The following is a 121,896-nucleotide window of genomic DNA, read 5'->3' as shown; positions in this document are numbered from 1 at the left end:
TTGTCTATAATAGACAGGAAATCATATTACGAGGTCAATAACTGTTAAAATCTGATTTCACATCACTGCCCCTGTCTCACTAAAATAAAACTTTTTGCTCAATTCAACAGTCTATTATTGCTCTTATGTCAAGCACATGGAGATGCAGCCATATCACAACTCAAGCAGACATTTATTTCACCATCTTTGAACCAGATGTTTTCTACTGTTTTCTGCTTAAATTATATACATTATAGCGATGCAGGCTGCCTCTGGAGCAAAGGATTATGGGAGTACTGTTGAGCGGTAATACTGGATAGAATTATCTGTCAGGTTCTTATTTGGGATGTTTATGACGCGTGTTAATGTTTCTCTTTCTTAGCAAAACAGTTAGCACCTTCAGCACTTTCAGGCTAAGTATTTATTGTTAAGAATTTAGCATATGGCGGTTATTTCCAGGTTCCACACACTCACCATGGAGCTCTTGTTTCTAGTCCTGAGCGAGCTTGATTCAAGGAGAAATATCTCAATGCATGGACAGATAATTTCACTAAAATCAAACGTTTTTTTTTTGCTTGATATTACTGCTAAAGTCTTAAATTTCGAGTACACTTTTTTGACGATGATTTCGACGATGTAGGAGGCACGTGGACAGGATGACATGCCTCAACTCTAGTTTGGAGTGACCAAGAAGTGGGATGTTTGGTGCAAGTGATTCTCACTTCCATATGTGAAATAGGAGGGAGCCACTTCTATTGACCGCAGTGCTTCAGCAGACACCACAGATTCCATCTCATAGAAATCAGTGTGTGCTATACAGTACGGCAAAGTACCATGGACACGGGTCAACTGGCTTGCTTTGGCTTACTGGACTGAATGGTACGTATGTGTATTAAAAAACAAATCGAAACCTCTGTTCTCTTTTGTAATTCAACTGAAAGTCATGGTATCTCTTCGAATATATTTGCTTTATAAAGATGTGGGCGAGGAAGGGACAAACTCTGTTGCAGTACTTAAATACAGTTTTATCCCTTATCATTTGAGCATGAAGTTGAGCCCAAGTCCAGCTCCCTCCAGCCCACCATCAGCTCTTCTTTACCCCACCAACAGAACACCTCCAGCTCAACTTATGGCCACTTTATTCCCACCTGCAGCCCACTCCTGCTCACCAATGTATTTTATCTACAAAGGTTGATAACTTTTTCAGCATTTTGAGCTCAATGGGACCAGAGGTGGCAGCAGCTGAACACACTCAGTAAACACTGGGTATGTGTGAGGAAGACGTGGAGCTTCTGAGACGGCTCTCTCCTACCAGAGCTTTTAATGCTGTAACATATTCATGGATTCAGAGAGTCATTTGAAAGACCACCAAACTTCAATCATCAACAAGTCCAGAGGATCCCATAACCTCTGAGTCGTGGTCGACTGCAGCTTGAAGAGTAAAGTGGATCATGTAAATCTGATCTGCACATGACCATGTGATCAGGTTGCATGAACAAAACTCACACTTGGGGTTGTTTGCTTGAGATAGTTTATTTGATCAGATGTTGGCTCTGGAGCAGAGATGTTCCGCTGCTCTTCAGAACTGTGATCGCCGGATCACCTAGTAGCTGGCCATGGTGCTCTCCAGCCAGTCATTGAAGATGCAGACCTGAAGAAGAAGAAAGGGGGAGTCAGTTCCTCTGTGGCAGAGTGGAACTTACTGGCGTCAGGTGTGAGCCCTCACCTTGGCGTAGACACCAGGGTGGTCCCTCTCAGCACAGCCGTATCCCCAGGACACAACACCCTGAAGCTGACCGTTGCAGACAACGGGGCCACCAGAGTCTCCCTGAGAGCAGGAAACATCAGGCTTCAGTTCAGCGCCCTTCAAAGCAGTGCTCAACAGGAAGACGGAGGACACAGACCTGGCAAGAGTCCTTGCCTCCCTCCAAGTATCCAGCACAGAACATGGCATCGGTGATCATGCCAGGGTAGGAGTTCTTACAGTCCCTGTCGGACAGGATGGGGATGTTCAGGCACTGGAGCTTGTTGGAGTCAGCAGCTGTCCAGCAGAAAACAGAGGGTTGGACTTTGAAGCTCGGTGTGAATGGGAGCAGGAGCCTTCACTCACAGGAGCTCATGGTGTTGCCCCATCCGGAGACCTTGCACATGGTGCCAGCGGGGGCGCAGCCGCTGGGCAGAGCCACGGTCTGCACGTACTGGTTGAGGGTAGCGGGCTTGCTCAGCTTAATCAGCATGATGTCATTGTCGATGTTGTAGGAGCTGTATTGGGGGTGGCGGATGACGCGGGAAGAGGAGATGAACTGCTCGCTTCCCTCAGTGACCCTGATGTGGTGCTCTCCCAGACGGACCTCCACACGGCTGGAAACAGCAGACAAACATGGCGGTGACTCCCCATCCTCTGCGTTGGGATGTTTACAGTCAGTACTCACGACTTGTAGCAGTGAGCAGCGGACACAACCCATTCCCTGTGGACCAGGGATCCACCGCAGAAGTGGTATCCAGAGTTCAGAGACACCTGATGAGGCTGAGAGTGGGGGGTGCACTCATACCCTCCGACGATCTTGTCGTCCTCCAAGGCAACTGGAAACACAACACACACACAAGAGCGTCACAACTGTCTCCAACTCTTCCGTGGAGTTTCAGGAAGTCAGAGCTCAAACTCACAAGCAGCTCCGATGAGCAGAACAAAGACCAGAGACTTCATGGTTGCTGAGTGATCCTGTCGATGAGAGCACCTCACCTGGAGCGCTGCTATATATCCAGAATCCAGAGGCTGCTCACCTTCTCCCGCCGTCCTCATTGGTCAACAGCCAGCCAATCACTGCGGCAGGTGCAGACGTCAGGTGATTCATTTACAGGCAAACACCAGTGCACAGACTCTTATCGATGAGATGAAGTCGGTTCTTATAAACTCTGTTATTTTAAAATATGATTTTTATGTTCATTAATTTATAATTGATGTGAATACACAGGAATGATGTTATATCTATGTTTATAGTCGTCTTGATATTCTTGTCAAGGTGTCCATAACTACCTTTCAATTATCATTTGCTGTTTCAGTCATGAAAGTCTTTTTCTAAATATGTATTTTCCATGCCTGTATTTGATTTATTATCAATGTTTCCCTCTTTCTATTTTCCTATATCTTCTGTCCTTCTTTTTAAACTTTTACCATTCTGTATTTTAAGAATTATATAGAATAGTCACAGTTTTTCTTTTTTTTTTTTTTAATTCTAAAACCAGTCTCTCCCAGGTTGATGATTAAATTGTGTGCTGAGACTCAGCTGTGTGTTTCCCAGCAGCATCCAGCCAACTAGTAGGTATCAAAGTATTCCCCACTTCAGCATCACAGACACCAGAACCAGCCCAACCTCACAACATGATGGTTCCTGCAATTGTTCCTGCTTCATTCCAAAGCAAGAAAATTGTGAAATGTGAAATTGATAGCAGTTTAAACACAACTAGTTCACAGCAATGGAGAGGAAGATTCCTTTTGAAATGAAGGTGACTCTATTTCATGTAGAAGCCCAGCAGGTGTGTGATGACATGCACAACCTGAATAAGAAGTTTGTCTGATTTGCTATTGACAAGAAACTTAAAGCCATTTCCAGGAAGTATTTTGGCAAGGAACTGGTGTTTTGAATGTTGTTATGGATCATCATACCCAAGTCCACTGCTGTCTCTCCCTCACTAATGCCACAGACGTCCTTGATGGGTTTCGACCAAGACGTGTTAGTGACTTCCTGAACATGACCGCCACTTGCTGTTCAACTGAGCTCCTTTGAAATTGACTATTGATGATACACGATTTTAAATGTCAATAATAGTTTTCAATTATATCGATAAAATAGATGTAGGTGTCTTGTTAACGTTCATGGAGTTCATGGAGTACCAAAAACTGCATTTATTTTGCAGTGGCTTCAAAATAGAATTTTGAATGCTTGTATTTTGTATTTCAGTTTTATTTCGCCTTAGACAAACCTTGTTCACCAAAACATAACTGACTCATCTCAGTAAGCTGCTATGATAACGTGATCTCCCAAGTGAAATGCTGACTTGAGGAGGGTTGAGTTTCCGTTTGCTGTGTTATTTTAGCAAGTTTTCGAAATTGAATTTCCAACTATCGTCTGTTTCACCTGAGCCTTAGAAGCTCGATTCAGAACTTCTTCAGTCTTTCATTGTTAGATTCAAATGGCAGCGGCGACGGCTAACCTGTCTGTGTGAACGGCTACACCTGGCACGTTGAACATTTAATGATTCACTTTTAATACGCCAAAATACCTGCGGCATGAAGGTTTGCATGGGGAAGGGAATATTGACTGTTTATACTTTGATATCTACGATTTGGCTCGACGCTGATGGGAAACACACAGCTGAGTGTCTCGGCACACAAACTTATCATCAACCTGGCTGAGGCTGGTTTTAGGTTTTACAAAAATGTGGACTGTAGCTAACAAATCTCTTATATAAACATATTCATTTGATAATGAAAACTCTTTAATTAACAACAAATTCATTAAACAACATGATGTTATTGATAAATGAAGGACAATGATGGCACGTCCTCGAAGAGAAAACCTAATCTTGTGTAATGAAAAGTGGTTAACTTCAGGTAATAGGACAAAATTGGTCATTAATGTTTCATTTGACTTGTGTTTTTTAGTTTATAAAAAACCGACTTCATCTCATCGATAAGAGCCTGTGCACTGGTGTTTGCCTGTAAATGAATCACCTGACGTCTGCACCTGCCGCAGTGATTGGCTGGCTGTTGACCAATGAGGACGGCGGGAGAAGGTGAGCAGCCTCTGGATTCTGGATATATAGCAGCGCTCCAGGTGAGGTGCTCTCATCGACAGGATCACTCAGCAACCATGAGGTCTCTGGTCTTTGTTCTGCTCATCGGAGCTGCTTGTGAGTTTGAGCTGCTGACTTCCTGAAACTCCACGGAAGAGTTGAAGACAGTGGTGACGCTGTTGTGTGTGTGTTGTGTTTCCAGTTGCCTTGGAGGACGACAAGATCGTCGGAGGGTATGAGTGCACCCCCCACTCTCAGCCTCATCAGGTGTCTCTGAACTCTGGATACCACTTCTGCGGTGGATCCCTGGTCCACAGGGAATGGGTTGTGTCCGCTGCTCACTGCTACAAGTCGTGAGTACTGACTGTAAACATCCCAACGCAGAGGATGGGGAGTCACCGCCATGTTTGTCTGCTGTTTCCAGCCGTGTGGAGGTCCGTCTGGGAGAGCACCACATCAGGGTCACTGAGGGAACCGAGCAGTTCATCTCCTCTTCCCGCGTCATCCGCCACCCCCAATACAGCTCCTACAACATCGACAATGACATCATGCTGATTAAGCTGAGCAAGCCCGCCACCCTCAACCAGTACGTGCAGACTGTGGCTCTGCCCAGCGGCTGCGCCCCCGCTGGCACCATGTGCAAGGTCTCCGGATGGGGCAACACCATGAGCTCCTGTGAGTGAAGACTCCTGCTCCCATTCACACCAAGCTTCAAAGTCCAACCCTCTGTTTTCTGCTGGACAGCTGCTGACTCCGACAAGCTCCAGTGCCTGAACATCCCCATCCTGTCCGACAGGGACTGTAAGAACTCCTACCCTGGCATGATCACCGATGCCATGTTCTGCGCTGGATACTTGGAGGGAGGCAAGGACTCTTGCCAGGTCTGTGTCCTCCGTCCGCCTGTTGACCACTGCTTTGAAGGGCGCTTAACTGAAGCCTGATGTTTCCTGCTCTCAGGGAGACTCTGGTGGCCCCGTCGTCTGCAACGGTCAGCTTCAGGGTGTTGTGTCCTGGGGATACGGCTGTGCTGAGAGAGACCACCCTGGTGTCTACGCCAAGGTGAGGGCTCACACCTGACGCCAGTAAGTTCCACTCTGCCACAGAGGAACTGACTCCCCCTTTCTTCTTCTTCAGGTCTGCCTCTTCAACTCTTGGCTGACGAGCACCATGGCCAGCTACTAGGCGATCCGGCGATCACAGTTCTGAAGAGCAGCGGAACATCTCTGCTCCAGAGCCAACATCTGATCAAATAAACTATATCAAGCAAATAACCCCAAGTGTGAGCTTTGTTCATGCAATGAACATGCTATACTTTTTCTTTGCATTACTGTTGGGTTGGCAGCTTCAGCTCCTGACACACTCCATGGTATAGACCATGTAGGGCTGCTTCTATAAAAGCACTGAGACAGTGCAGACCTTCGCCAAGGAGCCAGTTTCATGTTACAGAGGACAAAAACTCAATAATACAAGTTGATTTTTTCATTGTTTTGGCCCGTCCTTCACCATAAACTGACAACCTTTACACAAAAAGGAAGGACACCACCAAAATCAACACTTCCTTGTCCCATTATCAGTGTGTCCACAGAATTTAAATGCCTTCGGAACCTTTCGAAAACAGACCGATGAATCCCATTGATCACTTGGTACGAGGCAGACAAAATCCCTGTGACAATATTTAGCACACTGAAATAGACATATTTAAAAGATGTACTGGTCTTGAACATGTGATCAATTTTTATTCTTACTATTGTTACTTTTAAAATTCAGAAACATATTTTTTTAAATGACGATCATTGATCACTCACAATGATAAGTAATGAAGTTAACCTCTTCCTGCACGTGTGTTCCTTCCACACACTCTGGTTTCCTCCCACAGTGCAAAAATAGGTAAATTGAAGACTCTAATTCAGGGATTTTTGGGGCCGTTAGGAAAAAAAGGATCGGTCCAGAAAGGAGTTAAAGCACGAGGCCTTTCTGAAATGGAGGGAAATGGAAGCTCTCCTCCTGGACAGGTGAACATCTGTTCAATTTGTGTGGATATACACTTTATAGTAGCTAGTAACAAGCAGCTACTGATCTTTTAACTGATGTTCATCAATAGCCATTTGCTAACAAGCTGTTTCAAATATGCCATTTGGAAATTTTGGTTTCTCAGACACAGTAAGCATTATCGGATCAGTCTAATGTGTCGTCCAAATAATATAGGTTTCTGTGCACGTCTGGCAGTATTTGTACCCATGAGTTGAGTTGAGTTTTCCTTGCCATGGGCTAAAATGTAAGTAAAAGGCAGAGACACGTTTTAAAGTATTCATTTTATTGACTGACTCTTGACCGAGTGCATCTCACACCCATTTACTTGTCCTTCTCTAACATGTGCTCCACCATCTCTCTTGTTTACCACACAGGATTGCACCTCTCAATCTAGCTGTATGCGCTGAGAATGTCTTTGATCCAGGGCATCAGAGCGCAGACCTTGGTGTAAACACCTGGAGCGTTGGGCTGAGCGCATCCATAACCCCAGGAGACGATACCCTGGAGCACACCGCTGCACACGAGTGGACCACCGGAGTCACCCTGAGAACGTTATTAATGCATGTAAGTATCATGCCAGATCTTTGATATCCAGAATAGAAAGGCCATACCTGACAAGCGTCTTTGCCTCCCTCCAAGTATCCAGCACACACCATTTGGTCAGTGATCTTGTCTGGGTAGGAAGCCTTGCAATCGCTGTCCGACATGATGGGAACCTCCACGCACTGAAGGTTGAATGGGTTGAACACTGTCGGACGTGAGAGTCAGGTTGAGATAGAGAAGGAGTTTGGCCTTTGATCCGTAAGTGGAACAATTCAATTTCTAAGAGAATATGAGGCGGATTGGTGTGAGGAGGCTGAGTGGTAGAAGACATGTACCTTCATCAGTGTAGATGTTCCCCCATCCGGACACCATGCACATGTCCCCAGGATTGGCGCACTTGTCAGGCAGAGCAATAGGCCTGACCTTGTCATTCAAACTGGCAGGATGCGACATCTTCATCAGCATGATGTCGAAGTCCAGAGTCTGGTAGTCGTACTTCTCGTGCCAGTAGATGGCGTCCACAGCCATGTACTGCTCTGAGCCCTCGAACTGCCAAATGTGGTGGTCTCCCAAGATGACCATCTGACTGTAAGGACTTTAAAGAAGATCATTACCCTCACAGTGAGGAGACGGAGGAGTCGAGCAAACAGTGAAGATACTGACTTCTGCCAGCAGTGGGCAGCAGAGACGATCCACTGCTCATTGATGAGGGAGCCGCCGCAGAAGTGGTAGCCGATGTTGATGGACACCTGCCATGGCTGAGAGTGGTGCGTGCACTCGTAGCCCCCGACGATTTTATCATCCATCGGGGCTGCCGCTGCAGACGTTGAGGAGAGGAAAACCGTTTTGTTACCGCCATTTTTGTTCATGAGTAAAACAGAGGGTGATGTACCTGCGGCGCCTAGGAGGGCAAGAACGATCAGGCCAATCATGATGTGGCTTCCTGTCACCAGACTGGACACGAATAATCCGTCCCTGACTGAATTTATAGCTCAGTACCAAAGACTCCCTCTGCTTCCCCGGCGCCCCCTCCTCTGCCACACCCCTGTTCCAATGAGCTTATCATCTGACACCCAATCTGCTGGTCAATGATTTAGCAGGCTGTTCCGCAGAGTTATCTAGTTTTAACGTTTGGGTTTTTTTTTTTTTTCACATCTTAAATATCGGATGAAATTTTGTTTTTATCTTCGAGAGCAATACAGTTCATTGTATTATTTTTTTGTCAGTTAACGTCTAATTCATTAGACTGGAATAGTTTTATTTTACCGGCTTCATTATATATAAGTTTAAATCCTGACAGGGATGAAATAAGACACAAGGAATTTTCTGAAGCAGGAGCGGACATTTTATTTCGGCCTATGTCTCTGTTGTAGAACTTGTGGTGGCGGGAGAGTTCTTTTTACATTGTTAAATATTGTTATTCACCGAACACAACTGAAATGGTTGAGGATGGTTGTGATGTTAAGAAGACTGAAAACAGAAAAATGTATTTTCATCATTTAATATCTGTGAAACAAACCTGAATCAAGCAGTTGTCATCTGTGAGAGACATAGAGCAGAGTCACTTCCTCTTCACTGAGGAAGAGCTGGTACTGGCTGCTTGTAATTGATGTCTACATTTGGACGTTTAAGAGATTGTTGAGGATCAAACTGAGAAACCGTCTTTGAATTCTGGTAAGAGTTTGGGGCTCAGTTAGATAAGATAGGGTTAACTTAAAGTGTCAAACATCGGCAGTCACAGGGGAGTCAAAATTAAAGTCGTCACAACACCATCCCCAGGTTGATGCTGGTTCATCACGGCTGTACACAAAGTGTATTGATAAAAAACAAACATCCGACTTATGACCGGGATTGGTTCCACGTCAAAAATTCAGATTGTATGTTATGTTATGTATGTAAGTTCAAAATAGCCGACGTGATGGTTATAGGTGCTACTGTAGTGGTAGATCTCTGTGTGAGAGTGAGGTGCTGGATACTGTGCTGCCGTAACTGTCGAACACGATTCTGGGCTGCTACGTGCTGCGGTGCCAGGCATTGAATAAAAATAAATAAAAATAAGCATCTGCCAGCCGTGTTCGTAAGTACGGGTGGACGAAAGTCGAGCAGGTTGTAAGTCGGATGTTACTTGCATATATCTTTTTTAATTGTCACTTGCCAACAATAAGTGACTCATGAGTGAATCTTAAGCAGCTGTTTAAAATCTGGAAACCTTGATCTTGTTGGAAACACAGATAGATCTCTTATATAAGAGCAGCAGCCATCTGAGCTTGAAAAGTGGGACATGATAACAGAGTAAATTTAGAGTGTTTTTGAGGGAGTGGCGGCCAGGCCAGGTATAAAAAAAGACCCTCCCGCTCAGTGGATGTCTTCTGAGCGTTCATCTGGACACCATGAAGCTGCTGGCTCTGCTGCTGTTTGCTGGAGCTGCTGGTAAACAGAAACACTGGCCCGAGCTGAAGTTGTGATTAGTATTATATTCTGTGTGTGTGTGTGTGTCAGTGGCGGTTCCCCGGGAAGATGGGAGGATCATCGGAGGGCAGGAGTGCGAGGCCAACTCCCGTCCATACATGGCCTCTCTCAATTATGGCTACCACTTCTGCGGCGGTGTGCTCATCAACGACCAGTGGGTTCTCTCTGTTGCCCACTGCTGGTACAAGTAAGTCTGTTGCTCAGTCAAGTGTGACTTGCTAAAATGATGTTTCCAATTGACACGTTTGTTTTGAGGCTATCATTCATCAATGTTCATGAGGAGTTTGTGCTTCACAAATGTTCAACCAAATCTTGTATATATATATATATATATATATATATATATTTCTTCTTTTTTTTTTCTCCAAAACTTTTGGTCTTTTTTTATCTTAATTTCTTAAAAATAAAAAATAAAAGCATACATCTCATATTTTTAAATCATAGCACCCACAATGACACTTCATGATGTAACATATTATTTTATTTTTGAAATGATGTAGATACAGATTCCATAATTCAAAAGGAAACCAACGTCCCTTCTCTTAGTATGTAAAGGTGTCTTGTCTTTTTTGAGTCATTTCATTTACCAAAGTTTTGTATGTAACATAAAGTGCGAAACATCACAAGTCGTACAGCTGTATTCGAGTAACAAGTGCTTCAGTAATCTCCCTCATATTTTAAAAGGTGTGTTTGGTTTCAGTCCCTACGCTATGCAGATCATGCTGGGAGATCACGACCTCCGAGCATATGAAGGCACAGAGCAGCTCATGAAGACCGACACCATCATCTGGCACCCTGAGTGAGTGGTTAAATAACGCCTCTGACAAGTATTCAGAATGTTTTTACCGTCTTCAACAAACTACAACATCACACCGCAGCTCTCAGTGGTTTCCTCTCTGTCCTGACATCCGTTTCCCCCGTGTGCAGCTATGACTACCAGACTCTGGATTTCGACATCATGCTGATCAAACTCTTCCATCCAGTCACGGTGACCAAGACTGTTGCACCCATCTCCCTGCCAACTGGGTGTCCATATCCGGGCTTGGTGTGCTCTGTGTCCGGCTGGGGCGACACCGCCATGGGGGATGAGGGTACGTCCTGGTCCTGGTGTAGTGTTTCCCAACCAACCAGAGAGTATCACCACTTGTCACGCTACAGTTTTCCTGCTGTCTGCATTGAGCACTGTCAAAAGAAACCTCATGTCTCCCTGTGTTGCAGTGTACATGCCCACTCGCCTGCAGTGTTTGGACGTGCCTGTTGTCTCTGACGAAGAGTGTGAGCGCGCTTATCCTGACATGATTACACGTAGAATGATGTGTGCCGGATACATGGATGGAGGCAGAGACGCCTGCAATGTGAGTTTCACTTAACACCATAACTGTTCAGTGGGAGAATGAAGCTGGCATGACAGCAGCCTGAGGAATGGGTCCCTGTGAGACGACTGCAGCCAGTAAGTGTAGTTAAGCGGTTAAGTGTTTACATTTATGCCAGGCGTATTCATGCTCCCTTTACTTATGAAATTGTACCTGTCCATTTCAAGCAATGTCACCGTCAATGATCACATACTTCCATTCCGTTCACCACTTTATCCCCCAGGGGGAGCAGCCCACAGTCAATTGTTTAAGACAACAACAAACTCCAAAAGCAGCCTTGTTGACTGTGGAAGTATTGACAATGTACCTCTTGCACAACAGACAAAACAGAGGCAGCATTCTTGGAGGCGGTGGTTGGTGAAGCCGTTAAATATATTGCGACTGGAAGAGGGAGAATATCCACCATTGTTATGTCTTCTTTGCGTCTCATAGGAGCTACGTATCAGGTAGTAACAGACTGCCCTTGCGGTTTCTGGTGGTACTGCTCCGTTCGGTTGGTATCTGTAAGCTTTGTTGAAATATGGACAAAGGTTCCGTCCGTATCCGGGTCCATATGTAAGACTGAGCAATAATGGTTCTTAGTATAAACCTTGTAATGTCATGACTTCCTCAAAAGGTACTGTAGCATGTAGTAACAACTTGGTTATGACTGTAGTTTCGGTTCCATAGCAACTTGGTGACAAATATTTTCGGTGCAGCATGGAACTAGCTAGCTGTAAAACACTCATGTTTGTATCAGCACTTTCTCACGCTCACACTGTTGCTGTCAGGGGGACTCTGGAAGCCCGCTGGTGTGTTTCGATGAGGTCCACGGTCTGGTCTCCTGGGGACAGGGATGTGCCCTGCCCGACTACCCCGGCGTCTACGTCAAAGTGTGTGAATTCCTCTACTGGATTGATGACACGCTGAAAGCCTATGCTTGAAGAAATAAAAGTTTCTTTCAATGTTTATATTGATGTCTCACTGCTGAACAAAACATCACTCTGTTTGTATATATATATATATATATATATATATATATATATATATATATATATATATCCTCTTGACTGAGGAAAGATGAAAGCGTCATAATTTGAACAATCATATTTATTTTCATTTAACTCGATCTCCATATACATTTCCTCATTTGTATCTGTTAATTTTTCGGAATCTAATTCCACTTTACATATTTTATTTCCATTTCCTTATTTAGTTTCATGTGTGCATACACAACAGCATGAAAAAGTTAAGGACAATGTAATTTATATATTTTATTATACAAGGAAAACACACATCACCCGATGAGATTCTGTTTTAATTTCAAAGCACAACTTTTCTCTTTTCTTTTCGCCTTTCGTCCTTTCTGTGTGTGTTACGTGGCTGGTCGCTCCGCTGCACCTTCAAACACAAGAAAGGCACGAGGATTTTAGCTGATAGAAATATTGAGATGTCAGTCACAGGTTCTTGTACACAGTAGAGCTTTATACAGCGAATGAATTGAACATATTTTTTAAATTAAAATGCATCAATAATAGCTATCATTACATCTTTAAGTAAGGCCCCAGGTTGGCAAGTCACAATAAAGTCACACACCGTCCTCATGGCTTCCATCTGTTTAACAATGCTTTCTATGTCTTCATGGTCCTCCTCTTCGTCGTCCTCTTCGTCCTGAAGAGCCGGCTGGTACGGCTCGATGTGAATGGACTTCTTTCCCAGGATGTTACATCGACAGTACGGGCAGGTGTGTCCGGCTGACTTGTGCTAAGTGATCATTGGACACAGCTGTTACCTTCCCCACCTTCACCATCACAGCCACAGTGACTGGTCGTACCTGCCAGCTGCTGAAACAAGGTTGGCACATGAGATGTCCACAAGGTTCAATACGAATGTCCTTGTCTCTCTCTGAACAAATCTTACAGAGCTGGAATGTGCTGCCAATATCATTGTATTGATCATATTGCTCCTGTTTAGTGGGAGAAATGGAAGAGAGGAGGATGAGATGAGTCGATTCATCGTCGCTCTTCACTCACCTGTGTAACTTTCACTTTGCTCCTCTGAGCAGCTTCTCGGTGAGAAGTCAGGTCTGGGTTCACGTCTTCACCGTCGGGGTAGACATAGCTGCAGAGATAATTCAGCACGTTAGACAGATGGAAGATGTGTTCAGGGAGTCTTGTCCTCACCAGCCCTCATTGAATCCCTGGATCAGCGCCTGGAAGAGGGGGGTGTTTTCAGGAATAGTCTGGACGATGTCGCCCTCGGGCGTGACATGGCCGATGGCCCACTGGCCCATTCTTGTGCAACTCAGACGGAAGATGTAACTGAGAAGAAACAGTATTCATCTTACACACCAGCTTAAATCAGGGGCCACAATTCGGCCCTTTTGAGGTAGTTTCTTTTTCCAATGTTCATTTTGATTTTAAAATGTGTTTTATTAATTTATTTTTTTTACTCAATGTTATTTTCAACGGTTTATCTGTTGCCTGAAATTCGGGCTGTCAATAGATATTTATATAGATATTTTTAAACTCAATTCATCTTGCTAAAAATGAGTTAACTGGAGATTAATGGCAAATTAATCGCATAGTTTCTATCTGTTCCAAATGCAACTTAAAGGGTCGACCCTTTTATCAACACAAGAGGGGCCAGTAATGCTTACAATGTTATGCTTTTAGTTAATGCTTTATGTTTTTGAAACCTTTTTAGTGCCTTTGATGTTATTCTAGAGAGTGTTCTTGAAAGTATCTGTTACTTTAGGTTGTTGTTTGCAAACAACTGTTTGCATGGGGAAAACATAAATGGCTACTCCAGTGTGGATAAAATCTTCCTTAAACCTATATTAAGAAGAGATACAAAATGTGTGATTCATCTGTCATTGATCGCGAGTTAACTCATCTTTTCTGCGATAAATTGAGATTAAAAATATTGATCTATTGTCTGCAATATACGTCCCATACCTCCCAGGTTTGTGTAAGTAGTTCTCCAGCCGGTCCGTCACCTGGTCGTAGGTGAGGAAGGCCATGTAGCCAGGATGGGTCACAGCTAGCTGGTTCCAGTTCTTGATGAGCGACTTAAACGGCTTTGCAAAAAAAAAGAAAGTGGAACATTGAGTTGTTTTCGTCGTCAGCTATTTGTCAAGTTCAGTTACCTGAAAGAGTCTCGTGAAGGTGTCGAATTCAAACACAGAGACGTAGTTGTTACAGGTCAGGTCGATGGTGGACTTCAGCGCGATGGCTTCCATCCCTTTCTCAAGCGCGTGCACTTTTCGCAGCTGGTCTTCGAAACTGCTCCACGGAACAATGCACCTAAAACACAAACTGTCATGTCCTGTACTTGGTCTTTGTCTCACAACTTGAAACCCACTTGATTCCGAACGATTTCCTCCAAAACTCATCGGCTTCTTTCTTGGTCAGTCTGTAGGTCTCGCCTTGAAAGTAGCCCTCTGGAAACATGGCCTTCAGCTCCCACAGCATGTGACTGAATAGCAGCGTCAGCTTGGTCAAGTTGCTCCTGAGAGTCAGCTCGCGGTTAGTGCAGGTTGGTGACAGCTACACTGCACATTTAACTTGCATGTCAAAGATGGAGGAGGTTTAATATTAGGAGGAAAACTCTGACATGGATTTTGACTTTGTTGATCATTTATTTTTGAAGCCACTTCTCTTTTGAGGCATTGCAACGTCGCTACACCCAAGCATACTCACACACACACAGGATGTCCTTTGCTCGGCTTGAACAATACCACAAAACGTTCCAGTGGCCAGTGACAACAGCCCGCGATGCAACATGAAGGCACGATGAAAAGCGCTGCAGTGACACTATCAATAAACATGTCACATGGTCTCTACGCGCCAAGTCACTTCCTGCGGGTCACAAAAACTGTCATCGTCAGACCGAGTTTCCACTGTGAAACCACCGGCTTTGTTCTATTTTTGACTCAGACGCTGAATTCTGGTGTCCTTCTCGACAACTCTTTTGCAGTTAGAACATCAACTCCTCAGCTGTTCTGAAAAGGAAACATTGGCTGTGGCTTTCAGCTACATTTTTCTACACCTGACCAATGACTAAAATTAATTCCAAACATATAACTATGTCAAAACTTTTGACTCTAATCGGATCTTCAACTGTTGTATTACATTATGGCACTATACCAGATTTTGTGACGTTGCAGGCCGCGCTCACTTGGTCTTAAGTTTGACATGGCTCAGGCCATGAAACAACTGTGCATTTTAACTCACGAGAAAGTTAATTTATTTACTGTTGAGGTGTGTCAGTGACATCTGAAGTTCTGAAGTGAAGATTCCTACATCAAACATCAAAACAACGCCCTTAATTGGCGGCCACAGGCATGTCGAACTCATGGCCCAAGGGCCACTTCCGGACTCCACAGGGATCAGTGTTATACTGTAAACTATTGCACATTAAACCTGCTGCGAGGGATACAGAGGTACGTTACCATGTTTTAAGAGTCAACATCAGCCAGAGGCTTCTCACCTGCAGCTTGACGACTCGTCAAATATCTGGTCCTGCCCCTCCTTGAATAGCTGTAAAGCTCGTTCCGTCTTATCCAGCAGGTTCCTGATGTGGATCCTCAGGTATCGGGCCTCTTCGCCCCTGGGCTGCCGGATGTCGGGATTCCTATAGGGATCCCAGATCTCCATGAGCATCACCGACGTGTTGGAGACCAACTCCGGGAGGTTCGGTGGACTATTCCGCAGGCCGAGTCGAGGGTCTGTGCACAGCCGGTACAGTTTGTTTAGTCTTTTAAAGGTCTTGTCCACCAGCTGCAGGTCCAGCGTGGCAGGAGACTCTGTGGTTTCGGAAGCTGCAGTCGCCATTCTTAGTTTGAGTGTGCGAGCCACGTGCAGTGCTTATTGATCCAGATGAGTGAGTCGAGCGGTAGAGCGGAAATCCTCTTCAATATGGGTAACCATGAGTAGCTAAATTCACTACTCTATGACGAGAACTTGCTCCATCTCACAAACCTTCAGGCCGACCGATTCCCCCCCTCAGCTGAGCGTTGAGCAGCTCTATACGCAGCACAAAGTGTGAGTCAGTGTGGCTGCCATATCACTCCCATGGCGTTCTTGAAAAGGTTTCAGAGTCAGGATGTCATGTCTTGTGTGTCGCTCTTCAAGTCGTGCTGTTTGATGGTTTCCTGGTCGCAGCCAGACAAACAGGTTCGCTTTCTTTGCTCAAATGCACGAGGTGGGAGGGAGGAAGTCAGAGAAGGATGGAGAGAAAGCAAACAATGGCAGATTCCTGCCAGCCACTGAGTGATCACTTATGCAGTTTCATGAGAGAGCAGGTGTGAAAACAACATTCACGACACTTTACCAACAACTAACTTGCATTTAACATGTGCATTAACAGCTAATGCAAGCTAAATATTAGCAACAAAAAAGGACAAACAAATACCATCGAACAAGTTCGATGTTCAGTTGTTTATTGGACACACAGTTGTCACACAGTTCCTGTTTGTACAAGTCAACAAACCACATATAACCAGGAGGGTGACCAGGGTCTGCCACAGGTCGCCCCCGCCACGTTGCTGTAGGGACAATATTAGCCTGTACCTACATGTAACCTGTATATAAGCATTGTCACTTAGCACAACACAAAGGTTCCTACCATGAATATTACATCATACTACACCACCACCAACCCTGGAACACAAACATAATGGCAGTGCTCTAGCTGCAGCGTGACTAGAGTTCTGCATGACTGACTGACACATTGTCCCCAAGATTACTGAGTTATTTATGTATTTATTCTTTGATGAAATTTAATACCTTGAGAGTCTCACTGCTACAATTCATAAATTGCATATTCACCTCAGTCACACATATTATAATAACCACCAATGTCAAAAACTTTTTTGGCTTTCTCTTTGGCCACTTTGTTTTTCAGGTGTGAAAAGAACAGCATCGGTCACGTGTTACAACCGGCCTGTTCTTACCACTGAAATAAACCACAATGGTATTTATTTGTTTATTTATATTATTGTTATTATTATTGCTGACTTATCACTCGGGGCCACAAAATGGGGTGGAAGTACTCCCCCAAAGGAAAATATAAAAAAAAATAATTTTAGTTCTTTTCACGTTAAAAGTGGATCATTTCTGCTTTCAATATAGAGTAAACTACAACACACAACCCCCCACCAAACAGCTTCAGTCCACCCCCAGCACATCTCCCAATGACAAAGTTGGCTAGTTCTAATCTCATTGTACATGAGTATAATGACAATAAAGGCATTCTATTCTATTCTATTCTATCTACTAATGTTGAAGAATCCATTTTTTTTATCCTGGATCCAGACGGTGATCCGGATCATTTCCAAAATGGAATCATTTGTTCTTTGTCCCATTTCAGTTTTTCCAGTTATTTTGACCTCGTAAACAGACGAACCAACGCCGTCGAAAATCTTGCTTGGAGACTGGTAAAAATTTCGAGCAAACGTGCGCTACAACAAATTGACACAAAGGGGCGCAACTTCCCCAATGTGTTCAAGGTTGCAGCAGAAACAGTGGCGCTTCTGCAAGTGCAGCGTGTATTCACGACCTGTTATTATAACGTAACATAATATTTACATCAAGATCAACAGTCGCCCGAACACCTGTACAATGATCACGGCTGTCAAGCGAGCTGGTGTTTTAGGGACTTTAACCAACCAGTTTGACTTTCTGTTGGCTGCTTCACACATCAGAGCAACGTGGAAAGTCCCAAATTGACCTTGGTAATCGATTCCCTGGGTGGGGTGGAGTGAATGAGGGAGACGGAGACAGGCAGACGGGCAGCCAGAATACAACCTGGTGTGACTGTCTCTAGATCCAATTCATGTGTGCATCCTTCAGGTTCAGGCGCCATCCAAAGCCATCATTGTTTCTCTAGTGTTTGCCAGCTGGGTAGCACATGAGAGCAACCCCAGGCTGCGAAACCAACGTTTCTGAGCTTACCACGCGAAGCCTTGAAAGCTATTTTAAATCATAAAGATAATCAAGCAGAAGTTAGTCAGAGTTAACCTTCAAAACATTTATCTGCAACCAGTGTTATCTGACCTAAGGAAAAATTAAAACATCTTCAGAGTTCGATCAGACATGAAAAACAGAGTTAAATCCCTTATATCAGTTTCTATTTTTGTGGGCCGATCCTATAGTCATGTTCTTCATTTTTGTGTTTTTGTTTTTGCAGTTTTATTTGCCGTTTTGTGCCACACCTGATGTTTGGTCTTTCTTTAACAAAAAACCCTGATCAGGATGGTTGCTGGCTCAAATCCCAGCTCTACATTTTGACTTCATCGGATTGCAGTAACACTCCCACTCCGTCACCATAAAAAACATGTTTATATACAAGTAATATCCAACTTACGACCGAGATCAGTTCTGACCAACCGGCCGTAAGTCAGATTAGATGGTGTACTGTAGTGGTAGATCTCTGTGTGAGGGTGAGGTGCTGCTGTAACTGCCGAACACGATTCTGGGCTGCTACGTGCTGCGGTACCAGACATTGAATTTTTTAAAAAAAGCATCTGCTGGCCGGCATCGTCAGTACGGGTGGACGTAAGTCGAGCAGGTTGTAAGTCGGATGTTACTTATACATGTTTATATTATGCCTATATCTTGCTTTTCGGAACATCACAAATTACTAGTGATGGGCAGATGAGGTTTTATAATGCAGTATTCAAAGGATGGTGAGGTTTCATGAAACAGTGTCATGATTTTCCGGGCTGTCTGCTGTATAAAACTCACATCATTTTGAAACCAAAAGTGCGCCATCTAGTGACCGCTGAGAATTAGCACAAAGTTTCATCAATACTGTTTCATGATGCCTCATCGACCCATCACAACATTTTACCCTTAATGTCTTCTTTCAAAAATAGTTTGAGGTTTCGTGTCAACCAGGGCAGATGTTTCTCTACTCTGTGGACAAGAAAGTCTATGTTTTCGGTCCGCTAATACACAAGTGTGTCCTGTGAAATGCAATGAGGAGTATGCAGTTAAAGGTTAAAGGTGTCCCCGCTGTTACATGCCGTTCTCTGAAATATCTTCATTCGTGGTTAGAGAACTATAGCAATACTGTCTCTGTGTATATAGTCATTGCCACTGACGTGTCTCACCATAGCATGGTGACGGCACACTGACTCACACGTCTCAATATTGACTGTAATCTTGTCCGGGGGAGAGCGTTTAAGGTGAGTCCCGACTGTGATTTAGACCTGCAACCGTGTACTTTCACTGAGACCCAGTATGGTGTAATTGTGGATCATTTAGACATTGCAAAATAAGACGCACTTGTGTGGACATGGAGTGACACATGGGGTGGCAAATTAAAAGTTGTGCATATTGTTCAACACATTCCAAGATCAAATAAGTTCATGAGATCGAGACCAGTGAAAATGTGACAATGAATAGTGTTTTTTTTTTTTTAACTTCCCCAGAAATGATGTAGTAGGTTTCTGCCCTGTGTTTTTGAAGAGAAGGCAAATGCATCAGTGATGTTCAAATCTCCACCCATTTCAGAATAATCCCCGTGTCACAATAGTTGGCTCGGTTTCGTTTTAATGCGGTGTCATCACAGGTCAGATGGAGCAGCGGCGTTCACCTGCGTCTGTGTCTGCTGACTGATCCGAGGAGATCAAACAGAAGTCCATGACACTCGAGTTGATGACTTGGTCCGGACGCTCTCATTTAACGTGATAGAACTCGTTATTTTTCATGTTTCTTTCGTAACCTTTTTCCATGCCGATGATCGTGACAATGAATGGGGACCACCAGGCGGCTGCGTCTGCACCGCTGGATCTCAGCACTTGTAAACGAGGAAGCGCTGCAGGTTCGGCGCCGGCGTCCAGCTGCAACTCGCCGCCACCTCCTGCCTCCTCGGGCACGAACCATGCGCATGGTCGCCTCTCAGCGGACTCCCGAAAACGGCCGAGCTCTCTCCTGCTTCCTCTCAGGAAGCGTCCCATCCGCGTGGGAGCGAACTTGCCGAGCGAGGGGGGAGATCGCAGTTCCCCGGCGGAGGCTGCGGACTTGCTGCGTCATGGTGCGAGGAGACCCGGGCGGCTGGAGCCAGAAGCGGGAGACAGCGGCGTAGTCCGTGGGGGTTCGTTAACATGTTACCAATCTCAAACGACACCACAGCATCCGAATGTTTATCAAGCTGGTTTCCTGTCTTATGGTAAGTATATTCATATCTCTGAAATTAATTTTTAATCCAGTCTGAAGAGAGCTTTTATAATGGACCCAGGTGGCAAATGCAATGCCATGCCATTTCATTGAATTAATACCTGACAACTCGATTCATGAAGATCAGTTTTGTCATTTTTATGTTTGTCTACTAAAATACTATATGACAGGAATATGTTTTTCTTTTTTTTTCCCAAGAAATGAGAAGTTGCATGACTAAATTCGGGGCCACCATTGAGTTCCCGACCACTAAGTTCACTAAGTTCCCCCTTGAAACAGAGATTTTCGCAGTACAGCAGGGGTGGAAAACCCAATTGCTGTTGCAGGGAAACACACTAAATGAACATTATTTGTATTTATTGAAGAGACCATAACAGCAAATAATACGTTTCAACAGCAAACAATACTCTCAACACTTGGAGGTCAGTTCTGATCATGTCACCGACTGTGCCTCATTTTAAACTGATGATCAATTATATTTGACATTTTCAAGCTTTTTCATGGCACTTAAATTTGGCCCCTGGGCCATGAGTTTGACTTACTTTCAATAGAAGTCATGCCAACAGTGTGACAAGCACAATGATGAGACGTGCCGTTTTCAATCCATTTTTTTATATCATGCTGTCCACATTATCTCACTCCTGCAACTCCTGTAAAATCACCAGTTAAAAGGGTAGAAACTGGGGACGTGACCTCGAGAATTTCCTTAGCTGTTAGTTTGGGCTGTTCTCATGTTGATGAACCGACTTATACAGTATATGCCAACAGCATTGGTCTACTTACAAGCCAGTTTGCTCTGTTTCCCATCTTTCTTCTTTTGAAAGATACACAATATGGACTGGACTTCGCATATCACCCCTGTCAAGTCAGCTGTTCCTGATGTAGCATCATAGTCTTGGCATCTTTGAGTTTAATAGACAACTCTTGAGCTGCCTATAGACAGAAAAAGCCAATGTCTTAGACAGGCTCAGAAAAAGGAAGTCCTGAGACATAGTACTTTAACCGCTTGTATTTAGAGGGGCTAAAAAGTACTGCAAAAATAAAACTGGAAAGGGGTTAGTTTTCTAGTCTTCCTCTGCAGCCCTGAGGGCCTCATCAATGCGGGCTCCCGGGCAGCACAGACCTGCACCCGAACTTAAAATAAAGCATATTGTATAAGCTTAGACAATGTGCAACACAACCACAATTGTTATTCGGAATGAACTGAATGGTTGTGGGTGAATTATGACTGCAGTGTTGTGAAACCTGGAGGCCTTGAAGGTCAACAGACCTCTGCAATGCCATGATAATATGATGTCATCCGCCCTTCTTTAGTATCGCGTAGTATAATTCTAATGAAAGAATGATGGTGTTTCAGTCTACGTCAGACTTTGCACAGCGAGCTGAGTCAGTCAGAAACAATCCAGTCAGCATTTGATGATGAGCGCATTTAACACAGTCGCGGCTTGCTAAGTCAACTCATAAGAGCATGACACATGAAACACATCAAAACACTTCCTCATTATTTCCTTTTCTCTTATCAACCAGGTCACCAACTGCTGTATTGCCCACCGCCTGAGCGCAACCACTCTTTTCTTTGCCACACTGACTACCGCTCTGGCCTCGCCATCGCAACACGCAAGGACGATGACGGTGATACGTGAGTCAACCTTTGGTGTTTATTAGCTTTGTTCACCGTCACATCGTGCGATTGGAGAAGCTCATGACTCCATAAAAACACACGCCTCAGTCAAATCAATAAAACAACTTCCACCATGATAGATATGCTTTGGACCACGGCAAACACTCGTGACCTCACTCACTTTTATCACCAAAAAGAGCATTCTGTGTCAAAACTGATATTTGTCAAAGGTTCCTGTCTGCACAACTGCATCCAGACCCACCCCCCACCCCCCCACAACCCCACCCTGCCTACCCTCTCCTGAAGCGTTCACTTTGAGTTGAGGACTTTCTCAGCTATTTGGGGTTGAGAATGAGAAGGTTGTAGGAGTTTTGAGACCACAGGAATGCAAATATTAAACCTTGAACGCGAGGCAAGTTTATATTGTGAGAGGATCTAAACACCCTGACACCCACACATTAACTGAAATCACTTTTTAAACGCACACACATCATATGCCTGGAGACATACAAGTCTTGTTACTACCCTCTTGAAGCAGAAGAATGTAGTGCGTGTAGTTTTTATCGTCATTAAATACAAATCTAATGCTTTGTCGGTAATGGTGGACTGTTTAAATGATGACATTATGGGGTGTAAACGTAAGGTTCTAACACTGCTAAATAAATTTATATGTGAATTATCTCTAGCATTTGAAAGCATATGCATCATATATCGATCAGCCATAGCAATACAAACCTGCATGATACTGTGACTGCAGCAGAGTTGTCTCTTTGACTCTCATAGAAAATGCATATCAAATGTGATTCATTGCAGGAAAGTCTGTCTTCTGCTGCCCATGAATGATCTTAGCTAACAGACAATCTTTTGCTTGACAGACAAGCAGATGCATAAGTAGATGTAGAGAAGCTGTCCACACTCTGGCTGGAGAATTCAGTATCAGTCTGGGAAGGATGATGTGGAATATGTAAAGCCTCCCTGCATAAATAATAGATTTTAAGATCCCTGAAGGACTGGACTGAACTTCCCAGATATGATTAAACCTCTTAAATCTTCAACATCCCAAAACTGTGAGGCGTCAATTTCCAGTCTTAGCATTTGTGTTTATGAATCCAGACGGGGCGGAGGACTGTTTTAATTTGTTAAATAAATGAATCTCTCTAATCTGCTGAAATGCCAAGTCTGTATTTGTATATTGCTTTTGTCTATTTCCGCCATTGCTATTATTAAATCTAGGGCTGCGACGACAATTTTTACAGCCGGCTCGTGCCCGACTATCTCGACGGGTTGTACAAGAACAAAATACGTACAAGTAAATAGCTATTACTTATATCACGTTAAATGTTGTTTCAAAACGTAAAAATTTAATTGCTCAAAATGTGGTTTTTTAAAGGTATGTCACACCGCGTCTCACTTCAAACGTCTGCATGTCCATTGTGAAATGTTGCCATGCTTTCACGGTGCTGGACGTGATGCACTCTGAGCAGTTTCCCCTTTTGCTGTGTGGAAGAGAGAGCGATGACATCAGCCAGTCATTTAATTGTTGATTTTAGAGGACTAGTCATATTTATTTGGTCGTGGTGGTATATTTTTCTTGTTTTAGGCTTTAGTTGTACTTGTACTCAGGAAAGAGTTGAGGTACCTCTTCCGAAGGAGCCAAAATACCAAACCCCCATCGGTTTGGTATTTTGTCTGGATCACAACAAAATATTGTGTTTAAACTCCATTCATAAGCAGCAAAATATTGCTTTGTTTATGCTGTTTCCAAATCCATGCTGCAAAATATAAAGGAGAAAAGCACTCCATCAAGCGTCTCGGGGGATTTTCATTTGAAATATCATTGATCGCAATGCCATCTGGTGGTGGTGACATCATTTTAATTGTGCAAATGAAATTTTAGCTGTGTTTATAAGTTTAAAAGACTATTTGAATTTTGAAAAGTTTGTTTTCACTTGTCTGTCTTCATTAGTTTATGCATTTGATGCTGATGCATTAAAGAGGTTATCGTCACATATTTTTGTATGATTTATTGGATTGAGAAATTTCTTTATTGACGGGATATATTTCCGTAAGCAGCGATAAGAGGTGTTCTAGTTCTAACATAAGCATCCCTCTTCGCTGGAAGTCATTCGTCTGGTTCATCAAACCACCTTGTGGCTTCATGTGTAAACACAAAAAAAAGAACACCTTCCTGTCGCACAGTTTTCACCAGAATGTGTATCAGCATGCAAACATGATTGATCGCACACGCGCTTGTTTCTTACGTCAATGATGCTCTGTTCTCAGCGCTTATGAGCCCCTTGGTTTCGGGAAAGCCGGTGAGCGTTGCATGCTCAACCCCTTCGTGGTTTTTCTCAGGTGTCTGTCTTTCTTCTTCTTTTTTTCTGCCTTGTTTTTTCAAACATCCCCTCAGCACTTCCTCATTTACCACTCACTTTATTTGAGCGCAAGTCATCTCCCCAGCTGCTTCTGCGTCCTGTGTGATTTCATGTGAATTCAGGGGTCCATCCTTGCACCCCAGATTTCTTGGCATTCACTCCCATTTCTCCTCTCCTGTGTTTACACAGTGCTCTGTTTGCGGGAACACAGAATTTTCTTGCCTCTGATGCGCCGCTTCGGTGTGGCTGTGACTTTACCACCACACTGATACTGGTTTTCTTTCTGATCAGCGCGCCTTCTTATCAGTGGCTTTTTTCACATGCATCACTTTGGCCGCACCAGCGTGTGATGCTGCGGGGAGCCTGGGACACCTGACTGCGTCAGCACGACAGCGCCTGAGGTTTATCTGGGGCTGTGGTCTGCGCCACTTCCAGGAAGCACAAACACTGCAGTTTCATCTCCCGTGAAAACAAGCTGTGTGCCAAAACATTTATTTAAGACAGTGGCATGCAAATATGTAAAAAGGACACTGACGTACAGCTACAGATGCTGCACTCACTAATATGCTGAAGTGATAATGCTCAGGAACAGGCATTTGTTTTGCAGTTACCGCTGTTTGCCGAAGTGATGTGATCTTTCTCTCTGCCTCTTAACAAAATAACAAGAAAATATTTACATTTAAATTTATACACAAGGGCATAAATTTAAATGTCATTAAATATGTTTTGAAATAGTTTTATTGGGTTCATAACGTGACGAAAATAAATGAACTTCCATGTGGCTGTGGCAACAAAATGTGTTCATTCAAACAAACCTGACTGTGTAAGATCGACAGAAATGTGATAAGTGATTAGATCAGTCTTTTCTGATCCTCTTGCCAGGAACTTCACTTACTTATACTACCAATTATGCAGAAGAATAGGCAGCTCCTGAGTTTGTTAACAGTGACGATTGGTGCACATGCATTTCGGCAAGGGAAATATGGCCAGGTGTTTGTCAAGCTATGTGAGAGGGCCAGCTGCCAAATAGTTTTAGATGGATTTCAACTGCTTAAACTCACACGGGCGGATGAAAAAAGGACCTGTGCACCATCAGTGAGAGTTCTACTTTACTCAAGTGAAATGTTTACTGAACTTCAGTCGATGGTTTGAATACCGATCTGACAACCAACCACCTAACAACCAGTCATGTTTAGCATTTTCAAACAAAAGTTCACTGACACATCTATGTCTATGGCCTTTATTAGTCCCACATATGATACAACAGTTCAGTAAAATGCTATGATGAGCACAAACAACACAAATGTTGAAGCAGGATCTCTCTTGTCAAATGTCTTTTTTTGTGTCAAGTAACAGTACAAGTAGACGTCAGTCACCTGACTAATGTAAATCATGCCTCTTCCATTTCAACAATTTTGCAGCACAAGGCCAATAAGACGCTGCATGTTTCTTGACTGTCGTCTCGGACAAATTGTACTTGAACAGAGAACACGAAGCGCAGAAGGATCAGCGCAAATGTCTCCACCCGAGTTGTAGTTCACCTGATAAATGAATGAAAGGAGAAGGCAGTGAGTCTCAATTTTTAAAGAAACCGATTTTTTTTTTCTGGTGTTAGTTTGTTACTGAGGGGACTTTTTGTCAATTCTCAAGAAAGCAGTTTCTGTTTCCTGTTGCTTTTTCCTTTTTGCTGTAGGTGTGTCTGATTTATCCCTTGGATGAATCAATCGTATGAACTCACGGCATAACGCCGTCATTGGTCGTCACCACAGGAAAGGTGACGCCTTTTATTAGACGAAGACCAATGTTTTTACATTCATAACTTACTTGCAAAGGACTCTTCCATGTTAATATAATGGAATAGTAGCACACGTTTTCAAAAAGAAAAATCTGTTTTCAAATTTCAATATCCCACTCTTGCTTTCCTTTGTAGGGCTCTTCATATAGCTGTGGTTCAAGGGAAGATGCCCATTGTCTCCATGCTGCTCCAGCTGCTGATATCGGCCAATAAAGACTTGGATATCTACAACAACCTTCGTCAGGTAAAGCATCGCGCCAAGCTTCCTCTCGCTAGAAACGTATGCATTTCATGAGGAGAAAATGATGCCTTTTACTGTGTCAGTAACACAGAAGTAACATACTCTGTGACATAATATTCAAAAAACATTCTAGAACTGCCAATGTTGGAAGAATATTTTTGCCTGTTCGTTCTCACATTCTTCCATATTACAGTGGTACCTCGGTTTTCAAACGTCCCGGACTTCGAACAAATCGGAGTTCGAACAAAATTTTTGAGATTTTTTTTGCATCTGATTTCGAACGAAAATCCAGAACTCGAATGCCCCCGAAAAAAGCCGGAAAAAACATAACGTGCGCGGACTGATCAGCTGATCCACGACGCACTTTGTTATTGTGTGTAACGCAGCCTCTGTATGCAGACGTGTCCCGTTAGCTACATTTACTGACTGTTTTTTCTTCATATTGAGGTGTAAAACCTTTGTGTCACAGAGTGTCACAGGGGAGGTGCTCGCTCTCCACACCTCCGAGGCTGGAGCGCTCACTCCAGGGTTTGATGTCCTGTTGTGGGCTGGAGCTGGGACAGGGATGAGGCGAGTCTGGGACAGAGCGTTACTTGGTTTATGACTTTGTCACAGCCAAACTGCACAGAAGCGCACATTCAGAGCTGGACACGCACCGGGCACCTCTTCCCTTCTGGAGAGACGTCACTCACTCGGAACGCATTATTTCTTTTTCCATTCATTGTAATGGGAAAAATTGATTCAGATTTCGAACAAATCGCTTCTCGAACGGCCGTCTGGAACGGATTGTGTCGAGAACCAAGGTACGACTGTATATCGTTTCTTGACCAACATTCCTTGGTATGTTTTTATTGTACATGGGTGACGGTCACAAGCTTCACAGCAGTACAAACACAAATTTTACAGTATAGTTATAAACTGACATTCCAAAACTGTGCTCTGCTGTAAAGCGGTTTCTCTGGCTATTTTAATGAGTACACGTACTCAAACCCAGTATGGGACCATTATCGGAATCGGTGGATGCCTTGTTATTATGATGTTTCTTTTGTGATTTTTCCGATAAAACACACCAAACACATGATAACTATTGGAACAACACACATCAGTAGGGTAAAACCAGCCTGTCTCATATTCATAGCCACCTTCACACTCATTTACATGTAGCAGATACCCTGCTGATGGAGACTGTACAAGCAGGACATCTGTGAATTCAATCAGAGCAAGATTTGTGTGCATGTTTATATTACATATTGGAGTAAGTAGAGTTTAAAAACAAAACAACAAAAAAATAGAAATATTCTGGCCTGAATTATTCAACAAAAGTAGTGATGTGTCTATCTGCAGTCAACCATTTCAAGGGAGGCCACATAAAATGACATGGCGAGCTGGATTCGCCTCACCCTTGAGTTTGATGCATATATTACAGTGATATGTTCCTATGAAACGAACAACCCATTCTCACTCCATTATGCTTATGCTGAAGGCAGCCTTTGCGCTATATGTCGACTCATAGGTATTTCAATGGAGCAAAACAGTCTGGGGATCGGAAGTGGGAGGTGGAGACAATCAGAAGCTATTTTCATGAATTTAAATTCCATGTCACTTGGTATATATGGTACCTCTTGTGGCACAGATTGCACCGTCAGTAAAAACGGAGCTGCCCACTGTGTCAGGATATTCGTGCACAAGCGCTTCAATTGAAAGCAAAATGTGTCAACATGTAAAGTTGAGGGCTGACGTCAAAGTCCACTAGCAAACAACATTGTATTGCTCCATGGGTGTGAGAGTGTGTTGGAAAGGAAAGATCATCGAAAGAAAAATTAGAGGCAGCATCAGACAATAGGTTTGTCTTCATGCCACGTCACCTTGCCATGATCTTGGCAGGAGCAAACTCGGATGATGAGCATCGGGTGGAGCCTTTGCTACACTTCAGGCGTGTGGCTTTTGGGAGTTTCCTCATTCTCCAAGAGGTAGTTTGTTTTTAATTGGTAACAATAACCCTGGCCCCATGTGTACTGGTGTGTCAATTACTCTGATCCATTCATGCGAAAATAACAAGAGCGAATGTCAAATTCAAATCTCCTCTGGTGCACACATTATTCTAATAATAAGAGTGTATGACTGCATCGTACCGCGTGATTTTTGTGCTTACCAGGAAGAAGTGACAGAAGATTTCCTGGTAATGCTGAATAGATAAACATCTGTTGATCTTGTTTACAAAGCATCTCTGCCAGCAACTTTTGTAGGCCTTTGTTCCATTAATACAGGTTCAGGTACTTTAAGTTGCAATGTCTGTTTCGGGGGAAAAACCGTCAGTACCAGAGAACTATGTCACTCTCACGTGCTTCGGTACGAATTACTGTGACTTATCATCTAGTAGTACTTGGGAGGATGCGAGAGGAGGTCAACAAACGTAAATGACAATAATGTAACATTAGTTTTTGTTAATAAATTAGCCTTTCCTTAACACTTTCTACCATCATAGTAATATTTTTATTTACGGAGGTTTTGTCTGCAAGAGATAAAAAATTTCCCAAGCGTCTTCATAGTTATGTGGAAAATCATCACATTTGTTTATAGTTAATATTTACTGATGACGTTAAGATTTAAACATTGATATCCGATACATTTAGATATGCTGCGTTTCTTTCCAACATACACGCAAAATTGCCACTTGTGAATCTGGCACTTGTCGGCAGCACGTTGAAAAAAATATAGCTGCATAAAGTAGAGTTAAATCGTAATGTGCAAATGTGAGAAGGGACAAGTGGGAGGAGACCGGGAAGAGAATCACCAGAAATCATAATGATAAATAATTGTAGAGTAATTACAATAAGCATTGTTGTAACATAGCTTTTGTTTGGAACTTCATAAAAATATACTTTGCAGCATACTATGTTTTGATGACACTCAATATCAGAATATATTTTTTACTTAAAGGTAAATTCTGGTTTTATTTTCTGTCCTCACCGGTTTTCCTAGATATATGTTGTGTTTTGTTTGCAACTTTGACAATGTTATTCATCATTTATTGGCAATGAGAAACATGAACGCAAACTATTTTTGACTGTATGCAAAATTTGAGTGTGCATGTGAAGCGGGAACCCTTGGGGTCAAACCCGGTATTGTCTGTGAAAGTCATGGAACGCGACCTCATCTTCCTGTCAATGCTGCTTGTGAAAAAATGTACAACAAATAAATGAAGGAGTGTGCTTACGAACCAGAAGTGAGAGTGTACTTTAGTGAAAATTTCTGGAAGTGTTACACAATCCAGGACTGCCCCAGCATGAACCCAAGGTTCCCGTGTTTATCCCCCTTTATCTCTTCTAACTTCTGCCAGCAGAGAAAGGACCCGAGTCTCGCAGCGCTCTCATGACTGGGGTTTTTCACCACACTGCACGACACAGGGCTCTCTTACCAGAAATGTGATGGCGCTACCACCAGATGCGAGCACTGAGGCTGCTTCGTGATATCCTGTTTGACTTCTGCGTTAACATGCTTGGGCCTCATTTCTCACACTTTGCACAGTATGGAGATTTAATGGCATGGGTCCAATATGACTCATTTACCTAGCAGATTGTCTGGTTTTAGCAGGTTTTTAATGCTTAGCTCTGGGAGTTTTTTTGATTGCGAAATCTGAGGGGTGAAATGTTAGTCACATAAGTAAATGGCTGGATGCAGCGTGCTGCATTTTGGGCGGTGAATCTGGCCTGTCTGACAGCTGACCTGAGCAGTGCAAGTGAACAAGACTGGAGATGTGAATGTCGGTGCAGATGGTGAAGCAGCTGTTCATACGCCCACGGAGCAGATTCACAGATGATCGGGTTGGTTGATGGCTATTGCCTTGAGTGGTGGTGATGACGAAGTCTCCTCTAATGATTTGATACTTTTGATAACCACACAGAAGGTGTGAGTGGCCTGTCTGTCCAGGACGTCCGCCAACTCTTGCCCTCTGTAGCTGGGATTAGCTTGAACCGTTTGTGACTTGGTGAGAGGAATATGTGCGAAAACAATGCATTTTTTTTCATTATTATTGTTGTTTTTGTTAGTACATGAAAGTGTTTTGATGTGGGATTGAAATATACTTCTACTACCACTGCTATTGTTGCTTGATTTATTTAAAAAAAGAAACTCAAAAGTATTGAGTAAAGAGAAAAACAAATTCTGGCAGTGCTTGAAAGTGTTTTGAAGCCGTACTCGTGCACAAAGCGCAGTTCTGAGAAGTCACATGATCACCCCCCCTCCCTTCCTGCTCTGGGCTATTTCTCAACTACCTGAGGTTCAGAGGGTAGTTCAGAGGGACTTTCCCTTCAGGCAGAGCCGTGTCTCTCATCGTTCGCTTCCTGTCATTTTGCTGCGTGTCTCACAGACAGGAGCGATCAGCATGACGCAAACAATGATGCTTTATTTGGCGTTGCCCGCAGCCTCAGGCGCTTCTTCAATCAAGTTTTGCTCTTTATCAGCCTTTGTGTTGATCTGCTCATTTAGTAGGAATGCACTCCCAGGAAATGACCGGGGCTTTCCCTGTATTTTCCTCCTGGTAATATCTTCTTCCCTCTTTCTGCCTCACCATGTAACGCTCCAGTACAGTTGGCTCTTCTTGACATATCTGACTGTTATTATGGCAGCGCATTGGAAGAGGGTTTGGTGCTGCAGTGTCACTGAGGAAGAAGGTCACAAGTTCGACTCCTGTGTGAGGAAACTCATAAAGAGATCAAAAGCACCTGGGTTCTTAGCATGTTGCACACGTACATGGGTTTCCTCTGGGGTCTCCAGTTTCCTCCAGCAGCATCGAGCTCTCTTGGTGAAAAATGTTCTGTTTTATTAGGATCTTTGTTGATTGGTTGTTTAAAAAAAAAAACAATAAACACCCTTGTTACTCGACAAACTGGCTTGTGGTAAAATCCATTAATTTAAAAAAAAATGCACGAGACACTGATGCCGGACATGAACAGGAAACATTGTGATCCAAGAGGATGTGCTCTAACCACTATACCACCGCAAAGTCATGTGACTTGGACTTCTCAGCTCTCGTGTCCCATCAAGGGAACATTCGGAATTCATGTCGTTTTCACCAAGTTTTCTTTTTTGGTTCCTCAACCTGGCAATGTGAACTGTAACCTGAAAACATTTTAAGTGAGGCTTTTGTCTTGACAAACTTTTGTCTAACCAGCAGAAGGTCAGTCAGGTTTTTATGTCCCATTAAAAATATCTCTATTGTATGTTGTACATTACATTGTAGACCGAAATAGAGAGAAATAAAACAACCATCATAGATAATTATTTTCCCTGTGAGAAGTGTGCAAATGTAGCAAGTGTGTAGTTTTAAAAGGCACGCAGCAAGTTCTTGGTCGCCTACCAGTTCTGCCTACCTAACAGTAGGGAGAGGATGAAAGCACACTGAGTTTGATGTACGTTTAATGTGTGAAGATAGAGCCTCACAGACTCTTACACTTTCCCTTAAGTGTTAAAAACGTTATCCTTTATACACTAAATACAGAAAATCCACACAAATGTGATCACGTTTTCTTCCAACGCCTTGTTTACAGACATTTTGTACAGTGGTTATTTTTAACTGTCATGTGAACGCTTGGGGAAGTAAGTGCCTTGAAATGCTGGAGTCGTTGCAGAGGCACGCCTGTGCAGTCTTTTAATAAAAGTGAGACTTACAGCCACAAAGGTTTCCTGATAGCCGTTTAAAAAAATCCCGCTATAAAAATGACTTCCGTTTTTTGACTATTCCCAGCTTTAGTTGAACATCCAGTTACCAGTGTCCTCTCAGGCCTGAGTCAACAAACTTACCAACAGTATGATTCATGTCGACTGGCTGCCAAACAGAAGTTCCTGAATTGCTCAAGTGATTTAACCTTCAAGTGCCATGTAAAATCATTTTCCCCCTTACATTCCTGTCTGTTTTTACTCACAAAATGGAGGCTGATTCATCGTGCAAACATTATATTTACAGTGTTGTGTGTTTTCACTTGGAGGCGGGTCAGACCCACACGTGTGTCTAAGTCATCACCTTTCATGTGTGACAGTAATAGACCAAATGAGTCACTTTTATGGGTTTGGGTGTTGGATGCTATGATTGTCAGTGACCTTTTCAATGTTAGAACTGGTTGAAGATGAGCACAAGCGACAGAGTCACCTTGAAATAAACAAAATAGTCTTTTGCCTCTTTCCTAGATGATTTGATTTGCGGTACGTGACCCAAAAGGGAAGAGTAAAACATTATATCAGAGAGAGTCAAAACACATTGTGTTCGGTAAATAGCATTTCATTTAATGTAAAAATAAAACAGCTTTAAATATTGTTGAAATCAGACCGCTCAAATAAAACATCTACTTAGGTCGATAAATTCAAGTTACTGGGCTGTTTTTGTGTAGGTGAGCTGCAGCTGCTCTACTCTGAGTCTCTGTTGAATATAGTGTTGATGTTGTAGCCATAGTTATGGAATAGTCTCCATTCCATATGTGCCAAACTCAAGGCCCAGGGGCCAAACCCAGGCAGCCAGGATGTTTCATGTGGCCTACAAAAGTTATAAATATATATAATTTACATCAGATTCCAAAACTAATTCAAAGTGCACCAAATAGTAGACCACCAATTACAGTTGTCTTAATACAAAAGTGGAGTATTGATACTTGTCAGAGTATCAATATTTTTGACAACCTTACCAACGATGCATGTTGGTATTATGACCTGGCTCTGGCTCTGTTCAAACGTGCAGTTAAGCTGAAGCAGTCTTCTTTGTCCTCCGATTCCATGCAGACCCCGCTTCATCTGGCAGTCATAACCCAACAGCCTGCCATGGTTGAAATACTGTTGAGGGCTGGGGCTGATCCTGCAGCTGTGGACCGTAATGGCCAGACAGCCCTCCACCTGAGCTGTGAATACGAGCAGCTCGATTGTCTGTCTCTCCTACTCACCAAGAAAAATCTGTCCTCATGCCTGGAGAAGAAAAACTGCGACGGTAAGTGGTGGACACACCACCACCCGCTCATTTTTAGAGGGTTAGTTGTCAAATCACCATTGTCTTTGCATGAAGAAACAAAAGCAACTCTCAAACGCTGGAAGACATCGACATTCAAAGTTGTCTTCACCTTCTGTATCTGTGTTCTGCAGGTTTGACACCTTTACATCTAGCTGTGCTGCACGGGCGCAAAGACATGGCCAGTGAGTTATTGAAGGTTGGCGCTGACATCAACGCTATGGTGAGTCACAGTTCGCCGTATCACAGTAGCTTCGGTGCGAACCTTTTATTGACACACTTTTCTACCCCTGTGAATAAGGATGACAAAAGTGGCCAGAACCCTCTGATGCATGCGGTACAGTGTGATAACATCGACATGATCTACTTCCTGATTGAGGTAAATGACGTGTGGGAAGGGAAATTGTTGTTTTACCTTGCGCTGTTTTATCTGACAGGAGTTTCTGAGCTCATTGGCTGCGTAAGATTCTTGTATTTGACAAGAACTACTCAAAATACTGTCTACTGTTTGTTTGACTAAAAACAAACTATGATAATACTAGCAATTCTTTATTTATATTGCAACTTTCAGATTCGCAAAGGTTGAAAAGTGCATCACATAAAAACAAACTTGGGCATCAAAACACTTTAAACACGACACACCACATTAAAGCATAGCACAAAACAGTAGTATGGCTACAGCATCGGTTGGATACAGATGCAAACAGAACACATGCAGTGAGTGGAGATGGCTCATAGAAAGTTATTAGTATGTTATTTATGTTATATGAAAGTTACATGAAAGTTGGAAATTTTATTTTTCACTGAATGACACTGATGCATTTGTCACTAGACTGTATAACTGTACCAGTGAATACTTTTCTGAGCAGATATTAACTAACTAATATGTCTGTCAGATGGCAAAATAATTCAAAAATTGATGTACAGATTTCAGTGGCATTGTCGTGAAGTATTGATAATAGGACAATGAACACATGTTTAAGTTATGGTTACCATCCAGAGAGCTGTAGTGCACGCTCTATTGGCTTCCTTCCTTGTTGCTGTGTGTGTTGTGCGAATAAGTTACTGCTGCACAAAAGGTATACGATTAAGCAGATACAACAAATGTGCAGCAATAATATTGGGTTGTGAAGATCCCAATTTGGGTGGAAAGGTGGTGAATTTCAATTTTCAATTTAATGACCGCTCAATATCACAATTTTATCACTTCATGTTTTTGTTATTTCTATTTTTGCAGGAACGCTGTAATGTCAACTGCCAGTCCTACAGTGGAAACACAGCGCTGCACAGTGCGAGTGGCCGCGGACAGGTGGAGACGGTGCAGCTCCTGCTAAAGAACGGTGCTGACAGTAGCCTGAAAAACTACCACAACGACACGCCAGTAATGGTGGCCAAAAACAAAGCTGTGAGTGAGAACACAAGAGTAGAATGAATCAAGGTCAAAATCCTCCAATTTGATTGCCCGCAGATTTATTTAAAGTTAGCAAACAAGGTAATCGCCAATAAATGTGTGTCTCACTCCCTCTAGAAGCTAGATCGTAGCACTGCAGCTAAACTCCTGTGGGTGTGTGAGGTTCAAGAAAATCAATACATTTCTCTTTTGTTCAGACGACAGATGTTCTAAGAGGTCGGCTGGTCAAAACTGAGCAGAGATCAAGATCCACGGTGTCTGACAACCAACCTTACAGACAATGGTGGGAAGATTTGCTTCACGTCTACACCACAGACACCTTTGAATCTTACGATCAGTGATCTAATATGTGCTCAAAATGCTTCTGTTTTAGGAACAGCATCTCCAGTACACCGTACACCATCGAGAATACATCACAATTCTGACATCCCGTCTGTTTTTCATTTTGGATCATAAAGTCTTTTGTGTCAGCATGCTGAAAAACCAGGTGGCTTGAACAAAATGGACTTAACACAGATCTGTTCCATTTGGAAGCATGTGCTGTGCAAGTATTGAAGAACTTGAAGGACTTTAATTTAAGACTTGATATTACGACTTTACCACTTCGGCAACCACGACGTGGTTCTTAAGTTGGGGACACATGCCCTGATACGCCTCTTCCTTTGCTGGATTTATGAATTGTATTCCATCAGCTGCGGTGTTTGTTTGTTTTTTGTATAGTTAATATATATATAGTGATGTATTTTTCATATAAAAACTCTTTGCAAACTTGTCTTGTTTCTTTATGTTTGTATATTTCTAGACGCTGATCTTGTCTGGTCATGAAATATCTGTGACTTACATTCACAAATGTCACTGACCTGACTTCGATTTCCTAACGCCTCCAATTCAGAAGAATGATGCAAAGTTTTTTTTTAAAGAATATTATATAGAATGTTGTGTCTTAAAATGTTGTGACGTCGTTGGTCCACGCCATGCTATGACGTGTACTTGGTAAATTGAAAACCGAGCAATGATTGGTTGACAGCGTTCCAAAGCCCAGCACAGTTGTATTTTGAAAGGATCTGCCCTATTGGTCGGCCGCATGTTCCTTGGCACAAGCTGCCAGCCCAAATAACGAGCGCGCGGCCATGTTGAATTGTCAATAATCTGAAAGACGAAACAATAGAGTGAAACTCGCTGAATATCTTCACACGAACACTTTTCTTACTGTAGCGCTGGTTATAAACAGCCAAAACATTACTAGAACAAAGCGTCCGACCGAGTGACGCTTCGCTTGGATGTAGCAAACTCGAGGTGGGTGCTTTGTAAAAGGTAGCTGTTCTTCGCAGACGCGTAGTTGCTAAGCTAACAACAGCATGTCAAGTTCGCTTGTTACAAGTTTGCGGTAGTATCGCTGGAAACATTTAGAGTAAAACAGGGAAGTTTGAGTCGACATACGTACCCTTTTAACTATAGACTCGTGGTCATTTTATGGTGAAAATGTTAGCTTACTAGCTTGATGGATAAAGCCACGTTGCTGTACAAAAAGTTGTAACAATGCATAGTTGCTTAATATTTGTCCAAGTATCTCGGTCCACCGATTCAAAGATGTTTTCTTATTCAGTTTTAAAAGAGATTTTTTTTCCCCCAATACTGATACAATTCTAAGACGGCCCATATATTCTGAGTGCATATTAAACTTTGAACAGTCCAATATCGCTTGGTTAGCATTAGCACATAGCAGACATAGCTCAACAAGTTTTTGTCTACGCGATGTGGACGTTCTTATTTATTTTGCGTCGGTTTGCCATTACATACATATACCGTTTACTTTTTGTTATTCGTTTGCTGCTGATTATCGATTTCATAGCCGACAAACGGGGCAACGTGTCTTTAAATCTCACTATTGTCAGGTTACGAACCCGTCAGCCAACTTTTAACGCGACATTAAAACAGCAACTGTACACGGACTTAAATGAGAAATGAGCTTAAGTGTCTGTCTTTTTCTTTTACATACTGTAATAACATTGTTTTCAGGTAACCCTGGATTTGGCGTACCCCACAGCACTTTCCCAACTGCCATCTCGCCTGTTAAATAGAAGAGGAGCTTCCAAACGGGAATTGAAAAGAATACATTCAACTCCAACCTCACGGAAAACCGCTCATTGAATGTAGAGACTTTACATGCTGAAATCTAAAATACGCTAAAGAATACTCAGGAATATCACTGTTGTAGTGAAAGGACTAAAGATTTTGAATTAAGATTTATTAGGTGTTCTGGACACATTGGTTTATTTATTCATATGAATGTTACTTTCTCCTTTTTGGAGAATTGTCTTGTAAATAGAAGCAAAAAGCCACAATTGGGACTCTTTTTTTTTCCAAGAGGCCTGAATTGTCAGATTGTGTAGACCAGCAAAAACGGTTTTATTTTTTTTTAAAGCAGTTTCTTTTCTCAAATTTGTGGACAAGAAGCGAACAAGCTTTATTGTAAGGACGTACTGAACAAATGGCTTCTACAAGAGCCGCAAACACTGCAGCAATGATTGAATTGGACAAACCTGCAAATGGGCAGCTCAAAGGACCAACCAAACTGGCTGGACAGCAGTCTGTATTCCAATCCCAACAACCCAGTGTCCCCCAGAAAAAGAGTGGCATTCCTCAAAGCAGTGGTGGAATCAAGTAAGGCATAATTAAAAAAAAATGTTTAATAGTGTTTACATCTTGAGGCTACGCATTTGCAAGGCTGTACACATGACTAAGGTGGCAATGTTAATAAAACTGATACTAATGTTACTTTTAAGGTTTGGTGATGACTGGAAAAAGTGCTTGGACGTACCTCCGAAAGACACTCGAATGAAAACTTCAGTAAGAAAACCTTTAGAAAAACAAAATGTGTTCTCCTTGAACTGTCTTTCACTACAAAGCCTTTCTCACTTTAATTTTTGCTGTGAAAGTGTGATGTTCTATTTCTTCACAGGATGTCACATCAACTAAAGGAAACGAATTTGAAGACTACTGTCTAAAACGAGAGCTTCTGATGGGAATATTTGAAATGGGTTGGGAAAAACCATCTCCTATTCAGGTGTGTGTTTTTTTTTTCCCCTTGATGTCCAAAATGCTTTCTCTTCTGCTGAAAATAACACATTGGATACAACTATTTTTTTCTTGGTGCTTGTGCCGAATGTTTTGTTCATTTCTTACCGTACTGTTTTGAATGTTTTATCTTCACTTATGTCCTTAGTTTCTATTTTTTTCTAGCAACTCGCATGATTATGTATAGGAGTGTAACAATCCATTTAGTTAGGTTGATGTGTGGTGTAATATCCCTATGATCTCGCTACATTAAACTGTGCTCGACAGGTTGGCTTTTTGAATGTCATATATAGAGCTCACATCACATGTAATTAATAGAATGCTTTGACATTAGAAAACAATGTCATGACAGACTTCAAATAAATGTTTGTTTGGAATTATGTGATGATAGACACTTAAAGTGCCAATCGATCGATTTTTGTCACTACATGGGATTTTGACAAAACAACCAATCAGTCCAACCGTCTGTCAAGTCTGTTTGTGCTATCAAGCACGAGTTCTCTGTTCATTAAAATCATAGTAGGTTCAACCACTGCTTTTTTAACCTGAAGAAACGTCATGTTGACATTTGTATTGCATAGGTGTTGCACTTTCCCCCCCCCAAATAGAAGGTGAATGCGCTTAATTGTTGACGCATTCAGAATTCATTTATACTCGGCAAACATCAGTATTGCAGGTCATCGTTTCACATTTGAACAGGTTAGAATTCTGGCTTAGAACTTACTGAATTGATTTCAAGACACTGAATTGTATTGTTTAAATTATGCAGTTTTGTCTTTCAATCACATTGGCAGCCTCAAAATAATATGAGCACTGAATCGTTGTTTAAACAAATCTTTACGCCTCTAATAATGTAGAATGCTTCCAGTAGTGAATACCAGGTAATGTTGTAAATGTTAAACCTTGCTTTCTTGCCAACAGGAAGAGAGCATCCCTATCGCATTGTCTGGCAGAGATATTTTGGCCCGGGCAAAAAATGGCACAGGAAAAAGTGGAGCCTACCTCATCCCTCTCCTTGAGAGAATAGATCTTAAGAAAGACCACATTCAGGGTAAGTCCACATATTTTCATGTGAATTAAAATGTAATTCACCCAAATATGTGAACAATAACTCGCATGAATTTCGAAATAATAAATAATAACAACAATAATAATAATAATAACAAAACTGTATAATACACTTTCTGACTTTTCAGCCATTGTGATGGTGCCAACAAGAGAGCTCGCTCTGCAGGTGAGCCAGATTAGCATTCAGATCGGCAAGCACCTTGGTGGAATCAAAGTAATGGCAACTACCGGTGGCACCAACTTGAGGGATGATATCATGCGCCTTGATGAGACTGGTAGGTGACAACATTTTATGGAATGTCGTTAACTGATTGGTATATCCTTTTATGAAGCACACATATTGGAAGTAAAATATTTGGAGTATGTTTTTTTTTTTTAATATGCCTTAAAAAGAGGAAACTAGTAAGCTCATTTGATATACACTTCCAAAAAGTTTGTTTGATTATAAAGATGGTAATATTTGGTTAGAACGTGAGACCAGCCTTCATGGTCATGGCTCCTGCCACATGTAAACAAGCGTGGTGCACCATTATGTCTTAAATCAGAGCCACACGTGCTCTCAGAAAAATGGTCTGTTTAAAGAGGAAATCTTGCGAGCTCAAACACAATGCATCATGGAGGTGGAATGAACATGACGGTTTTCTTTGTGTTTTCACTGAAAAATTCCAAAAGAAACCTCAATGACGGAACTTGAGTCGCGCACCTTGGTGGGCGTACGAAGAAACTGATGGGTACCATGTCTTTCCTTCTTCCCCCCTTCTCTTGTTGGGGCCCAGGTTCCGCCAAAGTTTCAAAAAAATTCTGGCGGAGACACTGGTGGTCCTTTTTTACTTGGCAGTGATTTTTGACTTGGAACTCATTTTTGCCCCCTTTTTGGTAGTGCAGTCATGAATGCTGAGGAAGGATGGTTGTTGTGGTGTGTTTTGTGACCATATTTGTGAGTTGTCACTCTTGGAAAAAAATGCCACTGTTCCATGTTTTCACCATTAGTGGATAATGGCTCTCATTTTCCTAAAGCATTAGAACCTTTTCCAGACAGTTGCTTAATTATTCATTTGTTTCTGATTTTTTTTTTTTTTTTTTTTTTTTAAATCTTAATTCGTCTCGCTTTTGAGGGCCATTTGTCAACTTTGCCTTCTCTGGCAGTGTTACTGTCGTGACTGAAGTGAGTTCTTGATGGAGAACAGGTGTGACAGTAATCGGGTCTAGGTGCAGCTAAAGAACTTGAACACAGGTCTGGTGGGTCACAGTAAAGATTTAGCTGATGTAGAAAGCAGTTTACTACACTGTTTGTCGGCTATGACTTTGTATTTTAATATTAAAACTCTGTTTTCCAAGTGTGAGAAACGGGCACATCAGTAAGATTAATTTCCACACCTTTATATGACATTATTGTATGTAATGGAAACCTTGTTCATGCTTTTAATACTGGAAACTGGTGACCAATGATGTATTTGGCTGGTTAACTTCATAGTTCTTATTCTGTTGAGCTGTTGATTTCTTTGGTTGTGGCACAATGTTGCCATTCAAGTTTTCCTAGCTGTAGATTGTGCCATTGTTGACAGTGACTGCGGTTACATGACGGCCCAGAAAACCGAAGTACTGCATTAGTCCGACCAAGGTCTGCATGTAACCCAGGAGAACATGATTCAATCGGACTCAACGTCTTAATCGAGCTATTGCCTTAATCGAGCTATTGCCTTAGTCAGGCTACGCTCTGCACGTAACCCCAGTCAGTGACAGAGCCTTGACTACTTTTTTTTGTTTATGAATGCAGGGTTCACACTTTCACCATTGACAATAACAAACTTGGCTGTAGCAAGTGCCCTCTGGCTGAAGCCACTGTTGGAGAAGCAACCACTGAATCCTAATCGCTTTTCTGACCATTTTTGTTTTTACAGTGCATGTGGTTATCGCGACACCAGGCCGGATACTGGACCTGATCAAAAAGGGTGTTGCAAAAGTGGACAGGGTACAAATGATGGTCATGGATGAGGTATTTTTTTTTAAATAATGGATATTTCTATCAATGAAAGCCTCGTGTGACCTAAAAATGATTGTGTCTCCAGGCAGATAAGCTCCTCTCACAGGACTTTGTGGTCCTAATTGAAGACATCATCAGTTTCCTGCCAAAGGGACGTCAGATTTTGCTTTACTCTGCCACTTTCCCAATCAGTGTGCAAAAGTTCATGGTAAAAACCACAACAAATACTCCCTCAATTGAGTGTTGGGGTAATCTCTACAAACCCTTTGTCATGTTGTAGAACAAGCACCTCCAGAAGCCTTATGAGATCAACTTGATGGAGGAGCTCACACTGAAGGGCATCACTCAGTACTACGCCTATGTGAGAGAGAGGCAGAAAGTCCATTGCCTCAACACTCTCTTTTCCAAGGTAATTGAATGCCTTTGTCTTGCTAACAAATTGTGCAAAGGGTGAGGTGGTTGCAGACGGGTCAGACGTTCCATCCCTGGAAAGGGTTATGTTTGAAAGTAAGTACATTTTCTGTTTAGGTCCAGGTCATAGACCTGGGCAAGTCAACTCTCATATTGTGCAGTTCTCTCAGATGAGGTGCATACTCTTAATACATCGCAAAGCTGAGCAAATAAAGCTGCTTGCAACAATGATGGAAAAAAAAATACAATGGCATTTAGTCATAATGTTTTGCTATTCGCAAGAATACTCGTGGCATTGTTCCCATCCATTGTCACAATTGTGGTGATGGGAAATGTATTTGAATTGACTGATCAGAACGTCATACAGTGGAATACTTATTGGATAGCCAAGCAAAGAATGTATTTGCCTTAGACTGTAGACTGGTGATAAATCTACTCAAGTGTGCCAAAGAATTGTTTTTCTTAAGACCTGGGAAGCAGTTTGAATCATGTCATTGTTGAACCATTTTCTCCCGTTCTTTCTGTTTTCAGCTTCAGATCAATCAGTCAATCATCTTCTGTAACTCGACCCAGAGAGTGGAACTGCTGGCCAAGAAAATCACTGAACTGGGTTATTCCTGTTTCTACATCCATGCCAAGATGATGCAGGAGTACAGGAACCGAGTGTTCCACGACTTCAGGAATGGCTTGTGCAGGAACCTGGTCTGCACAGGTGAGTCTCATGCGGCTGGATGCGTGTAGCCTAGTCCGATTTGATCTCATGGCTCTTCTTTTTCTTCTATACAGACCTGTTCACTCGGGGGATTGACATCCAGGCAGTGAATGTGGTCATCAACTTTGACTTCCCCAAAAGTGCAGAAACCTACTTGCATCGCATTGGCAGATCAGGTGAGCACATCTGCACCCACCTTTTCCAAGATGACAACTGAAGCAATTCTACTTCTACAGATGGGTTTTGTTTCACGCACAACAGTGCCTCTTGTCCTTTCTTTTAACTTCTTTGTCCTCTCAGGACGGTTTGGTCATCTTGGCCTGGCCATCAATCTGATTACTTCAGATGACCGCTACAACTTGAAGAGCATTGAGGATCAACTGGTCACTGACATCAAGCCCATACCCAGCAGCATTGACAAGAGTCTGTATGTGGCGGAGTTTCATTCAGTCGACGCAGACGAAGAAGACGGAGCCAAAAACAAAGAAGTTGGCGCAGCCTGAATGGTCAGTCTGGATTTGTCACATCACATTTCCATGGTTGACATGACCGGTAGATTCACTTGACTATTCCCAATACGGGAGATGACACTCCAATCCTTATTGTTAATGGGTTATCAGCTATAATTTATGGCACGACCAGTTGGCATCATAGCTCAAGGACAGATGGAGGTGTCCTGTAACTCCTACAGAGAAGCAAGGAAAAGATGTCTTGCCATCACTAAGCTCCATCATTTCTGAACAACCATTTCATGTATTCACATTGACTACTCCAGATAACTGGATCACTGTTGCTTCCATGCCAGGAGAAGTTAAATGTTAATCGTGCTAATTGAAAGCATCCTATCTGGTGAAGTGGATTAGAGGTGAAGGATTAAAGCGAATGCTTGTATTGGAGACTGACTTGACAATCTACTGCACATTAAACGTTAAACTTGTTTGTAAAGGGTATGATTTCACTGGTTTGTATCTCTATTTTTCTTAGGGAAGAAGTGGGCACCCGGCATGCAGCGCAGGCATTCGACCACACGTTACACAAGATACCCTGAGAAGATCGACGCTCTGTTTGATTTACGACTGTCACCTCTTTTCATTTCCATTTTAGAACGTTTTGAAATCGGCCTCCTCAAAATGTTTGGTCCAGCACTACTGTATTGACTTGTTTTGATTTAGGCTAGGTGGGATTAACATTGACAAACATTCAGTCCAACTTGACACTTGAGCTCCTGCAGCACATGCATTTTTCCTGGATTTAAACAAGTTCTCTGGCGTGGATGTGCTAAAAACAAATCATTCCATTGTTCAGTTTTGTGCAAATGAAATCATTTTCCTGGGCTGTAACAAAGTTCTTTGTATTGAATGCTAGCACTTGTCTTTGTTTTAAATACTGGCGCCTTTTCGACCCACTGGAATATTTCATTGCAACTGTCAGTTCTATGCTTGGGAAATAGTCATTTTAGGTGGGAACCAAATTTCAGAAATGAATTGCACACTTGCAATGCAAGAGTCGCACACTTGCAATGCAAGAGTCGCACACTAGATTTTGATGTTAAAAACCAAACTTTTGTTTTGACAGTACGTTTCTCAGGTTTGCATGATCATCCTCCCCTTGTCTGTCCTTCCCAAAGTGCCTTGATCTGCCAGTGGATTGAAATCTAGATCATGGATTGGATCATGCTGGTTTACTCAAGTATTTGTGACCACCTACCTGACCAAGTGGGATCACGGCTGGACTTGTGATCAGACCTATCCTTTAAAATTAAACTCAGCCAGGAGAGCTCTTGTTTGAACGGAGGGCTTGTGCTTTATATTCAATACCAGTGCTTTTGTTACAGTCTCACTGTCTAGCAATGCTTTTCATGAACTTCAAAGAACGGTAATTTTTGTAACGTGTGTTTGACACTGCTGCAAAAATAAAAAGCCCGATGTTAATATGGTGTGGTTTTTAACTGCAAAGATCATTGTATTGACTACTGAAGGTTTGACTTATCTAGTTACATTCCTGTTTGCTGTTGGCGAAGTAAGGGGAATGGAATATACAAGGTTATGAATAATGAAACTTTCCATTGGCAGTTGAGTTTGGGGTTTTAGGGGAACCAACTGGGAGCATGTGATTGACAAGCATAAATCTAAATAGACTTGAGCTAGGTGAGCCAGGGTGGTTGAGTTTAACTATGTATTCACAACCCCTCAAAGCAATGCTTCGAATAGTGTGACGTGTTTTAGGACGTGTCATTTTACTTAGAGAAGATGTGTTTTAGGACAGTGAATTTTCCAAACTAATGAGAGCTCAAGCTCTACATAAAGGTGTTAAGGTAGTTTGGGCCTCTGAAACGGATGTTACATGGCAGTTTTTTTCAAGCACCTCGAGTTGGACTGGTGTCTTTTACCAGAATATACAGGGCCATTGCTGTTGCTCTTTTTGTATTTATCCCTTGGGTTTAAAACTCCCCAACAAAACCGTCACATCAGCTAGTGACGATGATGGTACGTTGATATTTAGTAGGTTTCCTGTGCCAAACCGAAATACCCTTGGAATGTCATTCAATTGTAGGACCGACTGTATAGGCAGCGTTTGACCCTTGTCTGACGTCATCACACGTGGGCTGTACTAGCCGCGTGCTTTACCAATCAGCGCTCGCTATACCATCTCGCAGCCAATAGACGCAGGGGTCATGGAAAATGGGCGGGGCAGCCTTCGAGCTCGGTCACGGAGGTTGTGGTGAACTTTGCCGGTGTTGAAATCCTGCCGGACTAAATCTGCCAATGTGAGTACCTTTTACATTTTGCTCGGTGGCGCACCTCCAACAAACACTTCAGATGTATACCAGAAAGTGGTGCTAATTTAAGATGAATATATAAGTGTCCGTTGAAAGTCTCGCGGGTCTCGTGGTCGGCTCCACATGGCTACCTAGCATGCTAACAATGCTAGCGAGCGTTAGCCGTCTCCAGGCGATTATATGTGTCGTGCACCAGCGCTCACTGTCGACTTGAAAGTTCGCTTTAAAAATAATCGATTCGTCGCCAAGAGGGGCTATTTGGGGACGTGTCATTGCTGCTGTTTTAATTGTAGCTTGTCGTTGAATTCGGCTTTAGTGGGCCTCCTATTTAAGAAGTACCGATGCTAGTGCTAGCGTTTTCCCAGTTGAAATACTGCTTTAAAAAAAGGTTAAACGTCATTATAGACACTGTCAAATCGCCTCAGCTTCGCGTCATACATTTGAGGGATGTGCTATCCTCAAGAGTAATGGTTTAATTCGCATAATTACATTGGCTTTTTAAAGCTGAACTGGTGCTGTTGTGTGTTAATAAATTGGTCTTGCACTCAAAGATCTCCGATGAAAGGGCTAGAAGTTGTACCTGAAAACGCCTACCGTGACTATCGCATCACCCAAGTCCATAGACCAGAGGTGGGCAATTAAATTTCCCAAGGGGCCGGGTTATATATTGTGACCGTTGAGAAGGGCCGTCAAACACAAAGAGAGGAGGACAAGTGAAAATTGAAAATAAAAATCATGTGTGATTATGAATTTACACTGTAAAAATGCGTAGAAACTGTTGGTTTGTTGTGTTTTATTTAATTTAAACCACATTCCATTTAAAGATTGTCAATGTGGCTCATACATTTCAAAATTTACTTTCAATTCTGATGTATTTTAAGGGACAAGAAATACTCCTAAAATAGCCAACGGAAAAGATTTAGAAAAATAATTAAACAAGAAAGTTATGTCTCAGTTACATCATAATAAACAAAAAACAATCCATAAGACAAAATGTCAGAGACAACAACAATGTCAGTTTTATAGCTTTGCTCTGACTCCAGGAGGGCCACATAAATACAGTCAAAGGGCCGCATTTGGCCCCCGGGCCGCACTTTGCCCAGGTCTGCCATAGACCGATGTCGTCTCACCGTCCCAGGTCTGTGCTGCATTATGCAGGACAGTGTCATACAGTTACACGTACAGCACGCGACTGTCATGAAGAGTTATCTCGGGTTGCAACTAACGCCTGTTTTTGTAGTCACTTCTGACGAGCACAAAGATTTGTGTGATTATTGTGTTATAAATAGTCATTGGGAAAACTTGGTTAAACGACAACCATCGTAACAGTCGTCTACTCAACTGTCTTATCGCTTCGCCATATTGTATTGTAATGTCGTAAATGTTTAACACTTCTCGTGTTACGTACCGGTTTGAAACTTTACATACTAGTTACTGAAATAGTGGTTTTAATGGTTTTTTTTTTGGCCCGATGGACTCAGCTCTTTTCAACTGTATTGGCTAGTTGTTGCGGCTCTGAAGTGATGTTGTGCTCAACATACGCTCTCCTCTCCTTTTCTACAGAATGGGTAGTGTTCTGGCTGCTGCCTCACCTAGTCCGACCCCGGCTGCGGCCGGAGGTGCTCAAGGAGTCCCGGGTATGGTGTCTGTGCCTCCGGGGTTTACCATGCCTCCAGTGTCTTCCGTCCCTTCTTCACCCGACCAACAGACAGCTGATGCCGACTCATCTCTTGCAAACCCTGGGACGTACGAGGAGTGTCACCGCAAATGTAAAGGTAGGCGATTACTTTTCCCACAATTTAATTTAAAGGAATTGGTGTTGGATGACATTCATTGTCTCTGTGCTGTGAATCATTCATAATACATCATGGACGTGTGCATTTCACTAGATCTAGGATGATCTATTTTATGAACACGTTTGTTTTTCTGTTTGCCTTTTTTCAGAGGTCTTCCCGATGCAGATGGAAGGTGTGCGGTTAGTTGTGAATAAGGGCCTCAGTAACCATTTCCAAGTCAGCCATACGATTAATCTGAGCACACTTGGGGACTCGGGTTATCGATTTGGCTCCACGTATGTTGGCACGAAACAAACAGGACCAACCGAGGTAACTATTTCATTCATCATTTGGATGGGAATTCAAATGTAATAACCTCTGTCGTTTTTTCTTCAGTCATTCCCAGTAATGGTAGGAGATATGGACAACACAGGCAGCTTGAATGCCCAGGTCATCCATCAGCTGACATCTGCAGTGCGATCTAAAGTGGCCATCCAGGTACTAGAGACTATTTTGTTATCATTTTATGAAATAAACATGACTCTGATGTAGCCAGACGCTTGCTTTGCTGAAGCCATTGTTTCATACCAAATAGGAACTTTTGAGTATTCTGCTTCTTGCAGACACTGATTCCTAAATATTCAGTACTCAGTGAAGTTGCTTTGACCAAATGATTCCTGTGAATCAGACATATTTATACTGAACATGCACATTTACTTTTTCCCCCAGACTCAACAGCATAAGTTTGTGAACTGGCAGTGTGACATGGAGTACCGTGGCCAAGACTTCACATCTGCTGTGACACTTGGAAACCCGGATCTTCTTGTTGGATCTGGTATGAACATTTCCGTTTCATCTTGCCAAACCGTGAGCGGCCAGAATGAATTCCTAAACTGAATCTGAATGGTTCCCAGTACTGTTCCACTCATGTATAGATAAATAGAGGCCCTTTATTTTTTTCATGTCACTGCAACAACAGTAAAGAAACCAAAGACATCGAAGACAGTAAAGGCACCAAAGACAAAAAAGACACTCACTAAACAAAGATGTACAAAACGCAATGGTACATGTCAAACTGAAAGCTGCAGGACGTTGGAGATCCAAATGAAGCAAATAAAAAAATAGATTAAATTAAAACAATGAATCCCATCTATGCTCTATGCTCGTAATACTCCATAGAAAATGGATGATGCCACCATCACTGCGTTACAGGAGGTCCTCAGGAGTGTTCCCTGCATTCCAAAGGACCTCAGCCTCCTGAGCAGGAACAGCCTGCTCTGCCCATTCTTGAAGAGAATATCCAGTTTGTTGTTCAGGTGAACACCTAGGTACTTGTATGATGCCACCCTCTTGATATCTGCACTCAGCAGTGCAGGTGGAGAGTGTTGATGCCTGCCGGGGTCCATCCTGAACTCTGTCGTCTCTGTTCGTAACGAGACTGACCAGAGGACTTCGGGTGTGTGTCTTTAATGTCTTCACTGTTGCTGCTGCGACGACATGTCTCTTTGACCAACTGTGGTACAAATAAAGCATGTTTAACGCAAGTCACAGTGAATGTTCCCTTCTACGTCAGTCCTGCAAACCATAGATGCTGTCCGCTCCTTGCTGCCAGCCAAATGTATTTTTGGTTCAAAATGAAGGCCATGTTTACACAAAAAATTCTCACCTGTACGCGGCCAGAAATGGGAAATGATGTAACTGGGGCTGAGTTTATGAATGACAACTGACTGACTTGCCAACTGTCGTGGGATAAATAAAGCCTGTCTAATAAGAGCACAATTTATATGGACTTGTTTACTGTTTTAGGGATTTTGGTGGCTCACTACCTCCAGTCCATAACACCGGCATTAGCTTTAGGCGGTGAGCTTGTTTACCACAGAAGACCAGGAGAAGAAGGGACGGTCACCTCCTTCCTCGGCCGATACAACGGTGAGGTGACACATTCAACATTGTTGTGTAAAAGTGAAATGTTTTTGTGTTCCTGTGCAGATATGAGTGGCACTGCTTTGAGTCACGATTCAATTTGGTTTCACTTTGGGTTTTTTTTTCATATTTCGTTTTTCCTCAGGTGACAACTATGTGGCAACGCTGACTTTAGGAGGAGCAGGAGCCCATGCAACGTACTATCACAAAGCCAATGATCAGGTGAGTGGCTCCTGTTGTTTAGCGTTTCATATGTATGATTGGCTGTAAAACTAGTCGAACTACTTCCATGAATGATTTAGACTTGTTGGCTTTCAGAGTTTATTTGGAATGACATGCAGTTGGCTCTTCCTTTTCAGATGAAATTGAGTTCCTTGTAGCACAGGTGTGGACCGGGTTGCTCTGGTCTGGTTTAATGACGGGATTTTATTTTATGGCTGGTAGTTCACTTTCTTAATGGACACATTTGGAGCCTTACCTCTGGCGTGGCGCCATCATGTGGCAGCTTTCTCAGTGGACAAATGCCATATCCACGTTTGTGAAACTGATGCAAACAAACCCCTGTGACAGACACTATCAGGGTGTAATGTCTATGCTGCTCATTTGGCTGTTTCTTCTGTCGTACAGTTGCAGTTAGGCGTTGAATTTGAGGCCAGTACAAGAATGCAGGACACCACGACGTCTTTTGGCTACCAGCTGGACCTTCCTAAGGCGAACTTGCTATTCAAAGGTAAGTCATTGTGAATGTATGCTAGGCACTGTTTGTCTTATGTGACTTCACTTTCCAACGATTTTTTTTTAATGTGCAATTAAAACAGAAAATTGCTAAGTTGACATATTCTGGGTCAATGATGATCTGATTTAAATTGGTGTTTCATGTTCATTTCAATAACCCAAGTCGAATATTGGACAACAAAAGAAGCCTGTAACCTCTTATCCCATTTTGGCGTTTCCTGCTGTGCTTGAAATAGGTGTTGGACTGTTGAGCACCTGCTCATGATGTTGACAAACACAAGATAGAAATGCGTTTGCTGTGTTTTTGTCTTCAGGCACCATTGACAGTAATTGGGTAGTTGGGGCAACACTCGAAAAGAAACTCCCCCCACTGCCTCTCACATTGGCCCTGGGGGCATTTCTCAACCACCGCAAAAACAAGTTCCAGTGTGGATTCGGTGTCACCATTGGCTAAAGAGCTGGAGCCATCTGCTCACATACCACAGCTTGGACCGGTACAGAGACACACAGGGACCTGGACTGAGTTTTAAACATTGAATTCAGAGACTCTTCTCAGTCCTGTGATGTCTGTGGCAGACAGAGAGACAGACAAAGGAGCCGGGACGGGCCAAGCCATGCCTACATTCTGTAGCACACATGTCTTTACTTTACGCTGTTTTGAAACAAATAAAAATAAAACCAACAGGCTAAGAGCGATCTATATTGGAACGCGTCCGGTTGATGCATGGGGTCCTGATATGAAAATCAAACGTTCGTTGTTAGACGTAATATATGGTGGTCATGTATGATGGATGAAAATAAATGTGATTACGTTTTGTAAACTGGTCAAACTCATCAATGATCAAGCCTTATACAGTGGTGCAAATATTCATCAGTTACAGTCCAGCACATGTTTAAAAAAAAAAAAAAAATTACTGCATGGACAATGCTTAAAATATGCAGCATTGAGCACTGAATGAATTTCATGTTGTTATAGAAGAAATTATTTTCAGCGTTATATGGTTTAATTTACTCACTTTATCAATTTCAGTTGATAAAGGCATCTAACAATTGATGCCTTTCAGTTTCAGGCATCAATTGTTAGATGCCTGAAACTGCAGATTATACAGTGCACAGCAGTTAACTTGCACAGAAGAGTTGTGCCGTGTGCCGTCTACGCGATCTTGACTGAACCCTGAAGGATAAAATGCACTTGTTGGCATCCAGTAATCTGCATCTGTGCACTGAATGCACATGTGCTGCCAGATAGGCGGGTTGTTCTATGAATAGCTTCTATCACAAGAATAGTCTTTCGTGTTTTCTGTTGCAAGAGCGATCCAGCCTCCTCCACCCATCTTGATCGTCGTCCAGTTACTCCTAACACCTTCATGCTCTTATTGCCACATCCATCGCGATGGAACGGTATGAAATTTGTGCTCAAATATTCAAACGTTTCTTGAATCCGTTTGAAATCAACAGTGTTCTATTTTATAAATGAACAAAACAAGCAGGTGTTGACAAAGAAGTCAAATGATGCACTCTGAAGTTTCAAAAATAAATGCGGCACAACTGTTTTTGCATTTTTTTGCAGATGTATTTTTATGCAAAGCACAAACTTAAAGAAAAAACACCATCAAGTGTAAACATATCTGGAATGTAGACGTCTGCATTTGAGATGCCTGGTGTTTGTCACGTTGAGGACGAAGAACCTCCCGGCCTCATGGGCAGTGGCATCATGATATGGCATTGACGCTGGTAGTGCCGCGTTGGACCTCCGTTGGGCATCACCCGGGCCAGAAGTAGAGCTGGGTAAGCCCAAATGTGAGCCCCACTTCTCCTACAGCTAGAGCCAGAGGAGCCAAGGTCGGCCTCGCACGTGCTGGGACTGGTAGAGTGCGGAACTTCAGCCGAGCACAGCTGTCCGTAAAATTTCTAAATTCACGTTTTTGCTTCTGACGCACAAGACTGAAACATTGCGACATGTATTCCCCCTCCCAAAAATAACATTGCTTCTGGCTTTTTACAGCAAGAAAGAAGTGTCACAATAAATTTACATTTGAGAATGACACTATCAACTGAGAGGGACAAAAAAGCCCACATTTTAAGGTGTAATCCATGACTGCCACATACAGTATGTATATTTTTTTAATACAGGATAGAACGTTTTGGGAAATGGAGACCAACCAATAAGACAATTGAGTTTTTAATGGTATTTAATATTACAGCAACGTCATGACGTTAGTGGAACCCACTCCCCGTGTGGCAGGTTTATCGCACCATTTGATGTCTACTTACGGTGACCTTAAAAGATCCCATGATGCTTTGCAGCCCGGTCAACCAATCACAGCAGCATGGCCCTCCGCGAATCGATGAGAAGTGGGAAGAAGTACAAACACACGTGGACGAAAACTCAGCTTTAATGTCCGAACACCAGTCATTTCATTTCTCTGATGTGACATGGCTCAATCTTTGCCCCATCAAGCTCCTTTTTAAAGTCAGGGAAACTGTGCTTAGTTCTGAACTCATTTCAACCACTGGTGTCAGACGGCCATCAAAGAGCCTGAGGCCTCTGTCGAAAGAGCCGCATCTGAGCCCTGTACGAACCGTTTCCCACTGTTAACCATTTTTAACAGTAACCGTTTTAACATACTACCTCATTGGTTTTCTTCTTGTCCTTTTCTTTTCTTGTTTTTCTTCTCCCTTTTGTCAGCATTCCTTAGCAAGCATCATTAAAAGTTTGCGTGTAAAGCGGATCCAGTGGACACATGCAACCTTTAACCAAATAAACCCCTTTCATCTCAAAACCAACTTTAACTTCAATGCAAGTTCATGACAATATCATCACCCACCTATTGTTAAAATGACTGTTCTGCCTTGTTCTGTTAGTTTAATTCAACAAACTTGAAAGGTATTAGTAAATGTGTCGCCACTGTAGCTTTTTCAATCTCTCAAAATAAGCTTTAATATGCAGAAATATCAAGGCAGAAAGTGGTTCCCCTAAATCCCCCAACCAAGTGCGATGAAGAACGACAAAAGTTTATAGTAACTCCATTTCCCACAGTGTGAGAGGCCCATCATGGCATCAGCAGCGTTAGCATGGCCCATAGAATGAGTACAGGAGAAGCCACCATGGCAGGGCAGAAGCCGAAGACACTGCAACAGAGAGACGCAACAGTAGAGGTCACAACCTGTGTCACAGTCAAGAGCCGTGAGTTTTAGCACAGGACAGATCTGCTGTTGACCCTTTAATAGCCTCATTCGCTCTCCTCTTTGTGGATGTGAATATAAAGTACTACCACTTGGAAGTTAAATAATTGTGTGCTTTTACCTTTTGTCCTTAGTGGGTTCAGGGGGTGGCGCTTTTGTCACTGGCAAACTGTAAACATCACAAATGTATTAATGGACAGACTGCATTTAGTGGCGTTTCACCTTTGAGTTCAAGGTCACAATACATTTTGGTGAAGCAGTCCTCCTCTTTCCGGTACTTCCCGGCGTGCTGACCTTCAAACGGTTCCAATTGAGGACATGCCAGAGAATTGATGTCTTTGTAGGGAGATAATTCTAAGAAGACAGAATCAACAGTGTTTTTGTTGTGTGTAACTCAAGGGAATGTGGGGCTACCTTCCAGGTCCACAAACAGAACCACACTCCCTCCCTTGTAAAGGTGCAGTCTGTCCAGGAGCATCAGAAATGCGCTGGTGGAATACTCATGACCGAGGAGGATGCTTTCATCGTCCTTGGACTTTATCACTCTGTCAGTATTTTCCCGGGGGTTCCCCCAGATGAGATCTATGAACCACAAAGACATGAGACGTGAGCATATTATTATTATTATTAGGATTATTTTTCTCCCGGTCAAACTTGCCTCCATTTACTTCGGCTTCTGGGTCCACAGGAGACTCGTTGATGAAGGACATCCGATCTTGATAACGGGGATTCCTATCCAGAAGTGTAAATATCACTCTGTGGTTTTCAACCGGCCATTGCAGTTTAGCATCGTTTTTCCCCGAGGCCAGCGCAATAAATGGTCGGAATAATTTATCGGTGATATCGACCCCGCCGATGAAGCCGTAGCCCGACGTGGAATAAACCACCTCTGAGTCGACATGACTCATGTTTAAGAAGTTGTCCACGTGAATGGCCACGGCCGGGCACTTGGTCTCGGAGATGTTGATGTCATCGATTGATATGCCGCCCACTGAGATTCCGTTTCCTTTGCGAACTTGGAACTCCACCCGGAAACGTCTCACAGCGTTCAGGGGAACATGGTGGATCTTCCAGAACTCTGTTGCAGGACCTGGAGGGGTGAACACATGAATGTATGAAACCTAGATCTGACTCAATATTTGATAACAACGTGTGCAAACGCACTGGATTTTTACCTGTAACCTGTCCAACGAGGCGACGGGTTCCCTTGTGGTCCTTGTAATCTTTATACTCCCTTAGCCAGATATTCATAATGTCTGCATCACTTCCACTGTGGTAGTAGAAGAACTGCAAACATTGTATCTTACAGCCCAAAGTTGGAGTCATCACAGGGGTTGCAACCCAGCCGGATTCGCCCTCCCGACTGTAGGCGGTGCTGACATGCCCGAAGGTTCCTATTACATGACACAAAATGAGTACTCCATGAGTGGGAACTACAGTATTTGGGCTCTTGAATGATACCAGCCCTCTCCCTGCTTGGAAAATGCCCTTTGTGCAGGAGCCTATTTTTTGTCATTCTTCTCTCATCAATTCTGGCCAAATGTATTTTGGTATCTCACGTTCATCTGACACCACAACGTCAACAACTTCCTTGTTGGCGCCCTTTTTTCTTGGCCTCAACACCTACACGTGCTTCTGCTTTGGCCTTCTTGAATCCAATTGCCCCCCCTTGTGTTCAGAACACATCCTGCAGCAGGAACTTAAAATTAATGTAACATTTAAACAACAGTGAAGTGGTTTAAGGGGGCACTCACCCGGCTGTGGTGGAGGAGCGTCTGGAAGTAAAAAGCATCAGACAGATTATAGTATGCGTTAATATACAGATTTAAGATCGTGTCTGTTTGGGGATTCTTACTATTTCCTGGTAAGCGATTCGGCAGACTGGTGTGGTCGCCCTGTGGACCATTCTCCACCTTGTCCTCCAACGTCCACTCTAACTGGCTGTGTGGACACACTCTCATTTTACATGGGAATTCTGGCTCAAAGGTACAGTGGATGCTATTCGCCACCGGATGCACTGTTGATAGAAAAATCTTTTTGTCAGACTTTCATTTCGGTTGACGTTTGGTTGTGTAACTCATCAAGCGAGGGGCCAAAATTTGAAACATGGATGCCTGTCGACTAATCCAAGAGTAGCGATGCACCCATCTACATTTTTACACTTCCAATCTCGGTACTTGGATTTGAATATCTGCCGACATCTGTGTTATTGCAATCCGATACCAGAGTTCTGTTTAAATTACGGAATTAAGGAAGTTAGGAAAAACAACACTGTTTAGGTTTTAAATTGACAGTCCATGTGTATTAAATCCAAATACAGTGGTGCCTCGGTTCTGGACCACAATCCGTTCCTGACAGCGGTTTCGAGAAGCGAAATCAAACCGATTTTTCCCATTACAATGAATGGAAAAAGAAATAATGTGTTCCAAGCCTTAAAATAGTCTTTTGTAGGAGTGAATGTAGAGTGTCTGCTGCAGGTGGCTGTTCCTCTATGTGTGTGGCCGCTGCATGTGGGAGGGGTTGCCGAGTGAGTGAGGTCTCTCCAGAAGTGAAGAGGTGCCCGGTGCGTGTCCAGCTCTGAATGTGCGCTTCTGTGCAGTTTGGCTGTGACAAAGTCATAAACCAAGTCACGCTCTGTCCCAGACTCGCCTCATCCCTGTCCCAGCTCCAGCCCACAACAGGACATCAAACCCTGGAGTGAGCGCTCCAGCCTCGGAGGTGTGGAGAGCGAGCACCTCCCCTGTGACACTCTACCACGGTCCAGTGTGGAGACAGGAAAGGTTTTACACCTCAATATGAAGAAGAAACAGTCAGTAAATGTAGCTAACGGGACACGTCTGCATACAGAGGCTGCGTTATACACAATAACAAAGCGCATTGGGGGCGTTCAAGTTCTGGATTTTCGTTCGAAATCCGAAGCAAAAAAATCTCGAAACTCCGATTTGTTCAAATTCGGGGACATTTGAAAACCGAGGTAAAAAATAAAATTCATAAAAGACAAATAATTTGATGCAAGAAAAGTGCAAATAATATTAAAATCCACCAGACTCCTAACAGTTTTAAATTTCATATATGAAACTAAAATAGAGGTGAAATGAAAACATTTATCACATCAACAAGTCTGTGCATGTGAACTGTACAAATCAGGTACAGTGCGCAATGGCTGGGTCATTTCCTGAGATGTGAAATGACCCTTTAAACAACCGTTTGACCTATAAATGTTCAGTGAACTTTGACATGTTCTTTTTAAGGACTATGCGTGTTTCTGCTCTCTCTGATGTCAGCTGATTCCTTTTTTCCATCCATAACATTGGATGGTGTGCTAAATGTTCTTGTTGCTTTCAACACTGGCTGAAGGGGCGCTGAGAAGGCAACAGCAGCAAGGAAGGTACAGTGAGTGTGGGGTTTTGCCCAATACTGAAATGGGCAGTCTTCCTCACTAAATGTTGGTTCTTCTATGAATGTTCGTATTTGGATTCCCAACATCTGGTGGACAACCAGTGCTTGAGCCAGCTTCCGTGCAATGGCGTTGGGGTGTTTACTTTCAATGCTGCTGAATCACCTGCGGCGGCTCGGAGTTGTGTGATTTTCATGGTTTTGATGCCACAGTCCGTAGTGGTGTTCTCAGTGAGTAGGTGTTTGAAATGTTTGTTGGCTGGGATTACGTAGGATGCAGCGGAGGCTCGCACCTCTACGCCTCAGGCGATGTCTGTATTGTTTTTTTTCCTCCTCAGCTGGCGGCGCTCTGTGCAAAATAGCTGGTTTGTATGCCACTACGAAGCATGGTGTTACGACCATCAATCGTAACGCTACGAGTTGGCTGGAACAGAATGTTGCGTTTCACAGCCAAAACTAAACATGAAAGAGTGTCGTCATGTTTATTTGACAAGGAAATAGCGGAAACAAGCAGCGGAACTGGGAGCGTCTTGATTTGTCCAGGCTACTCTCGCAACAAGTTGAATGGAGGTGAGTGAGATTACTGACAATCGAGGAGATTTTTATCAGTGAAGTTCAGATCCAGACGTCAAGAATGATCAGTGAATAGTCGGATGAGCACATTTTCCCGTTGTTTGCCGCGCAGTGACGCACTGACAAGCGCATGGATTGGGAGTCTCCGTTGGTTGGATTGGATGAATACAATTTTGTTGGTATCGGCACCTGGTACCGATACTGGAGGTTGTGTAATGGGAATAGTTTTGTTAAACATTTTAGTTAAGTTCACTTCCTGTCACTCATTAACTACAGTTAGTGCATATTCGTCCATGTCCCGCTACATTCGCCACATATTGATGAATTGTCAAAAGGCTTGATGTTGCTTGTTTGTCAGACGTCACTTACGGCATTCGTACAGCAAATTCAGCTCCAGAACATCTGCGGGACTCATCTCCGTGTACATGCCAATATCATTCTGGAATTCGGGGTTCTTGGTTGTTATTGTTGGTAAGAAGTTTTTACTGAATCCAAACGGACTGTAATGCATCACAGAAAAGTAGTCGTACGGGACTCTGTTGCTGGTTGTTACTCCTGCTCTCACTTTCTGGAAATTGGACTCTGTTCCTTCTGATAAAACAAAAAGCAAAAAAAAATGCAGTCATAAAATAAAATATTGTATATGCTGCATAAAAAAAATAATCGAAAGAAAGTGGAGCAAACCTATGATATTATTGAAGTTGATGGTCACATATTCATCTCTGTCCTCTCTGGACTGCTCATGGAGGAACCCGAGTGCGTGGAGAATCTCGTGCTTAACAATGTAAGGCTGCTCGCAGCCCTCGCCGATGGATATTGTCTGCTTCCCAAAGATTTGACCAATGTAGGACCAGCATCTGCGGAAAACAGAGCAGGTCAAAGCGATGTGGTAAGTAATGGCACCATTTCCTTTCCTGAGTCTGCAGATTCGCTTGTTGTAGCAGGAGACCATGGTGCACGTCACTGGAGTGGAAATATGAAACGCAGGACAACCTCAAGTTTCACTCACTTTTGGAACTCTTAGTAAAACATCATGACCGATTTTGGAAATAAATCTAAAGCCACAGTGCTGCTAGTGAGGCATCTTCACAGGATGCCAGCATGTACAATTGTTTCGCGGGAAGAATCTGCTGCAACCGAGCGGAACACTGCTTAAGTCATGTTCAGCAGAGGCTCCTGATATTTTGCGGCTCAATCCGACCGTTTGAGTTAAAATCATTTCCTCAGAAGTCATTCTTCTTAATCATGACGTGCCACCAGTGCCGAATTAGTCCCCCAAATAGATTAAGCCTGACTTTTTTGAGCAACAGTGTAAGTGTCGTGTCATTTTGCGCTACGTGAAGGATCCCGATCTGAGTCTATTCAAAGTGATGCTATGGTTAGTCAAGGCTGTAATGCTCAGTTGAGCATCAAGCCACGTGACTCTGGGGCTCGGAGCGATGCCACGGACTTCTGGGAACATACTTTTTTGCTCTACTAGAATAAATTGTAATGTTAATAAAGTTGTTCTTTATTGCAAGTTGATCTGTTTTACTTCCTTTTTTTTCTTTTCCTTAACCTTAACAAGGATACAGTGGTATGCAGTTATGCGTACTTATAATAATTCTATAGACAAATGATACTATTTAAAGAAGCGGCGGAGAGTTGGGGGGGGCTCGAAACGTTTACTTCTTCCTGGGGGGCGGCGCAACAGAAAATGATTGAGTTAACATGAATGGCCGCTGGAGCAACAGTGGATCCATCACCTGCAGTTTCTTGGATGAAAAATGAAAGTTCACCGCTGCTTCCATCCCATTTTTGGTTAATTATCTCAGCAAAACATATCGGGCTAATAACAATGCTGAGCCAGCTCTGACCTCCGTCGTGGCGTCTGGGAGGATGGGGTGACACTTATGTACGGAAGTGTTGGGAAAGATCCATATTTTCATTTGGAGTTCATTTTCCAGTCCTACTGCAGTCGCGTGTTGCACCTGCGTAACGTGGCGCCCGTCCTTTGTTGCGATTTTATTTATTTATTTTTAGATGGCTCATGGTGGTTTTCTCACCACAGTTTCTCTTATTTTGAAAAACCTGTGCAGAAGCGTGGTCAGCAGAACCCCATCCATCCAGTCTGTTCTTTTTGGGCCACAGCACTGCGTTTTGTTGATTCTACTGAGCCACGCTTTGACTCATTGAATTAGGATGTGCAAGGCTATAGTACATGGAAATACCTACCCCTCTAGCTGTTGGAAATAAAGGTAGCTGTCCTCATCTTCCCGTGGCTTAAACGTGATGCAGGACTTCAACATGAAGTCCTGTAGTGACCTCACGATGACAGCTTTCGTGTTCAAAGCTGTAAATGGATTGTAAATGTTTATTAGAATTTGTTTTTTTATTGTATCTTTCAGTATTCTCATTTACATTTTAACTTTATCCACGCACACCTGCGGACAGTTTAGTGCCACTAGTTGACATCTATATGTTCTTGAACCGTGTCCAGAGAATACACACTCACGCACACGTGAGGACGCACAAGCTGCCTACAGAACAGACTCATGTTTCTTTAGAGCAGGTAAAACAGGTTTAAGAGGTAAAACAGGTTTTAGTGAAGAAAAGCTGCACTTACGAATCTCCGGATCGAATGCATATGGAATTGGACTGGACCAAAGGAAGCGACTATCACTGATCCCGCTTTTTTGAATAACTGGTGCCTGAAAAAAATAAAAAAAATACTGACAGTAAAGGAGTATGTAAAAATAAATATTAGAAAAAATCCTACCTGGCGGATGTCATCAAGCAGCAGATCTATAAGGAGTCAAAATCTTTAATAATTAGTCTAAAAAATGTAATGAAATTGCAACCAAACAACAAACTCAGAGTATACCTTCATTGGGGTCTCTCTCTAGTGTCAGTTTTGCAGGGTCTGGATTGACATGAAGTTGTAAACACTGATTTTGGAAACACCAATTCTATTGCATCATGACTTGCCTTTTCTGCCGTCTTTCTTTCCACGCTACGAAACAAAACATAGTGAAGACAAAGTGAGCCACGTGAATCGATCACCCGTCGGACACACTGGGGTTAGAGGGAAGGAAGGGCTGTGTGTGCATGAGAGCCCTGTGTGTGCACGCACTCGAGTGGTAAATAAATAATAATAATAATAACCTAAATAACAGTCGAATCCCCTCGAAATTGTCTTTGACAGGGAACATTTTCCAGTCATGTGCCTTGTGAATATACAATGTGATGTCTGAACTCAAACATCCATGATGACGGTGAGATGATGAGAGCACTGAGGAATGGAAAATCCCTCGTCCACCTCGATGTTTAGGCTTTTAAGAACTGACGTGAAACTGATTGAAATAAGCGAGTATTATAACTAACATTGCACAGTCTCACTCCAGTCTGGGCCGAGCTGAATTTAAGAACAATTATTGTCGTTGTGCATTGTTATTATTATGTTATGATAAACATTCATCATCGGTAGGTTTGCACTCACAGGAATACGAAGAGTTGAGGCCAGAGCCAAATTCACCCCGAGGAAGAGAACCGCTTTCCACATCTGTTTCAATTGTAGCAGACAGCGTGGTGAACATTCACCGACTCCGACAGATACCATTAGAAAGTATTAAGTTTCTACCTTTGTGGAGAAGGGATGCTGTCCTTAGACCTGCGCCAGACGCTTTTGGGTAGATCTCGAGGGTGGTGGGTTTATACTGTGTCAGAAACCTACCTAATAATTTAGGAATGCCGTAGAAATACCAGTTTTGTCCACATTCTCCTTTCACAAGCTCAAGTAGCAGTGTGAGAAAACAAACTTGAGAGATGTGAAAGTCTATCACTGGAATGTTGTTAAACAACAAACATTTTTGGGCAGATTATAGCTTTTGAAATCCACAATTGTCCTGTTTTTGCAGATATGCACTTGTTCTTACCGGCGGAAAATCAGGTTTTCATTGTCTGCCGAACAGCGTTGCACTTCTCATTTGCGATGGCTGAGGATCACACCAACTGCACCCTGCTAATGTGGGGCTTTTAAAATGATATCGGACCCCAAGCGCTGTACTAATAAGTTATTTTAATTAATTATTCCATTAATTTATGATTTAACCTGCAAAACAGCACACTTCAATTTGTTGCTCAAATATATATTTTTTCGTTTTTTCTCTTTGTTTAGAAATAATGTGAGGCCTCATTGAACTGGCTGTTCAAATCCAAACATTATCCAGCTGACAGTGCCATCTGGTGGCCCAGAAAAACATGACGCCGTTTCATGAAGCCTCATCAACTGTTCAATACTGTGTCATGAAACCTAATTTACCCATCACTAGTATTACCTGCATACAAGTCACAGATTTTGGAGCGGAATTGAAGTCAAAAGGGCGGAAATTTGAATCTCCCACTGGATTCCTTCTAAAAGAACTACAAACATGGGGGATGAGCTGTGCCTTCCAGTTTCAATGGGTCATGGATGTCAATCACCAAAGTGTTATGCTGAACCCACGTGACGCCATTCAAACTCCCGATAGAGACACTGAATGAGCCCTGTCACTGCATTTGAGTTGACATGTTCTCCTCCCTCAGTTCATATGTCTGTCCTCATTCTTGTAAAAAAAAACAAAAAAAAAACTTAAGCTTTAGGCTTGTGTTTTACACATTAAATGCGAATAATCCCATTTAAATGATCTGTCATTACCTTTGACAGACAGTTGATTCATTTGCATAAAACGTCAATAGAATTTGACGTAAAAGAGAAAGTCAATCCAGCAGAATATCTTTACAAATAAAGGAAATAAGCAGGAAAGAAAATGTAACCTGCGAAAAGGGTTTCATTGTTTTCATTTATTTGGAGTTGCTATGTATTTCATTGCTCGGATCGGCACCAGAGATTGTTGGGAGATCTAAAAATGCTGATCTGGTACGATAAAAAAAAAAAATCCCATATCCAGCAAGGAAATCCAGAAAAAAAAATAACTGGGAGGAAAAAGGGGCTTCAGTTGGTGGAGAAAAAAAAATATCGTGTTGAGGTACTGTCGGAAAAAATGATCTCTTCATTCGGACATCGGCATTTCATTTCTTTGCACATTTGCTATTTTTATCTGGTGGCAAACCGATAACAGTTCCTCATTTTATAAATCAAATAGATGTTTCGAGTGCTTTGTTACTAATAACATGACATCAGTAACAGCAATAAATATTTTTTTTTTGTGCACCGACTGACGTGAACTTCCTTGCGTCAACACCCGATTCACACAATTTGTGACACAGTGCGCTCAGTGCAGGTGCAACAGAGCCAGCGGTGCACAGACTTGGGTAGAAACACGTTTCTATGTCATATTTGCTCTGGCCACAAACGGCCTTCACGATTTCTTAATCCACTTCAGGTGGACCTTGTGGACTAGCACGACGCCTGTGTTGCGTGTTTGCGCCTGGAGCATCTGAGTCTGGTGGACTCATGCCCTTCATGTCTGACGTCTCCTGAAGAAGACCGGAGCATGCGCTGTGGTTGAGGAAGGCTTCCGAAACAGGGCCGACCTTAATGAGGCGGCTATCTCAGTCTTTCCAGAGGATGACGAGGACACCATGCGTTCAGCTCTTGAGGACACATGCCCCGCATTCAGGGTGACACCACCGCGTGACGGCAACGCGTCCCAAAAGATGGTGCTCACCTCATCTATTAATGGCGCAAGAATTTGCGCTCTCCCTCAGATGTCGGTGCACAATTTATGGCTTTTATGACCGATCATCTTGGAGTACCTGGAGGAAGTGGAGGCGAAGAAGACTTCAGCTTAGCTCTCAGAATATTTCAAGCTAGAGAAGCAATGCATCTCTTCAGTTGAAGTTGCGGGTTGAAGAAAATTCAGAGGAGTCTGCTTTACTTTTTGAAGATTCTTAGCTTATACTGTCCATCTGTACCAACACGATTGAAGTCAATGAACACTGTTCTCTTGAAATTCCATAGAGCTTCAGAAATTAACTTTGACATTTACGGTGTCTGTTAGCTACAAATCAACCTGTCGACAGCCAAATATTGAACACTGTAGCTGTCATGCTTTGCAATACGGACATGGTATGGAGTTCATTGTCTACACCACACACAGTGGGCAGCGCAGGGATTAAAAGCCTTGGTCTCAGGTCTGAATTCTAAAAACAATGTAGAGAATAGCATCACGGAATGTAAAGCCAGGGGAACAAATCATTTGAGGTTGACTGCATTTATTTGCTTTGGTAAAACACCCATCACCAAAATAAATCACGACAAAGACAAATGTCTAAACCCTGTCATTCAATCCCGCACCAGAAAATCCACATTTATTTGGGAGAGCATGAGCTGGTGGTTCCACTCAGGCGATCCAGAGCAGCACTGCTGACAGGAGGATGAGGATGGGCGACGACATCATCGCAGGAGAGAAACAAAAAATGCTCCTGTGAAAAAGAAGAAAAACAACCCAAAGTACTTGAAGTGTTCATGGCAGCAAAGCATCCGTGCTGTGCTCGATACAGTCTGATCTGAGTCCATTTATGTGGCACAGGGGCCAAATCTGACCTTCGAAGACGTTTTACGTGGCCTGCATTGGCTTGAGATTAAATAGCAGCGAAGAGCGCAGCAAAAACTAGCATGATGACATCATGACCAACGGAGAACAGAACACCTTTTACCTGTCATCCAATGTTTCATGGGTCCTGGGTCTCCTAAAATGGAAAAAAAAAAAACCTTCAATGAATATTTCCTGATACTGTTTATTTTCTCTGGATAAAGAAAGCTACTGGTTGGACGATTGGTTTTACCGTATTTTCCGGACTATAAGCCGCTTCTTTTTTTCTCGCAGTTTGAACCCTGGGGCTTATACAACGACTCGCCAATATATGGATTTTTACTGGGGATGGTCCAATCGATCGGCCACCGATTATGAACGGCTGACCGACGGTGAATGCCAATCTCTGCCTGTCATTGCTGATCACATGACAGTCGGCGCTCTGATGAAGTTTGTGAAGCGTCCGCTCCTCCTTCCCTTCCTGCTGACTCGCTGCTCGCTTGGCAACAGCCTGTCTACTGTGGAGTTTTTATTCAGTCTGTCATGTCAAGTTTGCATCCTGCAGCACACATTAAAAGGCGTCAACGCCACAAATTCCATACAATATTCAAAACACCAGCACTTGACAGGACAGAGTTTTCCGTGCTCATGAAACTGCAGGAACCAGCGGTCACTCGCAGACACATACGGAATGCTAAGCATATTGCAATAATATATATATATATATATATATATATATATATATACACACATTGAAATAATCATAAATTTCACCGAGCCAGATGACCAGCCGGTTTCAGGTGTCGCTTTTAGACGGAACTGACAGAATCCGCTGCAGTTCTGTGTGTCAGAGGCAGCATTCTTTGGCCACCTGAATCAGACACTTTTGCAAACGTCCAGAGTGGGAAGTTTCACAAAAGAGGTTGAAGACAGCTGCTTATGTTGCTGGCAAAAATATTGAGCCTTGTCACATCAAACCGATGACATCCGGGTGTTTTATTTACCTTTAAAGCGCTTAAAATGCGCTGTTTCCACCCACGTGTCAGAGACGATCGACTGGAGGGTGAAAACAGCGCATTTTGAACTCCATAAAGTTCCAGAAACTACGGTATATGGTTTATTTATTTATTTATTCATCTTTAAGTCAACTGCAGTTATCTAGAACTATGTGTATGACTCAAACAAAATAAAAAAAATAAATAAAATAAACCAAGGCAGAACATGTTCTTCAGTTATGGTGTGGGTTGTTTCCACACAAGTTCTGTGTCTGACAGTTTTTTCTATCCAACTGAGCGTTTCACTCGCTGGATCAGCAACTTTTGGAAAATGGAGAATAAAGTCAGTCAGTCATTGTTGTTCATGCTATTCCAGGTTTTTTGCAAAGTTATGTAAGTTACAGAGGGAAGAAGCAAATGAAAAGAAGAAAATGAAACAGTTGTGACGGAGCACTGCTCACTGTACCTGTCATCCAATGTTTTATGGATCATGGGTGACCTTAAAGAAAAAGAAAGAAACCACTCAGACTCAGAGTAGAGCTGAGTACTTTTTTCCTGGCTAACAAAAGCAACTGCTTCTCTTGTCTGTCCGTCTGTCCGTCCATCATCTTTTGAAAAAAGGCATGGAAATTCAGGATGAACTAGTTTGTGTAGGACTAATAAAATAAAACATGAATTCAGAAGTGGCTGCAGGGTGAACACTGTCATGCGCCCACCAAACCAAGATCGCACTATACAGTCGTCCTCGCCATCTGATAAATGAATGGCTATATAAATAAAAAGTCAATTCAGTCGATGAGGTAGAAATAGTTCATCAACGTTCTGCTGTTGTTTCTAGGACCGTTTGCACTGGAGATGAATCTAACATCGTGAGGTGGCGTGCGCAAGGTGTGAAGGACAGACGGAAGAAACAGACAAGTATATTCCAAGCAGTTATAATGGTGATGCCCAATCTTCCCGACTGTTACTCCTCCTACCTGCCAACTGTAGCTCCATCGCTCATGGTGGTTGGCGGCCTTTAAAAAATAGAAGGAAAATATAAAAGTCACCGTCTGGGGCTGACAGAGTCAAACTGCCGAAACATTTACACACAATGTATGGAAAACAGTGTGGAAGATTCATTTCAACGTCTCTTGGATCAACAGAAGTCCTCCTGAGTCCTGTGATCTAATTGGTCAGAGAGGAAACTGGACTGAGCTCAACGAAAAACCAGGCAGAGCACATTTCTGTTGTGAACTCACTGTTCAGATTTGACGTATTTTTACGCAGAAGCGGAAAACAACCTTGTGCTTATTAAATATATATCAACAAAACATTGTTAATTGCTCGACTTTGCTGCTGCACACAAAATGTGTTACCTTTGGTCAGTTGTTGGGTGAGGCGTCGCTGGCTGAGCTGTCGCTGGGTGAGCCGTCGCTGGGTGACCTGTCACTGGGTGACCTGTCGCTGGGTGAGCTGTCGCTGGGTGAGCTGTGGTCGGCTCCCTGAGGAGGGAAAAATGAAGACTGATTCAAAGTATCACACTGTGGTCGCACTTCTGATCGTACATAGCTGTAATTCAGGAAGATAAATGTTGTAACTGCAGGGTGAAGTCAGGAAACTGTACCGTGTCGTGCATGAGTCATGTCGTGGGTTTTTTGGTGTGAGCTTCACTGCGGTTGGTCCAAGTTTGGCCTTGGGAAGTGAACTTCCATTGATCAGAGGGGTGATATCTAGGAACAGACCAGTTTTGCTGGGTTAGATATCCAGAGTCCAAAGTTTCTCATGTCATTTTCAGCAGACGGTGACGCTGCCTTACCTCGGAAGTCAAGGGCAAAAACAGCACTTTCTCCTTTAAGAAAGTTGAGGGACTTCATCTCAGAGGAAGGTAGTGCCATGAATGGTCTCCGGGGGTTGGCAAAGACTTCCTCAGTGTCATTGGTCTCAATTTTTCTCCCAAACTTCCGAGGATTGTCCCAATGACCTGAATCTGTTTATTCAAAATAGGTTTCACTTTTCATTAAAAAAAGACATTCTCTATAGAGCCCATGTCCACCAGGGGAAAAAAAGGATCCGCTTGCTAAGCACAGCCTTTTTTCTATTTCCTGGCAGGAACGGGCTTCCTAAGATTAAATTCACAATCACCTGCAGTGGTGGAGCTATATTGCCATGACATGTGGTGCTGGATGTTGGGAGTCTGATCCACCACTTGCACTGTCACTTGTCTGTTCAGACATGGCCACGTCAGCTCATCATCATTCTGGCCAGACAGCAGTTGCACTCCCAAGACAAAATTATCTCCAGCCATTATTACAGCGAAACGATATGCGTAGCCACCACTGGAGTAGTGCCGCGGGCTGAACACGAATGTGCCGGAAGGACTTGTGGTCAAGACGTGCTCAAAATCATCAATCTGCATGGTCACATCAGGACATTGTATTTCTGACAGATTAATGTCATCGATGGAGATGCCACCAGAGGAGCTTCCATTTCCTTTTTGAACTTCAAACTCCACCTGGAATTCACTCTGAGCATCCAGGGAAACATGGTGGATCCTCCAGTGGGACGTTGGTGGTCCTTGGATGAGAGAATGGAAAGTGAAGTTCTCACTGATGCCAAGTGAAAGTAGCAGGATATGAAGTGGTGAATCATGTAAAAACAGCTCAGGGGGTGGATTCCTGTGTGAAGGTCACCCTGAATTCTCAATGTAGACTGTGAACCAGGACCTGATAAAACCAGAGGGTCAGCTGCTCACCAGTGACTTGTCCCATGAGACGTGCTGTATTGGTTTCATTGTTGAACTCCCTGATCCAGATGTTCAGCTGGTCGTCCGCGCTCCCATTGTGGAAGTAGTAGAACTGCAGACACTGAAGGTGACCCTGTCTCTTGGGCTTCATTCTGGGGGTCTCCAGCCAGGCAGAGTCGCCTGCTTCACCAGCCGCCGTGCTTACATGCATGAAGTGACCTGCGCCACAGCCAAGTGTCCGAATATGGAACTTCATCTCGGTCATGTTGGAAAACTTGGAGAGTAAAAGGCGCTCACCTTCCTGTGGAGGCTGAGGTGTAAATCCTGCGGGGAAAAATACAATCCTGCTTTAGAGCAATGTTAATGATGCTGGAAAAGACCAGGAGGAAAATGTGTCAGCATTGTGTTTAGAAACATACCTTCCTCTGCTGTGACACTGGGAAGACTGGTGTGGTCAGAGCTCGGCCCACCTTCAGCACGCGTGACCCTTTCCCATTTGGTGCTCCCACGCGAGCTGTTTGTCATGTAACACATGGCTCCTTCGGAAAAATCACAATACAGCTGAAAGGCAACGCTGTCGTCTGCAGTGGTGCGTGGAACAAAGTCAAGCAGATCAAAGGTTTGGCCACAGTTTTCAGAATGTTTCATTGTGTTTAAATGTTTCACGATAAAACACTTGGATTGACGGACCCTCAAAGAAGGGCGGGGCGTCAGGGCCAGCAAGGCCTTCTCTGCTGTAATATCTATTCTCCACTGAATATCTCCTTCATATTTATGTCGTAGTTCATCTCAGTGTGTGTTTCGAGGTTAGAGTTTTTGTCCAATCAGAATTCAGCGAGCTTGTGTCGCCAGCTTGTATGAAGTCAGTCGAGGCCTTGAGAATCAATAGTGCAGGCGTCTGTGCACTCTGAGTGAACAGGCACCTGCAGGTGATGGATCGTTGCCACAGCCAATCAGATCATGAGTTTGGGACAGCAGGGCCTTCTGGCTTCGTTGAACATGACTCGTACGCATCCTGTGATTGGATACTCATGGGACACCGTCATTTCCAGATTCACTGCTGCTTTTTTGTCGCTCTCTGAACCCTGTGGCTGAAACATTCATGGTTCTTTTATGGGCAAACAAGCCTCAGACCAGTGAGACCTCAGGTGTTTCGTGACATTCCAGCGCTTGTTGTTGGCCCCTGCATCTTCAGCCACACTGGCTTGGTCACCCAGGCCGAGAGAAGGTTTGTTCACCACTCCTGATCGAGTGAAGACACCAGGCTGCTCTCAAAAGAATCACAGTATATAACAATCCAGAGAATTCTAAATACTTCACTGGCATTAACTAATGTAACGGAATAGATTACGAAATACTGTGTGGGGATGAATTCTGTAATCTGTCATGGAATACATTTTAAAAATGACCCTCCCAACACTTGTGTCCATTGAGTTTATGCAATGATCTTAGTGGACCAGCAGGTGGCAGTAGCGTGGCAGCGATCAACTCCAGAGACAAGACGTTCTTTTTATGTTGGGAGCGGCATCACTTTCTTGATCATTTTTCTTTTCAAGAACTTCTCCAGAGTTGGTAACTATCAGGGATTTGCAGCTGGCAGGTCAATTCAGTGACTCACTACTGCCTCCATAGGTGGCGAGTGTATTCAAACTGAGCGTCTCATGACCCAAAGGTGTCGACCAAAAAAGTTTGAGTGGCCCTCGAGGAGGTGCTCTCAGGAACAACATATCATTTCTTTTGAAAAGAGCAGCACCAAGATACAAATCAGAAGAGGTTTTTCTTTACATTGTTGATTTAAGATTTCGTTCCATTGGATCGAGTCGTGCATCTTTCCGTGAGCAGAGCCACTCTTCCAACTGATCAGCTGCAGTGGGCCTCACCATTTGTGCTGTGGCTTGGAGCTGACAAACATTACACTGAGATTTCACGTCATTTAACAGAGTCTTTCAATGTCATGTGAGATAGTTTGAGGACGAGAAACAAGGATGGTTGTTTGATGTATTCACCTTCGTCTCCCTCACACACACGGTCTACATCTGAAGTTCACTGGAACAGAGTCCAGAGTCTGAGCTCCAGTGATATTTGCTTGATGGAAACGACTGTGTGTGGGAACAACAGCTCAAACGGATGTAGAAATCGAGCGCTGCAGTCCACAAAGCTCATCAGCTCTTCCACATGTGAGCAAGCAGCCGGACATCACTGCAGGAGTTCTACTGTCTGGATCGCAGTGTAAACCTCATCAGATCAGTCAAACCTGGGTCATAGAGACGGCACAAGCCGCCACGTGTCAGACGACTCTGCTCTTGAACCAACGTTCAGCACTTTGAATGATAGATTTTTATAGATTTGATGGATTGGTTGTTGATGCCCCACATGCCAGACAGTTATCGTTTAACTTCACCAACAGTTTCAGATCAGCACAAGAACTTCTCACCCAGTCTACTGTTCAAATGCATTGTGTGTTAAATGTGTTGTAATTCCTCCAACTTACTGCATTTGTAGCGAAGGTTGAGCTTCTTGGCATCTCCTGGACTCATTTCCCAACTTCGGCCGATCACGTCTTGGTACTTGGGGTCTTTGGTGCGGATTGTGGGAGCCTGTACTTTGGTGAACTGACGTGGTCCAAAATGCGTCACAGACCTGTAGTCGTACGGGACTCCTTGGGTGCTGCTGTCATTCACTATATTGAACATCTCTGACTTCCCTGAAAGACATTTTAAATGCATGTCACTCACCAGGCCATGAAGAAGCATCACTTATTTCTTTGGTTACATTTCTATAGAGAATCAACTGTGCTGGGACCAGAAGCCTTGAGGCTGGCATGCTTTGGATTCAGGATATAAAATGGCACTTAAAGGACCATGAAGCTCTTTTGAGGCGCAAATACATCGTGAACTACACATTTGCTCCTTATATTTCATGAGCAGAGCAAGTGCTTCTCAGAAAACCCCTGTCTCTCTTCTCTGCCCTTTAAATCAATTCACAATCATTCTTCTTTAGGAGAAAAGTTGAACCTTCTTGGATGTTTTTGTAAACAATGGTGATAAAATCATCTCTGTCAGGTCGGACGTGTTCGGGGTAGAAGCCAAGAGTGCGGAGGAAGTGTTCTTCGACAGTGTTGATGGAACTGCAGTATAGACTGAGGGAGATATTGTGTCCTTTTTCCAAGTTCTGTTGTCCTACGGATGAGGAGCACCTGTGGAGGAAACAAAAACAACAACAAGTTTGACATTAAAAAGACGTCATCCTTGATTCTTTTCTGGATATATATCTCAGCTTTGTAATGACAATCACTAAACCCCTAAAATTGAATGTACAGTTTTAGCCTCATACAGAGTCTCAGATTCTATTTCACAATAGTAGCTTTTTTTGAATACATTTTTCTATAAAGCATTTTAAAAATAGATATTTCACATACAGTACAATACTTTCCTTCACAATCTTGGTTTGAGCTATTTTCTCACTCACCATGCAGCTCATAAATGCAGCATGCTGTTATATGGATTTACCCTTTTTAAGTAACTGTTACTGTTACTCATTCGTTTTTATGAATAATTTTAAGTTAAATTTCATCCTTTCTTCTTCTTTTTTCTTCCTTACTGATGTGGCATGTTAGCAACGTCTCTCTGGTTTAAACTGATCAAGAATATCAGTCATTGAAATATTCCACACGTCTTACACAAACCTGTTGGTCTATACTCCGACATGTCGTCTCAGTCAGAGGTTTGAATGCTACATTTCAACACCGCAACACTCACAAGGTGCTCAGGCGCCATCATGTATCATCGACTCAGGCAGAAGGGAACGTATGGATAAACATGGCTCTTCCTCACTTCACTCTATGTTCAGGTGACGCTCCACCTGGCTAACACTGCAGATAACGCTCACAACATGGAAGACCAGGAGACAATCCCTCATTTCTCAATAGGTTTCTCTTTTTCAGCATCAATTCCATCATTTTTACTTTTCCTCTGGGATTTTTTTTTTTTTTTTTTTTTTTTTTTTCAAAATTTTGATCTTGCCAAGGATCAATTGATTTTTTTACAATATATGTCTGGTGGACTGGATTCCTTTTCTATTATTATTATTATTATTATTATTTACATTTTTAACACATTAAAATTGTTTTATTTATACATGTTGAATGTTTGTTTTTTCCATAATTTCATCAAGAGACTTTTCCCAGCAGATACTGACACAGTGAAGAGGAACTTACTGTCGGTCTTGGTGTTGGACGTGAATGAAATAGTCCTGCGTCTCTCGGACAGTGAAGTCAATGCATGACTTCAACCTGAACTGATCCAGTGCTCTCAGGACGACTCCCTTCACATTCAGGTCTTGTTAAAAAATTCAGATCATGTATCAAAGCGTGATGATATTGGTTATTGAAGCAGAAGATTATGATCATTTACCGAGGCCTCTATGAAGAGTGTATGGAACTGGTAAATCCCACAGTGAAGATGCTGATGAAGGCACAAGGAACAGCAGCCAAAAACACAGGCCCTTCATCCTGTCCAGTCTGTGAAACAATGAAACAAGTTCATGTCAGAAAGACAAACAGAAGTTTCTCACCTGACCTGCATCTATGTACCAAACCTTGTACCTTGAAGCCAAATGTTCCTGTTGGCCAGTCCAGTAGCATCTGTTTCTCTGGTCAACTGCTGCCTTTTAAATGAGCGTCAAAAGTACACATTCAATTAAAATAAAAGAACAGGAAAAACAGGTTTGGCTGGACGACTAATGGATGGCATCTTCAGAACAAACTAATGAAGTGATGCAACAAATACCTTGCCGCTCTTCACGCCATGCTTCAGATTGTGCTGGGAATATCTGACTTCACTGAAAGCTGGTTGTCTTTGGCATCAACAGCTGCATTGCCCTGTGTTTGATTGACTCGTCTCTTGCGTGTCATGTACTTTGAACCACCTGTGTAACCTGTGTTGACTGGGACCACTGAGCCTTTTCAGAGATGCTGTTCTCCTGTTGGGGTCTTCTGCTTGCAAGCTATACACATACAGTTACGGACGTCTGATATTGACATTTTGCCGACAGCGTCAGTATTGTGCCGACAGTTCAAACTCCGATATGTTGATGTGTGAAGGTGTTTCCTTGATACATCCGTGGAACACCTTTCCCTCCTTTATTGTGATGCCTCACTGAACGTGATCCACAAATAAACAGCTTCTGTTTTAATCACAGTTCAATGGTAAAAGAATATTTGCCACAAGGAGCCACATTTTTCACTTTGAATGAATGTGGTATATTAGTGGATCCAGTGATGGACCCATACATACATTTAAGCAACACAATGTTGTTTTTTTTGCAACATTTTGACAATAGCACAATAGATCACGATGGTGGCAATATTCAAGTTTTTATATCACCTTATTAAAACTAAAGCTCTGTTGATGTCTTGAAAATATTTGTGTAAGAATTTCAATTTTATTAGAATTTCAAATACATTCAGAGTAGTGGAAACCCTGGCCATTGTGTAGTGAAAAACATCCCTGAACAAAAGCAAACAGAAGCTTTTGTTTGCTTTTGTTCAGGGATTCCTCCATGTTTGTTGTTGTTGTTGTTGTTACCATCCGAGCTGCGACGTGTCTTGTGCATCAGTGTGATCAGTGGACCAGGAACTCCCGCACTTATATATAACTTATATAATATATAATGAGAATAATTTTCTCCCTCACAATCACAATTCCCCCTTTTTATCCCAAATGAATAAAATTATGAATTAAAAAGAATATTGCTACAGTTAAATGATGAACACTACTGATTATGAGATTAAATGTATGATAATATTTGTGATTAAATGGTAAGAATAAATGTTTGTAAAATATAAAGGAATAACATCCGGAGAACCAAGCCCATTGGGGTTGAAGCTAAATCATCACACAAGAGAAGTAACCGAAACAGCTGCGGACCTTTTCAACCAAAATAGTAGGAAGATATTGAAGCCAACCTCAACTGGCAGAATGACATCATCAACCTGGGGAATGTTGAGTGAGATATGGATGGGTCAAGAGCTGGTCCTCCAGCTCCAGGTGGATGAGGCTGTTTGGACTCTTCCAGTGCACCATTGGTGTCTGGGGCCATCGACTTTCACTCCTTCATTGTGATGCCTCACTGAACGTGATTCACACATAAACATTTTCTGAAAAAGAACATGAATTTCATTTCATATTTAGGAAAAACAACACATTTATTGATAACATTTATAACATTGGTTCCTGTGTCATCATCCTGACAACTGCCATTACAACCAGGATGGATGTGATTTAACAACAACAGAACATTGTCCTTGGAACTTAGGTATTCAAAGTCCAAACAAAACAAAACAAAAACAAGCGAGACAAATGAACAAGACAAAAGAAAAGAAAGCGTGTGCAGGTACAGACAGTGAATCCTGAGCCAGTGACATAGGCTGGTATGGTCATTAAAATGATGAACTGCTCCATGTGTCTCACTACTGTAAAAGCAATAGATGCTGTGGAGGAAAAAGAGACAGTAAAACATAGAAAAATACTGTGAACATGTCTGTTTTTTGAAGGGCAACAAATGATTGAAACAATTGTGTATTGTATAGTTGTGTTATATATTGTATCAAACACAGACACAACTGTAATGTAACCACAAGTGAGAGTAATCATTTATTTATTTCTTCTCAATTTCTTCTCAAAGACTATTATTGACTCTAAGTCACTCTCTCGATGCAATGGAAATGTTGTGGATCGAGCTGCATCGATTGATCGGCGCCAACGTGGGCATTTATGACAACAAATAGAAGACGTTCTATTCAAGATTTATTCATTTACTTTAAGAAATTTAAAAATGACAGAAGAAAGCCAGCATTTCTCCAGAATCTCTGGCTGCTTGTGATGCTGCAGCCCAGCCTGCAGAGTAGACCTGCAGCTGCAGACATGAGAGCCAGCCAGCCACGATGGCGGTGGTTTGGCTTCTCCGTCCAGGAAAATGACAAGTGAATTGCAGCGTGTGCACCCTTGGACTCAGAGGCAGCATTAAAACAAGACACTTGGCCTCAAATCACAGCACCGAACTCAAGCTCTACCAAGAGGCAAACAAACAAATGCTAACTGGAGCAAACCGCAGGAGACACCAATGCTCATGGAGTTTATTGTTTTGGACGAGCAGCCGAGTTCTGTTGCTGAAGACTTGAGGTGCGTTCTCAGCAGCAAATAGCAGACCAGGAGCCCAGATACTCATTCCCTGGACATGCAGTCGATGAAAAGACGAACGGTCCGTCTGGTAATATGGCAACATTCCGCTACTGAACAAGTGATGAGGGAAGTTCACAACTGTGAGTGTGATCTGTGCATTGAATAGGGAATAAAAGTCATTTATTTTATATTGAACACTTTGCCAGGACAGGCAAAATGGAAAAATAAAATGAAGTGATGTAGAGCTGTTTGACAGGTGAGTTCAGTGATGAGCCTCGGGGCAGCTGACTGTCGTGCAATTGTCTCATGTCTCAGGCAAATGCAGCTTGTGTCACGCGCTCATACCACACTCCCTGTTGGCATCTGCTTTCAAATGACGCCCACAACTTGAAACACAGCTTCAAAACAACAACAAAAGCACCTTCACATTCTGATTAAATTCTTGCTGCGGTTCAAGGAAACGTATCATTGAAAGGAGCCTGTTCATTATGAAATGTTTGATACAAGTAACAAACAAATGTTTAGTTCAGTCTCCACTAATACACTGTAAAATCCTCCTGATGTTGTGTGTGTAGAAGTCAGAGCACAGACGCATCACACATCCCTGTGTTGTGGACACGACAAGCTCACTTTGAGTTTGAGTTGAGTTTTTTTGTCGTCCCTCAATCTGCCATTATCCCATCCTCACTCCCATGGTGTTCTATAGTGACGTTGGGAAAGTGGACTTTTGCTCCCACACTGACAGACCAGGGCAGCCCTCAGCGCTGCAGGTTGACGCATGGGCTATTTGCTGTTTATAAGCCCTGATGTGGCTCTCCTCCTTCAGTCGCCGGGACTGACACGCACGGCCTTGTGAGGGCCTCTGAATATAGCCGCACAAGTTCTGTGTCAGACAGGTTTTTATGTCAAAATCAGAGTTTCAGTCACTGGATGTGCAACTATTTCAACATGGTGGATGAAGTCAGTCATTGCTATGATTGCTAAACAAAATGTTAGCAGATGAAACAAACCCTTAGTTCAGAGGTCAGCTGTTTTTATTCATTCATTTTTAACATCTTTACACGAAACAGATGTGAAAAAATCCTGAGACTCAGAGTAGATATTTCGAGCGCAGCCAAAACAAGACCTTATGATTTATTTATGATTCATTTTTTTAACTCATTTTCAGGCAGCCTGCAGTTTTGTTTCCCTGGGTGTGTTGAATATGCTCCTACAGTCATTGTGGAACTATGTTTGTTATCTTGGCTCAGTATGTTATGAAAACATTTTGCTGCCAAATGCTCAGAACAACACATGCTGTGTGATGTTCTCCGTCATTTTCTGTTATGCAATCTGAGTCACAAATGTTTTAAGAGGCAATTTCCTGAGACTCAGAGCAGGGCCACTGGGCAACATTCCGCTACTGAACAAGTGATGAGTGAAGTTCACATAGTGGGTTTGCTCTGCTCACTGAAAGTGGAAAAAAAGTAATTTATTCTATATGAAACACTTTGCCAGAACAAGGAAAAAATGAAGTTAAAAAGTGATGTAGAGCTGTGAGTTCAGTGACGAGCCTCAAGGCAGCCGACTGTCACGCAATTGTCACATGTCTCAGGCAAATGGAGCTTGTGTCACACGTTCAATTTTCCTGACCACAATAAAGATCTTGGCGAGAGAATTGTCTTTTACGAATATTTATTGAAGAATCTTTGCTAAGAGAGTGTGAATAAAAAAGTTCACAGTATGAAGTTGACACTTTCACTGAGGAATTCTCAGCAAAAAAACACTTTCATCACTGGACTGGACACAACAACATTGAAGATAACAAACCAGAATGTAGCAACAACTTTGAGCATCCGTGAGAAGCTCAGGCGCAATGTTGTCGTCCGGCGGGACGTTGTTTAGAGGAGGTGGTGGACTGTCCCTCAGTTGACACTCATTTTGCAGTGGGATGCGTGCACCCAAGTGGCCCTTGGGTTATTGATCGGCCTATGTGTGACGAGCAGGACTTGGACGGGCCCCAACCAGTGCTGATGTCGCCAAGATTTGGACCAGAAGTTCCTGATCAGCAAGAAGTCACCAGGACCGATGTCGTGCAGAGGAGTGTCGGCTGACGGTGGAACAGCGTCAGCCACCTGCCGTATCGATTGGCGGCCTCTGAGGTATCATTCCAATGTTGGGTGGTGCTGTGAATAAGATAAAGGTTAGAACACATGCACAAGCTCCTCCTCGTGTACACAAGCACAAGAAGGAGACATGAACTATGGCAGAGGCTGGTGAAGGAGCGAGTCTTGCCCTGTGGGGTCAGAGTGTGACCCAGGCTTGTTTTCACTGAGACAGTGCACCTGAGAGGTGAAAGGAAGACGGCACACTTTCAACTGTGCAGAGAGGAAAATAGAAGGATCATCACGCTCAGGTTCCCCATCAGACACCTGCATACACATCTGAACAAAAGGACCCAAAGCCTTCAGAGATTCAGACTTTGGCTTGGAAATGGACAGATGAGGTGCAGCATACAGGGAGGTGAAGACAGGAAGTTGTTCAGGAGTCAACATGCATTGCTGCAGTGCACCGGTGCTCATCAAAGAAGAGGTCAGTCAAACACATGGCGTCATTGAGATCCTTGTAAAAGTCAGTTCCATCCTGTCTGTCAGGTCCAGAGGTCACATGTGCAGCACAGTGCAGTCTGTCAGGAGTCACATAAACCGGAGGTGTACATTGAAACTGAAGACAGTTTAGACTCCCATCTAAATTTTGACGACTAACCGTTGTAACAATGTATGGTACTGGTATGTGTGAATGAAGTTCCGTGTGTTGTTCCTGGGGGGACACTTTTGTAAGTGACGCAGGTGAAGCAGCAAGAGTGTGGACGTGTGTTGAGCGAAATAAAAGACCTCTCGATTGAGGTACAAAACACCTCGTATTGTCCATTCTGTAAGAAGGAACCAAAGGTAGAATGAAACAACGGTTAACCCAGTTGGTGTTGATGTCATGACGGTCCCACACTTTATCTTCAAATCCTTCCCAGAAGATTTACCGCACCCTGTGGGGACATCAAAAACAAATGTTTCAAATCAACGTTTCCCTCTGGAGATTCCCAAATGAACCTCAATGGTGCAGAAAACCTAACACTACATTTTTGCTGGAACTCATCCTGTAAGTCGAACGCCCGCCGGTTTTGTTTTTACTTCACATGTCCTAATTGCAGAGTCGCGCCAGAGTCGACCATGACATTGATCCTCACACCGTTGACCTTGGAGGTTATCATTGGCAGGTGAGGACAGGTGTGGCGCCATCTTGTGGTGATTGTTGCTGTTGCTCTGCCCTTGATCTGGTCACCACTTGTGCAGGGACGTCTTGTTGGGGAGGGGGAGGAGCAGGTCCTTGAGTGGGGGCTGGACAGCAATAGATGGAGCGATTGGCAATGGACCCGGAACCTGGTGTCTTTTGTGTGGCAGAGGCACCCAGTCGCCGTCTCTCTGATGTGTGATTTCACACCTTTCCTGCTTTTGTTCTGTTTTAATTTGTTTCGCCACTCTACACTGGGCTTCTTCCAGCCACACTTTTCTGGTGTTTTTCAAACTTTCTCACACGCTCCATTTCAATTGTCATTTTCTCTTCTCATTTCTCATTCAGTCAGTGTCTCAACATTCACGATTCATCACGGTCGTGGGAAACCCAAGATGATTCACCCACTCATTCACACTCCGAACATTCATCCCTGTATTTGTCTTTCATAATTTTCATGCAAGGAGATGTTCACTTTGGCTCCTCCTTTTTATTCTTCTTGTGACTCATTCTTCTTCTCAGTTCTTTCTTTACTTTTTCAATAAAAAAATTCCTTGTTTTCAACCACCAAACGCAGGTCCCCGATCATGTGTTTACACTGAATCCCCGACTGAGTCATTTTCTGTGTCGTGTTCAGAGTCATTTTCTGTTATGCAATCTGAGTCACAAATTTCCTGAGACTCAGAGTTGGGCTGCCGCTTTTTCTGGCCTCTCTATTTAGTCGAAGATGTTGAAGCCAGTCGTCAAAGTTGTTGCGCTGCTGTTGTCTCCAGGACAAGTCGAGGTTTTGGAACCATAACTCCTCCTACCTGCCAACTGTGCAGTAGTTCCGTGGTGGGTGGGGTCCTCTATATAAAAAGAAAAAGAACAAAGGAAGTCGTCGCCTGGGGTGCACAAAGTTAAACTGAATGAAAAAAAAAAGTTTTCTTTCAACACCTCTTGGAAAAACAAGATGAAAAAAAAACATATTGTTAACTAAAACAGATGAAAGACCTTTGGATGTTTGTTAAGTTTGAGCTTCAGACTTCCTCAAACTCATGACTCAAGAAGAATCCTGAAGTTAGAAGACAGTTGAAGAGAATTTGGGGGAGTCTGCTTTACTTCTTGGAGACAAGTTTTCAAAGAAAGGTCTCTTAGCTTATATTGTCGTCCTGCTCCAGCATGGATGTCAATAAACACTGTTCATTTGAAATTCCCAAGAGTTTCAGAAATTAATTATTGACATTTATAGTTTCTGTTTGCTACAAACCAGGATGTCGACCGCCAAATCATGAACACTGTGATCGTCATGCTTTGCAATACGGACATGGTATGGAGTTTTTAGTTTTCTTTGAGTGTTGGTATTGAATTTTGGAATCTTGCTGGCTGAGTTGGAGGCTATTATCCACACACATATGTTTTAATGGTGAAAGCCTCATCCTCCATTCATTGTCTGCGCCACACTCCCTCTCACCTCAGTGGGCAGCGCAGGGATTAAAAGCCTTGGTCTCGGGTCTGAATTCTGAAAACCATGTTGAGAATAGCATCACGGAATGTAAAGCCAGGGGAACAAATCATTTGAGGTTGACTGCATTTATTTGCTTTGGTAAAACACCCATCACCAAAATAAATCACGACAAAGACAAATGTCTAAACCCTGTCATTCAATCCCGCACCAGAAAATCCACATTTATTTGGGAGAGCATGAGCTGGTGGTTCCACTCAGGCGATCCAGAGCAGCACTGCTGACAGGAGGATGAGGATGGGCGACGACATCATCGCAGGAGAGAAACAAAAAATGCTCCTGTGAAAAAGAAGAAAAACAACCCAAAGTACTTGAAGTGTTCATGGCAGCAAAGCATCCGTGCTGTGCTCGATACAGTCTGATCTGAGTCCATTTATGTGGCACAGGGGCCAAATCTGACCTTCGAAGACGTTTTACGTGGCCTGCATTGGCTTGAGATTAAATAGCAGCGAAGAGCGCAGCAAAAACTAGGATGATGACATCATGACCAATGGAGATTACTGTGTTCGGGACTTAGAGATGGAAATTTTGATGGGGTTTGATGGAAGAAAGTTCATGTGATGGACAGAGGAAAGAAGCAAATGAAAAGAAAAAAGACATTTCTGTGAGTGGAACACCTTTTACCTGTCATCCAATGTTTCATGGGTCCTGGGTCTCCTAAAAGAAAAAAAAATTCAATGAATATTTCCTGACACTGTTTATTTTGTCTGGATACAGAAAGCTACTGTTTGGACGATTGTTTATACCGTATTTTCTGGACTATAAGCCGCTTCTTTTTTCTTGCGGTCTGAACCATTGCGGCTTATACAACAACGCTACTAATATATGGATTTTTACTGGGGATGGTCCAATCGATCGGCCACCGATTATGAAAGGCTGACCTCGGCGTGATCGGTGAATGCCGATCTCTGCCTGTCATTGCCGATCACACGACAGTCGGCGCTCTGATGAAGCACCGCCCGCGGTTTGTGAAGCGTCCGCTCTCCCTTCCCTCTCTGCCGACTCGCCGCTCGCTTGGCAACAGCCTGTCTACTGTGGAGTTTTTATTCAGTCTGTCATGTCAAGTTTGCATCCTGCAGCACGTGCACATTAAAAGGCGTCAACGCCACAAATTACATACAATATTTAAAACACCAGCACTTGACAGAGGACAGAGAGTTTTCCGTGCTCATGAAACTGCAGGAACCAGCGGTCACTCGCAGACACATACGGAATGCTAAGCATATTGCCCAAGAAATAATCATTAATTTCACCGAGCCAGATGACCAGCCGTTTTCAGGTGTCGCTTTTAGACGGAACTGACCGAATCCGCTGCTGTTCTGTGTGTCAGAGGCAGCATTCTTTGGCCAGCTGAATCTGACACTTTTGCAAATGTCCAGAGTGGGAAGCTGCTGCTTATGTTGCTGGCAAAATTATTGAGCCTTGTCACATCAAACCGATGACATCCGGGTGTTTTATTGACCTTTAAAGTGCTTAAAATGAGCTGTTTCCACCCACGTGTCAGAGACGATCGACTGGAGGGTGAAAACAGCGCATTTTGAACACTTTAAATGTAAGTAAAATGAGAGTTCATGATTCAACTTTAGAAGATTTCCCAGATTGTTTCATGAGTCAGTCTCGATGCTGGACCCTATTTTCAAATCTCGAACTAGAGGAGAAGTCATGCATTTTCTGCAGCGCAGACAGCACCAGTGCATCCACGGCTTATGGGACACTGCGGCTTATGTAAGAAAAAGATCTATTTTCCTTCATAAACTTTGTGGGTGCGGCTAATATTGCGGTGCGCGCCATAAAGTTCCAGAAAATACGGTATATGGTTTATTTTTTATTATATTATATATTGTATTATATTATATCTAATTAGTAAGAACTATTTGTGTATAACTCAATAAAACAAACAAAATAAAAAATAAATAAAATAAACCAAGGCAGAACATGTTCTTCAGTTATGGTGTGGGTTGTTTCCACACAAGTTCTGTGTCTGACAGTTTTTTCGATCCAACTGAGCGTTTCACTCGCTGGATCAGCAACTTTTGGAAAATGGAGAATAAAGTCAGTCAGTCATTGTTGTTCATGCTATTCCAGGTTTTTTGCAAAGTTATGTAAGTTACAGAGGGAAGAAGCAAATGAAAAGAAGAAAATGAAACAGTTGTGACGGAGCACTGCTCACTGTACCTGTCATCCAATGTTTTATGGATCATGGGTGACCTTAAAGAAAAAAAAGAAATCACTCAGACTCAGACTACTTTCTTCTTCTCTTGTCTGTCCGTCTGTCCGTCCATCATCTTTTGAAAAAAGGCATGGAAATTCAGGATGAACTAGTTTGTGTAGGACTAATAAAATAAAACATGAATTCAGAAGTGGCTGCAGGGTGAACAGTGACATGCGCCCACCAAACCAAGATCGCACTATACAATTGTCCTCGCCATCTGATAAATGAATGGCTATATAAATAAAAAGTCAATTCAGTCGATGAGGTAGAAATAGTTCATCAGCGTTCTGCTGTTGTTTCTAGGACCGTTTGCACTGGCGATGAATCAAACATCGTGAGGTGGCGTGCGCAAGGTGTGAAGGACAGACGGAAGAAACAGACAAGTATATTCCAAGCAGTTATAATGGTGATGCCCAATCTTCCCGACTGTTACTCCTCCTACCTGCCAACTGTAGCTCCATCGCTCATGGTGGGTGGTGGCCTTTAAAAAATAGAAGGAAAATATAAAAGTCACCGTCTGGGGCTGACAGAGTCAAACTGCCGAAACATTTACACACAATGTATGGAAAACAGTGTGGAAGATTCATTTCAACGTCTCTTGGATCAACAGAAGTCCTCCTCAGTCCTGTGATCTAATTGGTCAGGGAGGAAACTGGACTGAGCTCAACGAAAAACCAGGCAGAGCACATTTCTGTTGTGAACTCACTGTTCAGATTTGACGTATTTTTTCGCAGAAGCAGAAAACAACCTTGTGCTTATTAAATATATGTCAACAAAACATTTTTAATTGCTCGACTTTGCTGCTGCACACAAAATGTGTTACCTTTGGTCAGTTGTTGGGTGAGCTGTCGCTGGCTGAGCCGTCGCTGGCTGAGCCGTCGCTGGCTGAGCCGTCGCTGGGTGAGCCGTCGCTGGCTGAGCCGTCGCTGGGTGAGCCGTCGCTGGGTGAGCTGTGGTCGGCTCCCTGAGGAGGGAAAAATGAAGACTGATTCAAAGTATCACACTGTGGTCGCACTTCTGATCGTACATAGCTTCAGTTCAGGAAGATAAATGTTGTAACTGCAGGGTGAAGTCAGGAAACTGTACCGTGTCGTGCATGTGTCATGTCGTGGGTTTTTTGGTGTGAGCTTCACTGCCGTTGGTCCAAGTTTGGCCTTGGGAAGTGAACTTCCACTGATCAGAGGGGTGATATCTAGGAACAGACCAGTTTTGCTGGGTTAGATATGAAGAGTCCAAAGTTTCTTGTGTCATTTTCAGCAGATGGTGACGCTGCCTTACCTCGGAAGTCAAGCGCAAAAACAGCACTTTCTCCTTTAAGAAAGTTGAGGGACTTCAACTCAGAGGAAGGTTGATACATGTATGTTGTCGGGGTGTTGGCAAAGACTTCTTCAGTGTCATTGGTCTCAATTTTTCTCCCAACCTTGCGAGGATTGTCCCATGAAGTTGAATCTGTTTATTCAAAATAGGTTTCACTTTTCATTAAAAAAAAAAGACACTCTATAGAGCCCATGTCCACCAGGGGAAAAAAAGGTTCCGCTTGCTAAGCACAGCCTTTTTTCTATTTCCTGGCAGGAACGGGCTTCCAAAGATCTTAAATTCACAATCACCTGAAGTGGTGAAGGTTCTTTGCATCGACATGTGGTGCTGGATGTTGGGAGTCTGATCCACCACTTGCACTGTCACTTGTCTGTTCAGACATGGCCACGTCAGCTCATCATCATTCTGGCCAGACAGCAGTTGCACTCGCAATCCAAAAAAAAATTGATCCAATTCCACAGCCAAACGATATGCGTAGCCACCACTGGAGTAGTGCCGCGGGCTGTACACGAATGTGCCTTTAGGACTTGTGGTCAAGACGTGCTCAAAATCATCAATCTGCATGGTCACATCAGGACATTGTATTTCTGACAGATTAATGTCATCGATGGAGATGCCACCAGAGGAGCTTCCATTTCCTTTTTGAACTTCAAACTCCACCTGGAATTCACTCTGAGCATCCAGGGAAACATGGTGGATCCTCCAGTGGGACGTTGGTGGTCCTTGGGTGAGAGAATGGAAAGTGAAGTTCTCACTGATGCCAAGTGAAAGTAGTAGGATATGAGGTGGTGAATCATGTAAAACAGCTCAGGGGGTGGATTCCTGTGTGAAGGTCACCCTGAATTCTCAATGTAGACTGTGAACCAGGACCTGATAAAACCAGAGGGTCAGCTGCTCACCAGTGACTTGTCCCATGAGACGTGCTGTATTGGTTTCATTGTTGAACTCCCTGATCCAGATGTTCAGCTGGTCGTCCGCGCTCCCATTGTGGAAGTAGTAGAACTGCAGACACTGAAGGTGACCCTGTCTCTTGGGCTTCATTCTGGGGGTCTCCAGCCAGGCAGAGTCGCCTGCTTCACCAGCCGCCGTGCTTACATGCATGAAGTGACCTGCGCCACAGCCAAGTGTCCGAATATGGAACTTCATCTCGGTCATGTTGGAAAACTTGGAGAGTAAAAGGCGCTCACCTTCCTGTGGAGGTTCAGGTGTAAATCCTGCGGGGAAAAATACAATCCTGCTTTAGAGCAACGTTAATGATGCTGGAAAAGACCAGGAGGAAAATGTGTCAGCATTGTGTTTAGAAACATACCTTCCTCTGCTGTGACACTGGGAAGACTGGTGTGGTCAGAGCTCGGCCCACCTTCAGCACGCGTGACCCTTTCCCATTTGGTGCTCCCACCTGAGCAGTTTGTCATGTGACACATGGCTCCGTCGGAAAAATCACAATACAGCTGAAAGGCAACGCTGTCGTCTGCAGTGGTGCGTGGAACAAAGTCAAGCAGATCAAAGGTTTGGCCACAGTTTTCAGAACGTTTCATTGTGTTTCAATGTTTCATGATAAAACACTTGGATTGACGGATCCTCAAAGAAGGGCGGGGCGTCAGGGCCAGCAAGGCCTTCTCTGCTGTAATATCTATTCTCCACTGAATATGTCCTTCATATTTATGTCGTAGTTCATCTCAGTGTGTGTTTCTAGGTTAGAGTTTTTGTCCAATCAGAATTCAGCGAGCTTGTGTCGCCAGCTTGTATGAAGTCAGTCGAGGCCTTGAGAATCAACAGTGCAGGCGTCTGTGCACTCTGAGTGAACAGGCACCTGCAGGTGATGGATCGTTGCCACAGCCAATCAGATCATGAGTTTGGGACAGCAGGGCCTTCTGGCTTCGTTGAACATGACTCGTACGCATCCTGTGATTGGATACTCATGGGACACCATGATTTCCAGATTCACCGCTGCTTTTTTCTCGCTCTCTGAACCCTGTGGCTGAAACATTCATGGCCAAACAAGCCTCAGACCAGTGAGACCTCAGGTGTTTCGTGACATTCCAGCGCTTGTTGTTGGCCCCTGCATCTTCAGCCACACTGGCTTGGTCACCCAGGCCGAGAGAAGGTTTGTTCACCACTTCTGATCGAGTGAAGAACCCAGGCTGCTCTCAAAAGAATCACAGTATATAACAATCCAGAGAATTCTAAATACTTCACTGGCATTAACTAATGTAACGGAATAGATTACGAAATACTGTGTGGGGATGAATTCTGTAATCTGTCATGGAATACATTTTAAAAATGACCCTCCCAACACTTGTGTCCATTGAGTTTATGCAATGATCTTAGTGGAACAGCAGGTGGCAGTAGCGTGGCAGCGATCAACTCCAGAGACAAGACGTTCTTTTTATGTTGGGAGCGGCATCACTTTCTTTATCATTTTTCTTTTCAAGAACTTCTCCAGAGTTGGTAACTATCAGGGATTTGCAGCTGGCAGGTCAATTCAGTGACTCACTACTGCCTCCATAGGTGGCGAGTGTATTCAAACTGAGCGTCTCATGACCCAAAGGTGTCGACCAAAAAAGTTTTAGTGGCCCTCGAAGAGGTGCTCTCAGGAACAATATATCATTTCTTTTGAAAAGAGCAGCACCGAGATACAAATCAGAACAGGTTTTTGTTTACATTGTTGATTTAAGATTTCGTTCCATTGGATCGAGTCGTGCATCTTTCCGTGAGCAGAGCCACTCTTCCAACTGATCAGCTGCAGTGGGCCTCACCATTTGTGCTGTGGCTTGGAGCTGGCAAACATTACACTGAGATTTCACGTCATTTAACAGAGTCTTTCAATGTCATGTGAGATAGTTTGAAGACTAGAAACAAGGATGGTTGTTTGATGTATTCACCTTCGTCTCCCTCACACACACGGTCTACATCTGAAGTTCACTGGAACAGAGTCCAGAGTCTGAGCTCCAGTGATATTTGCTTGATGGAAATGTTTCATATCATAAAGTGAAAACGACTGTGTGTGGGAACAACAGCTCAAACGGATGTAGAAATCGAGCGCTGCAGTCCACAAAGCTCATCAGCTCTTCCACATGTGAGCAAGCAGCCGGACATCACTGCAGGAGTTCTACTGTCTGGATCGCAGTGTAAACCTCATCAGATCAGTCAAACCTGGGTCATAGAGACGGCACAAGCCGCCACGTGTCAGACGACTCTGCTCTTGAACCAACGTTCAGCACTTTGAATGATAGATTTTTATAGATTTGATGGATTGGTTGTTGACGCCCCACATGCCAGACAATTATCGTTTAACTTCACCAACAGTTTCAGATCAGCACAAGAACTTCTCCCCCTGTCTACTGTTCAATTGCATTGTGTATTAAACGTGTTGTAATTCCTCCTACTTACTGCATTTGTAGCGAAGGTTGAGCTTCTTGGCATCTCCTGGACTCATTACCCCACTTTGGCCGATCACGTCTTGGTACTTGGGGTCTTTGGTGCGGATTGTAAAACCGCCTCCATTACTGAACTGACGTGGTCCAAAATGCGTCACAGACCTGTAGTCGTACGGGACTCCTTGGGTGCTGCTGTCATTCACTATATTGAACATCTCTGACTTTCCTGAAAGACATTTAAAATGCATGTCACTCACCAGGCCATGAAGAAGCATCACTTATTTGTTTGGTTACATTTCTGTAGAGAATCAACTGTGCTGGGACCAGAAGCCTGGAGGTTGGCATGCTTTGGATTCAGGATATAAAATGGCACTTAAAGGACCATCAAGCTCTTTTGAGGCGCAAATACGTTGTGAACTCCACATTTGCTTTTTTTCCTTACATTTCATGAGCAGAGCAAGTGCTTCTCAGAAAACCCCTGTCTCTCTTCTCTGCCCTTTAAATCAATTTACAATCATTCTTCTTTAGGAGAAAAGTTGAACCTTTTTCGATGTTTTCGTAAACAATGGTGATAAAATCATCTCTGTCAGGTCGGACGTGTTCGGGGTAGAAGCCAAGAGTGCGGAAGAAGTGTTCTTCGACAGTGTTCATGAAACTGCAGTATAGACTGAGGGAGATATTGTGTCCTTTTTCCAAGTTCTGTTGTCCTACGGATGAGGAGCACCTGTGGAGGAAACAAATAACAACAAGTTTGACTTTAAAAAGACGTCATCCTTGATTCTTTTCTGGATATTTATCTCAGCTTTGTAATGACAATAACTAAACCCCTAAAATTGAATGTACAGTTTTAGCCTCATACAGAGTCTCAGATTCTATTTCACAATAGTAGCTTTTTTTGAATACATTTTTCTATAAAGCATTTTAAAAATAGATATTTCACATACAGTACAATACTTTCCTTCACAATCTTGGTTTGAGCTATTTTCTCACTCACCATGTACCATCTTTAAGTAACTGTTAATGTTACTCATTCATTTTTATGAATAATTTTAAGTTAAATTTCATCCTTTCTTCTTCTTTTTTCTTCCTCACTGATGTGGCATGTTAGCAACGTCTCTCTGGTTTAAACTGATCAAGAATATCAGTCATTGAAACATTCCACACGTCTTACACAAACCTGTTGGTCTATACTCCGACATGTCGTCTCAGTCAGAGGTTTGAATGCTACATTTCAACACCGCAACACTCACAAGGTGCTCAGGCGCCATCATGTATCATCGACTCAGGCAGAAGGGAACGTATGGATAAACATGGCTCTTCCTCACTTCACTCTATGTTCAGGTGACGCTCCACCTGGCTAACACTGCAGATAACGCGTAGAACATGGAAGACCAGGAGACAATCCCTAATTTCTCAATTTTAGGTTTCTCTTTTTCAGCATGAATTCCATCATTTTTACGTTTCCTCTGGGATTTTTTGCTTAATTTGTTTTTTTTGCTTTTTTTTTTTCAAATTTGATCTTGCCAAGGATCAATTGATTTTTTTTATAATATATGTCTGGTGGACTGGATTCCTTTTCTATTATGTTTTTTTTTTTTTTTTTTACATTTTTAACACATTAAATTTGTTTTATTTATACATGTTGAATGTTTGTTTTTTCCATAATTTCATCAAGAGACTTTTCCCAGCAGACACTGACACAGTGAAGAGGAACTTACTGTCGGCCTGTGCGTTGGACGTGAATGAAATAGTCCTGCTTCTCTCGGACAGTGAAGTCAATGCATGACTTCAGCCTGAACTGATCCAGTGCTCTCAGGACGACTCCCTTCACATTCAGGTCTTGTTAAAAAATACAGATCATGTATCAAAGCGTGATGATATTGGTTATTGAAGCAGAAGATTATGATCATTTACCGAGGCCTCTATGAAGAGTGTATGGAACTGGTAAATCCCACAGTGAAGATGCTGATGAAGGCACAAGGAACAGCAGCCAAAAACACAGGCCCTTCATCCTGTCCAGTCTGTGAAACAATGACACAAGTTCATGTCAGAAAGACAAACAGAAGTTTCTCACCTGACCTGCATCTATGTACCAAACCTTGTACCTTGAAGCCAAATGTTCCTGTTGGTCTGTCCAGTAGCATCTGTTTCTCTGGTCAACTGCTGCCTTTTAAATGAGCGTCAAACACATTAAGACAAATAACATGAAACAGGAAAACCAGGTTTGGCTGGACGACTAATGGATGGCATCTTCAGAACAAACTAATGAAGTGATGCAACAAATACCTTGGCGCTCTTCACGCCATGCTTCAGATTGTGCTGGCAATATCTGACTTCACTGAAAGCTGGTTGTCTTTGGCATCAACAGCTGCATTGCTCTGTGTTTGATTGACTCGTCTCTTGTGTGTCATGTACTTTGATCCACCTGTGTAATCACCTCTTGACTGGGACCACTGAGCCTTTTCAGAGATGCTGTTCTCCTGTTGGGGTCTTCTGCTTGCAAGCTATATACAAACAGAGAGGGACGTCTGATATTGACATTTTGCCGACAGCGTCAGTTTTGTGTCGACAGTTGTTGATGTGTGAAGGTGTTTCCTTGATACATCCTCAGCCACGTCTGCTGCCGTGGAACACCTTTCCCTCCTTTATTGTGATGCCTCACTGAACATGATCCACAAATAAACAGCTTCTGTTTTAATCGCAGTTCAATGGTATGAGAATATTTGTCACAAGAAGCCACATTTTTCACTTTGAATGTATTTAGTATATTAGTGGATCCAATGATGGACCCATACTTACATTTAAACAACAAAATGTTGTTTATTCGGCATCAGTTTGACAGTAGCACCATAAATCACGATGGTGGCTATATTCAAGTTTTTATATCACCTTATAAAAACTAAAGCTCTGTTGATCTGAAGAATTTCAAGTACATTCAGAGTCGTGGAAACCCTGGCCATTGTGTAGTGAAAAACATCCCTGAACAAAAGCAAACAGAAGCTTTTGTTTGCTTTTGTTCAGGGATTCCTCCATGTTTGTTGTTGTTGTTATCATCCGAGCTGCGACGTGTCTGATGCATCAGTGTGATCAGTGGACCAGGAACTCCTGCAATTATATATAACTTATATAATATATAATAAGAATAATTTTTCCATCACTATTCCCCCTTTTTATTCAAAATGAATAAAATAATAAATAAATAATAAAGAATTTTGCTACAGTTAAATGATGAACACTACTGATTATGAGATTAAATGTATGATAATATTTGTGATTAAATGGTAAGAATAAATGTGTAAAATATAAAGGTAAATATGAACATGTGGATAAATGCGAGTAAATATAAAAGTAAAACTTCTCAGAATAACATCCGGAGAACCAAGCCCATTGGGGTTGAAGCTAAATCATCACACAAGAGAAGTAACCGAAACACATAGAATCATTTAAATGACAGCTGTGGACCTTTTCAACCAAAATAGTCGGAACATAGTGAAGTCCACCTCAACTGGCAGAATGACATCATCAACCTGGGGAATGTTGAGTGAGATATGGATGGGTCAAGAGCTGGTCCTCCAGCTCCAGGTGGATGAGGCTGTTTGGACTCTTCCAGGGCACCATTGGTGTCTGGGGCCATCGACTTTCACTCCTTCATTGTGATGCCTCACTGAACGTGATTCACACATAAACATTTTCTGTTTGGGAAAAGAAGATGAATTTCATTTCATATTTAGGAACAACAACACCTTTATTGATAACATTTATAACATTGGTTCCTGTGTCATTATCCTGACAACTGTCATTACAACCAGGATGGATGTGATTTAACAACAACAGAACATTGTCCTTGGAACTTAGGTGTTCAAAGTCCAAACAAAACAAAACAAAAACAAGCGAGACAAATGAACAAGACAAAAAAAGAAAACGTGTGCAGGTACAGACAGTGAATCCTGAGCCAGTGACATAGGCTGGTATGGTCACTAAAATGATGAACTGCTCCATGTGTCTCACTACTGTAAAAGCAATAGATGCTGTGGAGGAAATAGAGACAGTAAAACATAGAAAAATACTGTGAACATGTCTGTTTTTTGAAGGGCAACAAATGATTGAAACAATTGTGTATTGTATAGTTGTGTTATATATTGTATCAAACACAGACACAACTGTAATGTAACCACAAGTGAGAGGAATCATTTATTTATTTCTTCTCAATTTCTTCTCAAAGACTATTATTGACTCTAAGTCACTCTCTCGATGCAATGGAAATGTTGTGGATCGAGCTGCATCGATTGATCGGCGCCGACGTGGGCATTTATGACGACAAATAGAAGACGTTCTATTCAAGATTTATTCATTTACTTTAAGGAATTTAAAAATGACAGAACAAAGCCAGCATTTCTCCAGAATCTCTGGCTGCTTGTGATGCTGCAGCCCAGCCTGCAGAGTAGACCTGCAGCTGCAGACATGAGAGCCAGCCAGCCACGATGGCGGTGGTTTGGCTTCTCCGTCCAGGAAAATGACAAGTGAATTGCAGTAACAACGTGTGCACCCATGGACTCAGAGGCAGCATTAAAACAAGACACTTGGCCTCAAATCACAGCACCGAACTCAAGCTCTACCAAGAGGCAAACAAACAAATGCTAACTGGAGCAAACCGCAGGAGACACCAATGCTCATGGAGTTTATTGTTTTGGACGAGCAGCCGAGTTCTGTTGCTGAAGACTTGAGGTGCGTTCTCAGCAGCAAATAGCAGACCAGGAGCCCAGATACTCATTCCCTGGACATGCAGCCGATGAAAAGACGAACGGTCCGTCTGGTAATATGGCAACATTCCGCTACTGAACAAGTGATGAGGGAAGTTCACAACTGTGGGTGTGATCTGTGCATTGAATAGGGAATAAAAGTCATTTATTTTATATTAAACACTTTGCCAGGACAGGCAAAATGGAAAAATAAAATGAAGTGATGTAGAGCTGTTTGACAGGTGAGTTCAGTGATGAGCCTCGGGGCAGCTGACTGTTGTGCAATTGTCACATGTCTCAGGCAAATGGAGCTTGTGTCACGCGCTCATACCACACTCCCTGTTGGCATCTGCTTTCAAATGACGCCCACAACTTGAAACACAGCTTCTAAACAACTTGGGGAAACAAAAGCACCTTCACATTCTGATTAAATTCTTGCTGCAGTTCAAGGAAACGTATCATTGAAAGGAGCCTGTTCATTATGAAATGTTTGATACAAGTAGCAAACAAATGTTTGGTTCAGTCTCCACTAATACACTGTAAAATCCTCCTGATGTTGTGTGTGTGTAGAAGTCAGAGCACAGACGCATCACACATCCCTGTGTTGTGGACACGACAAGCTCACTTTGAGTTTGAGTTGAGTTTTTTTCTCGTCCCTCAATCTGCCATTATCCCATCCTCACTCCCATGGTGTTCTATAGTGACGTTGGGAAAGTGGACTTTTGCTCCCACACTGACAGACCAGGGCAGCCCTCAGTGCTGCAGGTTGACGCATGGGCTATTTGCTGTTTATAAGCCCTGATGTGGCTCTCCTCCTTCAGTCGTCTGGACTGACACGCACGGCCTTGTGAGGGCCTCTGAATATAGCCACACAAGTTCTGTGTCGGACAGGTTTTCATGTCAAAATCAGAGTTTCAGTCACTGGATGTGCAACTATTTGAACATGGTGGATGAAGTCAGTCATTGCTATGATTGCTAAACAAAATGTTAGCAGATGAAACAAACCCTTAGTTCAGAGGTCAGCTGTTTTTATTCATTCATTTTTAACATCTTTACACTAAACAGATGGGAAAAAATCCTGAGACTCAAGCCAAAACAAGACCTTATGATTTATTTATGATTATTTTTTTTGACTCATTTTCAGGTAGCCTGCAGTTTTGTTTCCTTGGGTGTGTTGAATATGCTCCTACAGTCATTGTGGAACTATGTTTGTTTTCTTGGCTCAGTATGTAGTGAAAACATTTTGCTGCCAAATGCTCAGAACAACACATGCTGTGTGATGTTCTCAGTCATTTTCTGTTATGCAATCTGAGTCACAAATGTTTTAAGATGTAATTGCCTGAGACTCAGGGCAGGGCTGCTGGGTTTTTTTCTGAGTAAAAATGTGACCAGTTCGCTCCTCTGTCTGACTATTTATTCAAAGATATATCCAGCCAGATCGTGGTCATGCCTTGCAATACGGACATGGTATGGAGTTTTTAGTTTTCTTTGAGTGTTGGTATCGAATTTTGGAAACTTGCTGGCTCAGTTGGAGGCTGTTATCCACACACATATGTTTTAATGGTGAAAGCCTCATCCTCCATTCATTGTCTGCGCCACACTCCCTCTCACCTCAGTGGGCAGCGCAGGGATTAAAAGCCTTGGTCTCCGGTCTGAATTCTGAAAACCATGTTGAGAATAGCATCACGGAATGTAAAGCCAGGGGAACAAATCATTTGAGGTTGACTGCATTTATTTGCTTTGGTAAAACACCCATCACCAAAATAAATCACGACAAAGACAAATGTCTAAACCCTGTCATTCAATCCCCCGCCAGAAAATCCACATTTATTTGGGAGAGCATGAGCTGGTGGTTCCACTCAGGCGATCCAGAGCAGCACTGCTGACAGGAGGATGAGGATGGGTGACGACATCATCGCAGGAGAGAGGCCAAAAATGCTCCTGTGAAAAAGAAGAAAAACAACCACAAATGCCAACAAAACATCAGTGTTGATCAATAATGCCAATATAACATGGGTCCAACTCGAGGCACAGGGGCCAAATCTGACCTTCCAAGCCACTTTACGTGGCCTGCATTTGCTTGAGATTAAACTGTAATCTAGAGTACGGCGCAAACAAGCATGTTGACATTATGACCAACGAAGATTACGGTGTTTGGAAGTTAGAGATGAAAGTTAGCACAGTGAAAGATTATAGGAGATGTATGTTTTTATATTTTTCAACAGTGAATATGATGCGTGACTTTAACACTTTTATTTCTTTGGGTAACAATTTCCGTTATCTTGATAATTTCATGAAAACATTTTGCTGCCAAACGCTGCGGACAACACGTGCTGTTTAAGATTCAGTGTAGAAAAAAATGAATCACTTGCTTGTCCTTTCTGTCTGATCAACCGTCAACAGTAGGAAAAAAGATCGGATGTGATGAAAGTATTCTCCTCCTCCCTTTGTTAGGTTCATCAACTGTGATGGCCTTCTCTGGATGTATTACAGAGGTTTATTACAATAAGTGTTTACCCATCTAATACGTTCATGGCTATATAAATAAAAAGTCAATTCAGTCGATGAGGTAGAAATGGTTTATCAACGTTTTTGCCCTGCTGTTGTTTCTAAGAATGCTTGCACTGGAGATGAATCAAACATCGTGAGGTGGCGTGTGCAAGGTGTGAAGGACAGACGGAAGAAACAAGCAAAAATATATTTGCTGCAAGAATATTCCAAGCAGTTATAATGGTGATGCCCAATTTTCCTAAGCATAACTCCTCTTACCTGTCACCTGTCGTTTTGTGGATCATGGTGTGCGAGGTCCTTAAAAAACAAAACAGAGTAAATATTTAGAGCGCAGCCAAAACTAGACATTATGATTTATTTGTCATATTATGTTTTAGTCATTTTCATCGAGCCTGAAATGACCAATAGCGTATCTGATGCAAAGCTTTTACACTTTTATTTCTTCTTCTTTTTCTTTCGGCTTCTCCCTTCAGGGGTGGCCACAGCGGATCATCCTCCTCCATCTCACCCTGTCCTTGGCTTCCTCTTCCCTCAAACTGTCAAACCTCATGTCCTCCTTCACCACCTCCATAAATCTCCTCTTCTGCCTGGCAGTTCCATCCTCAACATCTTCCTGGCAATGTACTGGCTCTCTCTCCTCAGTACATGTCCAAACCATCTCAATCTAGCCTCTCTGACTTTGTCTCCTAAACACCTGACCACATCTGCTGTCCCTCTGATCTACTGCTTCCTGATCCTGTCCATCCTGCTCACTCCCAGAGAGATCCTCAGCATCTTCATCTCTGCTACCTCCAGCTCTGCCTCCTGTCTTTTCCTCAGTGCAACTGTTTCCAACCCATACAACATTGCTGGCCTCACCACCCTTTTGGACACTTTCCCTTTCATCCTTTACACCCTTTTGTCACACATCACACCTGACACTTTTCTCCAATTATTCCATCCTGCCTGCACCCGCGTCTTCACCTCTTTCTCACACTCTCCATCGCCCTGGACAGTTGAGCCCAAGTACTAAAAACCATTCACCATTCACACACATGTATTCCGTTTTACTGCGGCTAAGCTTCATTCCTCTCTTTTCTAAGGCAAACCTCCACCTCTGTAGCTTATCTTCCACTTGCTCCCTGCTCTCACCACAGATCACAATGTCATCTGCAAACATCATTGTCCAAGGGGCTTCTAGTCCAACCTCATCTGTCAACCTGTCCATCACCATGGCAAACAAGAAGGGGCTCAGAGTTGAGCCTTGGTGCAGTCCCACCTCCACCTTGAACTCCTCTGTTACACCTGCAGCACACCTCATCACTGTCTTACACCTGGCATACATGTCCTGCACCACTCGAACATACTTCTCTGCCACTCCAAACTTCCTCATACAGTACCACAACTCTTCTCTTGGCACTCTGTCGTACGCTTTCTCCAGGTCCACAAACACACAGTGGAGCTCCTTCTGACCTTCTCTGTACTTCTCCATGAACATCCTCCAAGCAAACACTGCATCTGTGGTGCTCTTTTTTGGCATGAAGCCAAACTGTTGCTCACATCTGCTAACTTCCGCCCTTAGTCTACTTTCCACTACTCTTTCCCACAACTTCATCGTATGGCTCATCAACTTAGTCCCTCGATAGTTGCCACAACACTGGACATCGCCCTTGTTCTTGAAGATGGGCACCAGCACACTTCTTCTCCATTCCTCAGGAATCTTCTCACTCTCAAAGACCTTGATAAATGTTATTGTAAAAAAGTCTACGGCCACCTCTCCAAAACACTTCCAGACCTCCACAGGTATATCATCAGGGCCCACTGCCTTTCCACCCTTCGTCCTATTCAATGCCCTTCTCACTTCAGCCTTACTAATCTTTGCTGCACTTCTGCGTTCCACCACCAAGTCTCCTTATCCACTTTCCTTGCAGATGACACACCAAGAACTCTTCTACCTGTCTCCTTATCACCTCAGCTGTAGTTGTCCAGTGATCTGGAAGCCCTTCTTGGTCACCCTCTGATCCCACCCTGAAAGCAACACAAGACTCTTCCTCTTTCAGCTTCCACCACTTTGTCTTCTTCTCTTCCTTTGCCCTCTTCACCTCCCTCACCACCATGGTCATCCTGCACACCACCATCCGATGTTGTCTGGCCACACTCTCACGCACTACTACTTTACAATCCCTAATCTCCTTCAAGTGACATCGTCGACACAACATGTAATCCACCTGTGTGCTCCTACCTCCACTTCTGTAGGTCACCCAATGCTCCTCTCTCTTCAGGAAGAAAGTATTGACCACAGCCATTTCCATCCTTTTTGCAAAGTCTACAACCATCTGACCTTCAGTGTTCCTATCCTGGATACCAAACTTTCCCATCACTTCCTCGTCACCTCTGTTTCCTGCACCAACGTGTCCATTGAAGTCTGCCCCAATAACCACTCTCTCGCCTCTGGGAATACTCTCCTGCAGTTCATCTAATTCACCCCAGAAGGTCTCCTTCTCCTCAAGCTCACACCCCACCTGTGGGGCATAAGCACTAACTACAGTGAAGATGACCCCTTCAATTTCTAATTTGAGACCGATCACTCTACTTCTCACTTCTAGAACATTCCTGGCCAACTCCTCCTTCAGGATGACTCCCACTTCATTCCTCTTGCCATCCACACCATGATAAAATAATTCAAACCCTGCTACTAAGCTTCTAGCCTTGCTACCTTTCCACTTGGTCTCCTGAACACATGGAATATCCACCTTCCTTCTCTGCATCACGTCAGCCAACTCTCTAGCTTCATCACGTCCCTCCTCTCAATCCTATTCTCGTGTCTTTCAACTTCTCCCTCTGTCTATTGGCCCTCCTCCCCCCTCTCCTTCCCTGACTTTGACCTACAGTAGTCAATTTCCATCAGCACCCTGCCGGTTAACAGCACTGATGGCAGTCGTTGTTGACCCGGGCCTCGACCGATCCAGTATGAGATACATTTGTCTGATGTCCGCATCTTACATCTTACGTCGGATGAATATGACTATGCTCCTACAGTCATTGTGGAACTATGTTTGTTATCTTGGCTCAGTATGGAATGAAAACATTTTGCTGCCAAATGCTCAGAACAACACATGCAGTTTGATGTTCTCAGTCATTTTCTGTTATGCAAAAAAGCGACCAGTTCGCTCGTCTGTCTCACAGTTGTCACTATTCGAAGATGTTGAAGCAAGTTGTCTGAAAGAAAAGATTTACACACATTGTAAGGGAAACAATATGGGAAAAACTAAAAAAAGTTTCATATCAATCTCTCTTGTATTAGCCATTCTTTATTCTCTCTCTCTCTTCTCTCTCTCTCTCTCTCTCTCTATATATATATATATATATTATATATCTCTCTCTCTATATATATATATTATCTCTCTCTCTATATATATATATATATATATATATATATATATATATATATAGAGAGAGAGAGAGAGAGAATAACTGACAAAAAGTGTATTAGATTGGATGTCCTTAGTTTTGTCCCACAGTACAGAAGAATATTTACATCAGTAAACAGTAATACTTTCTCACAAATCCCTTTTTAGTCAGACTTCCTTTTTGTCTACTTTGTCTGAAAGCGCACATCATAGCTGCAATGTTTTCGTTGCTTTCCTCAGTCTCTTTGACTCTCTCAGAGCACTAAACTACTGACTTTGGATGCATGAGAGATGATGTGTTCAGAGTCTGGGAATTTTCAACGCAGAAAATAACTGGGGTTACGATTGCAGGATTGGTGTGTGGAGGAGGGTCAAGGTGGCCTCGATATTTTTGGGATGGGTGGCAACCCTATGGGTATAACACATTTTTGTTGTGAGCAAAGTGTTCAGATTTCACATATGCCTATAATATAACAAATATAACAAACATCTTATGTTCTACAAATGTGTTACCTTATGTTAGTTGTTGGGCGAGCAGTCTTTGGGTGAGCTGTTGTTGGGTGAGCAGTCTTTGGGTGAGCTGTTGTTGGGTGAGCTGTTGTCGGCTCCCTGAGGAGGGAAAAGTGAAGATTGATTCAAAATGTCAACTGGTCGCACTTCTGATCGTACATAGCTTCAGTTCAGGAAGATAAATGTTGTAACTGCAGGGTGAAGTCAGGAAACTGTACCCTGTTTTGCACGTGTCATGTCGTGGGTTTTTTGATGTGAGCTTCACTGCCGTTGGTCCAAGTTTGGCCTTGGGAAGTGAACTTCCATTGATCAGAGGGGTGATATCTAGGAACAGACCAGTTTTGCTGGGTTAGATATCCAGAGTCCAAAGTTTCTCATGTCATTTTCAGCAGACGGTGACGCTGCCTTACCTTGAAAGTCAAAGGCAAATACAGCACTTTCTCCTTTAAGAAAGTTGAGGGACTTCAAGTTATCCAGATACCAAAAAAATCCTAGTCCAACCAGCGGCCCGCCAAAGACTTCCTCGCCATCATCGGTCACAAATTCTGCCGCAAACTTGCGCGGATTGTCCCAAACACTTGTCCCTGTTTTTACAAAATAGGTTTTGCTTTTCAGTCTGAAAAAAATGCTTCTATGACAGGCCATTCCCGCCAGGGAAATTAAATGATTCAAATGAAAGAGAAATTATTATCATTAATATTAAAGTTGAGTTTGCTGAGTTCATTTTCCGCACACACAAGCTACATTTTTTTCTTTGACCAGGCAGGAATGGGCTTCCTTGGATCTTATACTCACCATTTTCTGTTGTTATGCTCAAGTCAGTGGTGAAGCTTCTTTGCCTCGACATGTGCTGCTGGATGTTGGGAGTCTGATCCACCACTTGCAGTGTCACTTGTCTGTTCAGACATGGCCACGTCAGCTCATCATCATTCTGGCCAGACAGCAGTTGCACTCGCAATCCAAAATAAAATTGATTCAATTCCACAGCGAAACGATATGCGTAGCCACCACTGGAGTAGTGCCGCGGGCTGTACATGTATGTGTCTATAGGACTTGTGGTCACGACGTGCTCAAAATCATCAATCTGCATGGTCACATCAGGACATTGTATTTCTGACAGATTAATGTCATCGATGGAGATGCCACCAGAGGATCTTCCATTGCCTTTTTCAACTTCAAACTCCACCTGGAATTCACTCTTAGCATCCAGGGAAACATGGTGGATCCTCCAGTGGGACGTTGGTGGTCCTTGGATGAGAGAATGGAAAGTGAAGTTCTCACTGATTCCCAGTGAAAGTAGCAGGATATGAAGTGGTGAATCATGTAAAAACAGCTCAGGGGGTGGATTCCTGTGTGAAGGTCACCCTGAATTCTCAATGTAGACTGTGAACCAGGACCTGATAAAACCAGAGGGTCAGCTGCTCACCAGTGACTTGTCCCATGAGACGTGCTGTATTGGTTTCATTGTTGAACTCCCTGATCCAGATGTTCAGCTGGTCGTCCGCGCTCCCATTGTGGAAGTAGTAGAACTGCAGACACTGAAGGTGACCCTGTCTCTTGGGCTTCATTCTGGGGGTCTCCAGCCAGGCAGAGTCGCCTGCTTCACCAGCCGCCGTGCTTACATGCATGAAGTGACCTGCGCCATAGCCAAGTGTCCGAATATGGAACTTCATCTCGGTCATGTTGGAAAACTTGGAGAGTAAAAGGCGCTCACCTTCCTGTGGAGGTTCAGGTGTAAATCCTGCGGGGAAAAATACAATCCTGCTTTAGAGCAACGTTAATGATGCTGGAAAAGACCAGGAGGAAAATGTGTCAGCATTGTGTTTAGAAACATACCTTCCTCTGCTGTGACACTGGGAAGACTGGTGTGGTCAGAGCTCGGCCCACCTTCAGCACGCGTGACCCTTTCCCATTTGGTGCTCCCACCTGAGCAGTTTGTCATGTGACACATGGCTCCGTCGGAAAAATCACAATACAGCTGAAAGGCAACGCTGTCGTCTTAAAAAGAAAAAGAAGAGAAATAGACAGTGTTTTCAGAATATTTGTAAATGACTATATTTATATTTATGTTTACATATATTATTGGTCAATTACATTGAAAATAGGTAGTGAGAGAAAGAGTGCACTTATTTAATGCCACTTGTCTTCCCAAATTAATCGTGGTGACCTCATTAACATGTGCAATAATTCTCTAGATTTATTGTGTTGTGTAAGCAACTCACAATTTGAAATCCTATATTATTGTGCTACACGCATCACATTGATGTGCTGATGTTCATAGATTTTGCAATGTGCTTAGTCGAACAGCAGGTGGCAGTAGCATGACAGCGCTCCGTCAACACACACAGCTGGAGCTTTGCAGCTCACTGGTGGCACTATGTGCATGTGGTCTTCATGACGTGCCAGACATTTATCTCTGGTCTCCACAGACTGTTTCAGATCAGTAAAAGAACATGTCACCCATTCTACTATGTTGGTTTTGTGCTCTATTGAATGTGCCATTCCTCCTACTTACTGCAGTCGTAGCGCAGGTTGAGCTCCTCGACGTCCCTGGGACTCATTGCCTGTCTTTGGCCGATCACGTCTTGGTACTTGGGGTCTTCGGTGATGATTGTGGAACCGTTTCCATTACTGAAGGCATTTTTCCCATAATGCATCACAGACCAGTAGTCGTACGGGACTCCTTGGGTGCTGCTGGCAGCAGCTATGTCAAAGTTGTGTGACCTCCCTGAAGAGCATGTTGAAACGCATGTCACTTTCTCAGGATGCAAAAAAAGCATGATTTATCTCTTTGTTTCTGATTTATTTTAGTGTTATAGAGATGCAATGACCGTATAAATGTGAGGAACATGTGACTTAGAAGGGACTCGAAGCCTTGAGGTTGGCAAGCTTTGGATTTGGTAAATAAAATGATGGTTTAACTGGCAGCAGACACATCAGATACTCCATGTTGGCAACACACTTTTTCTTATATTTCATTAGTGTAGCATGCGCTTCTTAGAAAATCCCTGTCTCTCAATGAATCAATTTCCAATCTTATTTTTTATGAGAAAAGTTGAACCTTCTAGGATGTTTTCAAAAACAATGGTGACAAAATCATCCCTGTCGGGTCGGGACTGTTCGTGGTAGAAGCCAAGAGCGTGCAGGAACTCGTGTTCCACCGTGGAGATTGTATCGCAGTATTGACCGATGGAGAGAGTCTGTCCATTTGTCCAGAACAGTTGTCCAATGTATGAAAAGCACCTGTAAAGAAGACAAAAATACAGACCTGTTCAGACAGATATCTGCCTATATTATAATATTGTGGTGCCATAAACTCTTTCTAAATTTGTCTTTAAAAATATGGTCATCTTCGATTATTTTTCTTGATGTTGTTCTAATTATTATTTTTTTTTTTATAATTTTTTGTATTTTACAATAACAACTGATTCGTATATACCTTTTAAAAAATAGATCTTTCACAGCGACTGTACTTTCCTTTATGATCTTAGACAGTATATCATACGTGTTGCGCTGGTGTTGTCTACAGTTTTACAGATTTGCCCTTTTCAAGTCACTAATACTCATTTGTTTTCATGAGTAGGCTTCAGGGATTTTTTTTTTCTCCAAACAGTATTTTCCATTCACAATTCCAAATCATGTTGGTTACATTAAGATTCAAGGGATCACTATTTGTTCTTTTTTTCCCTTCTTCGGGATTAATTTGCCACTGTCCATTTATTCATAGAAAATGGGCGATGTGGCATGCCAGCGACATCTCTCTGGTTCCAACTGCTAAAGAATATCAGTCATCAAAGCATTCCAAGCATCTTTCATACTTTGACATGTTGTCTCAGTAAGATGTTTGAATGCTGCATTTCAACACTCACAACGTGCTCAGGCACCATCATGCAATGAGATAGAGAATGAACGGATGCTAAAAAACATGTCAGCTAAACCCTCTGTTTCCAGCAGACACTGACACAATGTACAGGGTAGGAACTTACCCGCCTAGTTTTTGGACGCGAATGAAATAGTCCTGCGTCTCTCGGACAGTGAAGTCAATGCATGACTTCAGCCTGAACTGATCCAGTGCTCTCAGGACGACTCCCTTTGCATTCAGCTCTTGTGAAAAAAAATACAGATGCAATTAAAAAAATATATTTTTTTTAAGCTGAAAATGATGATGACTTACCTAGGCCTTCATGAAGAATGTAAGGAACTGGTGAGTCCCACAGTAGATCTGTGTCTGTAATTGAACTTCTGTGCGTCTTGGGCCCCTGGTCATGATTGCAAATATCAGAAAAAATAAAGCGTCAGCTGAGGGCAGAGAAATAGAGAATAACATGCACACACACTGCTCAAAACCGTACCTGCAGAATGTCATCGCCTGGGAGATCTTTCATGAAAAAAAAAAAAAATCGTACTTACTGTAATGCATCAGAAATCGCTGTGAAATGTAATGGCTTGCTGACTAAAAACTTACTTTCGTTTGCTTCTGTGATGTCCTTCTCCTCAGTGATGTCTAAGAACACATGTAAGAACATGTTTTCAACGACACCTTCCATGGAATTAAGATGCAATTTTGCTGACACAACTTACTCAAAACCTTGAACCTTACTGAAGATGCTGATGAAAGCAGAAGGAACAACAGCCCAAAACACAGGCCCTTCATCCTGTCCAGTCTGTGAAATAAATAAACAAGAAAGACAGAAGTTTATCACCTGATCTGCGTCTATGTACCAAACCATGCACCTTTAGTCAAATCTTGGGAGGACTGTCTCGGTTCCCTTATATACAAATGTTTCTAACACACTACGTCAAAAAAGAAGGAAAAACAGGTTTTGCTCCGTCACCATTGTTTTGCACCTCATTGTTGATAATTCTTACCCTGATAGAGATAAGTCTTTCTGCATTCTCACTGCATTCTCACACAGAAAAAAATCTCAACAGTGATTCAACCCAGGTCTTCGTGTTCTTCACACCTTCAGATGTTATGTAACTGTGCTGACAACTTGTGGCTTTACGAAAAGCCCTGTGCCTCGACCTCTCCAGTGTGTGATGGGCATTATTACCTGTCTGTCTCTTCCTGTTTAAACACCATCGTAGCTTTGATACAAACAAGAGGCTTGGTGGAGGTTTGCACTGCCCCAATATCTTTCTTCTTCTCTGCGACTGAACTGAAGCGTTTCTAGTTGCTGGAAAGGGTTTGGAATTAATTCAAAATCTTCCTCTCTTTTCGCTAATATATTTGCTCCTGTAACTGCCAATGATACAAAGGTTTATGGGGGTCGACTTGTTAATCCGAGTCAAATTTAGGATTTCATGCGGTCAACAAGAACAGACTCAGTTGAAATGGAATTCAAGACAACAAACATCAAACATCAATAGAGAATGTTGATATCGTGACCCAGAATGATGCATCTCTGCAAGCCTTGCCCCGACCCCCAATTTCCATATGGGGATGTCTGCTATTGACATTTAGCTGACATCAGATGTCTCAGTATTGTCCAAACAATTCATACTTCAGCATCCGCCTGTATTAATGTATAAAGGCCTTTCCAGTGAAACTCAAGTCACATGCTGTCGCTTTATTGTGATGCCCGTGCTAAACGTAATCCACAAGTCAATGTTTTCTGTATGAAAATGACAACTTATTTTGCTGTTATGGAAAAGATAAGAAAAGAAAAGATAAAAAGAGCATATAATATAATAGTGGCCATTACGACGAAGATCATTTAGACTTCAGACCCAAAAAAATTCAGGTGAAACCACCCGCCGACCAACGCCACCACCCTTCCAAAATTCTTCATTAATTTAAGTAATAATAATAAATTTAAAAAATATTTGTGTGGGACCAAAGTGCCCAGGTGTGGTATAATATTGTCATTACTTTATTTTTGTATTGTTATTACATAGGCTAATATGGTCATTGATAAAATGATAACCTGGGCTCATCTTGCCTTCTCTTTTGTAAGAGCAACAATGGAAAAAAATAAAAAAACAGCAGCAACAAAAGCATACACTAAAACACAGAAAAGTGCAGTAAATTTGGATCTTTTAAAGTGCAACAAATAATAAAGGATAAAACAGACACGGACAAAAGCTTGCTCTGACAGAAGCAAGAGTGCTCTGTAGGCTGTTGTACTTGAGTTAAAGTCGAAAATGATCTTATCGCTGAACTACAGTAAAAGCTCCACTACACTTATATTTAGTATATGTTTTGGTGGATGTATAATTCTCTCTCATGTCTTGAAATAGAGTCGTAGTTTTATGCTCCACCATTATCACTGAGCTCTGACGCCACAGGACAGGCCATGTCCAGTTTCATTGGAAACCAAACATGGCCAATATTATCAGAATAAAGATCACACTCTCATTTCACCAGGAGAGAAATATCAGATGGTGCAAGGAGAAATTATGAAGTTTTCATGCAAATGCACTCTGATTAAAAATACATGTTCACAAACACATTTTCACAAATAATTGAAGCTAAAAATGATGTTTGCTCAATGCTTGTGTCCGCTGTTGCTTGATGATTGACAATGTCTTTTTAAACAGATTCCATCAAGGAAGCCCCTGCTGACGTTCTGTGTGTGTGTAGGAGTCAGACGCAACACAGACGCAGCCCACACCCTTGTATTGTCTACATGACAAGCTCACTTTGCCTTTGAGTTGACAGTTTTTGCATTCCATCAATCTGCCATTGACCCCTCAGTCACGGCCCTTCAACACGTTTTCCTGTAAAACCTACATACATACTGCACATCGTCAGTTAACCAGCGCTGAGTCCAGTTCAGGGTTCAGCCAGTGTGTAGCAGCTCAAAACTAGCATGATTTCAGGTTAAAATGAGAGAAAACACGATGAAGGGATGATGTAGAAACAAACACTGCATTAGACAGGGACAGTTCATGCCAGCCAGCATACTGAGGGCTAGGGATGGGCAATAACTTATCGTACATGATATACCGCCAAACACAATCTGGGTTTGATGTCCTCTTGTGGGCTGGAGCTCGGACAGGGATGAGGCGAGTCTGGGACAGAGCGTGACTTGGTTTATGACTTTGTCACAGCCAAACTGCACAGAAGCACACATTCAGAGCTGGACACGCACCGGGCACCTCTTCACTTCTGGAGAGACCTCACTCACTCTGCAACCCCTCCCACATGCAGCGGCCACACACATAGAGGAACAGTGCACCTGCAGCAGACACTCTACATTCACTCCTACAAAAGACTATTTTAAGGCTTGGAACGCATTGTTTCTTTTTCCATTCATTGTAATGGGAAAAATCGATTCAGATTTTGAACAAATCGCTTCTCGAACGGCCGTCTGGAACGGACTGTGGTCAAGAACTGAGGTTGGACTGTAATGGCATCTAGGAAATGTTTCCAGACTGGTCCATAGACATGAGGTACAGCAGATACGGCTCAATTTAACCCCTAAATAAAACTGGCAGAGAATCAGAATCAGAATCAGAATCAGAATCAAATTTATTGCCATGGTCAGTGGGGAGCCCACCTACTAGGAAAGTGCTTCGGAATAAAGTGCTGATAAAATAAAATAAAATAAAATAAAATAAAATAAAATAAAATAAAATAAAATAAAATAAAATAAAATAACAACAAGGCTGTTCTCAAATTCAACAGTCTGACGGCCGAGGGGAAGAAGCTGTTCCTGTAGCCTCCTGCCAGAGGGAAGAGGAACAAACAGTCTATGTCCAGGGTGAGAAGGGTCGGCTCTGATCCGACCTGCACGTCTCTGGGTCCTAGAGGCATACAGGTCCTGAAGAGGTGGCAGGTTGCAACCGATCACCTTCTCAGCAGAACGTACGATGCGCTGCAGTCTGCTCTTTTCCCTGGAGGTGGCACTGTTGTACCAGACGGTGATAGAGGAGGTGAGGATGGACTGGATGATGGCCGTGTAGAACTCCACCAGCAACTTCGTCGGCAGTCGTAGTTTTCGTAGCTGCCTCAGGAAGAACATTCTCTGCTGGGCCTTCCTGATGAGGGGCCTGATGGTTGGCTCCCCTTTGAGGTCCTCAGTGATGGAGGTTCCTAGGAAGCAGAAGGAGTCTACAATAGGAATAGATAGGGGACAGAGAAACTGTGACTCTCCTGAAGTCTAAGACCATCTCCACTGTCTTCTGGGCGTTGAGCTCCAGGTTGTTGTGGCTGTACCAGGACACCAGCTGCTCCACCTCCCTCCTGTAAGCCGACTCATCTCCATCTGAGATGAGCCCGATGATGGTGGTGTCATCTGCAAACTTGATCAGCTTCACGGACTCGTGGCTGGAGGTGCAGCAGTTAGTGTACAGAGAGAAGAGCCATGGTGAGAGAACACAGCCCTGAGGAGACCTGATGTTGAGGGTCCGAGTGTCGGAGACAGTCGTCCCCAGCCGCACACGCTGACTTCGGCTGGTCAGGAAGTCTGTCATCCATCTGCAGAGGGAGTCAGGCACATTGAGCTGGCGAAGCTTGTCTTCAAGCAGAGCTGGAAGAATCGTGTTAAAGGCAGAGCTGAAGTCTACAAACAGGATCCTGACATAGGTTCCTGGGCAGTCCATATGCTCCAGAACGAAATGAAGGGCTCAATGAAGGGTTCACTGCATCGTCCTCTGTAGGCAAACTGCAATGAGTCCAGGTGAGAAGCAGTGATAGACTTCAGGTGAGAGAGAACCAGGCGCTCAAAGGACTTCATGACCACAGACGTCAGTGTCACCGGTCTGTAGTCATTCAGTCCTGTGATCCTGGCCTTCTTGGGAACAGGGATGATAGTGGAGGACCTAAAGCAGGCAGGAACATGACAGGACACCAAGGATGCATTGAAGATGTCTGTGAACACTGGAGCCAGCTCAGCAGCACAATGCTTCAGGATGGCAGAGGAAACTCTGTCCGGACCCGCAGCCTTCCGAAGGTTCAGCCTCCTGAAGTGAGTGTGCACGTCCTGCTCCATGATGTCAAGAGAAAGAGGAAGAGGGGGGAGCTGAGGGGGTGGCTCTCCAAAAGTGACTGTGATCGACTTCGCTGTCTCAGTGACATCGTTCATCTTAGTTGTGTCACTAAGAGACAGCACAGTCCTTTGTTGTAAAGTGGAACATGGGGCTGGAGAGACCACAGAGGTGTTGGTGCAATATGGCTGCTCAAAGCGACAATAGAAGTTGTTCAGGTCCTGTGCAAGAGCGAGGTTGTTCAGAGTGGTGGGGGGTACGTGGCTCGTAGTTAGCGACCACCTTGAGCCCTCTCCACACTGCAGCCGAGTCATTGGCTGAGAACTGCTGCGTAAGTTTGTCAGAGTATGCGGCCCTGTCAGACACGAGCGGGTTCTTCCAGAGACGTGAAACATTGAACTTTTCATCTCTACACTTGTTTAACTGTAATATTTAAACATAAACAACAAAACTCCACAAATAGGTTTCATCATAAAACAGTTTCAAGAGAGACTATAGTGTCCAACGCATGGAATACAATGAAAATGTATCGTGATAAATTTTTTGTCATCATTTTTTGTCAGTTTTTGCCGACTGGGAATAGGCTAAAATGAACAAGTAAATTAACTAATTTATTAAATTAAACCAACAAACCGCTTATGATCGGAAATGTAAAATGTGACGCACAGCTGCCCAAAAGTATCTAAAAATAAAAAACTCTTTGAGCTGCGTCTCCACGCTGTTATGCTGTAAAAGTTCTCATGTTATCATGTGGTTGGAGTGCAGATTCCATATTCACGGTCTGAGTCATCCCCTTATCTGAGGCGTAGTTACGTTGTGTAATAATAATCGGACGCAGGCATCTGGTGGAAAAATTCTTTGAGGACTGAACTATGAGGAGAATGCTGTTGTGTTGAGGTCTTTTATTGTGATGCCCACGCTAAATGTAATCCTCAAATCAATGTTTTTTCGGTATGAAATGACAACTCAATTCGCTGTTATGGAAAAGAAGCATATAATAGTGGCCATTACAACAGACACTGTTAAAAAAAATGAAGTTAGAAATACCCATCCACATACCATCCAACGACCCCACCCCCCAAAAAATATTTATTAATAATAATAAAAAATTACAAAAAAATAGTTGGGTGAGACCAAAGTGTAATATTGCCCCTAGCCAATTACGTAGGCTTATATGGTCATTGACAAAATGATAACCTGGGCTCATTTTGCCTTCGCTTTTGTAAGAGCAAAAATAAAATAAAAAATAAAAAACAGCAACACAACAAAAGCATACACTAAAACACAGAAAAGTAGAGTAAATATGGATCTTTTAAAGTGCAACAAATAATAAAAGATAAAACAGAAACAAAGGTTTGCAAGCAAGAGTGCTCTGAAAGCTTTTGTGCTCGAGTTAAAGTTTAAAATTACCTTATCGCTGAACTAAAGTAAGAACAACCACCACTTCGTTTCATCAACAAAGGACTGAACTATGAGGAGAATGCTGTTTTGTAGTGACTGATATCAGTAACAAGTCTGTCCTCTTTTTTCCGTCACGTCTGCTGTCTTCTAAAATGTCTCCCATGCACGACTTCACATAGTTTGTCATTCTCATCTGATTACAGAAGCTGTGACTTGTGTCCTCTGTGTGTCTGTTTGAGGGTCAGACATTTAGATGTTTCAAGTTCACTTTGAGAGACATATTTTTTAAACCGTTTTTTGTCATTATTCTTCTTCATACCATCCCGAGTGCAGTAAGCTCAAACGGACTGCAGATGGCAGTAGCATCACTGAGCTACTTTTCAAAACACAGGAGATGAAAAAGAAGCCAGTGGCATGGAATGAATGGAAACACAACCGTGACTCCACATTTTGTCACCATGTTAAATGATCTATTGCAGTATGTTGTGTTTTATAAATTGAAACATTTGTTTCTGCATTTTTATTTTATGTTTTTTGCAACAAATGTATGCATCTTACAGGTTTTTTTAAACCGCAGTTGTGAGAATACATCAAATAATTCCTCTGCTGCTCTGGCACTACTCATGGACAGGATGCAGGATGTTTTGTTGGGCCATCTCATCAAGAGAGTTATTTATTGTGTTCCATGAATCACCTTAAAAAATAACAAAACGTTAACTAGAAGATGTCAAAGCAAGTTGTTGCCCTGCTGTTGTGTGACTGGCACATTTCCTGCTGTACAAAGCGATGCCTATTTGAATAACATCATGAAATGTAAGTGGTTGACTATATTTATTTGCTTTGATAAAACACACATCACCAACGTAAAACACGTTAAAGAAAAATGTCAAAAGCCTCGCCACAATATTGACTTTATTTCCAGAGTCACTCAGGCTATCCAGAGCAGCACTGCTGACAGGAGCACGAGGATGGGCGATGACATCATCACAGCAGAGAAGCCACTTGCGCTCCTGGGTGAGGGGGGAAAGAAAAATACTTGTAGCGTTCATGCCAGATGAAAATCAGTGCTGTGCTCTGTACAGTCAGGGTCCAGCTCAAGGCGCAGGGGACAAATGCGAATGCCTTCGAAGCCGTTTAATGTGGCCTGCATTGGATATTGTTTCAGTGTAAACAGTGAAATGCTCCCGTACCAGGTCGCACTATACAGTCACCCCCCCACCAGATCATGGTAACCCTTAGCCAAAAGAGGTTTATTCAAGTGGACTATTTTATACTAATACTGATGAAAGTATACTTGAAATGTACTTTTGACATATGACATTTGAAATACTTAAAAGGAGCACAATGACGTGTACTTATACTGACAGCCAAGTATACAATGTCAACTTCATGTATACTACTTTTTTTTTGTTAAGTATGTTATTGAGGGGATCCAGAAGCAAACTGTGCAAAAGGATCATGGGAGGGAAAGACTGGGGGCAGAAAACAGACATTTGTTGTTATTGTAGGATACTTTTGCTGTTGTTGTTTCGTTCTCATTTAAAAGTTGTTCTTTTGTGTTTTCATTGAATGACTGTTGGTCACTGTGACCCTGGAATGTATGATACTCTTTAGTCATTAGTTGCTGATGTACAAGGGCGATACGCACATTGCCTGTCTGTATACTGCTTGGAGGTGAATGAGTACTCCTCAGGATAGTGCACATCATTTACACAGATTAAACTACAAGTAAACTACTCATATATGGTTTGAAATATACTTGAAAGAGTACTTTTGTTGACTTCAAAAGTTCCAATTTAGTCTGAAGAAGTATTAAATGAGTATACTTTTAGTAAACAAAAGTATGTGGTTGATAGTACACTAGGTGTACTTATACTCAATTATACTTGATAAAATGAACTTCCAGTACACACTATTACTATACACTATTTGTTGAGGGTAACTTTCATGGATATATGACAGAGCTTTATTGTGACAATAAGCATTTGTCTGATACCTTCATAGTAATAAAGATGAAATTCCATTCATTCAAATAAATTTCAGACGACAAAGAAATATGCCATATATTAGATATAAGATGGGCAGGAAGTGAAGTTGCCCCGCTGCTATTTCTGGGACAAGTTGAGTTTTTGTCACTTCTCCTACCTGCCAGCTGTAGTACTCTGGGTCACGGTGTGTGAGGTCCTTAAAAAAAAACAGTCATACTGTGACAAAAAGGCTAGTTTTCAAAGGTGTTGCCCTGCTGTTGTTTCCAGGACAAGTTGAGTTATGTAGCCATAAATCCTCCTACCTGCCAACTGTAGTCCTGTGGGTCACGGTGTGTGGGGTCCTTTAAGACAATGGAGAAAAGAGAGAATGGGTTTTTTTTTGTTTGCAGAAGTTGTGGAAAATACTAAAGTTATTGCCCTGCTGTTGTTTCCTGGACAAGTTTTTGTAACCGTAACTCCTCCTACCTGCCATCCATAGTACTGTGAATCATGGTATGTGTGATTCAAAAAAATAAAGAAAGAAAGATCAACAGAAAAGTCACTGAATTCACAGAAATAAAAGTGTATCAATATCACCTTTACGAGCATTAAAAAAAAAAAATCTGCACGGAATAAACCTTTTCCTTCAATGCCTTTTGGATAGGCATTCCTCAGTCATGTGATCTGTTTGGTCAGAGAGTATCATGGCTTGCGCTCATGAAAAACACAATGTCACCATGGGGCGAACTGTTCAGATTTGACGTTATGTTCTGACATACAGCAATAAACTGGTACTCTTTCTGAAAATATGCAAATTGTTTGCAGCAGTCAGGGAAACATGCATGCTGTTACACACACCCCGTGTGTTACCTTTTGTCAGTTGTTGGACGAACTGTTGTTGGATGAGCTCTTGTTGGGTGAGCTGTTGTTGGGTGAGCTGTTGTTGGGTGAGCTGTTGTTGGGTGAGCTGTTGTTGGCGTCCTGTGGAGGAAAAAAATGCTAAAATATCGATCTGCGGTTGCACTTCTGATCGAACATGTACTATTTGACCAAAAGTATTTGCTGACCCGTTCAAATGCTCAGAATCAGGTGTCCCTGTCACTCGGCCTGGCCACAGGTGTATAAAGTCAAGTACCTCGGCCGGCAGACTGTCTTGACAAACGTTTGTGAAAGCATGGGCCACTCTCGGGAGCTCAGTGATCTTTCTGCTCCAAGAGCTCCAAACTTCACGTGGCCTTCATATCAGCCCAAGTACAGTACACAGAGAGCTTCATGGAATGGGTTTCCATGGCCGAGCAGCTGCATCCAAGCCGTACATCACCATGTGCAATGTAATGGTGTGAAGCAGCCACCATTGGACTATAGAGCAGTGGAGTGATGAATGACTCTATTCTATGTGGCAATCTGATGGACCAGTCTGGGTTTGGAGGTTGCCAGGCGAACAGTGTGTTTTGGACTGCATCGTGCACCAGTGCACAAAGCAAGGTCCATAAAGACGTGGATGACAGAGTCTGGTGTGGATGAACTGGACTGGCCTGCACAGAGTCCTGAGCTGAACCTGATAGAACACCTTTGGGATGAATTAGAGTGAGACTGAGAGCCAGGCCTTCTCCACCAACAGGGTGTGACCTCACCAATGCGCTTTTGGAAGAATGATCAAAAAATCCTATAAACACACTCTTCAACCCTGTGGACAACTTTCCCAGCAGAGTTGAAGCTGTGATACCTGCAAAAGGTGGACCAACATCATATTGAACCCTATGGGTTAGGAACGGCAGGCACATAAGTTCATATGTGGGTCAAGGCAGGTAAATACTTTAGGTCATATAGTGTAGCTTCAGTTCAGGAAGATAAATGTTGTAACTGCAGGGTGAAGTCAGGAAACTGTACCCTGTTTTGCACGTGCCATGTCGTGGGTTTTTTGGTGTGAGCTTCACTGCCGTTGGTCCAAGTTTGGCCTTGGGAAGTGAACTTCCATTGATCAGAGGGGTGATATCTAGGAACAGACCAGTTTTGCTGGGTTAGATATCCAGAGTCCAAAGTTTCTCATGTCATTTTCAGCAGACGGTGACACTGCCTTACCTTGGAAGTCAAAGGCAAATACAGCACTTTCTCCTTTAAGAAAGTTGAGGGACTTCAAGTTATCCAGATACCAAAAAAATCCTAGTCCAACCAGCGGCCCGCCAAAGACTTCCTCGCCATCATCGGTCACAAATTCTGCCGCAAACTTGCGCGGATTGTCCCAAACACTTGTCCCTGTTTTTACAAAATAGGTTTTGCTTTTCAGTCTGAAAAAAATGTTTTTATGACAGGCCATTTCCGCCAGGGAAATAAAATGATTCAAATGAAAGAGAAATTATTATCATTAATACTAAAGTTGAGTTTGCTGAGTTCATTTTCCGCACACACAAGCTACATTTTTTTCTTTGACCTGGCAGGAATGGGCTTCCGTGGATCTTATACTCACCATTTTCTGTTGTTATGCTCAAGTCAGTGGTGAAGCTTCTTTGCCTCGACATGTGCTGCTGGATGTTGGGAGTCTGATCCACCACTTGCAGTGTCACTTGTCTGTTCAGACATGGCCACGTCAGCTCATCATCATTCTGGCCAGACAGCAGTTGCACTCGCAATCCAAAATAAAATCGATTCAATTCCACAGCGAAACGATATGCGTAGCCACCACTGGAGTAGTGCCGCGGGCTGAACATGAATGTGCCTCTAGGACTTGTGGTCAAGACGTGCTCAAAATCATCAATCTGCATGGTCACATCAGGACATTGTATTTCTGACAGATTAATGTCATCGATGGAGATGCCACCAGAGGAGCTTCCATTTCCTTTTTGAACTTCAAACTCCACCTGGAATTCACTCTGAGCATCCAGGGAAACATGGTGGATCCTCCAGTGGGACGTTTGTGGTCCTTGGATGAGAGAATGGAAAGTGAAGTTCTCACTGATGCCAAGTGAAAGTGGCAGGATATGAAGTGGTGAATCATGTAAAACAGCTCAGGGGGTGGATTCCTGTGTGAAGGTCACCCTGAATTCTCAATGTAGACTGTGAACCAGGACCTGATAAAACCAGAGGGTCAGCTGCTCACCAGTGACTTGTCCCATGAGACGTGCTGTATTGGTTTCATTGTTGAACTCCCTGATCCAGATGTTCAGCTGGTCGTCCGCGCTCCCATTGTGGAAGTAGTAGAACTGCAGACACTGAAGGTGACCCTGTCTCTTGGGCTTCATTCTGGGGGTCTCCAGCCAGGCAGAGTCGCCTGCTTCACCAGCCGCCGTGCTTACATGCATGAAGTGACCTGCGCCACAGCCAAGTGTCCGAATATGGAACTTCATCTCGGTCATGTTGGAACACTTGGAGAGTAAAAGGCGCTCACCTTCCTGTGGAGGTTCAGGTGTAAATCCTGCGGGGAAAAATACAATCCTGCTTTAGAGCAACGTTAATGATGCTGGAAAAGACCAGGAGGAAAATGTGTCAGCATTGTGTTTAGAAACATACCTTCCTCTGCTGTGACACTGGGAAGACTGGTGTGGTCAGAGCTCGGCCCACCTTCAGCACGCGTGACCCTTTCCCATTTGGTGCTCCCACCTGAGCAGTTTGTCATGTGACACATGGCTCCGTCGGAAAAATCACAATACAGCTGAAAGGCAACGCTGTCGTCTTAAAAAGAAAACAAACATAAGAGTAACAAATAGTGTTTTTAGAATGTTCGGAATGGTTTGGTTTCTAACAACTTGGAATGCTCATCATAGTATTTAAGCTTGGTTGGTACTAAAAAAAAGAGTGGTTTCATTACGGTGCATGTGCCAGACATTTATCTCTGGTCTCCACAGACTGTTTCAGATCAGTAAAAGAACTTGTCACCCATTCTACTGTGTCGGTTTTGTGCTCTATTGAATGTGCCATTCCTCCTACTTACTGCAGTCGTAGCGCAGGTTGAGCTCCTCGACGTCCCTGGGACTCATTGCCTGTCTTTGGCCGATCACGTCTTGGTACTTGGGGTCTTCGGTGATGATTGTGGAACCGTTTCCATTACTGAAGGCATTTTTCCCATAATGCATCACAGACCAGTAGTCGTACGGGACTCCTTGGGTGCTGCTGGCAGCAGCTATGTCAAAGTTGTGTGACCTCCCTGAAGAGCATGTTGAAACGCATGTCACTTTCTCAGGATGCAAAATGGCATCAATTATTTATCCAACACCAGAATCTACTTTTCAATATAAAAGCCAGAAGGCACTGTTCAATGAGAATAAGCTCTTTTGAGCCACAAACGTGTCCATTCAGCAGAGACTGCAGAAGCACGCCAGTGAGACAGATGAACACGTCCTCCCTCTTCTGAGGAGGTGGGAGAGGAAAACAGAAACACATTATCGACGTGAAGGTTTCGCCTGAGTTAGTCACTTGCCTGGATGCCAATGTGGCACAGTCCCTCTGCCATGTTGCCGGTGTTTGAAAGAACAGAGGAAGGAGAGGAGACAATGGGGATTTCCACAGTTGAAATAGAGAGCACGGCAGCTTTAGCATCACTTTACCTTCGTAATGCAACCGTGATATTTCCAGTTATTTTTCTAATTTTAAAACAATTTGACGTGTATATGCTTAAGAGTCGCGATGCCTAAATGTGGGTTCGAATCAGTGCAGAAAGCTTAAATGGCCATAAATTTAAGGTATAGCATTTTTTTTTCTTTTTTGAAATCATATCTGAATATATTTTTGTCAGCAACAGACAAACACATTTGCTCACATCCTAATATTTCATGAGCAGAGCATGTGCTTCTCAGAAAACCCCTGTCTCTCTTCCCTGCCCTTAAAATGAATGTATTTACAATCATAATTTTCATGAAAAGACGTCGAACCTTCTTGGATGTTTTTGAAAACAATGGTGACAAAATCATCCCTGTCGGGTCGGGACTGTTCGTGGTAGAAGCCAAGAGCGTGCAGGAACTCGTGTTCCCCCGTGGAGATTGTATCGCAGTATTGACCGATGGAGAGAGTCTGTCCATTTTCCTGGTACCGTTGCCCAACGTATGAAAAGCACCTATCGATCAAACACAATAATTTGTCACCCAAACCTGTTCTGCCACATTTGTATGCTATATTTCCTTTAAACTGTCTTTCAACTATTATTATTATTATTATTATTGGTAGTAGTAGTAGTATTACACAGTATACAGTATAGTATTCATGATAACTGATCACAGTTGAAGGAATGGAACTGAAATGAAGTTATTTATTTAAAAAAAATATTATAATAAAATAACAGTCTGTTTCCAGCAGATACTGACACAGTGAAGAGGACCTTACCCGCCTAGCTTTTGGACGTGAATGAAATAGTCCTGCGTCTCTCGGACAGTGAAGTCAATGCATGACTTCAGCCTGAACTGATCCAGTGCTCTCAGTATGACTCCCTTTGCATTCAGCTCTTGTGACAAAAAATACAGATGCAATTAAATTTTTTTTTTTTTTTTAAGCTGAAAATGATGATGACTTACCTAGGCCTTCATGAAGAATGTAAGGAACTGGTGAGTCCCACAGTAGATCTGTGTCTGTAATTGAACTTCTGTGCGTCTTGGGCCCCTGGTCATGATTGCAAATATCATAAATAACAACAGGAAGAACAAGACGAATGTCATTCCATGCCAGCTAGCTATATCGACTAGATATATGCAGAATAAAAAAAAACTTCAATTTCAAAGCGAAAGAGTTATTTGTAAGGAAAGAAACACAAACAATAAGACAGCATAGTGTTAGTCAATAAGATGAAGTAAAATAAAACTCCCACATTTATATTGATTTCCAAATAGTGCACAGGCAAGAGTGTGGCTGTAACACAAACTTACCTGCAGAATGTCATCACCTGTGAGATCTTTAAATTAAAAGAAATCATATAATCATCATTGTAATTATAGTGCGGCAGTGAAATATAATGCTCCTTAAGAGACACCTACTTTTGTTTACTTCTGTGATGTCCTTTTCCTCAGTGATATCTAAGAACACGTGTTAAAATAAAAGAATTATTAAACAATTAAGGTGCCGTTTTGCTGATGCAACTTACTCATTATGTTGGATCTTTGTGAAGATGCGGATGAAATCCCAAGGAACAACATCCAAAAACAGAGGCTTTGCATCCTTTCCAGTCTGCAAAACGTCACACAGGAAATAAACCTAAATATTTATCGCATCTGCATCTATGTATTAAACCATGAACCTCTGAGCCAAATGCTGTCTGAAGGTTCATCTGGAAGCGTCTGGTTCTCTTTTTGAAAGGCCACTTTTATGTGGACATAAAAAACAAACAAAAAAAAAGCAAAGTAAAACGGGTTTGGTTAGGCAACCATTATTTTGCATCACCATTGTTGATCATTTTCACACTGAGAAGAATCTGTCACCTGCATTCTGATGCTTGTTGACAGAACACATAAGGTCTCAAAAGTACTGCAACCCACATCTGAGTGTTCTTCACGCCATGCTTGCTGCGTGCTCAGGGTTTCATGGACAGCTATCAATGGCATCAACAGCTCATCTCATCCGGTATAAACAGTGTTCTATATTGGTGGAGGTTTGCACGCTCCCATGGTCTGTCTGCTGCTTTACTGTATTTTGACTGAAGTTTTGTTTGTTTGTTTGGCATCCATTGACATAGTTTATAGATAACTACACTGATATAACCATCCCCCATGCAAACCAAAATCTCATAATGGCTGGTTCCGGCTCACACTTACAGACCGAATTATTGAATTACTGACAGTATTAAATTCAGAATCCATAAAACACAGAGCTTGCGTCCCAAGCCCAATGTGGCTGACCGCATATCTGTCATACTACTTGGGGACCCAAGTCTCTTCAGCCAGAGCCACTGGCTACTTGTTTCAGCTGCCACTGAAGCGGCTTTGACAGCTGTGTGCTGGCTGTGGCCCCTGACTCCTGGGTCCCTCAGAAGTTTCATGACTGATGTTCCCACAAAGCCTCTACACCCAGTTTCTCCTGGGCAGATTTCCGGATCCCAGCCACGGTGTTGAGCTTCTGTGGCCAGCTCAGAATACCGCAGGTGCTTGCGCTCATATGCCTCCTCCATGGAGTCCTCCCAGGGTACTGTGAGCCGCGGTTTCTTCATCGAGGTTCACTTGTTCAGACGTGATACCATGCAGCCTGCAATGGCATGGATACAGGTGAAATTAATTTCAAGACGTGATCACGGATAAAGAAAGATGAATGTCTAAGCTTTGCCTTATGACTGGCTGGCAATGTTATGAGCAGTAGATGATCATTAGATGTGTTATAGTCTGAAATTCAAGGCGATTGCTCCCAGTGGTGTCGATGAAGCACGAAGCAGCTGTTAAAACCACTGGAAACACACCTCCCCGGCCACTTTGCAGAGCTGTAGTTCAGTGTTGACAGTAATCGAAGCCCAACATCCTCATCTGTAAACACCAATGTTGCTTGTGGATCTATTTGTTTATGCACCGACTCCAAATCAAATCAAATATTTAAAGAATGTGATACAAAGGCAGTACAGACAATTGCTTAATATGTACAGGAGTTTAAACAACCCACAACAAAAGTAACCTTTACACAAGCCAGGGGGAAAATCCTGCTGCTGTGTGTGTAGGAGTCAGAGCACAGACGCATCCCACACCCTTGTATTGTCTACATGACAAGTTCACTTTGCCTTTGAGTTGAGAGTTTTTGTAATCCATCAATCTGCCATCGACCTCTCAGTCACGGCCCTTCAACACATTTTCCTGTAGAACGTGTGAAAGGTTGTTTCTTTTCTCTTTCATATTCATCTGACCGCAGTTTGTTGTACGCACAACAGATAAAGTTTTTCCATGACACTACTTGTTGACATTGAAAAACAAGTCACCAAGATGTGTCTCCTCTGATATAATACCTTTCAGGTGAGTGATGCAATCCTGCCTGGCCTCATACAGGTTCCTAAAATGGGAGGAAACATGATGACTGGCTTTTGAAACAGAGACCATAGAGACCACTGCAGGGGGCGCACCAGCCCAGACAGTCACTTGTCTGAGGTTAGTCCCAAATATCCAAAGCAATGGCTGAAAAATAAACACACACCTAAAACAGACATCTGATGAACACATTCTTGGAGGACTGAACTATGAGGAGAATGCTGCTATGTTGTGACTGGGATAAAGAACAAGTCCTTCTTCTTTTTACTGGCATATCACGTGTCTAGTTTCTTAAGAAACGTCACATGTCATTCTGTCACATCGCTGTGTTTACAAAAGCTGGACAACGTGACATGTCCTTTGTGTGTGTGTGTGTGTGTGTATATATATACCAATGGTTTACGTAAGTTCAACGACAGACTGGTTTAGTGAAAACGATCACCGCTATATAAGGTTTCATCATCTTACTCACGAGACAAAAGCAGTGTTAATATTCAGCAGGTGGCAGTAGCGCCACAGAGCTACACGCAGGAGACCTGAAGAAGAAGCCAGCACCAGGGATTGAATGCAAACACTAGTGATGGGTCGATGAGGTATCAAGAAACAGTATTGCAGGGTTGATGAAACAGCGTACTGAGTCTCAGACGCCACATATATATATATATATATATATATATATATATATATATATATATATATATATATATATATATATATATAGTAAACCACATAAAATAAATGTAGATGTCCCTCTTGCTTCCATTTCAGCGTCAGACTGCATGAGTTTGTGTTCCAGGCAAGCCTACCCAATTACTGTTCAGTTACCTCGACTTGAACTTATACTAAATATTATTTAAAAAATCAGTTGTCATTTTGACAACATTTCAGCCAGTGCAACCCATTAGACTCATGTTTAACATTTTTTAAAAACTGCTATATACCAGTTTCACCGCAAGGTGGCAGCAAAGCCTCTCACTGGCGTGACACAAATCTGTCCGTGGATGCTCGATGACGTCAACTTCACGTGGAAAAACGCGGATGAACATGTCGATCACTTGCTGTATTTTATTTGACGATAGCATTGTGTATTTTTTTTTTTTTTTTCATTTTTGGCATGAATTCACGCTATCAGCATTTCCTCACTGTTGTTTTAGAGAAACCAACTAAAGCAAAATGTGCACAGTGCATGGTATTCACGTGCATTGAGATCAATATATGAACCATGATGTTTCTTGTTTGAAAAACACAACACATGCATGTCATTCGGATTTAGCTGGCCATAGTTGAATGGAAACAAAGTCTTGTAACATTGAATGAGAAGATCTGCACCCTGTTCTTGCAAGTCATGATGAAGAGACACAGACCGTCGGAGATTAGCATCACCATCACAAACCTAATCTCCAGAATCCCTGATGTCTTCTAACAATGCCTAATCTCCTCTCCAAACCCACCTGGGTCTGCAGCAGTTTCATGACAACAGGTCTGAAGAAAGTCCCCCTGCTCCTCTTTGTTATCTTGGAGCATCACATTATCAGGCGGCAGTTTTGACTGATAATGGAAGGTTAACCATCCCTGCAGGCTCAGACCCACTGGTGGGGTCACGATAGAAAAAAGAAAAACACCACAAAAATGCTAATTTCTCAAGACGCTCCGAGATAAGCTCTTGAGCAGTCAGACCTACGTGAGTGAGGCACCATTGTCTACTGGCTTGGAAACAAGTTTAATGCTTGAAACCATTCATCAGAATATATTTATGACTTCAATAACTGTGTTTTTTACCTTCCAATTGCAGTTTTTTTCACCCTTCTTCCTAAGCACTTTTTAATGCACTTTTCTTAGTTTTGTCAAAGCTATTTGTTTTATAATCATAATAATAGTTAATACTTTATACACACACAAACACACACTCACACATACATGTACAATAGTTTAGATAATACTTGCGATTGTCTATGGACATTAATGTTGAGGTCAATGACAACATTCAAAATGACCTAACCAGCCTCGGTAAGTCTAAAACAAGAGAAAAAAAACAAGAAAACAACAACCTCCATATAATTCTTCCAATTTTACAATATTTCATCTCAGAATTAAAATGTATGTTTGACAAAACATGAAATACAGTTGAATGTGAAATTCTTTGTCTCCTGTCTTTGCCAACAACAAGTTTATTTGATTTATTTTTCATATATATTTTCGAGAATACGAGACACATTATCTCAAATATGTGTGCCAGATCCAGCCTATAGCTGTTCTCTCTCTCTCTCTTACTTTGATAGTCAGATTCTCTGTAGGCGTGTGCTCTGTGTTGGACTCTGACCCTCCACGTTGGATGTTGTTTATGGCCAATAATCCAGTTTAAGAATGGCATTCTTGTTACCTCTATTATTTTTTTTTCAATCTAACTTAAAATAAAAAGACAGACAGATTTCTTTTCTAATGCTAATTTATCTCAGTTAGTAAAATTTTGGATTTAAAAGAAATTATTAAGAATTATTGAGGGACATGCTTTCATGAAAATTATTATAGAACCTTGAAGAACTGAGAATTTGTCATTGAATTATTCAACCAAACTAACAAAAACCTTTTCCACTGTTAATGTAACAAAAAAAAACTTAAACCATTTGCTACTTATTGTATAATATTTATATACTATATACTTATATCATATTTAGCCCAACTTAAATATGGAATTCATGAACTCAGTACTTTGTTATTTCTTTTCTTTTGCTTTTGTAATTTATTTTGAAATTACAAGTGACATCCCCATCTGTAAGAGTATTGGTAACACTCAACGCAAGTGGTCCGCTCAGATAAATAAAAAGTATGGGCAGAGGCTAAAGTGTGTTGTTCTCTTAGGAGACTGTTTTTTCCTGTTTCATTCAGCTGAAATTAATGTGAGGTGATGTGAAACCGGAGACAAGCATGGACAGGAATAAAGAGCAACAATCTGGAGGAACAGAAGTCGAAACTGTCACCTGAGGTGGACGTGCCGTGACTCGAACGCTTCACAGCGAGAGCCCTTTTCTTCTCAGCATGGTCTTAACAGGACGTCCTGGGTTATTTTCCATGGGGGATTTACAACGCACTCTGTTGCCAGTACTTGCCCCGGTGCTAGTCATTAGTCAGCACAAATGCACAGAGTTACAGGTGTTATAAATCTAGTTTATTTTGATAAGTTACATAATTTACAAAAATAAAAAGGAAATATATACAAGTTTAATGGTTATATTTTTTTAAAAAAGGAATAACAGATTTAAAAATTGCTTAGTCTTCGTTCACAAAGGAGTGATAGAGGGAGACGATCTGGGCCTGGAAGTCCTGGGTGTAGGGGTCCAGTTTGTCTTTGAGGTCTTCAGCATAGGGGGCCACGATCTGCTTCACCAAATTGGCTCTCTGACTCAGCTCCCCTTGAACCTTCTTGGTCATGGGGGAAACTGTGTTGTGAAAATCCCTCAGGTGCAGGTCCACCTGCTGCTTCAGGTCATCGGTGTAAGGCTCCAACTGGGCCTGGAAGTCCTTCACACTCTGCTCCAGGCTGATCCTCAGCTCCTCGCTCCTCTGCATCAGCAGGCTCTTCAGAGCATCAGAATCTAAAGAGTCAGCGTAGGTGGCCACTTCGAGCTTGAGTTGGTCCACTCTCTGCTGGATCTGGGCCCTCATGTCCTCTGTGTAGGGCTCCACCCGCTCCCTGACCGAGCTCAGCTCCTGGGTCAGGACGTTTCTTAGGATGTCTGCTTCCGTGGTGATTTTGCTCATGAGCTCCTGGGCGGCCGGAGGAAGCTGCTCCTGCAGGGAGACTGCGTACTGGCTGGCCATGTCGGCGCTCTCCGCCAGGTGGGCACTAGGGGGCGGAGATCAGGTAAAGCCTCTACTCTCACTTTCACACTCTCACTCCGTGTCCGTTGAACTCACTTGACTTGCTCGCCAATGTGTGACTTCCGGATCATCTGCAGAGTCTCTTCAGCAGTCTGCGACACTTTGGCCACGTGATCCCAAAATGCATCAGTGAGCGCTTCCATCTGGGGTTTGGGGGCATCGGCGTGGAACAGGTTGGCATGGCAACCTGTTCATGAAGGCAGTTATGAGTACCGACTTCCAGCTAAAATCATCAGGTTTCTTTTGGCGTGGAGTTTTGGGGAGTCACTTCTGTTAAGCGTGGATGTTTCATGAATGAATCTAGCGAAGATGACCCAAATAAAAAGCGAAATTTGACCTTTGACTTGAACAAACCATAATAAAAGCTCCACCAAACATCAAATATGACCTGATCGCAACTTCCTCTGAAACGAGTCGCACGGTGCACTGCAACGTTTATATCTCAACACATCAAATCCGTTGATCCAATGGTCACGGCTGGTCTCACTAGCGTTTGTGAGTGTAGCGTAACTCACCTGACAGGAGTGCGACGGCGAGCACCACCAAAACCTTCATGTCTGTAAAACATTCTTATCGTCAATATCAGCAAGCAAAGATTTCAAACTCTTTTGTCGGTCAAATCCTCACCTGCTTTTTTGGGGGTTTCTCTCAGCACCAAGTGGGTGTGTGTCTGCTCCTTATCGTGTGCGTGTGTGTGCGTATATATACGGTGGAGTGATGACAGTTGTAGTCCACAGCCAAAGTCCACAAGTCCCTGCCGTGCTGTCACTGACGCGGCCTGTGCGCTGCGTCTGAAGTCACATGACGTGTCAACTTGAGAAAAATAAGCGGGAGAAGGAAATCTGTGAGAATTTTGCTGTTGTTTTTAAGCAACAACAACTCAAATCCACCTCCCAGAATCATTCAGCTGCTCAGTGTGGCCTGATGCTTCAAGATAAGAAACTCCCTGATGGACTTTGAATCAAGGTCAAGCTTGATGAATAAAGTAGTGAAAGCTTGTAAGCATTTTAACGCTGTGGGCTCTTTTTTGAGTGGATTCTTTCTGAGAAATCTGCATAAATGTTTTCACCTGACCTTCTTCTTCCTTCTCCTTCAGAGCTTGACCGACCTCTTCAATCACCCTAGTGGGGCACCTTCCCTTGAG

General features: G+C 42.8%; 13 protein-coding genes across 20 annotated transcripts; 5 read left to right on the top strand and 8 right to left on the bottom strand.

The window, feature by feature from the left end:
• Nucleotides 1-1,493: 1,493 nt before the first annotated feature.
• Nucleotides 1,494-2,704, bottom strand: LOC128767942 (trypsin-1). The gene is made up of 6 exons (XM_053880336.1): nt 2,647-2,704; nt 2,412-2,562; nt 2,090-2,340; nt 1,884-2,020; nt 1,706-1,807; nt 1,494-1,630 (listed from the first exon to the last, which is right to left on the bottom strand). Exons 1-6 carry the CDS (start codon nt 2,684-2,686, stop codon nt 1,583-1,585), a joined length of 729 nt encoding a protein of 242 aa, XP_053736311.1. The 5' UTR covers nt 2,687-2,704; the 3' UTR covers nt 1,494-1,582.
• A 2,040-nt stretch (nt 2,705-4,744) lies between these two features.
• LOC128767939 (trypsin-1-like) lies at nt 4,745-6,047 on the top strand. Its single transcript, XM_053880333.1, has 6 exons — nt 4,745-4,893; nt 4,979-5,129; nt 5,201-5,451; nt 5,521-5,657; nt 5,734-5,835; nt 5,911-6,047. The coding sequence occupies exons 1-6, from the start codon at nt 4,758-4,760 to the stop codon at nt 5,956-5,958; spliced, it is 825 nt and encodes a 274-aa protein (XP_053736308.1). The 5' UTR covers nt 4,745-4,757; the 3' UTR covers nt 5,959-6,047.
• Nucleotides 6,048-7,075: 1,028 nt separating this feature from the next.
• Nucleotides 7,076-8,372, bottom strand: LOC128767941 (serine protease 1-like). Its single transcript, XM_053880335.1, has 5 exons — nt 8,243-8,372; nt 8,014-8,167; nt 7,686-7,945; nt 7,419-7,555; nt 7,076-7,350 (listed from the first exon to the last, which is right to left on the bottom strand). The coding sequence occupies exons 1-5, from the start codon at nt 8,280-8,282 to the stop codon at nt 7,198-7,200; spliced, it is 744 nt and encodes a 247-aa protein (XP_053736310.1). The 5' UTR covers nt 8,283-8,372; the 3' UTR covers nt 7,076-7,197.
• A 1,260-nt stretch (nt 8,373-9,632) lies between these two features.
• Nucleotides 9,633-12,142, top strand: LOC128767940 (trypsin-like). The gene is made up of 6 exons (XM_053880334.1): nt 9,633-9,780; nt 9,850-10,006; nt 10,520-10,618; nt 10,747-10,910; nt 11,038-11,174; nt 11,963-12,142. Exons 1-6 carry the CDS (start codon nt 9,741-9,743, stop codon nt 12,113-12,115), a joined length of 750 nt encoding a protein of 249 aa, XP_053736309.1. The 5' UTR covers nt 9,633-9,740; the 3' UTR covers nt 12,116-12,142.
• A 285-nt stretch (nt 12,143-12,427) lies between these two features.
• Nucleotides 12,428-16,303, bottom strand: cblc (Cbl proto-oncogene C, E3 ubiquitin protein ligase). 2 transcript variants are annotated; one of them, XM_053881302.1, is made up of 9 exons: nt 15,663-16,303; nt 14,535-14,681; nt 14,320-14,476; nt 14,129-14,250; nt 13,355-13,492; nt 13,205-13,292; nt 13,006-13,137; nt 12,768-12,935; nt 12,428-12,572 (listed from the first exon to the last, which is right to left on the bottom strand). In XM_053881302.1, the coding sequence occupies exons 1-9, from the start codon at nt 16,004-16,006 to the stop codon at nt 12,495-12,497; spliced, it is 1,374 nt and encodes a 457-aa protein (XP_053737277.1). In that variant the 5' UTR covers nt 16,007-16,303; the 3' UTR covers nt 12,428-12,494. The 2 variants fall into 2 exon arrangements, with proteins under 2 accessions (XP_053737277.1, XP_053737278.1); XM_053881303.1 differs by lacking the exon at nt 15,663-16,303 and adding an exon at nt 14,873-15,006.
• A 3,440-nt stretch (nt 16,304-19,743) lies between these two features.
• bcl3 (BCL3 transcription coactivator) lies at nt 19,744-35,597 on the top strand. The gene is made up of 9 exons (XM_053882029.1): nt 19,744-20,348; nt 21,884-21,995; nt 26,283-26,391; nt 33,160-33,361; nt 33,514-33,602; nt 33,681-33,758; nt 34,617-34,784; nt 34,988-35,073; nt 35,164-35,597. The coding sequence occupies exons 1-9, from the start codon at nt 19,910-19,912 to the stop codon at nt 35,213-35,215; spliced, it is 1,335 nt and encodes a 444-aa protein (XP_053738004.1). The 5' UTR covers nt 19,744-19,909; the 3' UTR covers nt 35,216-35,597.
• A 284-nt stretch (nt 35,598-35,881) lies between these two features.
• ddx61 (DEAD (Asp-Glu-Ala-Asp) box helicase 61) lies at nt 35,882-43,960 on the top strand. Its single transcript, XM_053881726.1, has 13 exons — nt 35,882-36,086; nt 36,810-37,454; nt 37,577-37,640; nt 37,753-37,857; nt 38,790-38,919; nt 39,065-39,211; nt 40,838-40,932; nt 41,006-41,128; nt 41,201-41,329; nt 41,863-42,043; nt 42,118-42,219; nt 42,344-42,549; nt 43,028-43,960. Exons 2-12 carry the CDS (start codon nt 37,282-37,284, stop codon nt 42,544-42,546), a joined length of 1,452 nt encoding a protein of 483 aa, XP_053737701.1. The 5' UTR covers nt 35,882-36,086; nt 36,810-37,281; the 3' UTR covers nt 42,547-42,549; nt 43,028-43,960.
• A 759-nt stretch (nt 43,961-44,719) lies between these two features.
• tomm40 (translocase of outer mitochondrial membrane 40 homolog (yeast)) lies at nt 44,720-50,152 on the top strand. The gene is made up of 9 exons (XM_053881024.1): nt 44,720-44,810; nt 46,386-46,597; nt 46,767-46,927; nt 46,994-47,095; nt 47,327-47,432; nt 48,404-48,526; nt 48,666-48,742; nt 49,148-49,250; nt 49,570-50,152. Exons 2-9 carry the CDS (start codon nt 46,387-46,389, stop codon nt 49,707-49,709), a joined length of 1,023 nt encoding a protein of 340 aa, XP_053736999.1. The 5' UTR covers nt 44,720-44,810; nt 46,386; the 3' UTR covers nt 49,710-50,152.
• Nucleotides 50,153-62,599: 12,447 nt separating this feature from the next.
• On the bottom strand, nt 62,600-71,334 carry LOC128768615 (meprin A subunit beta-like). Of its 4 annotated transcripts, XM_053881598.1 has the most exons (16): nt 71,249-71,334; nt 71,058-71,164; nt 70,862-70,982; nt 69,660-69,841; nt 69,137-69,349; nt 67,065-67,226; nt 66,943-66,969; nt 66,655-66,864; nt 66,045-66,476; nt 65,719-65,889; nt 65,527-65,632; nt 65,279-65,404; nt 64,898-64,936; nt 64,387-64,419; nt 63,050-63,082; nt 62,600-62,815 (listed from the first exon to the last, which is right to left on the bottom strand). In XM_053881598.1, exons 2-16 carry the CDS (start codon nt 71,152-71,154, stop codon nt 62,734-62,736), a joined length of 2,034 nt encoding a protein of 677 aa, XP_053737573.1. In that variant the 5' UTR covers nt 71,155-71,164; nt 71,249-71,334; the 3' UTR covers nt 62,600-62,733. The 4 variants fall into 4 exon arrangements, with proteins under 4 accessions (XP_053737573.1, XP_053737572.1, XP_053737571.1 ...); XM_053881596.1 differs by lacking the exons at nt 62,600-62,815; nt 63,050-63,082 and having other exon boundaries at nt 63,921-64,419; XM_053881599.1 differs by lacking the exons at nt 62,600-62,815; nt 63,050-63,082 and having other exon boundaries at nt 63,921-64,419; nt 67,065-67,184.
• A 7,327-nt stretch (nt 71,335-78,661) lies between these two features.
• LOC128768408 (meprin A subunit beta-like) lies at nt 78,662-87,720 on the bottom strand. 3 transcript variants are annotated; one of them, XM_053881278.1, is made up of 16 exons: nt 87,612-87,720; nt 87,421-87,527; nt 87,225-87,345; nt 86,049-86,230; nt 85,520-85,732; nt 83,436-83,597; nt 83,314-83,340; nt 83,026-83,235; nt 82,417-82,848; nt 82,088-82,258; nt 81,896-82,001; nt 81,633-81,773; nt 81,252-81,290; nt 80,773-80,805; nt 79,222-79,254; nt 78,662-78,876 (listed from the first exon to the last, which is right to left on the bottom strand). In XM_053881278.1, the coding sequence occupies exons 2-16, from the start codon at nt 87,515-87,517 to the stop codon at nt 78,795-78,797; spliced, it is 2,049 nt and encodes a 682-aa protein (XP_053737253.1). In that variant the 5' UTR covers nt 87,518-87,527; nt 87,612-87,720; the 3' UTR covers nt 78,662-78,794. The 3 variants fall into 3 exon arrangements, with proteins under 3 accessions (XP_053737253.1, XP_053737254.1, XP_053737252.1); XM_053881279.1 differs by lacking the exon at nt 79,222-79,254; XM_053881277.1 differs by lacking the exons at nt 78,662-78,876; nt 79,222-79,254 and having other exon boundaries at nt 80,474-80,805.
• A 4,245-nt stretch (nt 87,721-91,965) lies between these two features.
• LOC128768700 (meprin A subunit beta-like) lies at nt 91,966-101,411 on the bottom strand. Of its 2 annotated transcripts, XM_053881743.1 has the most exons (16): nt 101,237-101,411; nt 101,121-101,159; nt 101,008-101,033; nt 100,830-100,914; nt 100,642-100,759; nt 99,717-99,898; nt 99,171-99,383; nt 98,492-98,653; nt 98,370-98,396; nt 98,082-98,291; nt 97,451-97,903; nt 97,066-97,239; nt 96,874-96,979; nt 96,659-96,754; nt 93,015-93,053; nt 91,966-92,186 (listed from the first exon to the last, which is right to left on the bottom strand). In XM_053881743.1, the coding sequence occupies exons 1-16, from the start codon at nt 101,307-101,309 to the stop codon at nt 92,105-92,107; spliced, it is 2,085 nt and encodes a 694-aa protein (XP_053737718.1). In that variant the 5' UTR covers nt 101,310-101,411; the 3' UTR covers nt 91,966-92,104. The 2 variants fall into 2 exon arrangements, with proteins under 2 accessions (XP_053737718.1, XP_053737719.1); XM_053881744.1 differs by lacking the exons at nt 91,966-92,186; nt 93,015-93,053 and adding an exon at nt 93,060-96,554.
• A 6,162-nt stretch (nt 101,412-107,573) lies between these two features.
• On the bottom strand, nt 107,574-115,236 carry LOC128768426 (meprin A subunit beta-like). The gene is made up of 17 exons (XM_053881308.1): nt 115,019-115,236; nt 114,912-114,950; nt 114,804-114,829; nt 114,456-114,540; nt 114,268-114,385; nt 113,820-114,001; nt 112,883-113,095; nt 112,462-112,623; nt 112,340-112,366; nt 112,052-112,261; nt 111,422-111,874; nt 111,037-111,210; nt 110,845-110,950; nt 109,825-109,935; nt 109,278-109,316; nt 109,133-109,171; nt 107,574-107,997 (listed from the first exon to the last, which is right to left on the bottom strand). The coding sequence occupies exons 1-17, from the start codon at nt 115,089-115,091 to the stop codon at nt 107,916-107,918; spliced, it is 2,139 nt and encodes a 712-aa protein (XP_053737283.1). The 5' UTR covers nt 115,092-115,236; the 3' UTR covers nt 107,574-107,915.
• A 4,513-nt stretch (nt 115,237-119,749) lies between these two features.
• On the bottom strand, nt 119,750-121,525 carry LOC128768427 (apolipoprotein A-I-like). The gene is made up of 4 exons (XM_053881309.1): nt 121,380-121,525; nt 121,268-121,309; nt 120,789-120,939; nt 119,750-120,717 (listed from the first exon to the last, which is right to left on the bottom strand). The coding sequence occupies exons 2-4, from the start codon at nt 121,305-121,307 to the stop codon at nt 120,141-120,143; spliced, it is 768 nt and encodes a 255-aa protein (XP_053737284.1). The 5' UTR covers nt 121,308-121,309; nt 121,380-121,525; the 3' UTR covers nt 119,750-120,140.
• Between the last annotated feature and the right edge of the window lie 371 nt (nt 121,526-121,896).

Source organism: Synchiropus splendidus, chromosome 12, assembly GCF_027744825.2.
Source record: "Synchiropus splendidus isolate RoL2022-P1 chromosome 12, RoL_Sspl_1.0, whole genome shotgun sequence".
NCBI classification, from domain to species: Eukaryota; Metazoa; Chordata; class Actinopteri; order Syngnathiformes; family Callionymidae; genus Synchiropus; species Synchiropus splendidus.
The sequence above is the reverse complement of the archived record's forward strand: the minus strand, read 5'-3'. Positions and strand labels throughout refer to the sequence as shown.

Bases quoted from the DNA above. Each gene is read 5' to 3' on its own strand.
- LOC128767942 (XM_053880336.1), bottom strand. From the start codon at position 2,686: ATGAAGTCTCTGGTCTTTGTTCTGCTCATCGGAGCTGCTT. The intron at 2,563-2,646 runs GTGAGTTTGAGC...TTGTGTTTCCAG, and splicing joins TCTGCTCATCGGAGCTGCTT to TTGCCTTGGAGGACGACAAG. The intron at 2,021-2,089 runs GTGAGTGAAGGC...TCTGCTGGACAG, and splicing joins GGGCAACACCATGAGCTCCT to CTGCTGACTCCAACAAGCTC.
- LOC128767939 (XM_053880333.1), top strand. From the start codon at position 4,758: ATGAGGACGGCGGGAGAAGGTGAGCAGCCTCTGGATTCTGGATATATA. The intron at 5,130-5,200 runs GTGAGTACTGAC...TGCTGTTTCCAG, and splicing joins GCTGCTCACTGCTACAAGTC to CCGTGTGGAGGTCCGTCTGG. The intron at 5,658-5,733 runs GTCTGTGTCCTC...TCCTGCTCTCAG, and splicing joins GAGGCAAGGACTCTTGCCAG to GGAGACTCTGGTGGCCCCGT.
- LOC128767941 (XM_053880335.1), bottom strand. From the start codon at position 8,282: ATGATTGGCCTGATCGTTCTTGCCCTCCTAGGCGCCGCAG. The intron at 8,168-8,242 runs GTACATCACCCT...CAACGTCTGCAG, and splicing joins TGCCCTCCTAGGCGCCGCAG to CGGCAGCCCCGATGGATGAT. The intron at 7,946-8,013 runs GTCAGTATCTTC...TCTTCTTTAAAG, and splicing joins GCTGCCCACTGCTGGCAGAA to TCCTTACAGTCAGATGGTCA.
- LOC128767940 (XM_053880334.1), top strand. From the start codon at position 9,741: ATGAAGCTGCTGGCTCTGCTGCTGTTTGCTGGAGCTGCTG. The intron at 9,781-9,849 runs GTAAACAGAAAC...TGTGTGTGTCAG, and splicing joins GCTGTTTGCTGGAGCTGCTG to TGGCGGTTCCCCGGGAAGAT. The intron at 10,911-11,037 runs GTACGTCCTGGT...CCTGTGTTGCAG, and splicing joins CACCGCCATGGGGGATGAGG to TGTACATGCCCACTCGCCTG.
- cblc (XM_053881302.1), bottom strand. From the start codon at position 16,006: ATGGCGACTGCAGCTTCCGAAACCACAGAGTCTCCTGCCACGCTGGAC. The intron at 14,477-14,534 runs GTGGGTTTCAAG...TTTGTGTTTTAG, and splicing joins AGGAAATCGTTCGGAATCAA to GTGCATTGTTCCGTGGAGCA. The intron at 13,493-14,128 runs GTATGGGACGTA...GTTTCTTCTCAG, and splicing joins TACTTACACAAACCTGGGAG to TTACATCTTCCGTCTGAGTT.
- bcl3 (XM_053882029.1), top strand. From the start codon at position 19,910: ATGCCGATGATCGTGACAATGAATGGGGACCACCAGGCGGCTGCGTCT. The intron at 26,392-33,159 runs GTAAAGCATCGC...GATTCCATGCAG, and splicing joins TCTACAACAACCTTCGTCAG to ACCCCGCTTCATCTGGCAGT. The intron at 34,785-34,987 runs GTGAGTGAGAAC...TCTTTTGTTCAG, and splicing joins TGGTGGCCAAAAACAAAGCT to ACGACAGATGTTCTAAGAGG.
- ddx61 (XM_053881726.1), top strand. From the start codon at position 37,282: ATGGCTTCTACAAGAGCCGCAAACACTGCAGCAATGATTGAATTGGAC. The intron at 37,455-37,576 runs GTAAGGCATAAT...GTTACTTTTAAG, and splicing joins CAAAGCAGTGGTGGAATCAA to GTTTGGTGATGACTGGAAAA. The intron at 38,920-39,064 runs GTAAGTCCACAT...CTGACTTTTCAG, and splicing joins TAAGAAAGACCACATTCAGG to CCATTGTGATGGTGCCAACA.
- tomm40 (XM_053881024.1), top strand. From the start codon at position 46,387: ATGGGTAGTGTTCTGGCTGCTGCCTCACCTAGTCCGACCCCGGCTGCG. The intron at 46,928-46,993 runs GTAACTATTTCA...TTTTTTCTTCAG, and splicing joins AACAAACAGGACCAACCGAG to TCATTCCCAGTAATGGTAGG. The intron at 48,743-49,147 runs GTGAGTGGCTCC...TCTGTCGTACAG, and splicing joins ATCACAAAGCCAATGATCAG to TTGCAGTTAGGCGTTGAATT.
- LOC128768615 (XM_053881596.1), bottom strand. From the start codon at position 71,154: ATGAAGGGCCTGTGTTTTTGGCTGCTGTTCCTTGTGCCTTCATCAGCA. The intron at 69,350-69,659 runs GTTCAACTTTTC...AATGTCTTTCAG, and splicing joins TTACAAAAACATCCAAGAAG to GGAAGTCAGAGATGTTCAAT. The intron at 67,227-69,136 runs GTAAGTTGGAGG...GCACCACTGCAG, and splicing joins CAACCTTCGCTACAAATGCA to ACGACAGCGTTGCCTTTCAG.
- LOC128768408 (XM_053881277.1), bottom strand. From the start codon at position 87,517: ATGAAGGGCCTGTGTTTTTGGCTGCTGTTCCTTGTGCCTTCATCAGCA. The intron at 87,346-87,420 runs GTAAATGATCAT...TTTTTTAACAAG, and splicing joins CACTCTTCATAGAGGCCTCG to ACCTGAATGTGAAGGGAGTC. The intron at 81,774-81,895 runs GTACAGTTTCCT...TTCCCTCCTCAG, and splicing joins CATGACACATGCACGACACG to GGAGCCGACCACAGCTCACC.
- LOC128768700 (XM_053881743.1), bottom strand. From the start codon at position 101,309: ATGAAGGGCCTGTGTTTTGGGCTGTTGTTCCTTCTGCTTTCATCAGCA. The intron at 98,292-98,369 runs GTGAGCGCCTTT...GCTATGGCGCAG, and splicing joins ACCTGAACCTCCACAGGAAG to GTCACTTCATGCATGTAAGC. The intron at 92,187-93,014 runs GTAAGAGGAGTT...TCTTTTTCACAG, and splicing joins CACAAAACGACAGGTGACAG to GAGCATTTTTGGCCTCTCTC.
- LOC128768426 (XM_053881308.1), bottom strand. From the start codon at position 115,091: ATGCAAAGCCTCTGTTTTTGGATGTTGTTCCTTGGGATTTCATCCGCA. The intron at 109,936-110,844 runs GTACAGTTTCCT...TTTCCTCCACAG, and splicing joins CATGGCACGTGCAAAACAGG to GACGCCAACAACAGCTCACC. The intron at 109,172-109,277 runs GTAGGAGGATTT...TTTTTTTTTAAG, and splicing joins CACAGGACTACAGTTGGCAG to GACCTCACACACCGTGACCC.
- LOC128768427 (XM_053881309.1), bottom strand. From the start codon at position 121,307: ATGAAGGTTTTGGTGGTGCTCGCCGTCGCACTCCTGTCAG. The intron at 120,940-121,267 runs GTGAGTTACGCT...CTTCATGAACAG, and splicing joins CGCCGTCGCACTCCTGTCAG to GTTGCCATGCCAACCTGTTC. The intron at 120,718-120,788 runs GTGAGTTCAACG...TCCGCCCCCTAG, and splicing joins CACATTGGCGAGCAAGTCAA to TGCCCACCTGGCGGAGAGCG.